At 33.5% G+C, this 144,179-nt stretch overlaps 1 protein-coding gene across 1 annotated transcript; it reads right to left on the bottom strand.

The window, feature by feature from the left end:
* Positions 1–24,943: 24,943 nt before the first annotated feature.
* LOC128546206 (uncharacterized) lies at positions 24,944–118,676 on the bottom strand. Its single transcript, XM_053527741.1, has 3 exons — positions 118,558–118,676; positions 27,300–28,108; positions 24,944–25,068 (listed from the first exon to the last, which is right to left on the bottom strand). Exons 1-3 carry the CDS (start codon positions 118,674–118,676, stop codon positions 25,022–25,024), a joined length of 975 nt encoding a protein of 324 aa, XP_053383716.1. The 3' UTR covers positions 24,944–25,021.
* Positions 118,677–144,179: the final 25,503 nt, after the last annotated feature.

Genomic DNA, 144,179 nt, shown 5'->3' with positions numbered 1-144,179 from the left:
GTCAACGTGAAAAACGACGTAGACATGGAAATTCAATGACGTTGAGGGACTATATTTTCATTTACTTTGTTCTAAACGCGTTTTATGCTAGTTAGCGCATTTTCTTTTCGTGTTATAAAGTTTAGATTTGAATTAACACTTGCCAGGCCTCAGCATAAACGAGCGCGTGCGATGACGTCACGCGACCCGCGAGACAAAATGTTTACTATTTTGAGTGCACAACTTTAGGGAAGGACAACTTTTTTTCGACTCACCTCAACTTGTTGTTTTTTGACGACTTTGTGCTTGTGATGACACAGATGCGTTCTCGAACATCTGGCTCGAAAAAAAGCTTTAATGTGGGTGGCCAAATATTTACGACCTTGACTTCTGGGAGATCACAGATGGAATTGTGTTTCGTCTATCCCGATGGTTTTACGAACCATGATAATTATCCCATATCCTATACATGTCATTACATGAAAGATAAATACTCAGATTTCTTGAGGAATCAACTTGATGTGGATTTACCCACGGACGTCAAGCGGATAAATCCATCTTAAACGTTCGTCTTGATGTTTTGTGCTGATATAAATACCACACAATATAGTATAACTGTTCCAGGCTGGTTTGATTCCAGATCAACGACGCCAACATCAAAGGGAACAGAAACGTGAACAAGACGGTCATGGTTTGACACATACTTGAAAGAAAAGACTGCGTTAAAATGACACACGTGTGTTCTTTGATTTGTATATACTGGTACTATATTTTGTTAGTAACGAGTTTGTTAATTGTCTGTATGACTCAGCTGCCACTGTATATCGATTTTCTGCTATCATGTACGTATTTTATTTATTATTGCCTAGTCATCTGACTATTTCGGCTAGTTGTATATAGAAAAAAGAAAGAAATGGACAATAATCGTTATTTCTATTTCCCATGTATTCTACAGCCTGCTCCGATATTTGCTCCACAGTGATTACTCTATCTTTCACATAATTAAATAAATAGATGAATTTTATTAAATTAACTGCCCATTCTGTTGTCCTACTGAGACACGTTGAGTCATAAATCAAATAAATCATTTGTAATCAAGGGAATTGTGTTATCGTTATTAAATTGTCCAATTTAGTTTGTCAATGATAATAATTAAATATCAAGCTATATTATTAATGTAGAATAACTACATTTTCGCCTTAAAGTTTGTAAACTTCGCAAAAACTCATTGTTGATTATTTTCGATGTTACTATTGACCTTTGAACACTTAATAGGCAAGTACAATTTTTTACAGATATATTATGTCAATTATGTTTTGTCATAGTTATATGAACTTTCTCGTTACTATGATGTGTGTGAATGTGTTGTATATAAATTGCAGCCAGATGGCTCGTAAATATTTCACTTCATTTAAGCGTTAAACCAAGCGATATGTCTTTTGTATATTAGGACGATGTTGATAATACATTCAATATTTGACAAACATTTAAATATTTAAGACACGTTGAAATAAAGAATATTTAAAAACAGGGGAGTGGATTGTGTGAAATTAATTCTTTTGACGAAGTATTTCTTAAAGCTTGTTGAGCAATAAATTTACATATTAAACAATATTGGTATAAAAACTGAATAGTATAACAGATGCAAAATATTTAGTCGACGATATTCCCCAGCAAATTAATTTACATAATCTAATAAAATCGCACGTTTATGCAAATACAAATAACACTTATAAAGCGCAAAATATGCCTAGAATAAGCTTCTAATGCGCTTTACAAAGTCAGCGCATCTGTTCATCAAACCAAGTGATAATTTAAGTGTAATAAACGTTTGAACTAATTAAAGTAATAAAGCTCTTTCTATTTCACAATTGGCAAAAAGAACATGACCTAGTTTATAGATATGTTTTAAAACAATATTTCTATTTTCTACTTGCTTTGTGTCCAATTCGTTTGAAGTTATGTATATTGTATCTTGGTGATTTTCTTTTCATTTACTTCGTTCCTCTCTTTGTATGGCTCCCCATTTTTTGCTTTATTCTTCTGTCTCCTCTCCTTTTTACACCAGTCCCAACTCTTAATATATTTCGTATAGTTAAAATGTATCTGATAATATATGTTAGAAGTATTTTATCTGTTACGGCCTTCCATTACAGTTTCTGTATTTGGTTGGCAATTTTTGTGCTGTTTTAAGCGCTTCCAATACGTCATATCAGGTTCTCCGAGGTTATCACTTTAGGCCATCATCATTTTAACACCCTAATGAACACATTAGGGCATGCTGTGTTTGGCTTTCAAAGTAATTTCTCGATACAAAATGTTTCAACGTAAGTACATTATGTATCATATATCAATGTTTCCCATAATACAGGAGGAAAAATATTATATTGAACTATATCCTGACATCTGCATACTAACAATGTCCGGTTTGTGTTACACGATGCCATCAATTTATCCATTGAGAAAAAAATTACAAAGGTTGTCCTATTCCACCAGGTCATAAGATGTGGAAGAAATGGCATGCAGACTAAGCTTCGTTGATAGAGTTACAAATAGTCTGATTCTCACTTACAGATTTTGTGGGGATCTTTCGTTATGCATAAAATAAAACTTATTATGTATGTAACTCTGAACAAACAAACGACGAAATAAAGTATTATCAATGAAACTGTTGGGAGATTTTTCTGATAGACGTAGACATGGTGTCACAAAGCTGAAGCATAAATGAGCGTATGTGAAACTTAAACGCACTGTATGCGCTACCCAAAATATATTGTCGTTTTACTACAGAGTGAAAGCCATTTTCCGATTAAAATTTCAAATATTTAATCATTGCAAGTTACACAAATACAAAATGTAACGTAAGATGTCGTACCAATACATGTACGGATGTTTTATTACTAAAATTAAGACAAGTTTGATTGTTCTGTTTTAGAATATATCTCGGTTTGAAGTTTATTAATTCTCTACTAAATGAAAACGAGTTTCAAGGACTGTAAGATTCCGCTGATCTGATCGTTCTTTATTCTATCATTCCGTCCGTCCTATCGCAGTTTCTTGTCCGATTCATAACGTTGTCATCCAGCCAGAGGCATCAATTTTACTATGAAAAATATTCCCAATTATGAAATGACGTGCCAATCGCAAAAGCCAGACCCCTAGCTCAAAGGTCAATGTCCCCTTTAAAGGTAAAAGGTCTACTGTCCGATTTGTAATTATGCTATCCATTAAAGGACTTTAATATTACTTGGGACGAATGTTATCCATGAAAACATTGTGTTATGCATAACATAAACTTTTTGCTTAAGGGTCAAGGTCGCATTTTGGTGTCAGTTGTTATTATGATATCTAAAGTGTCTGTTTGGTGTCCTGTCCAAAGCTCTGCCATCAATTGAGGGGTTACAATATTACTTGATAAAATGTTTCACATGATCAGACAACGTGTCACGAGCAGTACCTAGATCCCTAGCTTAATTGTCATGGCCAAATATCAAATGGGGTTTGTCTCATGTCCAGTCAATAATTCCCGTCATCCATAAAGGGTTTTTTATACCATTTGGCACAAATGTTCTCACTAGTCAGTTACAAACCTGTATCATGGCTGCAACTTATAGATTAAAGGTACATGGAGTTTTGTTTCATGTCTGGTCCACTCCACTGTCATCCGTTAAGGGATTTGATACTGCCTAGCAAAAATGTTTCCCATGATATGAATATGTTGTATGTGTAAAACGCAGACCCCTTGCTCAAAGAACAAATGATTCTTTCCCTGTAAGGTCCCTAACTCTGCAATTCAAAATGAGATATGAATATTGTTTTGCAAAAGTATTTCTCATAATAAGAGAAATGTACACACTCAGACCCCGAGCTTAAACCCCCAACATTTCCTACCGGGGCAGACAGAAAATAGTGGGAGGAGCTACATTTTGTTACTCAGAAGCAGTAGCTAAGAATAACCATTGTAAACACAGGTAGCTTGTAGCAGACGATCTTTCAAAATACAGAAGAGCATGCAACTTACTTGCTGTTTTCAGTTGTAGAAGTTATTAATCCAATTTTTGTAAATATTTTCTTTTAAATCACTAGTTTTTCTTTTCTTCACAGGTACTTGATAAGTTTTGTTGGATTTCTTTTATAAGACATTGTTCTATAGGAAATAGATTCCCTTCAATGTTTTCATTCCAGTCAACAAAGCAAAATTTATTCTCATTTGATATGTTGTTTCGTTTGAGAAATTTTTTAATAAAATCCAAATTAATCAAGATGAATGTAACACTAGGACTGTGAAACACAGTGTCAAGACATGAAATGAAAATTTGGCGGAATTTTTGGAGGCCTGTTTCAGTCAATGTTTTATCAAGAAAGTCAAGATAATATGCAATTAGGGAGGATTGTCAAAACAATACACATTCATGGTATCAAATTTACTGATAAGTTTGTGGCACTTTGCAACGGGACTTTCATACCTGATTATTCCCAAATTCAATTGAAAAAAAATGCATTGAGTGGGGAAAATGGAAAATAGTTACTGTGGAAACAAAACAGTCAGAAATTACAACTTATTTATCTAACACAAGCTTCAGTAAAATAAACACTTATGTACTACATGTAATAGTTATATAATAAGTATTTATTCATTTCATGCACATAATAAGTGTAAATGATTTTCTGAGATAAACACAAAGGTGATAAAAATGCAGGTAAACAGAGGTGACTGTGGATGTTGTGAATAATCTTCTGCTGCAGTATTTTTGTTGATTAAAAAGCCACGTGCTTATTCTGTTTACATTTCTCTGCTCTCTGAGGTTATGACCTCTAAGCCCCTCCCGGGAAATTCAAATTTTTGACAGTTGAGATTTTAAAAAAATCTATAATTATACTTTCTTGACATTTTTTTTTGAAAAAATTAAATGCACCAATAGAAATGATACATACCAAAGTATAAATGTGCATGTTTTAATTTTTTTCATTCAGGAATTCTTTCAGAATTTCAAAAAATGGTTCTCTGATGTTTACCATGCATATTTTATGTAGAAACCTGCCCAAGTGCCATCTTCCTGCTTTTATATCCCAGTTAGGGGTTTAAAGGTCAATGTCAAAGTTTTAAGTTACGTTATGTCAATAGTTGATTTTTTCTGTCCGGTCCATAAATATGTCTAAGAATTTTAATTTAACTTGGCACAAATGTTCCAAATAATGAGACGGTGTTAATTCACAACATCCAGCTCCCATATTCAAAGGTCAAGCTTACATTTGGAAGTCAAATGTCAACGTTGGTCTTTTCCGGTCCTGTAAGTTAAATATTTTACTGTCTACAGTTCTTCGTCTTTGTTTATATTTAAATCATTTTGTCTAAGTATTCAACATTGCAATCTCCTGTGTTGTACGTACCCAGTTTAATTGCTGGTGTATTTTATTATATATTACTCTCATTTCCCTATAAGTATATCTCCACTTTCCAGTCTTTAATGATGGCAGAAGTGCAGGTGACCCTTAGGAAATACGTTTTGGTACATTCCGTACATCAACTCGATTTTTTTTACATGAAATGATTATTCAACATCTGAAGTGTGGTTTCATTCCATGCGAGGTTCAAGTAATTCGATGTCAGTGACCTTAACCAACCAACAACATATTGTATTCTTGATTGTACTCTAAAAATGACAATTTTAAAACTTGTCGTGAACGACTGCGACGAATTTGTTTATTTTGCCAATGAACACAAACACGAGCACTAGACTGCAAGTGTAGTATAGAAATAGCCAAAACTGTCAAATGGATAAAGATATTTGTCCAGCAGAGCCTGTGGGAACTGTTCAAATGTAATTAGTGAAAAGTATTCGGACAGGTTCATTAGACAGGTAATTATTTTATTTTTAGATAGTTCTTAACGAGAGTTACGACAAGAGCAACAACAATAACAAAAGTTTTACGTTTTGTGATTTTATTTTACAAACCACTTTTGTAAAACGTATAATTTGTAAAATAGGCATTGGGAATAAATGAATAGAGAACGTTTTCATACTTAACAATTAACCGAATAAAAATATAATTTATTAAAACAAGTAGACGTTTGTCATTTCAGGACATAGAAAGAATCAAGAAGAATTATCTTGGAGATTCATAGGAGGACTGCTACTAGAGTAAAACATGATTGATATCATTGGTTGCATGTGCATTTAATAAGAATGTGATCCAAAAATGTCATCATGTCTAATGCAGATTTAAATTAATTCCGAAACAGTCTAAATATTTGTTTGATACAGATTAACACCAACTTTCCAACCTACATTTAGATATCGGAAGTCAACTAATCTGGACCAGTGTACCAGTTCTCCGTATATCCGCAAGAAAGCCACGAATCAAATCGTTTAAAATAATACACTTTCGTATAGCCTGTTGATATACTTTTACATATAACCATCACGAAATGTGTGCGACTCAATTATTGGTATCCCGCTCACTGTTCCTAATAATTTCTCATGGTATACTACCAGGACAGTTGCAAATGTAAAAAATGACCCTTGAGAAATCGATGGGAAAAAACAGGGTTTAAACCCCAGGCGTCTTAATTAAGAAGCATTGAAAATATTGTCTTACATACACATATGACAAAAACATCTGACACAGCAAAGCGATGGTGAAACGTAGCATCCAAACAAATTCAGGAATATACAAGACATAGACTTAATTAAGAACAGGAAATCATTTCTCAATACAGCGTTGAATAACTTCTGCTTACATAACTACAGTCTATTTAGTATTTAAATGTGGTTTGACGAATTTTCATGCTATTTATTTATTAAGTTATTATATATTTGCCTGTCCTGTTTTGGCAACTGACCTGTTCTAAGACTTGTGACTTTCATTTCGCGGGTGCTTTTTTCTTATCAAAAATCTACATGACGCCGTCAGTTGGTGCGTTTTGTATTGTAAACATTGCACTTTCATCGCTGACGTAAGTTTTGCCTGCTTTTCGACAGCCTATGTGATTTTTACAAATTCCTTTAACCGAGAGTATGAAAACTATAATCAAAACAAGGTCTCTTACAAAATACAAGGATAAAGCAGCATCACAAGCTAATGCAAGTTAACATTTTAAAATTTTAGATAAGTGTTTACAATATTAACGAAAATGCAAACAAACCAAACAGAGCATACCTCTTTTCTATATTGCAGGCTCTGCAAAGTCCGTTTCATTAGTTACATCGTCAAGGTCTGCAGTCACTATTATTCTAAGATAATTATGGCAATGCATTTGGTACCTTGATGCCACCTTTTAAGATATTAAAGTTAAGTGATTCAGGAGAAGACTAATTGAAGGAGCAACAATTACGTGGCACGCGTCCAAAGTAGCGTCACTAACAGCGGTTGTTTAAATACTAGAGCTTTTCAGGAAACTATTGCAGACAACTTCATCAAACATGTATATAAATATAGTTCCATAGTTTCAAATTACCGTGCTTACTACTTATAAACTGTATATTGGATACGATCAAAGTGTCACCAAGAGAGATGATACTCATTTCCTGTTACTCATTTCCTGTTTACAAACGTTATATAGGTAAAAACTTGCAGTCTTCACTGTCATGGAACGCCGATGTATGACTTTTACTGCGCATCGACGTAAAATTTAACTCAAGGGTCAATTTATTTTCATCAACCGGATGTGATTTGAAGTCAGCGGAGACCCCGGTAGCCGTTATAAGGGTAGCATTAATGTTGCAGGGACTATTACATATCCAGTATAGTAATTGTTGTACGGTCAACAATACTGTTTTTCTTAAGCTAATTCTGACAAAATATAGGTTTTCTAAAATAATTCAAATTAATAGCATAAAATTATAGGTTCTATAAGGACTTCAACTGATATTCGGCGATTTGAGAAAAATGAAACATAGAACCTTTATATGTTTTGTCATATGATCGAATATAGGTAAATCTGCAATTATTTCAACTTCAAAACAAATCATTAAAAGTCGTTGAACATGTCATTGAAAGTGCGATGTTCCCAAAGAAGAGAATTATAAAAATTGATTGAAGGACCAATATTTTCAAATAGATCTTACAAAAAATCAAGCACATAACATATAAACCAGTAATGAAATAAAATTCTACGTGATAAAGCAAAATTTGTTTCTTACGTGCAGAACTACCTTAATTGTCACTGCTTTCAAAGTCAGAACTCTTTGTATAGAGAAAATCATGCTCGAAGCAACTTCCTGAGATATATCATTTTGTAGAAATTAATTAATTAAAATATTAAGGAAATATGCTGAAAAGAGTTGTGCGAATACGAATACCTTATCAAATTAATCAGCTCAAAATTCGAAACATGTTCGATAAAAATTGATTAGAAATCTAAAACTGTCCTGTATTATTTCAGTTGGTGGACCTGAAATGTTAAATGGCAAATTACATATTCTCCGCATAAGATTTTATCATTTTCCGATCTCATGAAAAGTTGTTAGCACAAAAAAAGTTGTTGTATCCGAAGAATGCCGAAGTTCATATTTAGGGTACCCGGTATATAATCACACGGACATTGCCGATCCTCTACCTAATAATAATGTTTCAAAACTGTTCACTGGTTGTTTCAATTCAATTCAAATGTTCTAGTTGTGTTGAATTACTATGTAATTCTATTGTTCGTTTGCCGCTGATGGGCATCTTACGCTATACATATAAGTATTACATATAGTTCGATATTTCGTTTAGATTAGCTTATGCCTGTCGTTGATTTCACAATTGGTGTGCTTTTAAGGGGGTTTTGCTTATGTTCTAATATTTTAATATATTTTATTTCTGCAAATGTTGTTACCTTTTCTTTGCAAAATATAAACAAAGGGAAATGGGGATGTCTTATAAGTTTCATAGAATATTCTCGCGGTTCCGTCCCAACACGTTCATTGACTGTGTATACTTTACTTAACCAGTGTAATAGCTGTTTTACATTAATCCGTTTCCAATATTTATTTGAATTATGTAAGTATAAATGAAATTGTTACTGCTTCCATCTCATATTCAGTGGAAAATACTTTAAAAACATTAATATTTGTGGTTAACTGGTTTTCGTGGATTTCGTGGTTGAGTCATTCGAATCCCAACAGACCAGTAAAATCTGTACTCATTTAAGTCGAAATCAACAAAATATGTGTTCACAGGAAATAGCAGTTTTGGCAAACATCGAAACGATATACATGTACGCCTACGAAATTAAATAAATTCGCAGTATTTGAAATAATAGTGACTGATCTGGTATGTACGCATTCATGATATACATAAGTAAGCATTAAACTGCAGTGAATTTCAGTGATTGAAATAAGAACTCTCAGGGGCGTACATGTAGTGACATGCAGTCAATGACATAGCGTATACACCACCTGTAATGTAAGTATACAATATCTGACTTATGATAATCTACAAATTGTAAAGTGTACTTTAGAAACTTGCTTTTGTATTGATGTTTATAGTAAGTGACTATGGAAGTTTTAAGACGACATTGTGTTTCATCTGTCGTGTAGGTTTTACGTTTTACGTACTATGGTAAGTATCATATATCCTAAACGTGTCATTACATGGAAAATAAATACTCGGATTTCTTTAGGAATCTATTGGATGTAGATTTACCCATGTATGTATAGAAGGAATGTGCGCCTGAATGCTTTGTAGTGTGATAAAACCCACAAAATATAGTATAATTGTTCTCGGTTGGACTGTTTCCATATCAACAGCGCCAACATCAGAGAGAGCAAAAACCTGAACAAGATAGTTGTGATTTGTTACATATATGATAAAGGTATTGCAATAAAAAGAACAAGATTTCATACAGTACATGAACTTATATGACAAACGTGTGTTCTTTGATTTGTTTTTTCTGGTATGATATTTTGTCTTTACCGAGTTTGTAAATAGCCTATATGTATGCACCTCAGCTGCCATTTTACATCGATTTTCTATTGTCGTGTTAATATTTTTTTCACATTTCCCAGTCATCTCATAATTTTGTCTCATGTTATACAGAAAAAAAGAAAATTAATGCATGATCTTTAATCGTTGTTTTATTTCCATCTAGTATTCTAAAGCCAGTTTAGATATACGCTCGATAGTGATTACTCTTGAACTTTGAAACACTTAATTGGCATACACTATCTTTTACAGATATATTATGTCAGTTATATTTTTGTCACAGTTATATGAACTTTCTCTTCACTATGATGTGTTAAACTATGCTGCATACATATCACAGTCAGATGTCTCGTAAATATTTCACTTCATTTAAGCCTTAACCCAAGCGACAGGTCTTTTGTATATTCAGACGATGTTGATAATACATTCATTATTTAACAAACATTCAAACATTTAAGCCGCGTTACAATGAATTATCCTGAAATAGCAAGGGAGTAGACTGCGCGAGATTAGTTCTTTTTCCGAAATATCTCTTAATGCTTGTGATACAATAAATTTACATATTACCAATATTGGTATGGAACATGCATAGAATCGCAGAAGCAAATGACAAGGTTTCTAATTTAAAATGGGTAGTCGACGATATTCACCGCCGATATATTCATTTCATGGTTTATCTAATTAAAATACACGTGTGAACTAAAGCAATAATACTCTTTCTGATTCACAATTGATAAATATAGCATGGTCTAATCCATAGTTTTTTCAATTATATAGGTCACTGACAGTTCTAAGGCGATTTTCTTATTTTGAACTTGCATTGTACCAAATTCGTTTGGTAGTGTTTCTGTCCATTTACTTCCCTCATGTGTTTTGATGTCCACATTTTATGCCTCCCCATTTATGCTTTACTCTTCCGTCTCCTGTCCTTTTTGTACATCAGTCCCCACTTATATATATGTTATTGTTAAAATGTATTTGTTGATTTGGGAAGTATATAATCTGTTATAACTTTTCAGTACAGTTTCTATATTTGGTTTGGGTTAACCTATTTTGTGACTCTAGCTGTGATTTCTGTGTCAAATGCATTCAATAAGTCCTGTCAGGATATCACTTTAGTCCCTCATCATTTTAAAACACCCTAATGAACACATTTGGGCATGCTGTGTTTGGATTTTAAAATATTACATCGATACAATAAGTTTCAAGTTGAACGTAAACAAATTTTAACTCATTTATCAATGTTCTCCGTGGTGCAGGAAGGTAACTATGATACTGAACTATATCCGGGCATCTGCATCCTATGGAAGATCAAATGTCCGCTGCCGTCAAGACGATAAAATGTTTGTCCCTTAGGAGAAGATTAATAAAGGTGGTCCTATTCCACACGGACATAAGAAGCTGACAAAATGGCATGCAGACAAAACTTCGTTGACAGAATGACAAATAGTCCGGTTCTCACTCACAGCTATTGTTCTCAGGGGATATTTTGTTATGAATAACTAAAAAAAATATGCATGCAACTTTGAACAAACAAACGGCAAAAGGAAACATCAACGAAACAAACTGCGGAGAGATTTTTCTGATAGATGTGGACATGATGTCACAAAGCAGAAACATAAATGAGCGTATGTAAAATATCAACGCACTGTGCACGTTACCCTTTTAATTACAGATTGAACAATCTTTTAAATATCTAATCATTGCAAGTGAAACGAATAACGTAAAACGTTGCACTGCACGGAAGAATGTTTTTCTTAATACTATTTAGACAATTTCTACTGATGTTTTTTTACGGAATGTATGACGGTTTGATAGGGAGTAATTTAATAAATTACCTACTAGTTGAAACACCAGTTTCAAGGACTATAAGCTTTCGCTTATCTGTCTGTTCTTTATGCTGTCATTCCGTAAGCCCGCACTTACTTGTGCGGTCCATAACCGTGGCATCTAACAAGAGATCTCATTTTACTTAGCAAAACTATTTCCAAATATGAGATGACGTACCATACGCAAAACCAAGACACGTACCTTCTGGTTAATAATTATGTTGTCCATTAATGGATTTGATATTGTTCAGCAAAATATTCCCAATGATTCGTATGATTCTGTAATACACAGAACTCTAGATCAAAGGTCAGTCACATTCTGAGGTAACAGTTAAAGGTCAGTACAGTCTTTCCTGTCCGCTCCATTACTCTGCATTCCAAAATAGGAATTTGAATATTGTTTTTCAAAAATATTTCCCGTAGCAAGTAAAACTTGTAAATACTCAAATCCCTAGCTTAAAGGTAAAGGTCATAGTTGAAGGTCCAAAGTCGATAGTTTTTTCCTGTCCAGTCCAATTATGTCATCCATCGAATGATTGTTATTTAACATTTCACACATTTTCCTTAAAACGAGACGTGTTTCATGCAAAACCGGATCAGAAGCTCAAATGTCAGGTCACTCTTGGAGGTCAAATTTGAACGTTGATATTTTCCGGTCCGATAAGTTTAATATTTTAAAACTGATTTCTTGGCCTGTCTGTACTTTTTCCGTCATTGCATGTATATGTAGATCACTCGGTATTTGTGTCAGCATTACAAGTTCATGTGTCGTATTGACCCAATGAAAATATTTGTGTACATAATCATACTTTTCCTCTCGTTTCCCCATAAGTTTAAAAATCAAATACCATTACATTGTACATTTTACATTTATATATGTTATAAGCAAATAGCAACAGTTACTACAGATTTTTATGCATGCAATTTCCAATTGAAACATTGTGCGTTACAAAATATTGTATATTAAAGCACAGCAGTATGTATACATAACTGACAGGTAAGAGGTCATTAGATTATACCGAATTTGAGATAATTAGTCACCTCTCTGTAGGGGACTTTATATTGCATGGCAATACTCCATTCACGCTGTTACTATATTTCTGTCTTTTTGTTACTTCTCTGCCTTACATCATTATATACATTTATGTTTATGTAGTAATATACACGTGGTATTAAACATACCATGAATTATAAATCATTCGGAAAATCAAATTATATAAATGGACATTTTGATGAAGTTGTTGATATAAAAACATTTATTATTCAGTGTTTTTCCCATATACTAGTGTTTTCAGGGCATACGCTCATACAATATGCAAAACGCCCTATATAGATCTTCATAAAAATGACGGATACTAAGAGGACGAAATTAATTCGAGCTGTTAGCATGCTTGCTGTGATAGCAACACGTAAAATGCGAATTATTTATTTTATGTAATTACATCCATAAAATCAATTAAGATTGAATTTAAATCAGAAAACGTAAGCCAGACGCAGTGCAGATCCGGTGGTGAGATAAAGATTTTTTGTAAACTTTCCAGTACAATAACTAAGGATTTCATGAAATCAAAACTTTTAATTAGGTATTTAAACACATCTGAAAAACGCATTTGTTTCACAACATTTCATCACATAGTAGAAATGCAGAACTGCAGGTGTCTCCCCTCAGGAATATGTTTTGGCAACTGAACCATCGACCTTCCGAAAGTCAGCTGGGTGGCTTCTTTACATAATCATGCAATTATTCTACACCTGAAGCTTGTTTTTAAACCAACTGTAGCGAGATGCAAGTAATTCGATGTCAGTGACTTTAACGTAGGCGTAGGAGCAGGGGAGGGTCAGGGGACCACCCTCCTAATTTTGAGTGGGGGCAGTATATTGCTTGGCCCCATAACTTTTGACCGAAAAACTGAAAAACAGTAGATAAAGGGGAGAAAACCATTTTGAAAGAGCATTTAGATGTACCTATATGGATTTGATGTGGTGTCTATTGTCAAAAAAGGGAAGAATGTTTTGTTTTCTTGTTTCGGGAGGGGGTTGTGCGAAAATTTTCAGAAGGTTAAGTTGGTATATGCCGAAACCTTCAACGCAGACACGGCTTTCCAGAAAGGTATATTAAGTACGAATACTCCAAAATGAACATTCATTAACCATTTTACATAACCATTATATGTACAGTTATAATTGTGTATTTACCTTTTCTTTTCGTGAATTCGTTTGTGATAACATCAATTCGATATTACTTTTCTTTAATGTTTATGATTTATATTATAGACAGCGTTTGAATACAAACAAACAGATATTAGATGATTCTTTATTTATGATTTTCTTCTAATTAGTTCTTTGGAAGCATAGAACGCATCAAAAACAAATAATAGCAGACTAGGTTTGATTTCATGAGAGGTAATGGAATGTACACCGTCCAGTCCAAATAAAAAGAAATTCATAATAATTATCATTCCACAATGCAAGTAACCATCTCTCGTACATTTTTCAGAGAAGTAACATCTTGATAGAACAGCTGGCATCCCATAAGCCAGCTGAATATAAAAGCTTAATATATAGAATAATTTCACATTTAAAGCGAGGTTTCGTAACTATGCGTTAGTTGCAAGTAATTTAAATTCAGCTACATTAGCAACTCGGTCATGGAGGCTCCAGTAATTTAGTTCAGCGCTTATCACAATATACAAAAATTGTCTGGTGTCATTACATTTATGTTTGTCAATGAGCAAAATACAAGTCCTAGGGTGTATCACTGAATAGATGTGAACGTTACTCAGTATAAGAAAACAACTAGACTTTCTAATTACAAGTAATAATGCATTGCTTTTTATGATAAGCTTGGATTTGAAACAGCATCTGCAAAATGTTCGTTTATGGTTTTTTTTCTGCCACGATAACTGAATTCCGTAATTGTTGTCCAGAATAAAACCTTTTTGACTAGGGTAATTGTACTAATCGCCGCTCGTTCTCCTTTAACCTGTGTTAAGGAAAATTCTTATATAATTCCGCTACGAGAAGAAATAATTTCGTTTCACGGTATATCGTAAGAAGTCTTCTTTGAAAAGCATTAAATGTAGAATGTCGTATCTGTGGTTTGAGAACAGGTGCGGTTTTGACTAGTGTTCGCCGCTCATTCCATATTCCTTGAAATGTGTTGCTGTGTTATATTTATATATGACTGCATAAATGTTTGGTACATATAGCCAGCAGGATTAACTTCAACGTTAAGCAAATTATTACAGTGGCGGTATTTGTAATGAATTGAAGTTACTGTTAAATTAAATATATAATTGATACATTATTTAGAGAATCTAGAATCATATATTACCATTGAATTTCGTAGGAAAGCGAAATTAAAAGAACGTTTTTTCCACGTCGGAAGATGACTGAGAATCTTACAAGCTCAAAGAACATTTCATGAACATTTCAATCAATTTTTGGTGAAGTATTTCCTCTCTGTATTAATTTCTACGAATATAAAGTAGCGGATTCGTTTGATTCTTCGCTTATGTGCTAAATAGTGTCAGAGAAACATACATGACGTTGCTAAGGCAATGACAAATGATTTTGCATGATTGGATATCATTATTTGCATCTGTATATGTTTTAAATAAAATGTATGGAATAAATTAATTTTGCCTTTACAGAGCGACTATAATATCTAATCGTTTTAGTCTTAGCCTGTTCCTATCTGTAAGTTTATCGATTACCTGTTCAAATCAGACAGAAAGTAATAAAAAAGAGATTGAAAGGAGAAATTAACTTGACGTTGCATTCAAATTGAACGTTTGAAATATGACATTACGTCATCAAAAAGCATTAACTACAGGGTTTATCCAATGTTTCTGGTTTAATATAATCAGATAAATCTTTACGAATAATGTTTTTCCTTTTTTTATTAGGATGAGTGATGTCTTCAAAGAGTATATAATAATCTTCATTGTAGATCAATATTAGTTTCAGACTATCAACAACCTTACGAACGGTGAAAATATTTACTGCTTTGTCACACAGAAATGACAAAGTCAAAACTGGAGAAAAATAATCAAGGATAAATATCAAAGAGAAAGTGCCACGTTCCAAAAATGCAACCTCCCCAGATCGCAAGTCCCAGCATGACTGACCGACACACACACACTCATACGCATACGAACATTCAAAGCAAACACAAGATGACAAATCGAACAAACGCAAACACAAACAAATTAAACTAATTAATCCATTTAACAGTCTTGAATTACGTCACAGACGACAATAAATTACACTTCTGTTTTCCTCGGGTGACTGTCTTTGTTGGTGAGTCCGTATAATAGTCTGAGATCTCCCCCAGGCTGGTAACTGTAACTTACACGAATTTAGCATGTTCCAGGAAAACTACAAGCAACAGACATCTATACTTGTCTACATATTGGGCTTGTAATTGGCGCAATCAACATTCGAGCAGGTAAAATACTTTTATTCTTCTGAAAGAGTATCTCGTTCGGATCCAGGTGGCACCCGCTCTGAAATCTGTCAGGTAATGTATTTAGCGTTATTCCTGGTCAGTATTTAAACAAATACATGTCTTGTAAAACACTATTAAATAATAAACGTATTGCCACTCTTTTGAAGAATTTGAACATAATAGTAATATATTTCATCTGGTAATACAGGGACATTTTCAAATTGCTGGCATCCAACAAGCATAATTCCAAAGAAATAAAAACATTATGTATATCTCTAATCATTGCCGTAAAAGTAAATATCAGGCTGATGATTATAAATGTTTCCCGTTATAAGTATAGTCTCTCAACAACAGCGACAAATAATATTCTCTTGGGTGTGATGAGTATGATCCACTACAAATAGCAAAGATATGAAGGAGATATATTTCAAATCAATTAATTCGGTTTCACCGCTAGGCTCTTCAGTCATTCCGTCCGTGTGATGTTTTTAATCCTGTAGAATTATGAAAACTTGAACCAGATATCAAGACTTGTTGTGGTTACTTTGATACATTTGTAGGGTGGCCTTTATTTACTTGTGTACTGACATTTATACCCTTGTGTTGCGACATTTATACACTTGTGTTGTGACATTTATACACTTGTGTACTGACATTTATACACTTGTGTTGTGACATTTATACACTCGTGTACTGACATTTATACACTTGTGTACTGACATTTATACACATGTGTACTGACATTTATACACTTGTATACTGACATTCATGTACTCGTGTCTTTCTCTTTTCTACTGAATCTAATTTCAAAAGAGTATTACATTACCACAAATTTCTTAATGAAGCGTATTTATTCATACAGAAGTTCTGAAACTAAAGTACATATTTGCTTACTCTTAGATCATGCAATTAATCTGTATTAGGAAATTTAGTATTCTGGCATATGTTGATTGTCGTTTTTTTTTTGCTTTTCAAATGTAATTAGTGGAACGTATTTTGACAGGTTCATTAAACACGTTTCACTATAAGCCTTGAAAATACTGTCGAGTTTTTCTGACACTTTTTACCTTCCTTGACTTAGGCGAGTCGTATGAAAACAGTACACTGGCCAAACAGAAGTTTGTTGCATAATGTTGAGTCTTTAAATTATTTGTTCGTTGTTTTTTTTCCAAAAATACATCTAATGTTGAACGTTGTAATGGATATAAGGAAAATACATAGCCTGGTACAATTCAATTAAGGTTAAAATTAAGCGGCTGTCTGATAAAAAGAATATGAGTCGCAGGAAATTTACAAATTAAAATCAGTTAAATCTAACTACTTTTACATTGCAGGTAATAAAACGAAGTAATTAATAACAAAAATTAGTTACAGCATACTTAGTATATGCATTTAGTAAAGTAGGTTATTGCCATGATAACGATTTTACTTTGAAATAGTTCTTAACGAGAGCAACAAATGATAACAACAACAACAGTAACAAACGTTTTACATTTTTTAATTTTATTTTGCAATCCTCTCTTGTAAAATGTGTAATTTGAAAATAGACATTGAGAATAAATGAAAAGAAAACGTTTTTATACTTTAACAAAACAATAATGAATATGTCTACATACACTCTCATCTGATAGTTTGTACCAAAGTGAAATAAATGGGGTTTTATCTAACAAGTTCATTAACAAGCTTTATTTAACAAGCTTTAACGGAAGACCAAAAGTTTAATTGTATGCATACTTGTAATGAAAAACACAATCAAACATGACTTGAATTACTGTTTTCGTTTCCAGAAAATACCTATACTTGATTTAAACAGACTTTATACTAGGATTGGAATAAACCTGTGATGAAATAATGTAAATACAAGTTGAGGAGAAAGTCTTAACATGGAAAACACTTCTCGTGCAACTGCTGACTCTATCGTGCATAAGGTTGGGTCTTCTAAATTTAACAAAAATGCAATATAAATGGAGGACTGCTTTAATACCGCCGATTATTGATAGAAAATAAGAATTATATATTAATTCATTTATTTATGTATTTATATCAATATCTATCGACTTTATTTTCTTATTCATATTGTTATCCTCAAAACGTCAGATTGCGATTCTAATGCTCCCTAATACTTATAAAAAATGATATATTTTACTTACCGTTAATGTGATATTTGTTATAAAAAATGTTGATTATTACCACTTAGCATGATAATAGGTGTATTTTTATAAAGGTTGTGAAAATGTAACCTACATTTACCTAGAAAATACCTATACTTGATTTAAACAGACTTTGTACTAGGATTGGAATAAACCTGTGATGAAATAATGTAAATACAAGTTGAGGAGAAAGTTTTAACATGGAAAACACTTCTCGTGCAACTGCTGTCTCTATCGTGCATAAGGTTGGGTCTTCTAAATTTAACAAAAATGCAATATAAATGGAGGACTGCTTTAATACCGCCGATTATTGATAGAAAATAAGAATTATATATTAATTCATTTATTTATGTATTTATATCAATATCTATCGACTTTATTTTCTTATTCATATTGTTATTCTCAAAACGTCAGATTGCGATTCTAATGCTCCCTAATACTTGTAAAAAATGATATATTTTTCTTACCGTTAATGTGATATTTGTTATAAAAAATGTTGATTATTACCACTTAGCATGACAATAGGTGTATTTTTTATAAAGGTTGTGAAAATGTAACCTACATTTACCTATGATTAAACGGTAACATTTCTCAGCATCAACAACACAACATAACATAAATATTACAGATTTTATTAATAGATATGGGAACGGTGGTCTGGTGGTTATACTGACAATCGCTACATCCATTATACACGTCCATATAGATGTAGACTATGTCCCTTGTGAAATCAACGGGGAAAAGTAGGGTTTACCCCTCAGGCATCCACATGAAGAAACATCATAAAATATAGTCTTATATGCATTGAAAAAATGAGAGTAAGTCCATTTAGCTCTGGCGAATGTTTTTTGCTCAAGGGACATCATGTTTTGATTAATCTGAATAATGTGTTAGAATTAGGTGAAACAAAGGAAAGACATAGATTATTGACAGGATAAAAGGTTTAAGGGAAAATCATGAACACCACTGCAGAAGTGTAATAGTGGACTGTATTTGACGGACTGCAAAACCCAAGCATATCATTTAAAATATGTTCTGTGAGATATTGCAGTGTTTTCAATAAAGACAACATGGTTTAAACAGTTATATGTTCTAAAATGTGAAAAGTGTTCTCTTTGGTTTGTTCTTCGAGGAATTCTTTCTTGTAAAGACTGACGTTAATACTCAAAATAAAAAAAGTACAGACATCCAACAGGAAATTCACATTCAAGAATGCAGCTTCACATGGAAATAATCTTCTTTAATCCAGACCGTTACACTGTTTAACGTCACCGACACAGTTACAGGTCATATTGAGACTTGTTAGTTTTATAAGTGTAAAATGGATATGAAACCCATGCACCTGTGACCACTCCTGAAAATATAAGATCTGATGTTCACGAATGAAAGAAATCTTGAGCTCACATTTTAAGCAAAGTGGTATTAAATACACAACGAATGATGTTTTATCTATGAAATCAAATCATATAAATGGACTTTAGGATTAAAAATAGTATCATTAATTCTTGAATGTTTTATTCATGTTGCAAAAGATTAAATAATACTTTTCCCTCGGAATCTCATGTGATATGCACACTGCCCCCTCAACCGCCCATACTCTCAAAATCAAAACATTTGACGGGCAATAAGGGTATTTCAAATCAAATAAATCCACAAAAACGTACTTATCTTAGGTGCCTTTACTTTATCCACGTTAAACTTTGTATTTTCTAAACATCCATTATGATTCATTCCTTACTAATTTGGGATATTTTAGAATATATTTGTTTCAATCTATCACTATACACTACATGTATTTTATTTCCCTTAAGCTCTAGTTAGCGAGGGTAAAATATCGTACTCAAATGAAATGTACGACTTTTCAAACACCTTTTTTCATGCATTTTAATACAGAGGAAATTGCGTTGTTTATAATGTCGAACAGATACCTATACTTTTCAAGTCATCGATAAAATTCTCGCCTGGTTCACCATTTGTTACGAATGTTATACAATTTAAGATCTTCACACTGATTTAAGTCTTCCGTTGCAGACGACAATAGATCAAAATTTCGTTTCCCCCAAGTGATGTAATTCATTGGTTTATCCGTATGCTATTAAAAGTGTTTGTCGACTTCCTGTAATAAAAACTGATGATAAATGACATACAATAAACTGAAAAGATCTTATCAGTTTACAGTTCTTCTTTACTGTGGTTGAATTTGCAAGAAAGTGTTAAGGTTACATATCTAAATTACAAGAAGAACCATGTGCACCTGCACATTTTACTGGGGTTTCAACAGTAAAATAGGTATAATCTGTAACGGCAAGTTATTCTATATTATAACTAAGTTTACAACTTTTATGCAAAAAAATTACTGGTTCCATTTTTACCCGGGTGGAAAGACTTTTAGGTTACACACAGTTATTAGCTGTCTCACAGTACTGAAAATCCTTGCAATCATAACCATATGATATAAAACATTCTAAAAAAAATAAAATAAATAAAAAAAGAGAAAATAAAACATAGAAAAATCTTGCAACGATTTCTAAAATCTGCACAAGAATAATTTTGAATAATATTATGATTCACATTTTAGTCAGCATGTATAGAAACATATAAAGAAAAAAACCTTTATGATTTCATATTACACACTTCTTCGTTCATAATCTTTCTTACTAATTATTTCATGAGTAAAATCAGCAATGATAGTTTTTGCAAGCAAAATAGTTAAAGACTAATTGATTAATCTTAATCTGTTCATGAGAAGAAATGAAATGACCAGCACCCCACAAGCTCTGCTGAATAAACCAAATAAAATCATGGTGTCATTGTACATTGCAACTGTTACAGTACAATTTCGCATAACTTTATAATACATTATTGCCAAATATGTACTAAAATACCAAAGGTGTCCATCCAGACATTATTCCAAGCACAAATAGGCACCTTGGTAGAATCAATGGCATTCAATAGCATTTCATTTAAAATAAAAGTACATTTAAGCGAGGTTTCGAAACCAGAATTAATTGTAATGGAAAGTAATTTAAAGTTATCTGCCTAAACGAATTGGTCACGGAGACCCCTATTACAGTGCTCCGCATTTACCACAATGTTTACCACAATTTCTCCGTGGTGTTATGACACTTTTATTTTGACAAACTTTGGAAGAAAAAAATCCTTTAGCTTTTCTACAGACTATACAGTCATGTATCACTTAGTCCTATGGAATTTATGTGAATGTTATTCAAACAGGAATACAGACAATATAATTTCGATAAATAATGCATTTAAGTTCTGGCAATGTTTCAAATTCCAAATCTTGGATTTGCAACTGCATCAGCTACACTTTTCTGAATAAGCCTTGATTTGGTTCTCATATCTGTACATGAAAGAAGCTTCATGAACATATCTGCTTTATAAAGCTGTAAGAAATAAAACCGTTTTGACAGAGGCCATTTTATTTTTCGCCATCCGTTCGTTTTGCCTGTGTTAAGGAATGTTCTTTTATATTTCTGCTATGACAAAATTGTTTTAATCATTCCATATTTCTTTAGGGATTTTTGAAAAGCAATGGTGGAAGAATGTTGTATCTGTTGTCTTAGATTTAAGCACGGTATGGACTCGTCTTCCTAAGTACTTCAAAAATTCTTTAAATTGTTGTTGTGTTATGCTGTATAACTCCATTAAGATCTGCACGAGTTACTTATTTATTAAACAGGCGGCATTTGTTAGTGACTGAATTCAATTTAATTACCAACTTTAATGACTTCTGACGAGTTTGATATAAGGGAGAATCGGGCCAGAAATATCAGTAAAAGTGAGTTTTACTGTAGCTGAAAGAACATTTCATGGACATGTCAATGAGTTTTTGTTGAACTTTTCCCCCTTATAAAACATTTTTACGGCTGTCAAGAAGGGGATTTGTTTGACAACCTACACATTTACTTTACTGAAATGACGTGGTTAAGGCAATGAAAGATATTTGTGCGTGGTTGTATGTCATTTTTGCCTCATTTTATGATCTTAAATGAACTGTATGGAATGCATGAACTTTGCCTTTAAAGAAATACGATGTTTCTAATCTTCTTAATAGTATGTGTCTGTTTCTTATTGTTAGTTTATAAATTGCCGATAAATCAGACAGAAAGTAATCAAAAGAGTAAAGATGAATTTACTTTACGTTGCATTCAAACTGTATGTCTGAAACATGACAGAATGCCATCAGGCAGCATTACCTATGTAATGGTTTAATATAATCGGAATCTACGAAAAATGTTTTTTTTTGTCTCTTTAAAATCTGTTGACTGATATATGGGAAAGGTATGATAATCTCTATATCTTTAATTGGAGTCAGATCTCTGTTCCCGCTTTGTTTTAAGTGCATACATTTAGAAATCAAGAAACATGTTTGAGAGCTTTTAAATAGAACAATGAAAGGGCACAGACCCTGCAGAAAGGTATAAATTTAAAATAAGCAGCTCTTTTAGTAAGCACCATAAAGCAACAACAACAATAAAGCTCGGACAATTAAAGAAACTCAGAGGGACATGGCTTGCTTATATGCTGAGGTTGAAGAGGTGGTCTGAAAAGAAAATTTAAACGTGATCATTTTCACGCAAGTGCAACATAATATTACACATGATACAATTCATTGCACATGATTTTACACATAAGGAATAAGGTCAGTAGTTCGGTCGAACATGTGGTCGAACATGTGCTTCCGTGGTGTAGTCGAAAGAAGTCCATAATAAATAGATCCTAATTTTCCCATTTTTTGCGCAAATATGTGTAGAACGAGTGCTTTAATCACCATTTTTCACAACTAGAATACATTCTGCATGAAATGAGACGGTTTTCATGTTCATACACCCCACATGGCAAGTTTTGCAGATTGAAACTGGAAGTAAGTGTTTACTGCGCGGACGAGAGCAAATATGCGCCATTTTTAGGGTAGCAGACCACAACTGACTGGCATTTCACTAGGAGCTACATAACCCCCTATTTTCTTTTCATTTTTTCGTTAATTTGTGATAGAACCTTCATGGAAAATAGGTGTAGGAAAAAGTGATGTTCACAAAGAAGGATTTGAATTACTGACCTTTCCTTAAACCTACACAGATCTTTGTAGCAAAAGAACAAAAACACGATATGCTTCATATATTGTATAATATGTAATGAGCACTTGGGCACGATGAGCTTACATTGTTTCTTCTTCCAATATTATCATATCCATTACATTTACATATAAGAAAATACTGACATGAATCATATAACAACTTCAAATACCATTCAATTCATAAATATCAATTCAATGATTGAACATGCATAACATTAACTTCTCATGTATATATATATATATATAAACATTTTTAAATAAAGTAACAAATAATTTCCCGTGATTTAGATTTAAAAAATAATCTGTTTGTAAGCATAGGTGCCCAAAGCTGAATGACCATACAAATCACAACAATCGGCACGATAATTGCCTTACCAGCGTTACTAAGGCTACCAACAAAACAACCATCAAAACAAGATTTTGATTGGCCTGATACAACAATAGATCTATACCTATTCAAGGAAATATTTCCGCCTAATTCGCTTCGCTTAACCGACGGAAAATATATTTCCTTAAACCTACACAGATCTTTGTAGCAAAAGAACAAAAACACGATATGCTTCATATATTGTATAATATGTAATGAGCACTTGGGCACGATGAAATCAAAGAACGGGAAACTATAAGTTACAAAATAATACATGTGCTTGAAACTAATTCAAAGTTTATAACCCAAATTCTGAGAAACAGAAAGTCTTTCAGATAAACAGTCTTTAATATAACCATCTTTGGCGTTTTCACTACGCACCTTCCATGTCTCTTAAAAAGTCTGTCCTTAATGCCGTTATTCGCGGCTGCAGTTGCACCCCCGGAGCGCAGGCTGTTAGTCCGAATTTAGAAATATCCGGAACATGATATTTAAACGCTTCATAAACAGTTCTCTCAAAGTTGTATACGAAATGGGTTTATTCATATCCCTTAACTTATATCCATTTTTGCATTTTGACATTCCACAAAATATGTAAATGTCAGAATCACAGTCAATATTCGCCCATGTTTAATATCGCTGTAAATTTACAACAGGACACAACATAGTACCTGTGCAAGAAATTGTTACCCATTTCCATCTCTATAAACGTCAGTTTTGCTTGATTCAATAAATATATTGATATATGTGGAATGGAATACTATATCGGAACGTCTAATCTTAAGTAATCTTCACTTCTCAAAAACCCTGCGTATGCTAACAAACATGCGCAAATAATTCTCTGATTCTTGATATTGTTTTCCTGATAAAGACTATTGAACATTCTAAGCAACATACAGGAGTCACTGGTTCTTTCTTCACAATTTTCTTAGAAAGCTTTCGTTTTAGCAGCTTCTAATATGTTTTTACTAACGATGAATCAGTTGGCGATGTCAAGCCATATAAATCATGCATCCATTTAACACTATAATATGATTTTGATACAGCACTGAATGAATTTGAAGACTGAACGATAGAACACAAATATATACCAAAAAAAAACGGCTTGGCCGGAAAGATGTCCTTTTCTCCCAAAGAATTACTCAAGGCCCATTTCCTCCACGAATAAAACCTCGATTGTAACATTTGGTGGTACTGTCGGCACGAGCATCCTTCAGTAGTTCTGGGATCCAGGTCACCTTATCGACCAAAACATCTGGTAAATCTTCTATTTCGTCCGAGAAACACTGAAAAAACATATTTAAATAAAGAATCGTTCGTTAATTACAATTATAATAAAATAATTTGCAATATTCTTTTTCTTCACATATTATCATGGCTTGTCAGCCTCCATAAACGGAATATGCAGCCGACAAAAGGCTGTGAAGGTATAAATGCCAATGAATAACAGACTCTATGTTTTTGTGTCTTAATAATATTAAACTATATTAAAACTTTATCATAACATGCAAATAGAAGATCTATACTTGCGCAATAATCCAAATTAATATACATTTCTGTGAACAAATATTTTAACATCAATACACATATTATCAAGGCTTGTCAGCCTAAACAGAAAAATAGCAATTATAAAGGCAGCCACGCCATATATTGATGCATAATTAGCATCTTAACAGTACAGATATATACAAGTACTAAAATATTAGTCGTAGTGCTAACATTTTAAACTTCAAGTTTTCATTTCCGAAAATGCCTGCGCCATTAATGCATGCAGTGTAATTTTCTTTATTTGTAGGCAACTCGATCCAGTCTACAACATTGGATATAAATCTGCCACCCACGCATAATAACGGCCAAAAATTTGCCGAAGACCATGACGGTACAATCAGTACACCGCTAATTTTGTCTGACTGCATTTTTCTTAATACCCTAGCAACTGTAATGATGGGTGGCACGAACAACCCAAATTTACCACCCAAATTCCGAAAATGCATCCACTCCTGAACACCCTTCATTCCAAAACTGGGAATAAAATACAGGTAATTACTATTATGAGCTGAAGCGAACCAGTCTACCTCTAAGTTACCCCACTTGCTTTCGATCAAGCGTACAATATGAAAAGATATGCCCCAGTCATCTTTGTCAACAATCTTTGACAGATAATCGGCTCTTTCATTTTCCTCCCTCGGAATCCATTCAACATCTAAAACAATACTATTCTTTAAACAGTATGTAAATATACTGAATGCAATTGTTTGCAACTCAACATTCATCGAACCCTTTTTAACAATGCTGCTAACAGCCTGATTATCAGAAAACCACTTAACCTTGTGTCCTCGTAAAACATGTACAATGGACTGCATAACTCTGAAAACTGCTGTAAGTTCTCTCCAAGTAGAGGATCGAACCTGTTCATCATTTGTCCACTGACCTTGAGCGGCACCATTTACAGTTCTTACCTCATAACCGGCAAATCCCGTTCCGGAGGCATCACTAAATACTATTTTAGTGAAAAAATCTTCAACATTAATCTTACTAATGTTCAATACTTGTAAATTTTCTTTCCAAAATTTGAGTTGAGTCATACTACCACAACTTAATTGTATATAAGATGCCCACGATTGTACCGCGGCTATATCTATACTCAAATACCTAGTCATTATTTGAGAAATGTGACTATAACAACCGACATGGAGATAATTTGTCCAACAAAACTAGCCAATTTTCTCACGTGAACCCGTCTGTGTTTCTTTAACGAATATTCTATCTCTGAAAGTGTATTTAATGCTTTCTGTATTCTTCTATCTGGTATATAAATACTATTTTTGGTGCTATCAAGAGTATTACCAAGAAACTCTATGATTTGCACAGGAACCCATAAAGATTTTTCTGCTTTTGGAACAAAACCCGGATTCAAGAAGATCATTTTTTATCGAGACAGCAACATCTGAAACAACTCAAAAAAATCTCCCTCACAACCAAAAACCGTCATCTAAAAACATAACTATCATCTTTCCTTCACCCCTCCATTTAGCAATTAATGTTCTTGTTAATTTGGTGAATATGTACGAAGCTGTGCTAATTTCAAAAGGGAGCACAAGAATTTGTAAAAAATAGTGTTTCCCATGTCATCAGTCCATGAAAACCCCGATAATCAGTATGAGGGGGAAAAATAGATATGAAATGATACGCAGAATGAATGTCAAACTTGAACATATAGCAATTGGGTCGAACATAATTGAGTACGATTCTAATGTCCTCATATTTTACAGACTGTTTCCATAAATGCTTATTGACATGTCTTAAATCAAGTATTAAACGCTTCTTCCCAGAAGACTGTACTGAAACGGTTAACGGATTAACAACAGCAGGAATTTTCTCACAACTTTTCAATTGAACCCCTCAATAATAATCATTTATTGCTTCTTGTACCAAAACTACGTTCTTGTAAAGCCGACCTGTTATTTTTTAAAATGCAAGCATGATGGCATAGAATAAAATGGAATTTTGTACCCACTTTTGATTGTATCCAGTATAAAATCATTAGCACCAATCCTATGCCAAAAATCATAACACTGTTTTAACCTATCTTTAACAATTATTGCTTTTTGACCCTGTTTATACTCAAAATATTCATGCGTAAAACTGTCACCGTGTAAATCATAACAATTACATCTAAAAATAGAATACTCATCTGTCAAAACTGATGACTCATTTTCTGTTCTGGGTGACATCGATGGCTGATTGACTCTGCTTGTTGAAGGAACCTGACATGTAGGGACAATCTTTTCTGTAGTGCGTGAAGTCTCCGCAGGCGAAGCAACTTCCAAACGTCTTCCTTGTGTAGGGACGAAAATTAGACGTCCCGAGAGAACCGTTGACTCCCGAAAAGGTACCTGACGTTGATGGCTGCATACCCCATTGAGGAAATGGAACGCTCCCAATACTCCCAACAGTAGAAGTAGGCCTGGGAAATAATGTGCGTTTCCCAGTTGCGTCGTTCGGCGATTTTTTTTTTTCGATTGAAATCGCTTGCGTTTGCGGAGAGCACGGTTTTCCGCCTTGGAAATCTTAGATTCATCGTCACTGTCGCTGGCTACAGGATTCGCCTGGTATTGTCGAACCGTTTCCCAGCCCCCTTCTGACGTATCGGCAATTCGGATAAGTTTTTTACGTTTGTGCAATTTACTAGCAGTTTCCTCTAACACCTCCAGAGCGTAGTCAGATTTGTTGTTTGTGATAGCCCACTTGGCTTGCACGACTGAATCTTCAATGTCCGTGTTAAAGTTATATTGAATCTTGTTGCCCTCCTTTCTCACGACAACTCTTTGTCTTTAATCTTTTCCACTTCTGATGGACACAGATAATGAAGTCCTTTAACGTCGTCTCTCAAAGACGAAAGCTCTTCTTTCTGACTTTTCAATTGTTCCAAAACTAAATTTAATGTCTGATTAATGTCCGTTCTATTTGCACTAGGACGACTTGGCGAATTACGTGGTGAAATTTCATCCATGACTAGCGAAAAATAATCTGTTTGTAAGCATAGGTGCCCAAAGCTGAATGACCATACAAATCACAACAATCGGCACGATAACTTGCCTTACCAGCGTTACTAAGGCTACCAACAAAACAACCATCAAAACAAGATTTTGATTGGCCTGATACAACAATAGATCTATACCTATTCAAGGAAAATATTTCCCGCCTAATTCGCTTCGCTTAACCGACGGAAAATATATTTAACCTATAAAAGCTGAAATTAGACTTTTCTCGAAACACATCGCAATTAGTCTTAATAGTCATAAATCGGTTGTATATGATATAAAAATGTGTTTCCAATGCAAAATAATAATGAAATTTGAAAATTTTTGAATTTTGACCATATTTTGAGTAGATGCGTCTATTTCAGCAGTGATTTCTGGGATTAAAAAGCTAATATTTTGTCTCCAGAATGTCAGAAAATGCACAAAATGCATCCTTCTGGGTCTTATTCATGACGGAATGAATGATATTTCAGAATCCCAGTGAAAAAAAATGCAAACAAGTGAAACTTTTACCAAAATATACGATAAAGGGACCATAGTGCCAAAATTTAGCCAAATAAATGGGTAGGGGGTGGCTTCTATTAAATGTCTAAATTTCTCTAAGATTTCGAAATTTCACAATGAAACTTGGCAATATGTTTGGTATTACATCTTGCTTGAAAATAGAGATGAAAATGATGTGAAATTTGATAAGAAACATTTCTTATAGGAATAAGGTCAGTAATTCGATCAAAAATGTGCTTCGATGGTGTAGTCGAAAGAAGTCCATAATAAATAGATCCTAATTTTCCCATTTTTTCGCGCAAATTCGTGTAGAACGAGTGCTTTAATCACCATTTTTCACTACTAGAATACATTTTGCATGAAATGAGACGGTTTTCATGTTCATACACCCCACATGGCAAGTTTTGCAGATCGAAACCGGAAGTAGGTGTTTACTGCGCGAACGAGAGCAAATATGCGCCATTATAGGGTAGCAGACCACAACTGATGTTCTCTAAAGATATGTAAAGACGACCTGAAGTTGTCGTTTTTTATATGAAACAAAGAAGGATTTGAATTACTGACCTCCAACCATAATGTTACATATTTCTTTCTTTTTTCATAATATTACACATTTTATTACACATATTGGCAATATGATATTGCAAATTACATTACAAATGTTGCAAGTGATAATGAAAAACAACGGTACGGAGTCATAAACAGAGTTAAAAAATTAAATGAATGTTCTTTTTATTGCAAATATCATCGAACGATTATGTTTAAATAACACTGCGAATTCGAGTTTGTTTTTGTTTTTTTCATTATAGGGTAACATACGTCACAATCTGTAACGACATTTTTTGTAAGCCAAAGGCAAGATGAAAGCAGATATCATGCTAATAGTATCTGCAAATGTCTCTTATTGAGCGTCTACGGCGCTTTGACTAAAGACATAACGTTAATGCATGTTTTTGTCTCAAGCTCTGTTTCCGCAGGACAAATCCACTTTCATTTACATGGAACTTGTTTGAACAGTTTAAAAATAATTACCTTTTGGTCAATTATGTATTTAAAGGTAGTGATGCATGTTTGATTTATTGGAAGTAACGTCTTAACGTCATATATTCAAGAAACCCTGAATAATGCCTTATTAACGTTATAAAAGGAGCATAAATGTTGCTTTGAACGTATAATGTCACGTGTATTATGTGATAAATATCAACTCTACTAACTTTCTTAGCTTTAATTTTTATAAAAAGATAGATTTAGATGTAAAATAATTCAGAATCATAGCATAACTATATGTATGTGCCAGTGTATGGCCTCCAAGTGGTATTATGTTGCGAATTTGGAATAATCAAGCACGCGAACGTATACAATGTATCTGGATTTAATTAAAAGGTACATGTAAATAAATTTACAACTATCATAATGGTACGTTTGGTTACAATCTGCATTTTAGAACTATTTTCAACCTTAATTATCATCAAATATGCAATTGTTTTATCAGTGTTACAAACATTGCAAGCTCGCAAACATATCATTTTTTTACTGGGGAAAAATCAGTCTGACTTAATCAAGCTAAAAAATGATTTCCTAAATTTCTATAGGGTATATATCAATATTTGTTTCAAATTAACAGAACTACCAAATGAACGGTGAAAATGTCTTGTGTTTCACACAGAAATAACACAGTCAAAAGTTCGAGGAATGTAATTCACTGAACAGTCATTAGTTTAGTGATACCATATTGTTACTATATTGTAACATATGTAATCCATTTAACACTCATAAATTACTTCACAGACTGCAGTAAAAGCTCTTCTGTTTCCCTCTTATTTGCTGGTGTATTTATATGATAGTCTGGTACTTCCTGGTAAAAGAAGTTACGACTAAACGAACAAGATATTCATTTTTACAAGAAATGTTTTTGTTATCTTATCTGTATGTAAATGCTTATAGCAATGAAACAACCCACACTGATTCCTGTCAACCCAATGCATTTCTAATTGCTAGCATGTTTGTCGTTCGGATCAAGGTGGCACCTCCATTGCAATCGTTCAGGGAATACAGGTCAAATCATTTACATGTCTGATAAAATACTGTTGATGTATTGTCGCTCGTTTGGGAAAATAAAAGTAAAAATGGTGATATTTTGCACAGCGGGTAAGCCAAACATTTGTAGATAAATGTTATTCTAAATGCATGATTTGAAATTGATTTGTTTAAGCAAAGCCATATACGAAAAAGGTAGATCGTTCTTTAAAGTCCATTTAACCCAGACTCCCTGATTAGACCCTGGGCATAGTGCATCCGTACTTTGCACATTTTTGTTTTCTGAAACGCCGTCATCGATGATTTGTTGTTTATTGTTGTTTTATGTGTCTGCACTAGCGAACAGTTTTCACCTACTCTCCTTCGTTAATGTTATATTATTGTATTACAATGTCAGGCCAGAAGAAATTAATTCATAAAGTCCTTAGTTGACTAAAACTGCATGTAACTTCAATAGTTTTCAGATATAGAAACAATTCATAAAGGACGAACAAGACACTGGTGCACTAAAATCAGAAAAAAAGTATCGAAGTAAAAAGAATTGAAGCATTTTTTTCTCAAGAATTATGTTTGATTAAAATGTCTTACTAATTACGTCATGTATTTTTGCTGTTTTATTCAGGTTCAATAAATGCATTTCAACCGAGAGGATAAGATGTTATTTCTTCACTTATAAAGGATTCGCCCAGAAGGGGAGAATATCATTTATACCAGTCTGTCACTTTGTGGTTTTGAAACTTGGCGGGTAAGCGAGTTCTGATGCATACAAAACAATGGTGTAAACTCTCAAATGTTGTTTTTCAACAGGATGGGTGTTGAGTGGGTTACCTGTTACGTCCTTGTGTTACAGTTGTTTGTTTTGCCCTTATGTGTCTTGCATTTAGAGTTTTGTGAATACCAATTATTTACACTTCAAATATACATTGCTTTTGGCTGATAGGTTGGATTCTTCGAGGGGAAACTGCGTTACTTGAACGTGGCTGTAGGAACTGCTTTACTCTGTAAGCCGTTATAATTTTAGTATGAATAATCTGTTGTGATTTCTGAATTATAATGTTTCATATCACCATACTAAATATATATATATATATATATATATATAACGTATGAGGTGTTATACTGAGTGATTATTCATTTAATGAATAGGGTTAAAAGTTAATTTCTGCCTATAGTCTGATTATTGTAAATATGTTAGCCAAATTATTTAAAATCAGCTCAAAATGTTAAATGAATAGGAAGCGGACACAAAATACCATTTTATCTTTGATCACACTGTAGGACCTTTGTCTTTGCGTACCTTTGTGGCCACGAGATAACGGTTTTCATTAGCACGTCTCGTGGATGCTGTTTTCGTTGCTTTTATGTTTCCTGATTTTTGAGTCGGCTAAAGGCTGAAAGCCTTTTGACGAGTCCTTGCTATCCAACGATTCTCTAAATGGACCAAATAACACAGTGAAGGGATGTAGTTCCATTAGATTTCTCAAACTTCAAACAGTTCACTGCATGAATGAAGTTAAGTTGTGTCAATTCCCTTTGCTATGACCAATATACGATGTAATCTGTCATATTTATGACTTGTAATTGTGCAATACTCGAATGTAACTCATTAAGCATAAATGTGCATTTTAAGAATTGTGCAGGCTTACAAAGCTTGGGTAACATCCAGCGAAAGACAAAAAATAGTTCACAGGGCTCCAGATAAGATGCGTATTAGCGTAAATTACGTATAGAAAAAATGCAAATACGCATGTCTAATAATTTCTAAGCGTATAAAAAGGTATATAAAATTACAGAAACGCACACAATGCTTTTTTAAAAACAAAATCTGAATCGTCTGGATGCGTTAGGTAACATAGCCGATCAGCCTTTATTCTCCCACATTGAACGTAAACACGCATCGTATGATTTCTATAAACTTTGCGTGGGTTGAATTTTGCAGTCAGTAAACGGATAAATTATCGGAAGAAGAAGCTCTTACTGGTTTGTTTAGTTACTACTGATATTAAAAATGATTTTAATTCTTATTTTTCGAGAAATAAACAAATCGGCGAAACATTAAATTGTATTTTCTTGTAGTTTTTGAAATCGAAAGTAGATCGTCTATGTTTGGCTGCTTTTACGAAACGAAACAACTTTTTTGTCAGATACTGCCAAATGCTGCTAAATGTCTTCGTATCATCACAATTTGTAAAATATATTGTTCAAACTGGAGAAAATGTAATCGTATCCGGATATAATATTTTGGGTATATATCGAGCTGTGTTATAAAATTTTAAGAAAAAAACTAAAAACAAACTGAAACTGGTAGACTATACTGTCAGTACATCAATCATTAGCCGACTCAGGCCATTCAGGCCTTTGATTAGTTTTGTTAAAATATAACATACAATACATGTCCCCCAGCTCTGTGTTTCAACATTATATTATACTGATAAGAAATGGATGCATACCGAATGGCAGTACAAAGACAATTTTTAAACTGCTGACATCCTAAAGGCATGCCATTCCAAAGGCATAAAACACCAAGTATACCTCTTTAACCATAGCCGTAAGATTAGTATAATGCTGAATGATGATAAATAGTTCCCGTTTAAAGTATAGTCCGTCAACATCAGTGAAAAACGTATTCTCTTGGGTGTGATACAGTATGATACATTACAAATAACAATTTATGATGGCGACATATTTCAAGTATATTTATCAGGTTTCGCCGCTAGGCCCTTCAGTCATTCTGTTCATGTGATATAGTTGATCCTGTATAATTTTGAAAACTTGAATCACTTATCACGACTTGTTCTGGTGACTTGTATATACCCATTTGGTGACATTTATACACTTGACTGGTAACATTTATGTGATAGTGTCTTTCTGTCTCTTTTTGTTTTGCTGAATCTAATTTCAAATGAGTAATTGCACTGATTCAAAGTCCGTATATTTTGCTTTAATGAAAACTTTTCATTTAATACATAGAAGGTCTGACATAAAAATGCTAATTTGTTTAACCTTAGATCATGGAATAAAGCTATATTATGAAATTATGTATTCTGGCATATGCTCATAGTTTTTGTTTTAGTTTTCGTAGAACGTATTCGGACATGTTTATTTGACACGTTTCAGTGTAAGGCCTGGAAATTACTGAGTAATTTAGAAAATTTCGAACTTCTTTAGAAAAGGCAAGTCGTGTGAAAACAGTATGAAGCTGAAACAGAAGTTTGCTGCATCATTTCTTTGAAACATTTTGATTTAAAAAAAAAGAACCATTTAATGTTGAGTTAATTTCAACATAAAAGTTATTGAAATGCAAAATGCCGGTTTATCGTAACTATACAGTTGTGCCTTTAGGTAGTTCTGTACGTTTCATAAACCGTAAGCAATGACTTAACGTCATTTATCCGGATACTAGGCATGTAGAAATGAAAATCAATTGATGAATTAATGGTAAATATCAGGACGGCAAGTTTGCTATCTTTCTAAAGATGAATAATATAAGAACGTTTGACAATTTAAATAATACAACATGATGTCTTAAAACCAGCATGTAATGTGAGGATCTCTTTAATTATGGACAAATATCTCAAAACAAAAACAAAAAAAAACATGGAACTATACATTTTATTCCATCATATTGTAGAACATATATACGTTTACTAACTAAATGAGAATATTCCCGTTCGATCTAATTTTAAACACTGCATGTTATTAAATATTTCACTAACTTAAAAGCTCAATTAATGAAGAATAAAAGACCGCACTCTAATGAAATACTAGTATTAGACTTCTCAAACACCATTTTATGCATTTTAGTAAAGGGAAAATTGCTTTGTTTGCAATGTCACATTGTCGGATAGGAGCAAGTTACTTTACAAAACATCGATTACGTTCTTGTCTGGTTCACCATATATTAAAAATTGTTCTACAATATACGCTGTTCGCACAGATTTAAGCCTTCCGTTGCAGACACAATACATTAAAACTTTTTTTCCCTCAAGTGATGTAATTTATTGGCTCCTCCATATGCTGTTAAAAGAGTTTGTCGATTTCCTTGTCATTGTAATAAAGACTGATAATAAATGACATACTGAAAAGACAATAAACTGAAACGATATTCTGCTATAATTTCAAAAAGTGTTTATGCTGTCATTTCGTCTACACTGCGTGTAAATTTGCAAGAAAGTATGAAGGTAACATATGACATCATACAAAAGAAACAAAAGGTTTGCATGCACATTTTATTGGGCTTTAATTTTGGGCAATCAACAATTACTATGTGAAATCTGTCTTGATGTTGGCATGTGGTATCCTGTACAGTTATTGTTTGCTACATTTGCACAATAGGACATTATTTGACTTCCATTTTCACGAAGCATATCCTACATCGTGCTACCCAATATCATTGATCCGTGGGTATACGTCATCTAAACGTATTCAATGATCCGTACACTCGGGTTTTTTTCTTATTACGCTGTCTTTGGTCATCATGACGCTATACGTGTCTGCATTTTGTACAAATATACCATCTTCTATGTCGATGTTATACTAAGTTGCAAGGTGTAGCTAGGAGACATCCACAATGAATCTCCCAAGTACATTGTCGATATGCTAACATGTAGAGACTTAAGGTCGGCAAATGGCCCAGTGTCTTTGGTTGTACCGAGGAGTTGAACAGTAAAGTATGGTGACAGAAGTTTCAAGCATGCAGCTCCAAAGCTTTGGAATGCCCTCCCAGCAGGCATCAGAGATTCAAGCTCATTGTCCGCATTTAAAAAATCCTTGAAAACGCATCTCTTTCACACATGTTATATAAATTTAAAAAAACAAAACCTGAAATACTGTTGAAAATGGTGTTAAACCAAAAACAAACAAACAAAATAACAAAATCATGACAGGTTTGTTTCATGTTGAGAAAGGGATTGTTTTCCTTTAATAGTGTATGTAATGTAATTTAACGTTGAACATAATTTATGGATGATCTTGTTTTAATCACTTTTCCTTTTAATCCTTTACCAATGTGTTTACATGTGTTTGTGTTCTTTATGTCTTGTGAAGCACTTTTGAACGCACATATTTTGTATGAAAAGAGTGCTATATAAATTTGGCATAATAATAATAATAATAATAATTATTATTATTATTATTATTATTATAATTATTAATTTATAACGCACAAACATTGTATTGTATTTTAACTTCAACATGAAAAAAGAAAGAAAAATAAATAAATAACAAAAAATAAATGATCCTTTCATTGTATTCTGTTCTGGTCTCTTTGTGTATTTCGCCTTGTTAAAATTTGAATGTCAGATATTTTTCAATACATTTGTCAAATAAACTGAGATTAGTACGTATTATATAAAGTCAAAAAATATTGAAACCTCCACACAGTCATTATGTTTCATTTGACTGAAGTTCCTTGCATTTCTGATCATGTAATATAAAACGTATTTGTCTGATATAGCGTTTTTTATGTTTCCAAAAATATATATCGTATTATTTTGGAATTTTGGAATGAATGTCAAAGGGAAAAACAGAAACATAACGCAAAAATTTCTAGATGGCTGTAGAATTGGACCTATAAATAAATAAAAACGAAAATTTTCGTGATTTTTAGAGGATGTTTCTTTGTTTTTGATATTTCTTATTAATTCTTACATGAGTTGAATCTACAATTAATGTCTTTACAAATAAAATTATAACAGACACTGTTTGATGTCACTGTTCATGAGAGGTAATGAAATTATCAACACCACTCATGCTCTTTTGTCTAAAAAAACAAAATCATGGCATCATTGTAAATTGCAATAATGTGTATTATACTAAGGTTACAATAAATTATTACTAAATAAGTACTAGAAAAAAAACAGAGTTCCCTTTAGATATTATTGCAAGTATGATTACGCACCTCAAGGTCAACGCACTCAAAGAGTCGGTCACAGAGACTCATGTTAGATAACTCTGCATCTATACAAATGTTTAAATATTTTCGTGATGATATTTCATTTCATTTTAGCAGTCTGTGAAAGGAAACATTGGAGCTATTTTAGGGACTGTATCACTGATTTGTATGGAGTTTATGTGAATGTTGTGCAAAACATGAATACACCCAGACAACGTAGTTTCATTTGATAATGCATTTGAATTCTGAAAATGTTTCAAATTTTAATTTTAAATGTGCAGGAGCATTAGCTAAATGTCACTAATTGGTCTACCTTTTTCCGTATTTTCTCTATTCATAATGTTATTCTGCAATGAAAATAACTCTTTTTTTTCCGGAAATTGTTAAGAGTAAATCCATTTTGAAACGGTTTAATATATGACTCACCTTTAATGTTTTGCCTGACTTAAGAACTGTTTTACCAAAATTCCGCTATGATAAAAATGTTTATTATTCAGTATATCTTATGGAACCTTAAACGAAAAGCAAAGATAGAAGAACTAAATACGATTCTGACTCATCTTTATGACTATCTCTAAAATGCTGCGTAATGCGTAATCAATATTATAACTGTTATTATGTTTCTGTGGTATTTCATCTGCATTCATATACTACCATTTAATTTCGTACGAAAACGAAAATAACAGAACGCCGTTTTCGTCTCACGATGGAAAATAATTGAATGACTACGTTTCGTGGATATTACAATCAATTTTTTGGTGAACTGTTTCCCCTTTTGTAATACATTTTTGCGACCGTCCAGAAGCGGATTTGTTTGACTTCTTTTATTAAGTCTGCACCAAAGATTCTGAGAGAAACAACCTACACATTTACTTAAATGACGTTGTTTGGGCAATTCGTGCGTGAGTGAGTGTCATTGCTTGTCTTTCTATATTGTGTGAAATAAGGTTTAAGGAATAAATGATCTTTCCCTTTACGAAATGACTATAATTTCTAATCTTTTGAGTCTGACTCTATTCCTATTTGTAATATTATTGACTACCATTTTAAATTAGTCTGAAAGTAATTTAAGATTTTGAAAGAGGGAATTCACTTGACATTTCTATCAAAATGAACTGAAATATGACATGACATCAACGAGTAACCTTTACTACAGGAATTAAATAAATACTGTAACATTATTATATTTCATGGGCTCAAAATGTCATGCTTTTTGACAAAACGGTATTTTCGTGACGTTTTCAATTCATTGATTTCAAATTTAGAAGAAAAAATGAACGGAAGGTTTGCTTGTTCGTTAGGATTTAATTTCGTAGATTTACTCAACCATGAAATTCACATGAAATTAAACATGGTATCACGAATGATTGTAGAAACGTTATTACACAAAAGTTTTCACGTGGTATTACACATGATATAACACAAGCAATAATACGCGATTTTACACATTTTTCACAAATGATATAACATATGACATTCCAGATGATATTACACAGTATATTGCTGACAACATTTCACATGTTTATACACATGACGTTACAAATGATATTAAATATGACATTACACAAGATATCATATATGTTGTGAGCTATATCGTAAATCAATGGCACAGTAATACAATAATGTTTTAATGGCTCTGTAAAAGATGCAATATTTTTCCTTTTATTGTAAGCATCATAACATGATCACATTGAAAAATATAGCTTTTCATTGAAATTTCATGCTGTATTATTTCATATCAGAGTGATACATGTCATATCTTTTACTGACATTTTAGATAGACCCAAGGCTAGCTGAAGATGTATATCATCCTACTACAATTTGAAAATGTCATTTTCCTAGTCATTCAAATAAAGACTGGTGATAAATGACATACCGGGAAAAAATTATTATTGTTTTATAGTTACTGTAATTCTAACTTCACTGTGTGTGTATTTATAAGAAAGAGTGAATGTAGCATAAGTCACATACAAATAGAAACTTAACGGTGGTTAATCAGACTTTGGCCAACCACTTGATTTAGTCAAAACTTGGACAAAAATCCTGTACACTTATGTGTGTTCACTTAGTTGTTAGTACATGTTAGATTTTCACTGGAAGTATTTCTAAAATTTGATTTTTCTATCCTGGTTGTCCAACCAAGATAGTCTTATTTTAGCATGTCTTGAGTATAATTTTTATATGCATATTTTGCATACGGAGTAATATGAATATAAGCACTATTGTATTGAATTTGTCAAAAATCTGCATGGACAAGTATATATTTTGCAAAATTCATCAGAAAGGCATGTTTATAAAATTAGTATTACATCCCATATCCTACCTTGGTTGAAAATTGATGCATTCCAAATATGTACGCTTTTAAAATTTGCCTTTTATTTCAGGTAGTTGAAATATCCCAATACTCATCGAATGCAAGTGTAAAAATAATGAGAAATTATATTGAAATATAAAGATATAATCCATTTTCTAAATACATTTATATTAAAGGGAGGTAATTGCAAATTTTCCCAAAATGCAATAAACTGAAATATAAATTTGAAGAAGGGATCTAACTTTATGTAATTGGTCTTTTTGTTCCTTAAATAAATCTCTAACAGAATATATGAAAACTGAAATGTGTCATTTAATGTTGCTCAAATGTGAGTGACCTTTAAATTCTGATTATTTTCCTCGGTATTAATTTTCGACAGTCAACAGTATGTCATCGTATAAGCTTTCCTTTACGGCAATTCTGTGCTAAATCTTCAGTAGTTTGCAATATTTGGCTTTTACTTATATGAGACCCTTGGTGAAATTGACGATGCGGCAGAAACTGATTACAGGTTATTTTGGAAATTGCTAAGAAAACGAGGAAATAAACCTAGATACCCGTGCACTAAGTTACATGTAGAGAACAAAATATTTACTGACGTAAATGTAGTAAATGGATTTAGAAAGCATTTCCGGAATAAATTTAGACGTACAAGCACTGAAAACGATACGCATGTCAGGAATATAAACGATCTATTACAGATACATGCAAAAGATGAACCCGAAGAGTTGAGTCACATTCTGCTAAATCCTATTACAGAGGAAGAGGTTCAAAATCAAATAAATTCATTGAAATTACGGAAAAGTCCCGGAATAGACGAAATCATGAATGAACATATCATACGCGAAGGACCTGATCTTTGTAAAGCAATAACCGCGCTTTTTTAACTGCGTGTTAACTTGCGAAACAATACCAGACCAATGAAAAACAAGTATCATCATTCCATTATATAAGGGTAATGGTAAAAAAAAAGAGGATGCGAACAGTTACAGGCCTTTATCACTGCTAATATGTTTTAACAAACTATTTGAAAAGGTTGTCCTACGACGATTGAACGCATTCCTAAGAATAAAATCCCCTTTTTTCCTTGTCCACAGCAGCAAGGCTTCCAAAAGGACCTTAGTTGCATTATGACATCTTTTAACTTGCAGGAGACAATATTATTTCAGATAGAACGCCATCCTAATGTTTACACAGCCTTCCTAGATATTCCAGGTGCATTTTATGTAGTATGGCACCCGGGTTTGTTTTTCAAACTAGGAGAGCTAGGTGTTACAGGAAAAACCCTTGCGCCTGTTAATTAATTCCTATGAAGACCTTAACTGTTGAATGCGGGGTACGTCAGGGAGGGGTCTTGTCAACTCTTTTCTATTTGGTCTACGTGGACGAGTTACTTAATCTCCTCCATAATAGTCCAGCAGGTGCATGCGTTCTATCAACTAAATCCGGGAACCCATCTTTTGCAGACGACATTTCGCTTATTGCTGTCTCCCCTTCCAGTTTGTAAACGCTTGTGGACATGACTTACCAATATGCTAAGAAATGGTATTTCAGCATAAGTACCTCCAAATCATGTACAATGACATATACTTAGAAACGTACTCATGCGCCCATTTGCATATTCTGCGTTTATATAATAATAAGGTAAAATATACTACCCACCTAGGAATTAAACAGGATGCAAATATGAAGGTCAATATCTGAATAGAAGAACGCTGTCAAAAAGGAAAAAACTCATTTTTCGCAATGGCTAGCCTCGGGCTACATCCACATGGATTAAACCCCATAACAGCAACCAGTCTGTACAAAAGGTTATCGTACTAATTACCATGTATGGCGCTGAGTTATGGAATGGTTTGACAATAGCCGATATCGATAGAATAAACCGACTACAACATTTTATTGTCAAAAAGATTCAAGGTTTTCACGTCTCAACACGCTCGGATATGTGTGAAACAATGCTAGGACTAAATAGACTCTCGTCCGAAGTCGAAAAAAAGAATACTTCTGTTTCTACACAGAATATTAACCATTCGGTGCGACTCTGTTACTTACAGTTTATTCGTACGCAAATACATTATGCAAGTGCCAGACGAGATATCAATAATAAGCGGGTTCATCCCAGATATACAGATCAGCTCACGCGGAAAACCCATTCTACTCGATCCTCGGAGGATGGCCAAAACGAGTACTAAGGCTCCGACTCGAAGTTTCTTCGAGTCAGCCATTTTCCGTCAAGGCATTTCGCTACCTGACTCCGAGGATTTATGCGAAGTAACTCGAAGGAAATCCTCGAAGTGACTCGAGATGAAATCCAGTTAGCGGAATACACACCGATATTGTTTTCTTTTGTTTCCGAGTCACTTGACGGAATTTCTTCAAGTGACTCCGAGACTAATAATAAATTACCTGTACAAATTTAAATGGGCTTTAGAGAAACTTCGAGGACAGATTTCAGATTAATCGGAGCAGGGTGATTATATTTTACATAGTGATAGGCGAAATAACACAGTATTTCTAAATAAAAATAATACTGTAGTATTTTTATCCTACTTTAAAATAAACCATTTTTTCTGTTTACTTATGATATTTTATCATTTTTTGAGTGGATACGGCTGAAGTATTTTTTATCCTATTGATAATTCCTTCCAAATGAATTAATTATAGAAAGACCATTTTCATGATGAAAATTAATCATTTCTCCTACCTATAATTTTCATTAATTTATAAAGGTCACTTTTCTTTCACAGCCATTATCTTAACGTTTATCTAGTCTTATATAGTTTCTAATTTAGTCCATTTTACATCAATTTATTTCTAAATCTAATTTGCACTGTCAGAAACTATTTCAATATAATATTTAACAAATCACTATTTTTTAACGGCAGTTATTTAAAATTTTGTTTAGTTTTATATAATTCTTAATACTTAACAATTTACATTTCTAGCGGGCGTATTTTTAAAATTTATCTGGTTATAAATTATTCATAATTTAGTGCATTTTCATGACTTGATTTCTAAATTAAATTCGCATAGGCAGAAATTATTTCTATATCAAAATTTAACAAAGCAGTTTCCTTTAACGGCGCTCATTCGGAAATTTATTTAATTAGATATGATTAATAATTTAGTCCGTTCTACATAAATTTACTTCTAAATCTAATTCGCATGTATTTCAATATCGTACTAAACAATTACTTTAAGCGGGTTGTATTTTAAAGCTTATCTATTTATAAATTATTCTTAATTAAGTGCATAAATTATTACACGACTTTTTCCCTAAATTTAATTCGCAAAGTCAGAAATTATTTAAATATAAAAATTTAACAAATCACTTGACTTTAACTGTGGTGATTTGAAAGTTTGTTTAATTTCGTATAATTAATAATTTAGTTTATTATACATTAATATACGTTTTAATCTAATTCGCATGGTCAGAAATTATTTCAATATCAAAATTCACAACAGTTTCATACATTCAATTAAAAGAACAAGCTAATTATATAAAAACAATCCGTCCAAGTAAGGAAATACTGACTCGAAGTTTCATCAAATCATCTCGCGGCACTCGAAATGACTGATTTATTGTTTATTACAGACTCGGAGTCGCGCGGAGTGGCCATAAAATACCGGAAATCATTATAGTGTTACCTGTATAATTTCGACTCGGAGTTCCGTCAAGTAATTTCTCGGAGTGTCTCGACGAAATTCCGCTAAAGTAATAAAACTATAACAGTCGGTACTCCGAGTCAGAATTAGGCAGTACTCGGAGGAATTCCTCGCTATGCAAGATTTTTCCTTCGAGGAAAAACGGAAAGTGGGTTTTCCGCGTGAGCTGATCTGTATGCAAATTGTTAAAAACAAATCAACTACAACACATCAGTAATACCTACATCTCCGGACAAGACATACCGACTAAACTGACATGAAAATCAAACGTTAAGGATGCTATAAGTAGAGCAGAATATATACTGTGGCAGGAACGTTTAAATAAAGATCCTGAGTTTGATTATTTCAAAATACTACAGACTGACATCAAACCCGCCATAGTTTATAAAGTGTATGAAAACAATTCGCACAGACTTAAAAGAGATATAATAGCTAACATATGGACAAGACCCGTAGACTTAACAGGAGACTTATGTGTTAACTGTGATATGCCATTCGTTGATTATTTGTCTAACGTTATAACAAAATGTTCTATTAGTGCTGTACGACGAGAAATCTTTTTCACTGAATTAGAAATAATTTTTACAAACAATTACATTACAAGTATAAAATTGCTTAATGAAAAAATGTTTAAAGTAAAATTGTTGAGAGGCTTGTCTGAAAACGAGTTAGAGTATTCGAATTACGGAAATATCGATTTGTTGCGGCTGTCATATAATTACATTATAGACTGTTTGCTTTTCATATCAGATAATTAGAATACTGAACGAGTGTAAAAAAGACAGTAAAGAATGACAAGGAAGAGCAGTAGAACACAGAACTAGCTTCTTGATATTTATACTCAAATGATATAATATTATACATTAAGGCATTTCTGTTGATATGTCATCATGTTTGTATATATTACCTTTGTACTTTGATATGCATGTTTGTTTAAGTTAAATTATGTTTGTAATATGCAACTGGCAATCTCCCGAGTGGAGGAAATAAAGAATCAGAATCAGGATCTGACTTTATGTGTAATTGGTCTTTTTGATCCTAAAATAAATCTCTAACAGAATATATGAAAACTGAAATGTGCCATTTAATGTTGCTCTAATGTAATTGACAACCATTAAATTCTGCTCATTTTCCTCGGTATTAATTTTGGACAGTCAACAGTATGTCATCGTATAAGCTTTTCTTTACGGCAATTCTGTGCTAAATCTTCAGTAGTGTGCATTAATTGGCTTTTATCTTAAACTTTTCCGAGAAGTATGGCCTGTATTCTATATTCTGCTACCCAAAATTATTAATCCGTGGGTATTGATCGTCTGAACTTGTGAACTTGTTCAGCTGAACATAAAGTATATTTGTTTTCTTCTTATAACTCTGTCATCGATGCTATTCATCCATGTTACAATAGACATTGGTAAATAACGTCCAAACATTACCTTCTATTTCTAACTTGAACTGAATTTATTTCAACTTTATTTTAATGCATTTAACATTGATAATAAAAGCCTGTGAGATCGGGTACACTATCCTTTAAAATATCGCACGATTGTAACTCAGTCATTACACAAAGTAGAAAAATGTGCTGGTTTTAAACGTGGAATTGTCACAAACAGTTACAGTACTGAATCAGACAAAGGTGTCGTACTAAAACATCATTTGACGAAAAACTTACTTTGTCATTTTATGATAAACTATCGTAGTGTTCTTTTAATCAGGAGAAAATCAGGAGAAATGGCTTTCACTTTCCTTTAAAAAAATGAGTTTCGACCTAAATCACCATTTGTCTAGAAGTTATTGCAGCGTAAATATTAAAATGTTCCCTTTGAAGCTAATAAACTCAGAATTACTTCCAATACATATATTTTACTTCAAAGGAAAAAATATAAGTATCGTTATAGTTACGCAAAGGAATGAAAAAAACGCACTATATCTAAAACCTAAAGTACGAAGTTTCAGTTTCAAGGTGATTGGAATTATCAAAAACGAAGTACATCGATCGAACTCATTTTGCTCCAGAAAACGACGTTTATACACCGTGTGATCGGTTTCTAAACGTTATAGTGATTTGAAATAATTATAACATAATTTGCTATTATAATAATATATTTATGAGTTAATAAATATTATAATGTAATATGTTATTATCTGATCTGCTCTGCTAATATATGACGTTGTCCGATCTAATTTCATCTAGTTATTTTATCTAACCTATTCTTATCTAATGCAATATATATCACTATAATGTTCTGTTTAAAATCTATTTTAGATAGCTTTTATTACTTAACAATTTAAAACGAATTCTTTGGGAATAATAGTAACATTTCCATTAACAAAATACTTTAGACAGAAGCTTTGATCCGGGTACGCGCGGAACCTAATCGACAGATTAATGTAATTTGTAAGATAGTGACAATATCTGTATGCCCTACAGTATGATTATTTCTACAATTACTGGTTCCAAAAACTCATTAACCGATATCAATAGCCTGCTCTGTTCGTGTTAATGTCACCCTTTTCCTCTTTTAGTCCTCATTACATCTAAACCATTGGAAATTCAGTTACATCTTTCCTGGTATCATCAATCGACTTTTATGAATCATCTTGTCACCAGAGCCATGTATCATACAGAACTTATTTCAGTGTTTTGAAAACGTTTATAAGTTACTAATGTTATACTTGTAAGAGTGAAGACAATAAATTAAAGAGCAGAAAGACTGGATAAAAGTACATGCATGTAGTCATATTAATAACTGTACATGATGTAAATACTGTTTCAACTAAACTTCTTCTAAAAAACATTAATGTAGAGTTTAGCAAGAGACAACGTAAGGCGTACTTACTGCATTTGAACTGTTTATGTAGCATGAGGTGGAGACCAGTCATAAGTTAACTATATTTTCAATGGTCAGTTGTCGAGTTAAAGCTCAGAATTAGCCATTGAATTGCCAGATTGATGAAACTGGTATCTGACATATAAAAGACAGACAGCACTGTAATGAAATGTACGACCTATCAAACACATTGTTTATGCATTTTTGTACAGATAAAATTGTTTGTAATGTCACACTGTCGGGTAGGAGCAAGTTACTTTACATACAGCGATTAAGTTCTTGTCTAGTTCACCTATTTTATTCAAAGTGCTATACAATTTACGCTGTTCGCACAGATTTAAGCCTTCCGTTGCAGACAACATTACATTAAAACTTTGTTTCCCTCGAGTGAAGTAATTTATTGTCTTATCCGAATGCTGTTAAGAGAGCTTGTCGATTTCCTGGTCATTTGAATAAGGACTGATTATAATGACATACTGAAAAGGCAATAAACTGAAACGATATTCTTTTATAATTTTAAAAAGTGTTCCTGCTGTCATTTCGTCAACACTGTGTATAAATTTGTAAGAAAGGGTGAAGGTAACATGTGACATATACAAAGGAAACCCATGTGTGCCTACACATTTTACTTGGTTTTACTTTTGGGCAATCAGCAATTATATAGTTGAAATCTGTCTTGAAGTTGGCATGTGCCATTCTGTACAGTTAGTTTTGCATTTTCACCATAGAGCATTATTTGACTCATTTTATATGACTGTCTCTAAAATGCTGTGTAAAGCTATATGATTCCATAGAAAACAATAATTTCCAAGATTAAGTATTTTATTACACTCGCGGTATTTTGGCTAACTGAATTCTATTAACTTCAATATTGAACTGTTATTATGTTTCTGTGGTATTTCGTCTACAATCATATACTATCACAGACTTTCATAAGAAAACGACAATAACAGAAAGACGTTTTCGTCTCGCGGTGGAAAATAATTGAATGGCTTTTAAAATGTTTACAACTATTTCGCCCTTTGTAATACATATGTACGACTGTCAAGAAGCGGATTTTTTTGCCTTCTTTACGTCTCCACCAAAGATTCTGAGAGAAACAACATACACATTTAGTTAAATGACGTTGTTTTGACAATTTGTGCGTAATTGGGTATCATTGCTTGTGTTTATATAATATGTGGAATAAGGTGTAGGGAATAAATAAACTCTGCCTTTACAAAATGACTATAATTTTTAATCTTTCGAGTCTGACTCTATTCCTATTTATAATATTTTCGACTGCTTTTTTAAAGTTAGTCTGAAAGTAATATGATTTTGAAAGAGGGAATTCACTTGCCATCTCTTTCAAAATGAACTGTAATATGACATGACGTCAACGAGTAACATTAACTACAGGAATTACGTAGATACTGTAAAATAATTAATTTTATGGGCTCAAAATGTCATCCCTTTTTTATAAAACGCCGTTTTCGTGACGATATCAATTCATTGATTTCAAAATTTGAAGAAAAAATGTATGAAAAGTTTGCTTGGTCGTTGGGATTTAATTTCGTAGATTTACTCAACGATGAAAATCCCATGAAATTAAACATGGTATCACGAATGATTGTACAGACGTTATTACACAGGAGTTTTCACGTGATATTACGCATGATATAACAAAAGAACACAAGCAATAGCACACGTTTTAACACATTTTTCACAAATGATATTACATATGACATTCAAGATGATATTACACAGTATATTACTGACGACATTTCACATGTATATACACATGACATTACAAATGATATTGCATATGTCATTACACACGATATCTTAAATGTTGTGAGTTATATCGTAAATCAATGGTACATTAATACAATAAAGTTTTTAATGGCTCTGTAAATGATGCAATACCTTTCCTTTTATTGTAAGTATCATTTACATGATCACGTTGAAAAATATTGCTTTTCGTTTAATGAAATTGCATGCTGTATTATTTCATATCAAAGTGATGCATGTCAAATCTTTTACTGACATTTTAAATAAACCCAAGGCTAGCTGAAGGTGGATATCATCCTACTACAATTAGTAAATGTCCTTGTTTCAACTTCTACGGCTTTGACTAAACATATGGCATCACTTCACTCGTTGTCATTTTCCCACTAGCACTGTTTCTAGGTAAATTGACATTCTCGCACACAGAAAATGATCAAACTCATTTAAACATTTTTGAAGTAATTAATGCATTTTAGTTCTGTACGTTTGATTAACTTGAATTGAAAATAGAGTATTGCCTAGTATCCGTTATAAAGAAACAAAATGTTGCTGGGAATATATTGTCTCATGCTAATATAGTGCTTAACCTTCAGCATCAATTAAAGGGTCATAATGTTTTTGATTAACATTTGGCTGCCACATTTATTATGGACATAGAATATACTACTTTCTTGTTCAATCCAATGTTTGATAATTGTTTTCTCATGTATTTATCATAGGTTTGACTATATGATTAACATATGAAAGTACTGTAAAATACATTCTTTTGGTTATCTCCCTTTATGACCTTGACATCATAAGTCCATGATTGTGTAATATTGAAAGTAGCGTTTTTCTGCCTATTCAATAATATTTAGACTCTGTTTCAACAACAGCAATAGCTGTTTTTAAATACAAAATTGAAAGCCTTATTGAACTTTAAGCAATAATGTGAGAAATTTGGCGATTTGTGAAAAAGTAAACACACATACACAATGTGTTTGGTTACATGATTGAAAATAGTTTCATTAAAATCGGTATTGTTAGTGTTTTTTTTGTTTTTTTTTTTCTTTATATTAAATATCAACAAATGTGCGATTTACTAATAGATCCATGGTAAATGAATTACCAGAAGACCTATATTTTCAAATTGGTTTAAGGATGTACGAGCGTTTTTTTCAGGATATCCGCCATTTTGAAAAATCTTTCTTCGAATATTGCTTTCTAACAAAAGTTTTGCCAAAAATTAACGCTAAATAATTAAAATATGACTAATAATGTACCACTTAACCAAATAGATTCTACCTTTTGCAAAACAAAAATTTTCACCGTTATTTTTTACTGGCTTTTGCCTGAAATTGACGTAAGATTTACGATGGGATAGGGGTAGGTAATTTCAAATATCTATGAAAGTAGATCAGGTTTGGTTTTGATATTTTCCTGACTGATACATATAACGATAAGCTATAATTAAAATAAAAGTTTTTTATTTTATCTAGAAAATATAGATTGAAACAAAAAGAACAAAAACTATCAAAATCCACCTATTTTTAACAGATTTTTTTTAAATAAATCTCTTAGATGCAAGGTGACCCCAACCTTTTTCCTTTCCGTTTTGAAGCATTTTTGTGTGTCATTAAAGCTGCAAAATATCTTAAAAATCTTACCGTCAGAATTTTTTTGGTAGATCTAAATACATTTTTTCCACTGAAAATAAAGTGGGTGGGGTAATTATGTCAACATGTAAAAATGAAAGAGATTTGTAAGTGACATTTATGCTTATATAATACTGACATCACCTTGTATTCATATTAACCTCTAAGACATGAAATCTCTATAACATTAAATGGGATATTATATGTTTTATGAAGTACCACCATTTTTTCAAGTTTACAAAATTTTAGAAATGCTTAAACAGTGGGTGTAGATAATGCCCTATAAAATAAAACGAGTTAGGTGACCTGTGTTTTTTCTTCTCTTGTTTGTCTTAGAAACTAATGTTCTTCAAGCTCACAGAGTATGAAAACATTCTTAACGTTAGAAACAAATTCGCTCCTACATCCTTAACACAAAATACATGCACACGTCCATATTTTAAGGTGCAAACTTGATACAATGAAACTTTTGAAAAAAGCATACACATGACTGAACAGCGACATTTGTATTTAGGAAATACCTTAAGACGAAAAAATATTTATTATTTTGTCACACAGAAATAATAAAATCAGTGTTGGAGGAAGTTTATTCAGTATTACCAGCCATTAATTTAGTGTTATCGTCTTCTCGTTATTAATGTAATCCATTTATCACACTTACATTTCGTAGACGACAATAAATTACACTTTCAATTATTGTTTCTCTAGGGTGACTTTATTTGTTGATGTATCCCTATGATAGTCTTACAAACCTTGTAAATGTAGTAACGCTTTATTTGAAGAAAAAATATCCGTCAGGATGTCCCTTCTCTTAAGAAGTTATTGCTTTATTTAATCTGTATGTAATGCATATAACAATGAAGCAACTGACACTTACACTTATCTTGCGTTTTTAATTTGTGCAATCAATATTCGAGCATGTAAAATACATATTGTTCTAAGACTTTCTGAAATAGTATCTCGCTCGGATCCAGAAAGACTTGGTGCCCATTCTACAGTCTGTCAGGATTACGTGACGATTCAGATGGATGTTCAGATGAGTTTGTTAATTTAAAAACACATACAGAAAAAACCTACACTTAGCATAAAACTATTAATACTTTGCTTCTCGTTTCATTCTGAAACAAATACAAAATTGTGATGTTTCAGAAAGTTACTCCACTACTGAAATCCATCGATCTAACTGAAACATCGTTCTTGAAAACAATTCCTCTATAACAAATAAAATCTGGAAAGTAGATCCCTCGGAAGCACCAAAAACATGGCAAACAGTGAAAATTTTGATTGAGTCTGTTAATGAGCAGTAATGGAAAATGCAACACTGCCCACGCCCCCTAGCACCGGCTTAAGCAGTATTCAATCTTCAAATCTAAATGAGTTGAAATCAATGATCCCGAAGGACCAGAAAACATAACAACACTGAGATGAAGTCAGGGCGACTTTTTACGGCTGCCACACAGCACTTAACACCCGCTGTTGTGAAGTAAATAGAATCTGGAAAGTAGATCCCTCGGAAGCACCGAAAACAAGGCAAACAGTGAAAATTGCAGACTCGGTTTGATTGAGTCTGTTCATGAGCAGTAATGGAAAATGCAACACTGCCCACGCCCCCTAGCACTGGCTTAAGCAGTATTCAATCTTCAAATCTAAATGAGTTGAAATCAATGATCCCGAAGGACCAGAAAATATAACAAAGACTCGTTAATTTGACGCTGCACATGTCTCCTAACACTGTTCTCCATCTTATATTATACTGCTAATGAATAGGAAACATATCGGATGGCAGTACAAAGACTACTATCCTAAAGGCGTAAAATATCACTTTTATCTAGCTAATCACGACCGTAAAATCAGTATTAGGCTGCTGGTGATAAATAATTGCAGTTTTATACTCCACATATATATCTCAGCAACAAGGAAATATATTAAAGTTCATTATGGTTTTCTAATGGCTTTAAGGAGTGATATTCTCTTGGGCGTAATACAGTATGATCCATTATATATGCATTAATTAGGTTTTGCCGCAAGGCTCTTCAGTAATTAACTCCGTGTAATGAATTTGATCCTGAGGAATGAGGCACGTTTGAATCACATATCTCAAGTTCTTGAGGTGACATTTTCATTCTCGTGTGGTCACAATTTTATACTCATTTGGTACCATTTATATGCTTCTTTCTTTCTCGATTGTTGCTGATTCTAATTTCACTTAGATTAAAAATGCATTTTGAATTTTAGTATTTTTGGTGCATATTTATGCGACTGTTCATGTGTCATGGGTGGACGGATAGCTCAGTGGTTTGCACACTGGCCTTCCAATCCTGAGGTCGGGGTTCGATCCCCGGCAGCTACTCGGAATTTTCAGAAACGTTTTTCAGTTTTTCCACCAGCTAGAGGTGTACTGGTCAGGAACCCAGGCAATCCTTGCGTGTATCAGTGCTATACACTGGCACGTTAAAGAACCAGCTGTCTATTCGCAACGAGCTAGGCTAAGTTAGCCGGACAAGCCTGTATCTTGATTTCTGATCTCTCTGTGGGGGCTTTGTCTCACTCTGTCCCTCTGGTCAGATCGCTCTGTGTCTGTACTAGTAGAGGATGATTTCGCGCCCTGTGTGGCTGCAGCTGCTGTAAAGCGCCTTTGAACGTGTTTATCATGAAAAGGGCGCTATATAAATCTGGTATAATAATATAATATAATAATAAAGAATTCAGATATGTTCATTAGACACGTTTCAGTACTAGACATTGTCCTTACCGAGTACTGCCGCAAAGTTCTGACAGTCTCAAGCTTATTTGAATTAAGCGAGTCGTGTGAAAACGATATGTAGCTCAAACAGAAGTTTACTGCAGAGTTTAATGTCGTCAAACCATCGCTTGTTTTGTGAAAAAATGTATTGTATTTGTCAAACGTTTTCATGGTTATATTTTTCGGAAAATACTTAACACAACACAAAAAGTTGTAATTAAAATACTTTCAGATAAAAGGAATCTGAAGCATTTAAGGAACACAATCAGTCTTAGTTTTCAGAATAACCGAATAACAGATGATCAGGTTCTCACTCTTATTTTTCATAAGACCTGTTATTCACGAATGAAAGATATCTTGCTCTCACAGTAAATTAAAGCAAATTATATTTTTTTTCAGTTCAATTCTTTTCCATGGTTTGGAATATATCATGAAGTACTGAACGACTGCAAAATGAGACATGAATGATACATTTTACAGTCATGTTTCAATAATTCATCGACAAACATGTAATAAAAGTCAAGTCTCTTGTGCATCCTAACAGCATTGCAATATCATATCATGTACCGCATCAACCACACTGTTTCCGTATTATGACACGATAACAAAAATCTTCGTAATTTACACGAACTAAGTTTAGATTGGTTTTAAATATGCAACGAATGATTGCTTATCTTTGAAATCAAATCATGTAAAAGGTATAGTATTATTAATATTTGTCAATCAGTGTTTGTTCATATTTTTGTTCGGTTTAACGTCGCACCGACACACTTCAGATTGCGACTTTCCAGCTTTGATGATAGAGGAAGAATCCAGGTGCCCCTCCGTGCATTGTATTTCATCACGAGCGGGGCACCAGGGTGTTGTTCGTATTGCAAAAAAATTAGATTACACTTCTCCTTCACATTGCCGCCCCTTTGGCGCCCCTTCTTCTCTTGGATCGTCATATAAAACAACGCATTTTCAGGGGCAAAAAGGTTATTCAAAATAAATATAATTCCATTAATATACAAAAACTTACGTATCTAAGGTACATGATACCCAAAATCAGATTATTAAAATAGAAACAGTGTCTCTAAGGCAATACTGCACGTTTGATAAAGCGAAAGTAAAAGTGTAACGTCAATTAGAATGAAGCCAGGACTCGATACACGGAAATGAAATATGTTTCATGAATTGACAGGGAACTCGTGAGTAAATTTATCGAAACGTCAATGTAAGCATCTTCTTAAAGACAAAATATTATATTAAAACGTTTTAAACGTTAAAAATACAATATAATGTATTAAATTCATTGTGTATTGCGCGGATCTCTCTATTTATTGGCAGCTATGTAACAAACAAGCATGAACCTATACTTGACCACTTTACCATGTTTACAAGCCATACGTTTATTAACAAATATGACAAATGCCATCATATTTTACATTGTAGAGAAATTTCTATTGAAAATATATCAAAATTATGATTTTCCCTTAGACGCCCATTATGAAAACTTGTATGAAGAGTACACTAGCAAAAAAAAAATCATGCACACGACCCTTTCTTTTATATTTGCCGAATGTTCTAAGCATGCTCCGAAGTTTTGAAAAATCGGGGTTTCATCAAATTTTACATTGTATTGTCGGGGTTCGGGGACGATGAACTTAAAAACAATCATTAAAAAATGTGCGGTTCAAATCCTAGTTCACGCAAGGCTACTTAAGCAATTTTACCTAAGGAACCGTACCCTAAATCCCCGATATACCTATAACATACCACTTAAAGAATGAGAGGCATGAGGGATGAAGTACAAGCTATATATAATAAGTTTAAACAATATAATTGAACAATATTCTCTAAAAAAATGTGTACAAGTAAAATTCATAAATCGTATTTATCTGTTCTGTTCTGTTCTGTTCTGTACCCCTTGTTCTTCCAGAACTTTTAAATGACTGGTCAGGATCTAGGTCGTCTATCATGGACATTAGGAGGCACACAGATGAGCATTACTCATCTAAGCTGTGCAAACTGCAAATATGAGAGTGAGATGAGTGAGACACTCATATACCACTGCCCATGTAAATAAAATACATGCAAAGTTTCATGCGAAAATAAGTATTAAATCTGTATCTTGAAATTCAGCATCTTCTAAATGAATCGAAGTTCCTCAAATATAATGCAGCACTTGGTGAAAATGAAAAGGGTAGGACACGAGCATAACCCGCATATCGCCCAATTCATAAAGATAAAAACATCAGTTAGGCTAAACTTTCATCTTTTATGCATAGTTAGATAATCATTTCTGTACATCAAGTTAATTCATGAATCAGCCAACATCAGCAACTCAGAATATAAACAGAACTGTAAAAACCATTGAAGTAACAAGTTCTCATAACGATCGGCAGCTGACAGTACTCCCAGGACCATCACAGCATTTCCTTCTGTCTATCCGTCAAAACGAAAGAAGAATATGTCCAAAACATAAACAAAAACAAACGTCATCGGCGCTGAGCATTCTGATTGGCTGACCGCATCACAAACCGCTGTATAAATAATATAGTCTAAGAACTGTCATCAATCTTCAGGATAAATAATCATCGTCCGCCATGTTCTTGTACATGATTTAAAAAAAATAGAAAATAGAAATTCAAAACAAGAAATAACTTAACTGAACTCCAGAAACTCCAACTTGAATCCAAACATCGAACGCCATCATTACTTTCGCTTTCGAAATGCTCCTGTCCTAGCACTAGCGTAAAAAAGGCTTAGACAATCACAAAATCTAATTTACAGAGTTATAAGAATGATTCCAAAGCGTGGAAGAGGTAGATCCAAGGCGCGCTTTTCGTTATATATCATGCGATGCTGGATTTGCAGGAAAGTCGGTCAGAATTGCTGGAACTCTAGGTCTCCGCTCTTCCGCCATTGCTATCGTCAAGTCATCAGCGCACCTGCTCCACAAGTATTTCGGGGTCGATCCCACTTCCAAATAACTTGTGCTGTACCTGAAATAAATCTTTTAAACATATGCAAGACAAAAATAATTATTTGTGATACAATTCGTAATTTCTGGCGTGATTTAGTTTAACCGACCACCGGAAGGGGTTGCTCAAAGATGGAATGTCGTAAACTGCAACATTTCCAGCCACTGTACCCGCAAAATCTACGAGAAGTTATGAATATTTATCAAATGGCCTAACAGAGACACCTAGCGTTAAAAATGACAATCTGTTCATCTGTCTGTACGTTGTTCATCAGGTAAACTATGCAGAAACAGCGTGTTAACACCGTTAGCGGAAAATAAGTCGACAAAAACATTTCAAGTTGCACCAATTCGGATAAGCCCTAAGACCGGATTCGAACCATAACGGAGTATGATATTACTATTCTTGTGTCCATCAACCATGGTCACCTGGGCCCCACAGTATCGACAATATTTGATCCATACATGCAGAACTACCTTAGGCATTGGTGTAAATTTGCGTTTCAACGAATTTGAACCTTAATTCTCACACGTTTAATATTTAGTAAAGACAAAACGGAGATTTTGTTTTCGGTTTATTTTATAGACATGTAAGTTGTCCTAGTAGGCTCTGTTTGTCTGATAAGTCCTATCATGACATCCTAAATCCTTAAAACCAACGATGTAAAACTGCCAGTTCAATCAGATAATCCAGTATCTTTTCTACAATCATGTATTCAAATAAAACTTGCGATATTTGCAACTGGTTACAATTGTAGGAAATGAAGCATTGAGATGAATATTCTAGAGAGGTTGGAACATTTTACAAAACTTGGAACTAAAACTATTGTATTGAATTTGTCGAAAATAAATGCATTGACAAGTATATATTTTGCAAACTTCATTAGAAATACAAGTTTATAAAATTATTATTACCTCCCATATCCTACCTCGGTTGTACAACCAAGATAGATAGAAAATTGACGCATTCCAAACGTGTACGCTTTTAAAACGTGCCTTTTGTTTCAGGTAGTTGAAATCAAATGCAAGTGTAAAATAAGAAATTAATAAAGCTATAATGCATTTTCTAAATACTTTTTTATTAAAGGGAGTTAAGTGCAAATTTTCCCAAAAAGAAATAAACTGAAATATACATTTGAAGTAGGGATCTACTTTATATGAAAACTGAAAAGTGTCATTAAATGTTACTCAAATGTTATTGACAACCTTTAAATTCTTCTGCTTATTTTCCTCGGTATTAATTTTGGACAGTCAACAATATGTCATCGTTTAAGCTTTCCTTTACAGCAAATCTGCGCATAATCTTCAGTAGTGTGCATTATTTGGCTTTCATCTTAAACTTTTCCGAGAAGTATGGCCTGTGTCCTATATTCTGCTACGCAAACTTATTTATCCGTGGGTATTCATCGTCTAAACTTGTGAACTTGTTCAGCTGAACGTAAAGTATATTATATGTTCTCTTTTTATAACTCTGTCATCGATGCTGTTCATCCGACATCTTCTGTGTTAATGTTACAGTATGATGTTGAGCCAATGAAAAACATTGATAAATAACGTCCAAACATTGCTTTCTATTTGTAAATTGAACTTAATTTATTTCAACTTTATTCTAATGCATTTAACACTGATATTAGAAGCCTGTAAGATCTGGCAACCTATGCTATAAAGTACCGCAAAATTGTAATTCAGTCATTATACGAAGTAGAACAATTCGCTGGTTTTACTTCCAATACATATATTTAACTTCAAAGGAGTGAACTCCGTGCACTATTATTTTCTATAACATGAAAAACATAGATCGAATTTAACGAATTTTAATTATTTAAAATCTGAAGTAGATCAATCTTATTCAGCGCTCTTACAATTGTGTAAAACCTTAACAGATCGATCGGATTCAGTGCGCTTGTAATTATCTAAAACCTTCAATACATCGATCGGATTCAGTGCCCTTGTAGTTCCCTAAAATCTTGAATACATCGATCGGATTGGATTCAGTGCGCTTGCACTAAAGCCTCGAATACACCGATCGGATTCAGTGCACTTGCAATTATCTAAACCGATTCAGAGTGCTTGCAATTATCTAAATCCTTGAATAAATCGATCGGATTTAGTGCGCTGGTAATTACCTAAAATCTTAAATACATGGATCAGATCGGATTCAGTGCGCATGTAATTATCTAAAAACCCGAATATATCGATCGGATTCAGTGCGCTTGTAATTATCTAAAACATTGAATACATCGATCTGATCCAGTGCGCTTGTATTTATCTGAAACCTTGAATATATCGATCGGATTAAGTGCGCTTGTAATTGTCTGAAACCTTGCATACATCGATTGGATTCAGTGCACTTGCAATTATCTAAACCGATTCAGGTGCTTGCAATTACCGAAAACCTTGAATAAATCGATCGGAGTAAGTGCGCAAATAATTATCTAAAAACTTGAATACATCGATCGGATTCAGTTCGCATGTAATTATTTAAAACCGTGAATAAATCGATCGGATTCAGTGCGCTTGTAAGTATCTAAATCCTTGAATATATCGATCGGATTCAGTGCGCTTCTGATTATATAAAACTTTGAATACAACAATCGGATTCAGTGTGCTTGTAATTATCTAAATCCTGAAATAGATCGATCAAAATCAAACAGCATATCAGGTTGACATACCTTCGAATCTATAAAGAAATAATTGTAATGTTACGGTCAAACAGACATAAAGTTTCATGTACATATTGAAGAGACCTTTTGTGAACCACTCATAAATACTAAATAATAAACATAACATGTCCAGCAGTAAGAAGATATTTATTTTGAAATTAAGACAACAAGTGATATTGTCATGATTAACGTTTGATGAAATTTTACCAGCTGCAACTTTGAAATGTTTTTATCGTATTCATGTTTTTGTAAATGTGTTTCAAAGCCTCTTGAAATTTAAAAACATGAAAGAATTCTTATAATAGAACCAATGATTAGAAAACAATACATATAAGTGACTAACTGGGTGAAATAATATGTCTTATCCATAAAATTGTTTGAACAATGCTTGAAAGAAGTTTGAAGTTTTTATACGTTCTGCCTAATTAGTTTTGTCACACGTTCATGCTATTGCAACAAATTATTTATTTTAAAAACTCTGTGTAACAGTTCCCTCAGGCATCGACTACTCTATAAAAGGCAATAAAACGTTTGAATTTACGTGTTTACCTTTCCATATACACGTATGTACACGTACATAAACTTTCTGCATTTTAGGAAATAAAGTTTAGCTTTATATTCCACCCAAAGCATATTTCTTACTGAAATTTTCAGTTTACCATCAATATATCATTATATTGTAGAGATGGGGTTAGCGGTTAATGTTGTATTTGTTATAACTTTGAAATTGTCAAGTCTTCCTCAGAGATAAAGTGAAAATTTAAAACAGAGTTGCCCACTTTAGATTCCGTTAAGTGTGATCACAATCTAAAGTTATACCTGGTCCAGGAGAATGACGGGGATATTGTCTGCAAAACATATGTAACAGAATAATAATTTAACCGTCCAATGTAAATTGTAGGTATTACGTCATTCATGCTTTTAAATGTCAACAAATTACGGTTTTTATAGTATTACCATGTCAGTAATTCAGGAAATTCGTACGCGTTACTTGTTTAATTTTTGTCTGAAGTTGAATAACCTACTACATCATCATTAACTGCGCATCGAGCGCAGGAGAAAGAAATATTCTGTATTTTTTGTTATAGTTAGTGACCTGTCGTTCACAACATTTCTATCATAAGATGAAAAAACAAATCCGAACACTGAAAATGTGTTAATATTTAAGCGAATACATTCCTTTTCAAATAAGTTATATGAACTTTGAAGGCCAAACATCTCCGAAATTACAGCACAAATTGAACTAAGAGTGAACTTACAATTAAATGTTCATTCTGCTCCAGAAAATGACGTTTATACACTGTGTGATCGGTTTCTCAACTTTATTCATTACGTTATAGGATTTGATATAATACTGATCTTATCTGATCGAATATATGACGTGGTCCGATCTAATTTCATCTAGTAATCTTATCTAACCTAATCTTATCTAATACAATAGCATTCTGTGTAAAATCTATTTTAGCTTACTTTAAATTTAACAATTTAAAATGAATTCTTTGGGAAATAATAGGAACATTTTTATTACTAAAAATACTTTCAATAGAAGCTTTGATCCAAGTACGTGCGGAAACTAATCGACAGATTAACATAATTTGTAAGACAGTGACAATGTCTGTATGCCCTACAGTATGATTATTTCTACAATCACTGGTTCGAAAACTCATTAACTGATATCAGTAGTCTGCTGTGTTCGTGTTTTTGTCACCCTTTTCGACTTTTAGTACTCATTACATCTAAACCATTGGAAATTCAGTTCAATTTTTCCTGTTATCATCAATAGATTTTTATGGATCATCTTGTCACCAGAGCCATGTATCACACAGAAGTTATTCCAGTGTTTTAAAAACATGTTTTAAGATATTAAAGTTATAGTTGTAAGAGTAAAGACAATAAACTTAAGTCCAGAAAGGCTGAATAAAGGTACCTGCATGTAGTCATGTTGATAATTGTACATCATGTAAAAACTGTTTCTGCTAAACTTCTTCTAAATAACATTAAAGTAGACTTTAGCAAGAGACATTACAAGGCGTCTTGATGAATACGAACTTGGCTCCAAGTTTATGTAGCAAGAGATGGAGACCAGTCATAAGTTAACTATATTTTCAATGGCCAGTTGTCCAGTTTAAGCTCAGAATTAGCCATTGAAATGCCAGATTTATGAAACTGGTATCTGACATATAAAAGACCGCACTCTAATGAAATGTACGACCTATCAAACACATTGTTCATGCATTTTAGTACAGAGATATTTTTTGTAATATCACATTGTCGGATAGGAGCAAGTTACTTTATATACATCGATTAAGTTCTTGCCTGTTCACCATTTATAACATTCAAATTGTTATACAATTTACGCTGTTCGCACAGATTTAAGCCTTCCGTTGCAGACAACATTAGATTAAAACTGGAAAGTAGATCCCTCGGAAGCACCGAGAACAAGGCAAACAGTGAAAATTGCAGACTTGGTTTGATTGAGTCTGCTCATGAGCAGTAATGGAAAATGCAACACTAAAACTTGTTTCCCTCAAGTGAAGTAATTTATTGTCTTATCCGAATGCTGTTAAGAGAGCGTGTCGATTTCCTGGTCATTTGAATAAGGACTGGTTATAATGACATACTGAAAAGGCAATAAACTGAAACGACATTTTTCTATAATTTAAAAATGTGTTTCTGCTGTCATTTCGTCAACACTGTGTATAAATTTGCAAGAAAGGGTGAAGGTACCATGCGACATATACAAAGGAAACCCATGTATGCCTACACATTTTACTTGGTTTAACTTTTTGGAAATCAACAATTATATAGTTGAAATCTGTCTTGAAGTTGACATGTGCCATTCTGTATATTATTTGACTTCCATTTCATATGACTATCTCTAAAATGTTGTGTAAAGCTACATGATTCCATAGAAAACAATAAATTGCAAGATTAAGCATTTTTTTTCACTCGCGGTATTTTGATTAACTGAATTCTATTAACTTCAATCTAGAACTGTTACTATATGTTTCTTTGGTATTTCGTCTGCAATCATATACTATCTTAAACTTTCATAAGAAAACGACAATAACAGAAAGACGTTTTCGTCGCACGGTGGAAAATAATTGAATGGCTTTTAAAATGTTTACAACTATTTTGCCCTTTGTAATAAATTTGTACGACTGTCAAGAAGCCGATTTGTTTGCCTTCTTTACGTCTCTACAAAAGATTCTGAGAGAAACAACATACACATTTAGTTAAATGACGTTGTTTAGGCAATATGTGCCTAATTGGGTATCATTGCTTGTCTTTATATAATATGTGAAATAAGGTGTAGGGAATAAATAAACTCTGCCTTTACAAAATAACTATAATTTCTAATCATTCGTGTCTGACTCTATTCCTATTTGTAGTATTTTCGACGGCTTTTTAAGTTAGTCTGAAAGTAATCTAAGATTTTGAAAGAGGGAATTCACTTGCCATCTCTTTCAAAATGAACTGAAATATGACATGACGTCAACGAGTAACATTAACTACAGTTTACGTATATTCTGTAAAATGATTAAATTTTATGGGCTCAAAATGTCATCCCTCTTTTATAAAACGGCATTTTCGTAAAGATATAAATTCATTGATTTCAAATTTCGAAGAAAAAATGAACGGAAAGTTTGCTTGTTCCTTAGAATTTAATTTCCTAGATTTACTCAACCATAACATTCACATGAATTAAACATGGTATCACGAATGATTGTACAGACGTAATTGCACAGCAGTTTTCACGTGATATAACACAAGCAATAACACACAATTTTACATATATTTCACAAATGAAATGACATTCCAGATGATATTACACAATATATTTTCCTTTTATTGTAAGTATCATAACCTGATCATGTTGAAAATAATTCATTTAATGACATTTCAAGCTGTATTATTTCATATCAGAGTGATAAATGTCAAATTCTTTACTGACATTTTAGATAAACCCAAGGCTTGCTGAAGATGTATATCATCCTTCTGCAATTTCTAAACGTCTTTGTTTCAACGTCTGCGTCTTTGACTAAACACCCATATGTTTAGTCATCGCTACACTCGTTGTCATTTTCCCTCTAGCTCTGTTTCTGTCGGGTCAATTGACATTCTCGCACAAGGAAAATGATCAAACTCTTTTGAACTTTCTTGAAAGCATCTCTTCTCACAGCAACATCTTTTTTCAAAATTGAAGAACTACTTAAGACGAAAGTATTTATTATTCGTCACACACGAATATAAAGTCAGTGTTGGAAGCTATTCAAGTTTTACCAGACTATTGTGTATCGTCTTGGTACTGAATGTATTCAATATCACACTTACATGAAGACGACAATAAATTACACGTCATTATGTTCTTAGTGGCGTTATTTGTTGTGTATCTATTGTCTAACAATCTCTGTAATTACATATTGTGGGAAACTTCTGAAGAGTTAACTTCGGACCAGAAAGATTAGCGATGCGCCACTCTACAATCGTCAGATTACTTGTGCGATTAATGGATTATCAGGTCAGATAAATGAAACAAATACATAAAAAACGGTACTTAACAAAACTATAATATTTGCCTCCTTTATTCTGAACAAAATAAAAATCTGAGCCCTTTTAGACAGCGAAGAACTTGAGTTATTATCCTCAATTCTACTGGAATCCTCAAACTACAGAACACACGTTTTGAAAACTATTCCTATTTAAAAGGATCGTTTTTTGACCTGCACATTCTCCCTAGCTCTGTTTGTGGTAATATATATGCTAATGAATAGGAACATCAGATTTTGTACAATGACACTTTCCTAAGGCATATTTGTCATAGGTTAAAGTTACTGTTATTCTTAATTAACACGACGTAAAAAGTATCAGGCTGAGAATGATAATTGTTATTACTCAATACTCCTTATATCGCAACAAGGAATATAATTATGTCCGTTATGGTTGTTAAAGCTTTAGGGTGTCTTCATTGCGTAATACTATGATCCCTTACAGATGCATTAATTATGTTGCGCCACAAGGCTTTCAGTAATCAACTCGTTTAATTTATTGATCCTGAAATGTGAAGTTTGAATCACATATCCCAAATTCTTGGGACATTGATATTGTTGGGGAATTTGTACACTATATGGACCATATCCTTTTTTGCTGATTCTCATTCAAATCAATATTGCATAAACAAATTTCGTAAATTCTGCATTTATGAAAGTTTTTTAAACAAAATGTCTTAGAGTTAACTACTAATTTGTTTAGTCTTAGATCACAAATAAAAATGCCGTGGTAGTGTGAAATAACACGGTATGTCGGGATTTATTCAAGATTATTGGTTCTACATAATAATACAGCTTTACTACTAAATTTTATCGACATATTACATAAGTAATCTTTCAACATATAAATCATCTGCGCAAATGTCTGTGCCTCATGACTGACTTATTAAAAAGTGATTTTTTTTTATATATATTAAGAATTCTTTAGGAATAGAAGTAATAATTTTCTGAGCCCAAAATTGTATGTAACCACTCCCGTCGTACATATTATAATGTGTAACGTTTGTAATCACATATCCCAAGTTCTTGTGGTGACATTTTGATACTCCTGTTATGACATTTTTACACTCATATGGAACCATTTATACTTTTTTCTTTCTCGATTTTTGCTGATTCTCATTTAAATCAATATTGCATAAAACAAATTTCGTACATTCTGAATTTATGAAACGCTTTTTTAAACAAAATGTCTTAGAGTTAAATATGATTTTTAGTCTAGATCACCAAATTAAAATTGCTTTGATTTTATATTCTGGCGCATTCTATGCGATGTACAATGTGTAAAAATCAGACATGTTCATTTAAACGGTTTCATACAACACTACTTACATTCTGCCGCATGTTTGACAGTCTAAAGCTATTGAATAAAAGCGAGTCGTGTGAAAACGATAGTAGCTCAAACAGAAGTTTCAGCACCATGTTTAATGTCCAGAACCATCGCTTTTTTGTGAAAAGTTTTTGTTTAATGTCAAACGTTTTAATGATTATATATTTTTTTTGAAAATATTTAACTTAATAAAACATAAAGTGTTGAAATTAAAAGACTTTCAGATAAAAGGGATCTGAGTCTCCAGATTAAAATCAACTAAATCTAATCATATTTTACAGGGAAGGCACAAAAAGAAAACAGAATAATTAATAATGAAAATACTAATTACAACATACTAAACATGAACATTTAATGCAGTAGATCATTTAGAAATTTAGATAACTTTTTCGTGATAATTATTTTAACATTACATATTAATATTTACCAGTATGGCAGAATACATACTATAACAATTTAATTTGATGATTAGTTATTTTCTCTACACATGCTTGTGTAAATAATACATTGAATGATAGATAGAGATCGTTTTCAAATTTACCAAACGTGAAACAATTTAGTATAATGCTAACTTTTTAGCTTAAGCAGAAAATTTATTGCAGCTCTGGGAATGAAGAACCATACACAAAACTGTTGAGAAAACGATTTGTTACAATCGCCAAGTGCTTTTACAGGTTATACTAGTGGAGATTCTTGTGATGAAATTCTGAATTGCAAGCTAATTAGAAATTCTGTAACATGTCTAGGTGAATGAATAAGTTTATTTTTACCGAATTGTAAGACATTTACAACATTTAGCGTTTGCTCATTGCCAAAATAAATGCATAAAAATTTCAAATTTGCTTGATGAGCTTTGAAGCGCTCAGCATATAAGGTTAAGTGACACCTTTTATCATGCCCTCAAGGAGGTGGATTTCATCAAGAATGAGGTGTCTGGAGTGATAAATATTAGCTGTAGAACTTGCTTCGAATTCAACTTAAAATTGATTAGTAAAAACTAAATAATGCTTATTACGTACAAAGAAAAAGAATTATTCATGTATTTCAACATCTCTCAATTTGATGTTTTATTTACATTTGTATTCATTGACGATGAAAGTGCGATTTAGATTTCCCCTATATGGTAGTATTTGTAATATAGAATAGCGGACTTCACACAAAGATGTAATTATTTTTTAATTATATTATAAGTATAACTTAGTAATATAAATCTATAATTAAATGTTACAATTATGCAAGTCTTTATGTCAAATATTCAGTACCAACAACACAGTATATATAAAATGGGAGCGGAGTGAAGTGTTATCTGCCAAATCCTCACTCGGTGACAGTTTTCCAGGAAGTTGTCTCAAATGAGATTCAAATAGTTTTATACTTTCTGATATTGAGCTTGTATTTACTAGTATGAACTAAACAATGTCAAGTACAAATGCGTTGTTGACAACTTTCAAGTTCTAGAAAACTATAAAGATCATTATATTTGAAGATAGACAACAAATACCGTTACACTTTTCATCATCTATGCTGATTCAGAAAAATATTTTAAAAAGTAGATCTGTCATTCGATTAGTAATAAATTGAACGATTTTTTGCGTTTAGACCGTTTATCTATAACATTGCAAATTTGTGTAAATTCTGTCGTAAATTTACGGAAGACCGTAATTTCTATCAGGACGCTCTTCATGTTAAATAAATTCGAGGTCTCTGTGATATTCCGTACCATCAGATGCATATTCCATAATTCCTGCAAAGTGTCCGAGAGAAAGTTACAGGACAAATCAAATGTTTACAGTCTTACATTTTAGGATTTAAGGAGCTGTTCTCATGTCGAGCTGCAATTCTGAATTGACTTTTCTGGGACTCTGTAAATTTGATACAGCTTGATAGCATGCTGCAATTTGTTGAAAGTTTTTGTTGTTCATATGTCCTTGAGACAACGGCTGTCCTATTCCGTAGGCACACAATCAGTCTCAGCTTTCAGAATAACAGAATAACAGATGATCTGGTTCTCATTCTCATTTTTCATTTGCCCTATTGTTTACGAATGAAAGCTACCTTGATCTCACATTAAACGCATTTCAGATCAAGTCTGAACGATTGCAAAATGAAACATAAATGATACATTTTACTGTCATGTTACAATAATTCATCGACAGTCATGTAATAAAATTAAGTCTCTTGTGTACCCTAACAGAATATTGCCATATCATATCATATCATCTGCCGCATCAACCATACTGTTTCCATATTACGACAAGATAATAAAATATTGATGATTTACACGAACTAAGTTTAGATTGGTTTTCAATATGCAACGAATGATAGCTTATCTTTGAAATCAAATCATCTAAAAGGTAAAGTATTACTAATATTTGTCAACCAGTGTTTGTTCATATTTTCTGTTGGGTTTAACGTCGCACCGACACAATTATAGGTAATCTGGCGACTTTCCAGCTTTGATGTTGGATGAAGAACACAAATGACCCTCCGTGCATTATTTCAACACGAGCGGGCAACTGGGTATTGTTCATATTGCAACAAGTTAGATAATACTTTTCCTTCACATTGCCGCCCCACCGGCGCCCCTTCCCCTCTTTGATCATTATATAAAATAATGCATTTTCAGGGGCAATAAGATTATTCAAAATATACAAAAAACGTATCTTAGGTACATGATGCAAGAAATGAGAGAAATTTAATTAGAAATAGTATCTCTAAGATAATTCTGCACGTTTGATTGAGCGATAGTAAAAGTGTAACGTCAATGGGAATAAAACCAGGCCTCTGTACACGGAAATAAAAAATGTTTCATAAATGAATAGGAAACTCGTGAATATATTGATCAAAACGGCAAGGTAAACATCTTTCTAAAGATTAAATATTATATGAAAACGTTTAAAACGTTAAATATTACAATATAATGTCTAAAAATCAGTGTGTAATGTACGGATCCCTTTATTTATGGGCAAACAAGCTCATGAGCCTATACATTTTATTTCACCATTTTACAGACCATACGTTTATTAATGACTGTGACAAATGTCATTAAATTCTACATTGTAGAGAAATTTTTATCAAAAATGTAACAGAATCATGATTTCCCCTTGATTTATGAAAACTTGTATGAGGTGAAAATTTTTCAAACAAGTCTAGCAAAAAGTTCATGTACACGACCCTTTCCTTTTATTTTCCGAATTTTCTAAGCAAACTCTGAAATTTTGAAAAATCGGGGTCTCATCAAATTCTACATTATACAGACTATTTGATCCGTAAAGTGCAGCACTACCTTAGGCAATGATGTAAATGTGTGGTTTAGCGTCTTGGAACCTAAATTCTCATACGTATATTAACATTTAATTATTCTAGTGAAGACAAAAACGAAGTGAATATTTTGTTTCGGTTTATTTTATAGCAATGAAAGTTATTCTACGGCCTGTTTGTCTGATACGTCCTATCATGACACCCTAAATCTTTAAAACCAACGTTGTAAAACTGCCAGTTCAATCAGATAATCCAGTATCTATTCTAGATGCATTCAAATAAAACTTGCGATATTTGCAACTGGTTACTATAGTTGTAGGAAATGAAGCATTGAGATGAATATTCTAGATAGGTTGGAACATTTTACAAAACTTGGATATAGTTCACGCCTGATAACGTTCAAACTTTTAACAGATGTGATAAATTTTATTTGCAAACAGTCCAAAGCATATGTGGGCTCATGTTAACGTTTTTAGATTGATTTTAGATAAATCGATTTTTGAAAATATATTACAAACAGTAATGATACACATAGGATACAAGTATAAAACGGTCTGTCAAATCTTTCATGATTTGGCGAATACAATGTGTTCAAGTGCTTTCCATAGAACACTTATCTATAACTTGTTAGGTTTGAATCGCCGTCCTTCTTGTAAAGCATCGTTACATTTCCATCCCCCCGTTGTTGAGTTATTAATTTTCTCTTTAGCTTAAAGGTCCATAATGCCTTAATTTTTTTATCTTCAGATGAGATGAATCAGCTTTCCGAATAGATGTTATGCGTTCTTACATGGTTAGAAAAGCATTACTCTTAATATTGCACATGAACTGTTATAGTTAGAGCTATAAAGGAAGATGATAAAAACAATAGATTCAATAAAATATTCTAATAAACCTCTGACAGATGTAAAAGAAAGTAATTATCAGAAGTAGGATTTGAAAAGATCAGCCACATTTTAAATAAAGGCATTATGAGCCTTTAAAGAAGTAAGGGTAAACGACTCCTCTCCTGTAAATTGCACGGCTTTTACACACACTTGTTTATACATTTTAGTACAACACTGTTTTGTGTATTTTGTAAACAGTTGAAGTTTGGGTAAATTACTGTTCTATACATTCAATCGAAGTTATCGTCTGGTTCCCTATTTGTTACAAATGTACTACAATCAAAACTCTTCATGCAGATTTAAAACTTCCGTTGCAGACGACAATAGATTACATTTCAGTGTCTCTTGAGTGATGTAATCTATCAGTGCATCCGAATGCTGTTAAGAGAATTTGTTTACTTCCTAGTCATTCAAAAAAGGACTGGTGATAAATGACATACTGGAACGGCAATAAACTGTAACAAAATAATTATTGTTTTATAGTTACTGTAATTCTAACTTCACTGTGTTTATATTTATAAGAAAGAAAGAATGTAACATAAATCACATACAAATAGAAACTTAAAGTGGTTTATCAGATTTTGGTCAACCACCTGATTTGTTCAAAACTTGGACAAAAATCCTATACACCTATGTGTGTTCACTTAGCTGTTATTACATGTTAAAATAATTCTAAAATTTGATTTTTCTATCCTGCTTGCCCAACCAAGATAGCCTTATTTTAGCATTTCTTGAGTATACATTGTTTGCATACAAAGTAATATGAATACAAGCACTATTATATTGAATTTGTCAAAAAGTTGCATTCAGTGAGGTTCTTTTTATGTCTGTAGGAAAATTCCCGGAACATATCCATTATGTTCAACATGAAAAACAGGTTGTAAATCTAAAACTGCTTTTCTACAACATGATTTTACATGTAAACAAGTAAACTGTGTTCTTTTTATTTTGTATATTGTCGTACATGTATACACGTTCTTTGTTTGCCATGTGATAATTGTGATCATCTAATATTCTGGAGAGGAAATTCAATGATGTGTTTCAAGATGATTACAACATTCGCTTTGTGATGTGGAAAACTGATCGTGTTTCTGCTCAGTGGGGAAACGCCCGCGGTAGACAAAAGTACATACCAAAGACAACAAAGCTTTTATATGAGCCCCAATGAAACCATACATATATAAGTATCTATATAATCCATATGAGCACATATATAATCAGACACTTAAGCTTTATTCATATTTCGTCGTTTGTGCACAGTTCCAGCGATTTGAAACTTTGTATCTTGTACAGCAGTGGACAATATTTTTATCTTAAAGTTTGTTTAACGTTCTGTATATTAAAATTTCCTTTTCTTGCACATTGTGCTACGTTTAAGAGGAAACACGATATATAAAACAAGCTATACTTTTGCTCTGTGTATGTCTTGTTCTGTACGAGTATAACATTTATATATATCAACAGAAAAGTCACTAATATCCGGGAATGTATATGTGACACCAATACATTAAGATGTTATTTGAAACACCCGAAACTGTATTTAAATTATGACCCAGGCATTAAGATTGCACACGTCAAAGCACCCACCATCAGCCTCGTGGGTTCGATACATCGCTTTTGGTATCGACTTACTGATATCAGGAAGCAATCCATCTGACTTACGGTAAATCTTATGTTCTACCCAGATACCTGCCCATGCGTTAAATTGTTCCCGTAGCGTCCTCTTACACCATAGAAAGGCTTAATCGCAATAAGACCTGAATTCAGTCGTTGTGTCAATCCCAATACAAGCAACACAAATCAGTTTTATTCTATCCAATGGACTAAAGAACATTTGTGACAGTGTAAATTAGTAGAAATATATCTTTTGGGTAGCTGTTATAATAATCCGTAAAAAGTATTTTCAGGGTAAATGTGGAAGATAAAATACTTAATTTGAATTGTATAAAAGCGCGCACAGACTGAAAAATCTTATCCATGTAATATAGCCTTGACGCTCTTAGGAATTTACCAGGAAATTATGTCATCTATTCCTGTTAAATTTGGAAATCCTTCGTGGAAGTGTGCAGCAATTATATTACAGATGTTTTCATAAATCATGATGAATGCGGAACGTGGGTAGTTACCGGCTTTCCGAAAAAACGTCTTAAGGGAATTTTTATCTTCATAATTTCCATTTGCAAAAAAGAATAAACAATAATATATGATTAACCGTATGGATCCATGCATGTGTTTTAAGTCGCCTTTAACAAAATGTAAAATAATAAAGACAAGTTGTTATTATCTGAAACATGAAATATATCGAAATATTTCAACGCACTTTACCTAAAATCTTAAAGGGGAAGGCAATGTTGTTCACCATCTGCTAAGATTTCTTAAATCATTTAAAGGAGTGAAAGAATTTTCAAAATCGGCTAACAAATGAGAAAGTTATGAACATTTTAATATTTGATCAAAATGGTGGCCATTTTGTTTCTATGGCAACAAAAAACAAAATGGCGGATTTATGAAAATTCTAGATACATATTTGAACTGTATTTACTTATTTCTGTAGATTAATTTCTATATTTTATCCAGCTATTATGAAAGAAATTAACGTGTTTTAAGAAACATAGGAAATGAATCTATTTAAAAGGTAATTTGCTAAATTAAGAATTCAGCAGTGTGCAAATGACATCACAAACACACTAAAATGGCTGCCTCCATGATCAGCTATTTTCTTAATTTTCAAACTGCCATATCCTTTTCAATAGTGGTCCGATTTTAAAAATTCTTTCAACGATATGAGAGGCTTGAAGAAGGTTTTCATATCAAATTAACATATATTCAGACATTCCTTGCCTTTTAAATACAAAGTTTAAATTTCAACGCGCTTGCAATTATCTAAAGCCTTGAATACATCGGTCGGACTCAGTGCGCTTGTAATTATCTAAACCGCTTCAGTTTGCTTGCAAATATCTAAAACCTTGAATAAATCGATCGGATTCAGTGCGCTTGTAATTATCTAAAACGTTGAATACATCGATCGGATTCAATGTTCTTGTAATTATATAATCTGATTCAGTATGCTTGCAATTATCTAAAACATTGAATAAATCGATCGGATTCAGTGCGCTTGTAATTATCTAAAACGTTGAATACATCGATCGGATTCAATGTTCTTGTAATTATATAATCTCTATCAGTATGCTTGCAATTATCTAAAACATTGAATAAATCGATCGGATTCCGCGCGCTTGTAATAATCTAAAACCTTGAATACATTGATTTGGTTCAGTGCGCGTGTAATTTTCTAAAATCTTGAATACATCGTTCGGATTCAGTGCGCTTGCAATTATCTAAAACCAAGAATACATCGATCGAATTCATCGTATGGATTATTATCTAACTTCTGAAATAAATGGATCAAAGTCAGACAACATAACAAGTTGATACTTGAATATCTTCGATTCTGTAAAGAAATAACTGTAATGTTACGGTTAAACATCGTAGCGTTTTATGTACATATTAAATAACCCTTTTGTGAACCACTTGTAAATACTAAAAATAAGCATAACATGTCAAGCAGTAATGAGTTAATTCTACTGAAATTAGGACAATAAGTGCTTATGTCATAATTAATGTGTAAATGTGTTTTAAAGCCTTTTGAAATTTAAAAACTTGAAAACAATCTTATCATAGAACTTATGGTTAGAAAAAGATGCTAGTAAGTAACTGTGTGGAATAATATGTCTTATCCATAAAAATTGTTTGAACAAGGCTTGTTATTCGACCTTAAGGAGTTAGGTTACCTTGTTACCAGGGTAAATTCAAATTAGTTGAACCGCAGCATTATTTTTGTATTTCGTATAATTTAATGTTTATAGCTGCTACAATCTCAATTTTGTTAATCTCTGTTCCTTCAAGTTCAATTTTTATCCAGGTTTGAAGAACATGACCCTCCAAAGGTATTTTATATTGAAAGAAGAATGAAAATACGGATACTTTACACTTTTCGGTGTATTTTAGTTTTATTGTTGTCCGTAGAAATCTGCATAATTGATAATTTTACTATTATGCGTGTTAGCTTTCTAATATAAGCTTAAAATGTATATGTCGCGGGGCTCGTGTTTCCATGGTAACGCATTTTCTCTCATTTGTAAACACCTATGTATAAAAACGGAGTTTTTGACGGCTTCAGTACCATTCTGTTAATGACCAAGTTGAACATGGAATATTTGGGTAATATTATTAGCACAATACCAAGTACTTTAAATGGTACCCTATTTTTCTTAAAGTTTAAAGTAACCATGTCAACAGAGATGTTTAAAATAGCTAAATATCTTGCTTTTTGTCGTAATTTCTTATAAAAAATATTAAATAAAAATATCTTTCTTGTTAATGTAACATTAAAAACTATTATTTCTAACGTAAGTTATATTTTCGTGTTATTTGCATTTATTCAAACAAATTTTACAGCTTAAAAAACTTTCAGCAGTACCATTCGTCTGGTATATTTCATGGAAAAATTGTTCGACATGATGCTATTCTCATGGATATTGTTGAAATGAAAAAAAAGGCGAAACTGTGTTTCTTAAATAGACCAGTGTCAACGCTTTTGAATTTTACATTTAGATATATAGGTCACGGGCTTCGTTTCCATGGTAACATCAATTCAATTCAAGAAATCACAATTTTCTACTGAAATTTGAACAATTTTAGAGCTTAGTTTTAGTATATAAGTAACAAATTATCAACGGAAACAGCAAAATATTTACTACAAATCAAACTGCCAGTTTTTTATTTGAAAATGGCCGTAACAAGTAACGTCTCACCCAACTATATTCCAAATAACTCTGCTTACCATCATCCATTTGCTTACATTAGGCATAACATTTCAATATAATAACATGTATATAAAAGAAGCAAATTATTGATTGTTCAGTAGAGCAATTGAGCAAAAGACTCATAAAAAATATTTCAGCAAATTACGGCTGTTTGAAAATAGTTCAAATAAAGAAACGCGCAGAATTACGTATTTTCAATATAAAAGCTATTAATTTTGCTCGGTAGCTGACACGTAACGTCATGATGTCAGTGACGTCATTTTAACGCAACACTGTTTTGAAGCGTTTCTGCGGCAATTAATTCATTATTTCTGCATTATTAAACCATGAAGTAGCCGGAGACAGGTTGATGATTTGTTTTCAAAGAATGGATACACAAACACAGTTTGTCGTAAACATCGTCGTAAATCGTCACGTTAGCTTCCGGTTGGACATGCGCACATACAAATACTAAGGTAACTTACCTCCTTAAACATTCAAAACGTTCATGCGATTGCAACTAATCATTTATTTTAAAAAATCCGAGTAAAAGTTCCGTCATGCATAGACTGCTCTATACAATGCAGTAAAACGTTTGGGTTTAAGGGTTTACCTTTCCAAACAGACGTATGTACACATGTACATAAACTTTATTATATAATTTATATTCCACCCAAAGCATATTTCTTACCGACTTTTCAGTTTTCTATCATTATATTGTAGAGATGGAGTTAGCAAATTTATGTTGTTTTTACTATTGAAATTGTCAAAAGTAAAAATTTTAAAACAGAGTTGCCGGTTTAGGTTCCGTCTAGTGTGATCACATTCTAATGTTATTACACGAGACTGACGGGGATATTATGTGCAAAAAATATGAAATAGTATATTACAATCACCCTACGTATATTGTAGGTATTACGTCATTCGTGCTTCTAAATGTTAACAAATTACGGCTTTTATACCCTGTCAGTAATTCTGGAAATTCGTACGCGTTACTTGTTTAATTTTTGTCAGAAGTTGAATAACCTATTATATCATCGTTAACTGCACATCAGGCGCGGGAGAAAGAAATATTCTGTATTGTTTGTTATAGTTAGTGACCTGTCGTTTTCAACATTTCAATGATAAGATGGAAAAACAAATTCAAACACTGACAATGTGTTAATATTTAAGCGAATAAATTACTTCGCATATAAGTATATGAACTTTGAAGGCCACACATCTCTGAAATTACAGCACAAATTGAACCAAGAGTAAACTTACAATGATATCTTCATTCTGCTCCAGAAAACGACGTTTATACACCATGTGATCGTTTTCTCAACTTTATTGTAATTTGATATAATTATAACCTAATTTGATATAATAATACAATTATAATTTAATAACATATTATAAAATAATATGTTCTTACCTAAACTTATCTGATCGAATATATGACACACACACACACACACACACCCACACACACGCACACACACACACATTATATATATATATATATATATATATATATATATATATATATATATATATATATATATATATATATATATATATAAAGATATAAAAAATAAAAAAAAAGAAAAAAAAAAGAAAAAAGAAAAAAAAATATATATAATCTTATCTAATATAATCGTGTCTAACATCTATTTTAGCTAGCTTTTATTACTTAACGATTTGAAATGAATTCTTTGGGAATAATAGTAACATTTCCATCAACAAAATACTTTCGATAGAAGTTTTGATCCAGATACGTGTGGAAACTAATCGACAGATTAATGTAATTTGTAAGATAGTTACAGTATGCCCTACAGTATGATTATTTCTACAATCACTGGTTCGGAAACTCATTAACCGATATCAATAGTCTGCTGTATTCGTGTTAATGTCACTCTTTTCCTCTTTTGGTTATTTATTACATCTAGACCGTTGGAAATTGAGTTGCATCTTTCCTGTTATCATCAATAGATATTTATGGATCATCTTATCACCAGAGCCATTTATTTCAGTGTTTTGAAAGCTTTTTAAGATACTAAAGTTATAGTTGAATGCGTGAAGGCAATAAATTAAAGAGCGGAAAGACTGAATAAAAGTACATGCATGTAGTCATATTAAAAACTGTACATCATGTAAATACTGTTTCTGCTAAACTTCTTTTAAATAACATTAAACTAGCGTTTAGCAGGAGACAACGTAGGCGATCAGTCATGGGGTATCTATATTTCCAATGGTCAGTTTTCCAGTTTTAGCTCAGAATCAGCCATTGAGATGCCAGATTGATGAAAATGATATCTGAAATCAGCTAACAACACTCTTACTTAATGGTCTAGCTAATATTTGTATCAAACACATTTTCTTTCATTACTGACTGAAGTTTACATTTCTATAGCAAAATGATTTTATATTCTAAAGACGTAGTATTTTAAATTTTGACAGAATCTTTATAACCTTCAAAATATCTGATACAGTTTCAAAAGTGCAATTCTTTTACAAATTTTAGCCACTCCATTATATGTATTATTTAGTTGTATAAGGTCACGGGCACTTAAGTGATCAGCGTTACATTCCAGAAAAAAAGAGTTATTACTCATTACAGGACCGGAAAATCCATGTAAATGAAAACAATGTAAAAACGTAGACAGGAATGGAATACAGGAACAATGAAATAAACTTGGTATGAAAATAAATGGTTCATCAATTAAATCTAAAGCGGTATGTGTCTAGTGAAAGAAACGAAAAAGTTGGATATTGTCCAAAAAGAAATCTCAAAACGATAAAAAATATATACAAACTTAACGCTGAAAATAAAACAAAATATCAAAAAACAAGACAAATCTATGTAACTGTTACAAAAGCTATTGCAAATGAACATATCATCTTAATTCAAATTTTCAAGTAAAGTAGGCGTTTAAAAGCTTGGTTCATTAACGGGAGATGCATTGGTGAGAGTACTCGTTTAATTTTTGAAACTACCATACATTTTAAAAAACAGAATTCGTTTTAGATGAATGTGAAATAGAAAAAGTTAAAACCCAAAGGCCCAACACGCGTAAACGAAAATGTTACAGGCTCGGTTTAATTGAGCGTGTGTATTGACGGCGGCGGAAATGCAAGCTACCATCCACGCTCTCAAGCACCGGGTTGAGCAGAACTCATCATTTACACATGAGTACCAGAATATAATTAAGAGACATCCGCATATGTATTCATACTGCGATGTATGATGCACAGAGTGCATTTACACGAAAAGCAGCTTATGGTCCCCAGTTAAAATAATTGCTTTGCCCTAAACTAGAAAGCAATAAGCAGAACTAAACAAACTGGAATTTAGAGATTTAGAGATGTGATCTGAGGTTATGGCGCCTGTATATCACAGCAACTGCCAAAAAACAAAATTAAAATGCAGGCACCATACCCAAGGGGAATTACACAATACCCAAAGTTATTAAAACTGGAGTATTGGAACCACCCAAACCGAAATGGTCAAGCTGAAAAATTACACTACATATCGTGCTGAACGATCTGAAGAGATCGAAATATAACATCTCTGATTGAAGGTACTCGGAAACGTTTTACGGCTGCCGCACGGCACAAACAACGCTGCAGTGATAATAAATAGAAAAAAAGTGGAAAACCACAGGTCGCCCAACACGAAATGAATGAAAATATTGCAGGCTCGGTTTGACTGAGCCTGTAAAGATCAGAATGTATGTTGTTCAAATTTTCTATTCACTTATAACTTTGCAAATCATTTATACACTGAGTAAAACTATTTCTTAACGATAGCTCAAGATTATTATCAATAACGGATATTTATCCTTACGGATTGGTATACGGAGAAATAAAATAATATGCCAGTCTCTTCGGTTCTCTACGTACAGTATTTTAGTATTTGAGCCGTGCCATGGGAAAACCAACATAGTGGCTTTGCGACCAGCATGGATCGAGACCAGCCTGCGCATCCGCGCAGTCTGGTCAGGCTCCATGCTGTTCGCTTCTAAAGCCTATTGGAATTGGAGAAACTGTTAGCGAACAGCATGGATCCTGACCAGATTGCGCGGATGCGCAGGCTGGTCTGGATCAGTGCTGGTCGCAAACCCACTATGTTGGTTTTCTCATGGCACGGCTCATTTCTTTTTTTAATCTAGGTACGAACTAATCAACTGTATACACGGTTATACCTCGCTTGGCGTTAATTTTTCTCTACATTATTGCTGTCTTCTTTGCAACATCAGTGATGAACATCTTTGATTACCGCCAGTCGTAAAGGTTTCCGTCCGATCAGACAAACAAGATTTAGTTGTCCACGTCACGAAACATTTGTTATAGCTTTCTTGATATAAGGTTATGCCATTTCACTTCTATCAGAGCGTGATTATTTTCAACAGAAATAATTCTTTGGGTGTCCAAAGCGTAAGACATTGTATACCTGACGACAACTAAGACTGTAAGTTTCCATTACCAATTTGAAGCATGATGCGTTGTTTTTAAGTTGCTGTGCGTTTAATCAATTCCAGCTTATACTCTATTCGGAAATTTCGGGGCTGGAGTTGGGGGAGGAAGAGGGGGAGGGGGAGGGGAGAGAGATACTTAATAGAAATAGACAGACGGGTCCATTACTTGCAAGCCAGCTGAATGGACTCTCATTGTGGGACATCAATAAGTGTTTGAAAGTTTTTTTATACAAACGCCTTTTACAAGTGATTTCAATGGACATAGCTCTAACCTTCTAATTTATCATAAAGAGGATTGAAAGAGTTTGGTTCTACATCTAAAATATTTCATTACAGATAATAATATTGTATCAGATATTGAACTAAACTGCTCTGTGCACAACTTCCAATATAACTTGCCTTTAATGTAGCAGAAACTTTTGAAATTATGAAACACTCTTAGCAATATCAGGATAAATCAATAAACAATTCATTGCCTTTAAGGAGAACATAAATTAATGTGATATATTGCCATCTGCAATGAAAAACTTTAATCTAATTTAAGAGCTATAAATAGATTACATTGGAAACAAAATACTGAACCGGGAGGTATGTTTTATTTAAATTTCGTGATTTAAAAGTTATTTACATCATCTTTGTGTTTGTATCTTCAAAAAACAAAAACAAAAAAAAAACAACAAGTGAATACTTTCTCCACATTAAAGTGCACAAAAGTCGTTTGACTGCTCATATAGACCAAATGAGTTAGCTCAGTTCTTCCAGAAATATAAATAAAATACAAGGACCTTAAACTCGTTTTCAGTTCTTTCTGTAATATATACTGTTTTCGGCTTTTTTGATTAGACAACTTATAAGCATACAAATAGAAACATTCTCAGTATAAAATGAATATATTATAGACATTATGTAAAAGAAAAATGTTAATCTGTTCCATACACATTATTTACGGCCACAGACAGAGCAAAATAATGACATACAATCACGTCCAAGTGTGTGTCATTGCCACAATAACGTCATTTATGTAAATTTGAAGCTTGTTTCTAGTAGACTTATATATAGACACGTAAAGCAATCAACAAACGAATTCGCTTTTTGAGTTCGGTTGCATTTATTGCAAAGGGGCAATGGTTCAGATAAATTGATTGAAAAGTCCGGTTAGTTTCTGCGTTCTCTTATTCGCTTTATCCATTCTACGAAAGTTGACGTGATTCAAGTATTGTTTAAAGGGATGTTTTTATGTTAACAGTTGATACGAAAATTTACTTCAATGTATGACATAACATCACCATATTGTACTGATACGCTTCATATTCTGTATGTGTGCGTGCATGCGCGTGTGCGTGCGTGTCTATGCGTATGTTTACGTCTGGCGTCTTTTTCAATAATTTTCGCTCAGGTAAACGACAGTAAACTGTTGTACTTGTAGCAGTGAGCATAATGTGCCAAACTCTATAGCGCTAATTAACTGGAATATCACATGACTTGGTGAAGTATTATGTCATTTGTTGTAAATAACATTCAGATCAGTAGCCTTCAAGTCAGCGTTACCCTTCAAAGGGTTGTTCCACACTTTTACTATTTAGATTTACGTTCGTAATTTGCTGAAATAGAAATGGAAATGAAACTACGAAACTATTTGATATTTATCAAAAAATGAACATAGACTAACCTCCTGTAGCTTTCTCGAGATGACTTATACAGAGTGATATGTTTATACCCTTTAACAGATGTATACACATGTTATGTTGTATTTATACAATGCGTTAAAAACTTCCAATTAGCATGATTTTGTTGACTTGCCTTCGTTCGTCAGGTTAGAACAACTGACAGTTGCTACAAAATACCATGTTCCACGACAGGCAAAGTAAATTAATCAAAGTTTGATGGTAAGACACCGCTTGATTGTCCCGTTGGCGTACATTGTAAGAAATGGATCTTGCTCTGTTGGTCCCCCTTCGAAGCATTCAATGACACATGAGATGTCAGTTTCCCTATCAAATATATTTTCAGACATAATTAATACCTTCTTTTATGGGCAGAGTCCATCAATTTCATTTGTTTTTCCATTCAAAGACAACAACCCTCGATTTTGCATAGTATTTAGTGATACAATTCTTACTAGTTCTAATTATTATACTACAGGTAAATTGCAAATTTCAAAATCAAGCATATACCCATGCGGCTGTAACATAATTTCAAAATGCACAGAAACGTTACATTTTAAGATTTTTCGGTATTTCTGTAATCCAAGGCAATACATTTAAACCAATGAGGAGATGTCTCATTGAATCTTCTGTTCCAATAGCATCATTTGACTTAATTGAATGATTTGTCACGTCCTCTTGCGACTTCATCTATAGCAATGATTAATGAAAGGTTTGATTCAAGAAACAACATTTTCTGTTTCATTTAGGGTCATTACCGGGTGATGTTACTGTGCATTCTTCAGTGCTATCCACTGATTCTACTTTTGGATTAAATATAAGTTTGAATAGTTGCGGACGGTATAGGACACTTAGCGTTAATAGATTAGTCACGTCTTCTCGCGACTTCATCTATAGCGATGATTAAAGAAAAATTTGATTGAACAAACAACCTTTTCTGTTTCCTTTAAGGAGGTAGGTTACCTTGTTACCAGGTTAAATTCAAATTAGTTGAACCGCAGCAATTTTTTGTATTTTGTGCAATATGATGTTTTAACAGCTACAATCTCAATTTCGTTTTTCTCTGGCCCTTCAAGTTCAATTTTTATCCAGGTTTAAAGAACATGACCCTCCAAAGGTATTTTATATTGAAAGAAGAAGGAAAATACGGATATTTAACACTTTTCAGTGTATTTTAGTTTCACTGATATCCGTAGAAGTCTGCATAATTGATAATTTTACTAGTATGCGCGTTAGCTTTCTAATATAAGCTTAAAAAGTATATGTCGCGGGGCTCGTGTTTCCTTGGTAACGCATTTTCGCTCATTTTTAAACAACTATGTATAAAAACAGGGTTTTCGACGGCTTCAGTGCCATTCTGTTAATAACCAACATGGAATATTTCGGTAATATTATTAGCAAAATACCAAGCACTTTACATGGTACCCTATTTTACTTAAAGTTTAAAGTAACCATGGCAACAGAGATGTTTAAAATAGCTTATATCTTGCTTTTTGTCGCAATTTCTTATAAAAAATATTGAATAAAATTATCTTTCTTGTTAATGTAGCTTCAAAACATATTATTTCAAACGTAAGTTATATTTTCATGTTATTTGTATTTATTCAAACAAATTTCACAGCTTAAAATACTTACAGCAGTACCATTCGTCTTGCATTTTTCATGGAAAAATCGTTCAGCATGTGCTATTATTCTCATGGATGTTGTTGAAATGAAAACAAAAAGCCGAAGCTGTGTTCCTTAAATAGACCAGTGTCAACGCTTTTGAATTTTACATTTAGATATATAGGTCACGGGCTTCGTTTCCAAGGTAACATCAATTCAATTCAAGAAATCACAATTTTCTACTGAAATTTGAACAATTTTAGAGCTTCGTTTAAGTATATAACTAACAAATTATCGACGAAAACTGAAAAATAGGTATTGCAAATCAAACTGCAAGTTTTTTATTTGAAAATGGCCGTAACAAGTAAACTTTCACCCTATTATATTCCAAATAACATCGGTTACCATCATCCATTTCCTCACATTCCGCATAAAATTTCAATATAACTACATAAAAGAAGCAAAATATTGATTGTTATTCAGAGGAAAAGACTCATAAATAATATTTCAGCAAATAATAGCTGTTTGAAAATAGTGCAAATAAAGAAAATGCACAGAATTACGTACTTTCAAAATAAAAGCTACTAATTTTGCGCGGTAACTGACACGTAACGTCATGACGTCAATGACGTCATTTTAATACAACATTGTTTTGAAGCGTTTCTGCGGCAATTTATTCATTATTTCTGCATTATTAAACCATAAAGCATCAGATCGGAGACAGGTTCATGATTTGTTTTCAGAAGAATGGATATATAAACACATTTAGTTTGTCGTAAACGTCGTCGTAAATCGTCACGTTAGCTTCCGGTTGGACATGCGCACTTACAAATATGAAGGTAACCTACCTCCTTAAGGTCATTACCGGGTGAGGTTACTGTGCATTCTTCAGTGCTATTTACCGATTCTACTTTTGGATTAAAAACCATTTTGAATAGTTGCGGAAGGTATTCGACACTTGGCGTTAATAGAAACAAACTAGGTATGGAAATGGTTTCAGTTGAGAAAATGCGAAAAGATCAGTTTTTGTTTGAAGGAAAAGCGAAAATGCAGTGCTCTTACATGTAACTGTTAAAACAACAAAGACAGAAAAAAAAAGGAATTGAATTACATGTATAATGTTGTTACCGTTTAATGTAATGCAAGATCTGTACAGTCTATAATGATAATATATTTATTCTGTTGTAAGATGTGTAAGGAATCATATTTTACTATCTGTTTAATTTTTTTTTATCTAGTTATGAGTTTTATTTTGTTATTTGACCCTAAAGGTTCAATGGCACTAAATAGGTAATCAAGTAGCACTTCCGGGCTAGTCAGATAATGATTGAAAGAAAAAATCCTCATTTTTTCCAGTTAAAATGGCATTTCCATGTTTTATGTAAGCCAGTTCCTGTTATTTATTTCATTGTGGACCTATACTTGATATTTTTGCGGAGATTGTTTGCATTTTTAGAAATGTCATCATATCTTATTACATATGTGTTCATACCCACATTTTAGCTGTCAGTTTGGAAGATATTCCACAGTGTTGGCCTGTCAGTCAAAACAATCTCTCTTAGAAGATACATGAGCCGTAGTTTTCTTGAGGACCACTTGAGGCAATTACAGAAGCAAATCTACATAACCACTGGAAGCAATCACATATTGACATTGTAAGAATTACCAGCTGGTCACTGGAAGGAATCCAAGAGTGACCTTGCAAACAGTAGACTATTGCCAGAATGACATTGTATGCAGTATCAGATCACCCCTAGAAGCATAACCAGAACTTTTGTGCGGTAGCACTTGTATATAAATTGTATGGTTGTATTCGTATATTGAATAACATTCACATCAGTAGCCGTCAAATCAGTGGAACCATATCAAGAATTGTTCAAGTTTTCCTTTCAGGTTTACGTTCGTAATTTTGCTGACATGAAACTGAAACGAAACTATGGAACTATGCTATTTTATCAACCACCTCCATCTTTCGACTAATACGGAGTATAGTGTTTATAATCTTAAATACACGAATACACGTTTAATATTCTATTTGTACAATGCGTGCACAATTTGCTAATTTAATTTATTTTTGTAAATTTACATTAACCTGACCTGGGTTTGTCAGATAAAAATAACACTTGAAAATCATCATCAAATGCCAAACATTTGTATCTCGTTTCTCCTTTTTGCCACAAGCGAAGTAAAATATTGATTGTACAATGGTTAGGTAATGCTACTGAATTTTGCATTGGTGTGTATTGTGAGAGATGACTCTGACTCTGATAGTCCCTTTCAAAACAAAGCGGCATGATCGGTTTCTGTTCAAAGTAATAGCAAAACATACAAAGCCTGTAACGTTTACAACTAATAGGACGGAAAGTAAAGAAATTGAAGTATGTCATTGTTCATTGTGCCGTTTAATGTTATGCAAGATGTGTGCGTATTACAATGATATTTTTATTCAAATATTTAATCTAGTTATGAATTATATTTTGTTATGTTTGGGGCGATTATAATTCTTCAAGTTATTCTGTATTAATTTTGTATTCTGTAGCATTCACTGCCAACTTAATTTCTTTGATTTTGCATAACCTTGATCTATTTATTTGTAATAATATTAACAATCGGATGCTTCAGAAATCAAGTTGGTGTAATATACGGTATCGCATACTCGTAAAGGCTCATAATAAATTGATATGACCATAGCGTGTTTTCGAAGCTTACAATATGCCGAGATTTTCAGTCTTTCCGTTAATGTATTTGCCGTAATTTAATCCTATAAAATATGTTGTCATGTTTTGCTTGAAAGATACCAATTACCTTTTTAATTGGATTAGTGATCATATATTATAAATTACGAAGATCAGCGTTAGCGTAAGTTCATTTACTACTTCGAAACATGTTAATACATTTAAGAAGCTGATAAATCAGAAAGTGATCGGCTATTTTTTTTGTCATTTTGATCAAACAGACACAAACAAAACACTGGGTTCAACGCTTTCTAAAAAGTTTCCTGCGAGCTTGTCCTTTTGCGAGAAACGCATCTAGTTTTAATTCATTTAGATTAACTCATCTAAACGCGTCAATATATTAATAATGCTGTCTTCAATGCAGCAATAGGATTTGACTTCCGCTGCGGTTTGCTTAATATCGTATTTATAAGACCTGCAAAAAATATGATCTATAGAGGATAACGAGGTAGAAAACCATCTTGAAAATGTTTGTGAATCATCAAACTGTAATTCCTCTTTTTCTTCTCAGTCCTCCGCTAGTGAAAATGCATCTAACTATAAACTGTTAAATTTATTACATTATTCCCATTTGTCTGGAAATTCCAGGGAAAGTCAATGATTTTGTATTGTCTGTGCATTTTAGAAAAGACCAGGGAATTTTTGACATTCAGGATATGTCTGGTATACCACAGTTTGGCTTAGCGATACAAAATAAAATGAATAATTATCATTTAAAGACCACAGTGGTTATTAATTTATTCTAATCGGTCAATTTGGCTTTATGTTTTGCATTGTCTTTGCATTTTGTCTATACTGTAAATGGCGAAATATTTGCGATAATTTTACTTTCGCTAATATTCGTAAATTATTATCATACCACTCGCGAATTCAAGATATTCACGCATGCTATTTTGTATCCAAAACACAAACACTCATGTTTCGCGAATTCGGGGTTGCTACCCATTAAATTGCTCAAAACGTCTTAGCAAACAGTACCCAATCTACAATATGTTAATCATACATATATATACAGCGACAGCAAAACGCAGTAATATAGGAGTTTCTGAGTTTTCTTCTGTGTTCGTTTTCATCAATTTATAAGGGAAATATACCTTCATTCACTTTATTCATTTATCAAAGCAGTGAAAAGTTTGTTTGTTTGTTTTGGGGTTAACGCCGTTTTTCAACAGTATTTCCGTCATGTAACGGCGGGCAGTTAACGTAACCAGTGTTCCTGGATTCTGAACCAGAACAAGCCTGTTTTCTGCAAGTAACTGCCAAGTTCCCCATATGAATCAGAGGTGGAGGACTAATGATTTCAGACACAATGTCGTTTATCAAATAGTCACAGAGAACATACGCCCCGCCCGAGGATCGAACTCGCGACCCCGCGATCCGTAGACCGACGCTCTACCTGCTGAGCTAAACGGGCGAAACCAGTGAGAAGTAGTGGCAACAAAAAGAACAACATGGTCAAAAAGATGTTTAATGCTCCACTCTGGTAAGTGTCAAGTCACCATATGGTGATACTAAATTGAAGTATATGAAAATAAAATAGATGAAGTTAGAACAAACAGGACGGCTCCAACTTACCTTAGAACATGAAATCAGTACTGATTCTTAAGGTATACAATTATACTGGTTGTAATAAAAAAGCGTTCCACAAAGCGGACATACCGTTGGGTTCCCTGTTCCATGAAGGTTTACATCAGCCAGAACAGTAGAATTATTTATTACATCTAATACATTGGCGAATTTGTCTTTGTGTCTTTTCATATGTCTCTTCAGGTTTGAGATTGTTGATTTTGTTTCATTTGAAGCCATAATAATGAAAGAATAATGCAACGACTCATCCTTTTTCTTTGCTTGCATTTAGAACTCCGTGATTTTGAGAGATTAACTTGCAAAGCAGTGGTATGATTATTTGTATTTTTTTAGACAAACTGAATTGTTTCTGCTAAAGAATTGCTAATCCCGTAATTCTTCAGTTTAGATATTGTCGATTTTTACTATTGAATAAAGTTTGTAGTGAAAAGTATGTGATTGTCGTCAAGGACACAAAAGCTTTTGCCTTACTTTTAGTCTGAAAAAGGAAAATTTACATACTAGTCTAAATGTGTTAAATCACAAGGGTGTGAACCATTAAAGAATAGTCACGTTACTGGGGACAAGTACTTACCTGAGGAATCCTTAAAGGTATAAGTGCGTGTTCCTTGCGAATGTTTTTAGCATTTTGGTAGAAAACACCTTAATAGATGTGCTAAGATGGGAAATAAAATTACACTGTAGTATGAAAAGTAGTAGTTCCAGGTCACAGCATTTTTATTTTGATCTCCGAAAAAATCTCTCGAAAATGGCTTTCTCACCATCGTGCTTATAATTTGAAGTGAGGCAAGCTATCTGTACATATTTATTTTTTTTACTTTATATAGAAAGTATAGACAACAGGATTTAGTACATACATGCTTTTTTCTGTCGAGTATTCCATAATGTTCAGAGCACATCTTACGCTATATGCCGTCTCCGACAATAATTTCTAAATAACTGGAACAGACAATTTTCTTACCAAAACCGTTCCATTTGATCCGAGATCATGCGTTACTGATCCGGTTTTTCCAAGTAATGATTGGACACGTTGTTATTACTATAGTACACGTGACTGACAGGGATATAACAGTATGTTACAACCGGCCTACGTACATTACGTCATTCGTGTTTTTAAATGTCAACAAATTACGGCTTTTGTGCCAGATTAGTAATAATATTCAGAAAATTCATACGCGTTACTTGCTTAACTGTTCTCTCGTGTTAAATAACCGACTACATCATGACTCTACATAGCACAGTGGAAAACAAAAGCTCTATGAAATACACGGTATTTTTTGTACCCGTTAGTGACCTGTCCTTTTGAACATTTCAATAATGAGATGAACAAATACATTCGAGCAAAATTTACTAACAAACTCATTTTCTTTGTTAACCTAAACTATAACATTCCTTCTCATGTAAGCTTCATAACCCTTGAAGGCCAAACATCTCCAAAGTGACAATAATTGTCAGAACAAATTACATCGAGAGTGAGCTCACTTTAAATGTTCATTCTGCTCAGCAAACGCCGTTAATGCAACATTTGTTCGGTTGCTTAAATTCATAATATGATATAATGTAATACAATTTGATATAATGATATTACATAATCATAATATAACATGTTATTATCTGATCTGATCTGACTGGATACGACACGATTCAGTCTTAGTCTAGGCTTATCTAATTTTACCTTTCTTAATCTTATCTAATATTATTATTATAATTCCTATAAAAAGCTTTTATGTAAAATCCATTTTGGGTAGCTTTTATTACTAAAAGTTTTAAAAATGCATTCTTTGGGAATATTAATAACATTTCCGTCAACAAAAATATTTGATAAAAATATGTGCGGAAACTACTCGACAATTGCAAGATAGTAACAATATCAGCATGCCCTATAGTATAATTATTTCTACAACCACTGGTTCGGAAACTCTTTAACCGATATCAATATTCTACTGTTTGCATGTTAATGTTATCCATTTCTCTTTTGGTCTTTATTACATCTAAACCGCTTAAAATTGAGTTACATCTTTTCTGATATCATCAATAGGTATTTATGATTCATCTTATCACCAGGGCCATGTATTAGAAAGAACTTATTTCAGTGTTTTAAAAGCGTTTTCAAAGACACTAAAATTATAGTTGTAAGAATGAATAACTCTACATCATGTAAATTGTTTCTGTTAAACGTTCTTTAATTAACAGAAACGTACGTTGCGTTTAGCGGGAGTCAGCGTAGGGAATCTTAATGTACATGAACTTGGCTCCAAGTTTACGTAACGTAAAGTGGAGATCAGTCTTGGATCAATATATATTATAAATGGTCAGTTTTCCAGTTTTAGCTCAAAATTAGCCAATCAAACGCCAGAATGATAAAACTGGTATCTGAAATCAGCTTGCAACACTCTTAACGAAATAGTCTGACTGATTTCTGTATCAAACATATATTCTTTCATTAATGATTATAGCCTACATTTTTATAAAGAATAATTCTACCTTCTAAAGGCGTAGTATTTTAAATTTTGACAGAATCATTATTACCTTCAAAATATCTTATGCAGTTTCAAACGTGCATATGTTTTACAAATTTTAACCACTCAATTGCAATTTAAAATGTATTATTTAGGTTTATAAGATAATGGATCAGCGCTTAATTCCAGTAGTAAAGCGTTATGGCTTATTACGAAGGACCGGAGAACTATTGTTAATGACCTTAACTAGGACGTATAGACAGGAAAACAATAAAATATACTTGGTATGAAAATTAATAGCTCAACAATTAAATCTAAAGCAGGATGTCTCGAATGAAAGAAAACGTTTAAAACTTTCAGTTAAAAACAGAAATATAAAAAAGATAGCAATATATACAAACTAAACGCTAAAAATAAACAAAATATCAATAATCAAAAAAAAAAACATACTGAAGAACATATAGATACATATAGCTAATGCAAAAGCTATAGCAAACTATTCTTAATTCAAACTCAAATACGCTTTAAAAAGCTGAATTCAGTAACAGAATATGCATTGATGAGAGTGCTTGTGAAACTATCGTTTATTTTAAGAAAGAAAAGGAATTTGATTTAGATGAATCAAAAGATCAAGAATGTAATACTATGTTGTTCAAATGTTCTAAACATTTGTATTGCTTGCAAATCATTCTATTGTATAGAATTAGTAAAACTATTTGATAACGCTTTCTCAAAGATTATTATTAACAACGGATATTTATCCTTACGGATTGGTATATGGAGAAAAAACAATGCCAGTCTCTTGGGTTCTCTACGTACCGTATTTTTGTCTTGTTTTTGTCTGGGTACAAACTAATCAATAGGAATAAGAACAAGTAGCAAATGATTTCTGTTTTACAAAGAATGTCCGATCTATTAACTTCGGAAAATGTAACAAAATAGCAAAAGTTGAAAGCCAGAAGTCGCCAAATCATCAATTAATGAGTTACTCATAAAAACTGTAAAATAAATCATTCAAGATGGAGGCCATAATGCTACCTCCTTAAAACAATGACAACGTGTCAGTAATACGCATTTCTATGGGTGTTTCAGCGGCTTCTGAAGCCAAGCGTTATCCGCCTAAATTGCAAATAATGGCCGGAGAAAATAGCTGACGCTGATTATTTCTTTTAATCGCTAAGTCATGCCAATGAAACTTCTGATAAGTTATTAAAGGCATTGGTATGATGAAAGGCTAGATAGAAGTAAAAACAACGATTCAAAAAGAATAAATACGTTCGGAGAAAATATTCCAAAACCGTACAGCAGTGTATTTGTAGGTGTAAGAATGATTGACATCTACACAAAAAGTAAAACACACACAGTAAGGGCATAATTGGGCACTGCCTTGCAAAGTGGTCAGTGACAAAACACTATAATTGTTTATATAAGGATAAATGTCCATTAGGCAGCCTCCTCGATATACAACCCAAGAGAGGCTTGTCATTTGAACTTTTGAGGTTGAACTAATTCCAACATAAACTTTTTTGGTGTGGAATAAGTAGTATGTAAGGAAATGAAACATAGAAAACAATGTCCTCAAAATATCAAGGCACATTTTTGAGATAGTGCATTTGGAATTCTGAAGTATGGTCCATACCTAATACTTATTGTGACCGTTACTGTGGACCATATGCTGTATTGTTCTTCTACTGGTAAACTAAATCATAAATGTGTTCTTTGAATATCAGTATAAGGATATTTAACACTTATTGGTAGCCTACCTTTAGTTTTAAACCATCTTTTATATTTATAAAGCGTCGGGGTGTCAAAATTCAGAATATATGTGTCAAAATTTAGAACTGATTTAAACATACATATTTCTAAAACATACTCGCTGGCATTTGAGTTAACGGGTTTAAACAGAAACAAGAAGAAAAAAAAAACATTCATAGGGGATTCGTGAAATAAAACATGTATTCACAATGTTACTGAAGATCAGTGGGGCACTTGATAACATCAATATTTGCTCGAAATTCATAAACAGTTACGACAACAATTTATGCTGCATGAACTGCTTTATTAAAGAAATGATACTAATATTTTGTTGAATATATATTGTAGATAAATTTGCAATACGTTGTGTAATTAAATCTAATGGAAACTGCCTGCCGTTAAATATCACCTAGTTTGGCTTTGATTTCTTTTGATGACTTTTTCCTGTATTGTATACTTCACTACAGATCATAAATCAGCTTTAAAACTTCATGTTGGAATTAGTTTGAGGTTTGGACATTTTGTCTAGTAATATAACCCGCCTACAAATGAATGTGAAAACTAGAATTGTGTCCATAGGACACAGATGCCCCCACATACTGTGTCATCCTCTAAATAGCAAAGTTTTTATTAAGAAAGGGCCAAAATTCCCGAAACAATACAGATAGAAAAGCATCTATTATTTATGTTCATCTTCATATGAAGGTCCTTTAACTGTGAAACTTTCAAGCATATCCTTTCAATAGCGTTTTCGGAGTTGGACATACAATACATTTTTCTATATTTTATATAGCAAAACTATCAAAGGGCTATAACTGCAGCAAAAACAGCCACAGAAAAAATCCTTCCTTTATGGTCATTTGCACATCAAGGTTGTTCATCTGTGAACATCTATTATTTATGTTCATCTTCATATGAAGGTCCTTTAACTGTGAAACTTTCAAGCATATCCTTTCAATAGCGTTTTCGGAGTTGGACATACAATACATTTTTCTATATTTTATATAGCAAAACTATCAAAGGGCTATAACTGCAGCAAAAACAGCCACAGAAAAATCCTTCCTTTATGGTCATTTGCACATCAAGGTTGTTCATCTGTGAAAGTTTGAAGCAAATCCGGAAAATAGTGTGGAATGAGATGGACACACAAGATTTCGAGACGGACGGGCGGACGTCCGTTCTTACGAACGGACATTTATTGGTATTTCTTTTATTAAAAAGTACCCAACAAGTGACAGAATGTACCCAATATTAGTTCGAAATGAATAGAATTTACCGTTACCTATTGTCCTCAGTACCCAACAAATGTTCTCTCGTTTGCTCGGACGGACGTACGGACGTACAGACAGCATCAACGCTGTATGTCCCCCACATAAATGTGTGGGGGCATAATGATTTATAAAGAAAAAGTAAAACAATTAGACTACATAGCAAGGACAAAACAAACTAGAGTTGTCACAGGAGTGACGAATCATATCCCCACAATATGGCCTTGTCACAGAACTAAGCCAATGTCAAAGCTGAACTTGCTTGACCTTTGACCTACTGACCTCAAAATCAATAGTCATCTGCTGGTCATGATCCACCTCCCTATGAAGTTTCATGATCCTCGGCCCAAGCTTCTCAAGTTATTGTCCGGAAAAGGTTTAAATGATCTTTGACCTTTGGAATCCAAAATAATTACGGGTCATCTGCTGGTCATGACCAACCACCCTATAAAATGTCGTGATTTCAGTCCCAAGCGTTGTGAAGTTATTGTCCGAAAACTGTTTAAGTGATCCGGGTCACTGTGACCTTGACCTGTGACCTGCTGATCTCAAAATCATTAGGGATCATCTGCTGGTCATAACCAACCTCGCTATAATTTTCGTGATCCTAGGCCCAAACGTTCTCAAGTTGTCATATGGAAACCGTTTAACTGTTCCGAGTCACTGTGAACTTGACCTTTGACGTACAGACCTCAAAGTCAAACTTGACCTGTATTTCATGATGTTACACCTGTGTTCTAAAAAGTATGATCCTAGGCCAAAGTGTTCTCAAGTTATCATCCGGAAACCATTTAACTGTTCTGAGTCACTATGACCTTGACCTTTGACCTACAGACTTCAAGGTCGAACCTGACCTGTATTTCATGATGTTACACCTGTGTACCAAAATATATGATCATAGGCCTAAGCGTTTTCAAGTTATCATCCGGAAACTGTTTAATTGTTCAGGGTCACTGTGACCTTGACCTTTGACCTATTGACCCCAAATTCGAACTTGACCTGTACTCTCTGATGTTACACCTGTGAACTGAAAATTATTGAAATCGGTCAAGCCTTCATGAGTTATCATCCGGAAACCACAAAAACCAACGGAGCGACCGACCGACCGACCAACCGACCGTCCGCCAAGCTCACTCCTATATACCCGCCCCCCACCCTCTCGCCAAACTCCGTTTTGTGGGGGTCTAACAAATAAAGGATCACAATGGGTCCCCACCTTAGAATGGTCTGTGGCAAAACATCACTGTAAGTCGGCATAACGAATAATCCGATTTATCTTTCATTCATTTTTTTTCTTAGAAATATTTCAATATAATGAATAACAATACGTAAAACAAGGAATATAAGTTTTCCAACGTGTCATTTCTCATCAATCGTCTCTTACATTGACCAGGAAGTCATCAAACTCTCTAAATAACACACGGATGCCATAATAAGTAGCATCACTCCAGGAAAACAAAAAGTTAATTGATAATCGTCTGCAACGGAAATCTTAAATCCGACTGAACGTCTTTAAATGGATCATATTTGTGAGGAATGGGTAAATAACACAACTTTGATCTATTGTCAGGTAAAGTACGTTAGGATTTACCTATAAGAAAAATGCTCCCCACTTTCATGCAATTTCGAAAATTAATGTCGACATGTAAAATAAGTTTGCTTTCTATATATAGATATCTTATTCTGTACAGATACCACATAATAGATAAACATGTTAGTTACAACGACATAAATCGTTTTGAATTATGACAGGTAGGCCCTATATATATATATTTACCAGGCGTGTGTGTGCGCGTCCAATTATTGTGGGTTGCAGCTTCGGGAGGCTGTAATTTTGCCAAAGTAAGATATATCTAAACACTAAAACAGGCTTTGGTTTTTCTGGCTTCGACAATAATTGAAATAGAAACTGTATAATAATGAAAGCTGACGCATTTTTGAAATCGATTACTTTCATGGAAAAGGTAAAACTCAAGGGCCATAAATTCTCTTGCAATACGTTTTGTAATACACACTTCGTTTTATTAGCATAAACAATTAATAAGCATAGAAATGGGAATACACTCAGTTTAAAATGAGCAAACTGTAGACATTCTGTCAAGTTGAAAGTGTTAATCTGTTCCATATACATTATTTACGACCATAGAGAGACCAAAATAATGACACATAACCACGTTCAAATGTGTGTTATTGCATAAATAACGTCATTTATGTAAATTTATGGATTGTTTCTCACACACTTGCATACAGACACGTAAAGCAATCAACAAACACGTTCACTTTTTGACAGTCGCTTCAAATTACAGCAAGAAGCAATAGTTTCCCGAAAATTGATAAGTTTTTGCGTTCTCCTATTCGCTTTATCCAATCTACACTTATCATAAAATTAAATGTATATCTATATTTGTGTGCGTGTGTGCGTTTTTGCGTGCGTGCCTGTCTGCCTGCCTCCTTTCTTTGAGTACACACGTATGGGTATGCGTTTGTTAGGGATTTGCGTTTTTTTCAACAATTTTCAGTCAGATAAACGACGATGTTTACTTCTAGCAGTGAGCGTAATGCCAAACATTATACATGATACACCATCCTGTCACATACTGACCCCCAGCTGACCAGTCTACAAATGTATTCATGTTATTACATACTCGTTTCAATTCCCCCTTAAGATACAATGATACATGAAACGTCAATATTTTTCCATACATTGACACCTGAATTTCATATCGGGTACGTGGCGTAATTTAATGTGTGTCGTTGCATTAGTTCTTTTATTTAGTTCAATTTGATCAAACTTTTTCGGGATGTTTAACAAACTCATTATGTTTACATTACATTTATACGGGTAGATACGTATGTAATAAAAAGGTTATTATCTTTTCTTCGGGAAATATGCACTCGTTCTTTAGCGGAAGAATATTGCGCTCCTAAAGTCGCGCAATATTTCCGCTGCAGAACTCGTGCATATTTCCCGATACAAAACTAATAACCTATAAATATATATCTAGCGTATTTGATTGTCTAACAGTATGAACTATACGGTATTGAGAGTTGTTTAAGTTTTGCATTTAAAATTTCCTGCGCCGTAGTGATGTAATTGACAATTGCCAAATCACGTATTCTCCGTGTGCGATGTCGGATTACTCTTGCTATTACAGAAAGCCATGTTCGCGTTTAGCTGTATGTTTATGTTTAAAAAATTCATTATGTTTACATTACATTTATTCGGGTAGATACGGATGTAATAAATAAAAAGGTTATTATCTTTGCCTCGGGAAATATGCCATCGTTCTTTAGCGGAAGAATATTGCGCTCCAAAAGTGGCGCAATATTTCCGCTGCAGAACTCGTGCATATTTTCCGATACAAAGCTAATAACCTACAAATATATATCTAGCGTGTTTTATTGTCTAACAGTATGAACTATACGGTATTATATAAATATCATATGGCAGCGTGTGTGACACTGATATTGTCAACCCGAGGGCAGAATGTCACCCGAGGCGAAAGCCGAGTGGTGACATTCTGTTTCAAGGGTTGACAATATCAATGTCACACACGCTGCCATATGATAGTTATTTTATTATACCGAAGAAAATTAAGTACATAAAAAAAGTTAAAAAATGTTTTTAATTTATTTAATTCAACAGTTTCATCTGTTCAAATTCTTCAGCAAGGTAAACAAAATATCACATTGAATAGTGACGTCACTACTATATGTGTACAAGGGAGGCAATCATTTCATGAAATGGCTAAAAATTTAAAGCAGTTATTTGCCCTTATATAACATTCAAAATATCAGCGCGGTCACATGACCTCACAGTCACTTTCACTTGGTCATGTGTCTTAAAAGTTGAAAATGTTTTTGATAGTCAAAATATCTCTTTCTTGGGTAATGGGATTTTATCATTGTAGACAAAAGCGAGGTATAATAATGAGATTTGTTTAAGTTTTGCATTTAAAATTACCTGTGCCGTAGAGATGTAATTGACAATTGCCAAATCACGTATTCTCCGTGTGCTATTTCGGATTACCCTTGCTATTACAGAAAGCCATGTGCGCGTTTAGCTGTACATTTTAGTATGAAGAATGCCGAACAGCATATTGAGAGAACTAGTAAGCAGTCTCATAGAAATTGACGAGTGTCATATTGGGTCTTCAAAGTTCGAAATAATATAACGCCTTTCATGGATTACAGGCATAATCGTGACTAGTTGTAACATAATACGTAAAACAATTTATCTCAGAGTCTACTCTTTTCACTATTTTCGTTTATGCGTTCTTTAAAATTTCGTTTCCGTGAACATTCATACAAAATACGTAGTCGGGACAAGTTTACTACATTTTTATACCAACACTTTCGTAAATCTGGCCATACATTTGATCAGGTAACAATGCAACCGGTAGAGCAAATCGTATATGATACTAATTCCACATCTAGTTTTAAAATTAAAGCCAGACATGTAGCAGAATACAAATGGATTAAAAATTTACAGTCACCGTTTCCGTTGGGCTTAAATGATAATATTTATCAGGAAGGTAATATCTCTAAAAACCCTGATATCGATATCTTTTCTATTTTAAATATTAGGAAACGTAAATCCAGGTCTTATGGAATTAGAAGAAATGGTAATGTTAAACGCAAATCTAAAGTCAATATATCTGTTGCTGACCTCGATTTAATTCTTTCAAACTCTGGTAGACATTCAATGCTGTCTCGTCTTTCATCTTTATCTGTACAGTCTCTTAAAAAGCTGGACGAGGAAGCGGACCAGTATGTTATTCAAACAGATCCGTTTTACACTGTATCATATCTTATTTAAAGTTACACACAACATGTTCTCCGTCCACATATTGACATCCAATCTGACCATGAGAGACATTTTCTAAAAATATATTTCATGAACAAAGGTATTGACTTCATCGATGTACCTAGTATATTACGGGATAAACGTGTCATTGATTCTGTGCCTAAATATTTCAGAAACTCCGAAGTTCCTATTATCTGTTATAAATATAAAACACCTGTTAGAAATGTTATTTTCAATTACAATAAAATTGTTTCCGACTTAGATGTTCAAACAAATACTCCTTCTTACTGCGAATGTAAAAACTCAAAATTTTGCTATTCAGATGCAGGTGATGTCATCACTGGTAATTTTGATATTATTAAAGACAAACGTATTCGTAATTTATTTTTTAAAGGACCTAAATATAAAATTTCTTCAACTATTGATTTTAATGCTTGTCGTGGTCACATTGCAGAATCCATTGAAACCTTCTGTGTTAAATGGTGTCGTCATGAGAACGCTGATCCCAATGCATTAACGTCTTGGAAACGAAATATTTTTAACATTGTTGATTCTCGAATAAAATTTTATCAAACTAATGTACACCTACTTCAACCAAAACCCAAGTTTACTTTAAGACATTTGAAAATGGAAATCCAAGAATTTCATTCTAAGTATGTCTTAGTTCCAGCAGACAAGGCGGCCAACAATATTATCATCATTTGACGCCTGCATTATATTAATGTTTTACAAAACGAACTAAATAGCACTAAAACTTATACATTGAGTCCTTCTGTTGAAAACAAATTGGTTACTGATCACATCACTGAAGTTTCTAATTTAAAAGTTCTTATAGACGATCAACAAATTAAACTACCGACCATGTACTGGATTCCTAAATTGCATAAACAACCATATAAAGCTCGCTTTATCGCTAATTCAAGCTCTTGTACAACTACAAATATTTCAAAACTATTAACATCATGTCTAACTGCTGTGAAAGCCAACGTGGAAAGATACTGCGATAAAGTATACGAAAACTCTGGTAAACACTTATTTTGGTCGATTAAAAATTCTGGCGAAATCCTGGATAAGTTGAAAATTAATAATTACAAGGTATCTACAGTCAGTACATACGATTTTTCTACTTTGTATACCACTTTACCACATAACTTAATAAATGACAAATTAACTGCCCTAATTCAAAAGACTTTTGCCAGAGAATGCTACATTTATCGCTTGCAATTTTGATAAAGCTTTTTTTACTAGCAATATTATTAAACATTATACTATGTGGACCTGTGACTAAGTTTGTAAAGCCCTTTCCTTTTTATTGAACAACATTTACATCAAGTTTGGGAATGCAGTTTTTAGACAAGTTGTTGGTATTCCCATGGGAACAAATTGTGCACCCCTTGTCGCAGATTTGTTTTTATATTATTATGAAAGAGACTTTATGTTGAGCCTTTCTCCAGATACGCAAGCAGATATTATAACTGCATTTAATAATACATCACGATATCTGGATGATATTCTTAATATGGATAATCCGTTTTTTGGTCATTTGGTGGGAACTATTTATCCTAGGGAGCTTCAGTTAATTAAAACTAACAATTCGGATACTGATGCTTCTTTTTTAGATTTACATCTCTCTATTTATGACAATATTATACATACCAAAATTTATGACAAGAGGGATGATTTTAATTTTAGTATTGTAAATTTTCCCCATTTGGATCGGGATGTACCTCAGGCTACATCTTATGGGGTATATATTTCTCAATTAATTCGGCTTGCCAGAGCGTGTAGTCATGTCAAGCATTTCAATGAACGTAATCAATATATTACAAGTAAACTTCTTCAGCAAGGCTACCGTTATTACAAATTGCGTAAATATTTTACTAAATTTTATTATCGTAATTCTGATTTAGTTTTAAAATTCAATAGTAATTTAAAGACACCTCTGCGAGAAGGTATTTCTAAACCCGTTTTTTATGGGGATGTGGTTTACAAACTTCGTAAGATCTTGGGTCATGGTAATTTTCCAAATGTATTTGAAAAGATTATCAAACGTTTTATTAAAAGAGGTTAAGACCCAACTGTTTTGAGACATACCGCATGTTTAGTGTTCAACCCGTTTACAGTTGGACACTACGCTTCCCTCTTTGATTGCGTCTGACGGAAGAGGGGGAGGACTCTATGATGAGCAGTTTTTAAATCCTACCAGGACTGAACTGTTTTGATATTTGTCTTCTGGCCTGTTTCGTTGGGCCCTTAAGGGTGTTTCTCTTGTTGCTCTGTCTTCTGAAAAGGCATTGAGTACATACGTTTTTGGTTCTTAAGGTTTGCTTTTTATATATTTATACACGAGCATTTTTGTGTTTTACATGCCATGCCATTTTGTTTCCATTACGTGTGTTAGAGATTCACCTGGACGGGATTGCTTTTATTTACACTGTCCCATGTCTTTGGAACATGGTGGGGGTAAGAGTGAGGTTGGGTGCGCACCATAAACCGGTTTAAGCTCCCCAGTTGTGTTTTTGCCACTGACCGTTCCAAGGCGGTGCCCCACTGTGTTCCTTTGTTTGTTCGTTTTGTCCTTGTGTGTTGACTTTGTGTGCGCGCGTGTGTGTATGCTTATTGTTCGTCTTGTCCTTATGTGTTGGCTTTGGGTGTGTCAGTGTGTATGTGTGTGTGTTGTTCGTTTTGTCCTGATGTGTAAGCTTTGAGTGTGTGTGTGGTGCACGCGTTTGCGTGCTGGGGGGTTCGTTTTGAGGAGGCTGCGCTTTTGGTGCGTGGCACTCCCTGTTTGATATTTTTCTTTGTTTTTTTTAAAAGGTTTTTGTTCAACAATAAAATTTTCTATAAGACTGTAGCAAGCCCCGTCAGAGTGGAGTTATAGAAACATGATGCCAACGTAGATTATTCTCAAACTCTTGACATGTTGTATTGTTCTAACTTTCTAATTCAGGAACTGAAGATATAAATGGACACTGTAAGGAGACACGTAATAAGAAACTTAAACATGTAGCTTATGCTGAAACAATTCCTGATTAGTATTGGAAGCATTACCAGATTGAAATTGGCTGCAATCCCAGACTGACATTGACAATACGGACATTGCAAGCATTATAAGTTTGACCTTGGAAGCTGTTTCAGATTGATCTTAGAAGCAATGAACCTAAATTGAAACTGGAAGGAATCCCGGAAACAAATCTACACTGACACTTGAAGCAATCACAAACTGACATTGTACAAATTACCAGCTTGACACTGGAAGACATCCCAGAGTCACCTTGCAAAAATCCCTGATTAACAATAGAACTATTGCCAAAATGACATACGAAGCATTACCAAACAGACATTGAAAGCAGTACAAGATCATCCCTAGAAGCAAATCCAGAGTGTGTGTGCAGTAGTACTTGAATGTGTTTAAATTGTCTGGTTGTATTAGAATATTCAAGCGGTCTATAATCTACGTGGCATTTTTATGCTTCATTTTGTCTGAAAGGGCGGATGAACCATTATTAAACTTAAATACTGAAAAGAATATTCAATAACATTAAGATCAGTAGCCGGATTGTTCAAGTTCTTTCAGGTTAACGTTCGTAATTTTGCTGAAATGAAGATGAAACTTAAATGAAAACAAATTGAAACTAAGGAACTATTATATTTTTGTTAGTGCCGACCAACCACCTGCATCTTTCCCGAGGTGACTACGTAGTATGTGTTTAAAATCTTAAAAACACGAATATACGTTTTATGTGCTATTGGTACAATACATGCATAATTCGCCAATTTAATTTATTTTGTTATTTTACATGTACATTAACCTGGCCTTCGTTTATCAGATAGCCCGCCCGCTTAGCTCAGTAGGTAGAGCGCTGGTCTACGGATCGCGGGGTCGTGATTTCGATCCTCGGGCGGGGCGTATGTTCTCCGTGACTGTTTGATAAACGACATTGTGTTTGAAATCATTAGTCCTCCACATCTGATTCATGTGGAGAAGTTGGCAGTTACTTGCGGAGAACAGGCTTGTATTAGTACAGAATTCAGGAACACTGGTTAGGTTAACTGCCCGCCGTTACATGACTGAAATACTTTTGAAAAACGGCGTTAAACCAAAAACGAACAAATCGTTTATCAGATGATAACAACACCTGAAATTTGTAGATTGATGTTACCAAATAAATTAGTATGTTTTTCTTCATTTAGTTTTCAATGAAATAAATCGATATTAAAATTTGTAGCATGTAATTTGGTAAACATTTGAAGAAAATTGCGTAACTGCATAAAAGGGAAATAACTTTAACGCAACTAAATATAAGTGTTATGATATATTATAGACGATGTGTGCGTAGTATGTATCTATTTTGATTAAAATACATTTGAGAACAATCTGGGACTGGAATTTATAAGCATTTATACACTTTTACGTCCGTAAAAAGTAGCGCACCAAAACATTTTGACTTGATTGTTTTCAATAGGGCGAGTGCAAGCCAAAAAATATTTTTTTTGTGTGTGTGCTTCTGAAAATTTACGAGCGGCAAATCCGATGAACAACTTTTTAATTTGGTGAGGTCTAATCGGAACAAACTAGGTATGAAAATGTTTTCAACTGGAACAAAGTGAAAAGATCGATTTCTATTTAAAGGGAAGCAAAACAATGCAGTGCCTGTAAAGTTTACAACTATTAAGACGGAAGGTAAAGAAATTGGAAGAATATTTAAATTGTTACCGTTTAATGTTATGCAAGATGTAATGTAATGCTTATATCTTTATACTGCTGTTAAATGTGTAAGAAATCATATTTAACGTGTTTTTTTTTCTTCAAATATTCAATCTAGTTATGAGTTATATATTTCTTTAAATGACCCTAAATTTGAGAAATAATCTGAATATATCAGCAAAACACATACACACATTAAATGTGTATGGTTTTATTCTGTAAAAGTACATGCCAATTAAACTAAAGTTTACCTATTAGTAAGCTTTATCTATTTTTTTTAAAATATCAACAAAGGGATGCTTTAGAAGCCATGTTGGTGTATTATATATAACTTAATGTATCGCATACGCGTAAATGCTCTGAGTATACTTTTATATATTACGATGCTTAGAATGTGACGAGATTTTCAGACTTTCAGCTTTTGCCGTAATTTAATCCTATAAAAGGATCCTGAAATATTTTGCTTGATAGATTTGAATTAGCTTTTTCATTGGATTAGCGATCATACAGAGTATATATTGTTAGCATTAGCATTAGTCAAACAAAACTTTGAAACATGCTAACGCATTTTGGGTACTAACTAAATCAGAAACTGCTAAATTAAGTTTTTGACACTTTGATCAAACAAACACAAAACAAAAAACTGGGCTCAACGCTTTCTAGAAAGTATTCTGTGCCATTTCTTTTCTGCGAGAAACCCATCTTGTTTTATCTCATCTAGATTAACTCGTCTAAACTCATTAATATCTTTATAAAGCGGCGTTCTATGCAACAATAGGATTTGACTTCTGCGTCGTTTTGCTCGATCTTATTCATTCGACCTAAAAAAGATGTAATCTGTAGAAGATAAAGAGTAAAAAGACATCCTGAAAATGTTCGTCAATCAGTAAACTGTAATTATTCTTCTCCTAAGCCCTTCACCACTGAAAATGCATCTAACGGTAAGCTATAATTATATTTATAACAATATTCCAGCTTGTCTAGGAAATGTCAGGGAAAGTCAATTATTTTGTTTTGTAAGACTGAGTGCATTTCATAAAAAAGCATGAAAATTCTTGACATTCAGGATATGTCTGGTACACCACAGTATCGCTTTACAATACATAATAAATTATTATTATTTAAATGTATTTTCAGCAGAATTATGTATTCTGTACGTTCGGATCAAAACTTGTTTTACAGTGTAGAACATGATTAAACCTTGATTTTTTTTTAACTTAGAGCATAGTAAGAGAATTCTGTAGATATTTACAAACAGATAGGGTAGCTCAATAGACTTTCTTTGATATTTGAAACCCATGCACGTTTTCAAGATTTGAGTGTATGGGAAAATCACAACTTTGAAAACATTTTCGAAAAAAGAAATATTCCATCTATTCTGATGAGACTTTTCATGTTACTTTTCAGCATATGTCTACTGTATTGTCAAATGCATTATAAAAGGCCGTATACCCATTTTTTTAGATTTTTGCCAATAGTTAACAGCTTCGTTTAAATGTTTATTGTATTAAAGTCAAGTGTTTAACAATGGACGGAAATAACATATTAAATGAGCCGCACCATGAGAAAACCAACATAGTGCATTTGCGACCAGCATGGATCCAGACCAGCCTGCGCATCCGCGCAGTCTGGTCAGGATCCATGCTGTTCGCTAACGGTTTGTCTAATTGCAATAGGCTTTGAACGCGAACAGCATGGATCCTGACGAGACTGCGCGGATGCGCAGGCTGGTCTGGATCCATGCAGGTCGTAAAAGCACTATGTTGGTTTTCTCGTTGTGCGGCTCAAATAGTTAATCCGAGAAGAATCAGTATCTTTTTTGATAATTTTATTAACACGTTTTCACAAACACACAATGAAATAATTAATTTAAGGTTTATAATCTGGATTGTCATGCAGTTAATGTAAAATCAAGAGTATTATTTTGAAAAAGCGCTAAACTTTACTGTATTCCTACTCTAATCTTAAAACCAACTTATTCACCTTTTTGCACTCTTTCGGCCGGCGTTACTGATATGGCATCATTCAAGCAGAAAACAGTACGCGGACCACCCATTTTCCAGTAGAGCAAAGGGCAACCCCTGGTAAATCTACATCCGATTTGTAAAGACATCCGGATATAAGTATATGATCACAAATATAGAAAATATGGCAACTACCATGGCGCATGAGTAATCCAACCGGGTAAACAACACATCTCTGGGTACACTATAAAGTCTGTAGACTGCCACGCATATACATCAGTTATCTTCTCAGTTGTCCAAGATAACAGTTTTAATGATTTTTCGTTTCAACAATTTAAGCGAGTATATTAACTTCTTGTAGAAGTATTGTTCTTTCAACCAACTTGCATCTTCTTTGTCACAAGAAATATATTCCTAACAGATTGTAGAGTAGGCGCTACCTGGCTCAACCTAACTGCAGCCGATTGAGATACTTATTTAAAAGAACTTGTAGGATCTATAAATATCACTGAATTGATTGTTGTTTGCATAAATAAAAAAGGTGTAAAATGTCATCTAAGGCTAAAGACTTCATGTAAAATCAGCGAAACATTTTCTGAAAGTTTAGCTGTAGAACATTAGCTAATTAATATGTAAAATGATATTGAAGTTGTTACTGTCAATTTAAAGACAAATATATTTCCCTAACCTAAATATCTAATAATGCAAGGGCGTATGCGAAAACTTTATTATATGTGTAAATATCCGTGGTATTGCACTTACTTTGTCTATATTAAATGCATAATGCGACAAACCCTTAACTTGAACGCTCTTCCAGGGCTGCATTTGCTGAAGTGTATTATACCCTAATACCGCGGATAATTATTTTGTTTTTGTCCATGAATTTATTGTATATGTGGGATTGGTCAACCGAATAGTCTTCCCAATTTACCGATCGTTAAGATACTATGTTCTTATTATGTCAGAACTTTGCCTATATTTTGTTTGATGTTTCATTTTAATGGTGTTACGCCTAACTGTTGTACTTAATAACAAGTGTTGGTGAGTATATTCGTAGATGACCGGTTATGGAAAATTATTTTCCATTTTATTCATTGATTCATAAGTAAGGTTACACAAACATAGAAAGGGTAATAGCTTAGTTCTCTAATCTTTCTGTCGACAGGTCTGAATATTTATTAATCCTACACTTACGATTATTGAACGAAATACAGGTCGGTGTCCAGCAACCCATCTTTTTGCGAATGGATTTAAATGTGTATGCATCTTCAACGTGCAAAATACATATAGATGGCTTGTCATGTTGAAAGAAATACTTTGTATGGATCAAACAAAGCTATGAATTTTCAACCTATTCATTTCTGGTGGTAAGCAAATGAGATACATTCTAGAAATGTCCCAGAAGATCAATTAGTCCGAAAGTAAAATTGGTAAGGGCAAAGATTTTCAAAGAAAGCAATTTCCGTTTATTCCCTTTGAAGTCTTATACATTGGTTTAAAAACTCATTTCTCCTAAATAGGACATTAAAGAAAAGAGTTAGGCAATAACTTTGGAAGCTCCATTATGAGATCAATTGTGGTTACATTCCATACATTACTGAGATGTTAAAAACAATTGTACTTTGAGACTTTGAAAACCGTTTGAAAAGTGATTGTTAGGTTTTTTTATCATATTATATTTTATGGAAATTCTTTTGATTTTTCACAACATCTAAGAGATTAGAAAATATAGTTTTAGGCATACGACGGCGAAAGGGGAAAAATGTCAGTGATTCTTGGGTCAATCTTGTAACGTAATATTACCACATAACGGTCAAACAAATAAACACTGAAGAGATTGTAAACACTGTTTACAAACGAAGACACATAAACTTACAAAACCACCTTAAAGGTAGGCGGATCCGTTGATGTCTACATGTTAAAAAAAGTGTTTTGTCTTGAATTAGTACAACTGTTAGGAGGCACTAGAGCCGATACGACTACAGAGTATGAACATTTAACAATGGTCTGCAGATATGCTTTAAAACATGCCAAGCATGCTAAATAATGTATCTTGCATTGTCCTATACATTCGCCGTTTGACATTTTAGGTTTCGAGGTCTTCAATAAAGATCTTAGTATTGGCATTTGGGTCATCTTCGTCGAGTTACGGCGACTTTTTAAACTTACTTTAGCTCTTATGTTCGGCAAGATTTATAATACTATGACTGTATCGTTATTGTAATTAATAAGATTTTAATTTTAACTATTTTCTAAACTTGAAATCGTATTCATTTTCTTTAAAGTAGCCAGACTATAGTAAAGGCGAGACTAATTTAAGGGTCAGCAAGTTTAGATAAAGCATGACAAGTGTCACCGTGGTATCTATTCGGCGTGCAGATATCTATCCTTATTATAAGATGTTACTGGATAGTTTTCCTTAAAAATACCTTGTTAGAATATATTATATACTGATTCCACTAAGGTGGCATGAGAAATGGTCAGCAGATGACACATCATCCTTTACGGTTTTGCTATATAACTTTTGTTTCATTGACAGAATAAAATGTGGGTTTAGGAGGTAGGATGTGGAGAGCACCTTAGCTAGGCAGCGCTTTTGCTGCAGAGCGCCTTAGCTTTGGACAGAGCTGTAAGATGATGGGTGTCTCTCAGTTTTGGCATTTAAGATTCTAAATTATAATTCTTATTATTAAACTTATTTTATTTTAAAGGACTATTTTGGCACTATGGATAAATTAAATTAAGAAAGATAGAATCATTTATTTTAAATGTGCATCTAGAGAGAGAGATTTTATGTATTAATTAATTCAGGATAATTTCGGGCTTTGGAATGAATAAATCATATTTAAAGAACTTTGTACCTCATGTTTTTATGTACTAAATAAAATCCACTATACGATCGACTAGCGAACTATATAAAACGGCTGATAGGGGTACAGATTATATCAGTAACAACTTAAATTTCAGGAATATAAAACTCGGTAGGAATGGCAACAAGTAATTTATGTTTTTAATTTCAATCTATTTACTTTGAAAAATGTAACAAAAGAGAAAAAGTGGAAAAACATAGGTCGCCAAAAAATCAATCAATGAGATATTCCTGAAAACTGTAAAAAGAACAAAATCCATTCAAGGTGGCGGCCATGCTGTCACTGTAAAGCGCATTGTTAATACTTACGTATTTCCACTGGTGTTTCAGTGGCTTTTGAAGCCAAGTGTTTTCATCCCTTATTGCAATAAATGGCCGGGCAAAATACATGATGCTCTTGATTTCTTATGTTCGCTATTTCGTGCCGATAAAACTTCTGATAACTAGTTAAAAGCATTGGTATTGATAGTAAAAGAAAGGACAAAGATTCAATAAGAATAACTACGTTCGGTGAAAATATTTCAAAACTCTACAACAGTGTATTAATTTATGAGTATTTGAATGATTGACATTTATACAAAAGTAAAACGATTAGACAAGGGGCACAATTTGGCACTGCCTTGCGACGGTCAGTGACAAAACACCAGTGTTAATACCATGAGAAATAACCACCAGGAAAGGTCACGCTCCAAAGACGCAGCCTCCTCAATCTACAACCACTGAGCAGCATAAGAAAGAATGTGCAATTGATTTGCATAGGCAAAGTAACACAACAAGGACGAAAACACAATGAATCATCACCTTGGAATGGTCAGTGGAAAAACATCACTGTAAGCCGGTATTAAGGATTACTGTAAAAGCGTATGTTTTCGCTGGGTCAAAATTTCGCGATTTTGAAATTTTGACTATGTTCGCGAAGTTTACTGTCCGTGAAATTGTAAAATTGGTATCCTACTTGAATTAGCATTTTACTAATGGTAAATATTTACGCGAGGATTAATTTTCGCGAGATTTAACTATAGGGAATATAGCGAATATGAATCCTCGCAAACAAAATCTGCTTTACAGGATAAGGACCTTCTCCAGTTCCTTTTTCCAGGTTCGATAATATGCTGAAATAAAAATAAAATAAAAATATAAAAGTATTTTATTTTTAACTACCCTTTTGTTGTGCAAAGAATTAAGTGATACAATTCTCACTAGTTCCTGATCCACTAAACACATTTTCTGAATCAGATATAAAGCCAGGCAGCTATAAAGAAATTCAAACTGCACAGAAACAATTACATTTCAAGACGGTAAAGCATTTTCTTGGTGCAAGCAACTTTTCTAACCAATCAGCTAATGTTTCATTGAGTCTTCTGTTCCAATAGCATCATCGGACCTAATTGTACGATTTGTCAAATGCTTTCACGACCACATACGGCGGTGATTAAAGTAAGACTTTATTCATAACACAAACCTTCCTGGTTTTTTTTCAAGGTCATTTCCGCGAGGTGTTACTGCGCATGCTTCAGTGCTACTAACCGATTTGTGTATAAAAGTGAGTCGATAGGTTTCTGTTCAAAGGAAAGGCAAACATGCAATGCCTGTAAAGGTTTAAACTACTAACTTAAAGATGGAAAGTAAAGAAATTGAAGAAAATCGTTGTTACCGTTTAATGTTTTGCAATATCTGTGAATATTATAATAATAATCCATTTATATTTTTGTTAGATGTGTAAAAAATCAGATTTAACTCTTTTTTTTCAGATATCTAACGTTATTATGAGTCATTGATTGTTAAAATGACCCTAAATCTGAGAAATAATCTTAAAATATCAGGAAAAAAAGATAGATATCTATAATTTTTATGACTTTTTTCTGTTGTATATTGAACATAAAAAAGCAAAAACGTTGTCCATTGATCCAGAAGAAGATATTATACAAAGTGTGCAATATTGTTTTTAGAATCTCTTAGATGACCGCAGAAACCAATAAGTAAATATTGAAGTACATATAGTTATGTTGACCAGAAAGTATAAATTGTACGTAGAAATATAATCTAAGAAGTATCTGATATTTAAGGAGAAAAGATAAATTAAAGAACTATTTTTGGAAAAAATCGTGAATATTCATTTAAGCTGCAATTTATATTAAGTTTAAGATAACAAACGTTGCTTTGCGATATGTGTGGTGCGATTTTATCTTTCAGGTATACTGTATTTACTTTTCATCCTGTAAAAAATGCCATTCATAACCAGGATCTAATGGTTTTGGATTAATATTAACACTGGGATGCGTTAGAAGTCATGTTGGTGTAATATATAAGGCATCGCATTCAGGTAAAGGTCCATACTCGAATTCCAAATGATCAAGCGCTTTAATCGAGATAAGTTGTTTGAGACGTAACTTAAAAATGTCTTCAAGATAGCTGGAATTTTGAGGTAAGCGAGTTTGATATATCGAGATTCAACTGTTTTTTGTCGTAATTCAATCCTATAAATGAAAATTTCGCTTGACAGATATCATTTAACTGTTTTATTAGATTAGAGCTTAATCATACAGATTATAATTTGCGAAGATCAGCGTAAGTTCATTTACAACTTCGAAACATGTTAACACATAAAAGTAATCGAAAGTGCTAACTTAAGTTTTGTCACTTCGATCAAATTACACAAACAAAACACTGGGTTCAACGTTTTATAGAACGTATTTTGCGCCCTTGCATTTCTGCGAGAAACACATTTTGTTTTAATTCATCTAGATTTACTTAATATCTAAACGCATCAATATCGTTATAAAGCAACAATAGGATTTAACTTCCGCGGCGTTTTGCTTGATCGTATTAAACAGACCTTTAAAGGATATCATCTGTAGAGGATAACGAGGTAAACGACCTTCGACGTACGAACATCCTGAAAATCATTCTTCTTCTTAGCATTTTACTACTGAATATCCGTCTAACTTTCGACTATTATTATATTTATTTCATTATTCCCACTTATCTGGAAATTCCAGGAAAAGTAAATTATATTTTGTCAGTGCATTTTAGAAAAGGCCAGGGAATTTTTGACATTCAGGATGATATCTGGTACACCATAGTATTGCTAAGCAAAACAAAATGAATATTTTTAATAAAAGACCACTGTGATTATCTATCTGTTCGAATTGTTCTAGTTTGCTGTTTATTTTGCATTACCTATGCATTTTGTACAAACTGTATTTTGCGAAATATTTGCGATAGTTTTACTTTCACTTATATTCTTGAAGATAAATAAATATTCGTGATTAAATTCGCGAATTCATAACACCGCGAATGGGGTTGCCAACCGTGAAATCGCTAAGAACATGATTTTAATATTATTGACGTTTGTCAGCTAACGTTTTAATTTCTGTTTTATTTCAATAGATATATATTGCATATCCAATAATGAACAATTCCTCAGTGCGAGCTGCTGACGTGTTTTCTTTTTTTTTTTTTTTTTTTTTTTTTTTTTTTTTTTCACTTTCTGGTCATTTGGAATCATGGAAAAGAATTCCGCTCACTTTAAATAGAAAAATGTAACTCCTGGACAACAGGTCATCTAACACGACAAGAATGAAAATTAAAGCCGCTGCCAGTGGATATGTGGGATATTGCATTTTTTTCATTACTCCTAACGAATCTGCTGTTATCTGTTTTGGTTTCAAAGCAATCTGTGGTGCGCTGGCATCGTTAACGTCATATCCTTCCTCGCCCGACTGCTTGGTCTCGTGGTAAACAGAACCGATTCCTTTTGTCTTCGTTTGTACGGACAGTTTGCGTAGTACCTTTCTGTGCAGAAGTTTAGTTACTGTAGCAGTTCCATTATCTGCTTGTCGATATCAACAGCAAGGATACACTGTCTGTCAGTTGAAGGGTGAATGTAGCGCCTTTGAAAAGAAATAAACACATACTGAACAGAAATGCAATGACATCACTTGTACATGTACAACCGGAACGCATCATAAAGTTTTCAGAGTTTGGTACTTCCATGCCTGAAGGCAACCGTACATAAGAAGATGCTTTGGAAGCATAAAATGCAACCAAGCAAAATCACTCGATGATACTGAGTTTGTTCGTGACAGGTAATGAATATGCAGCAACAATTGCCCCTCAGTACTGGCCTAAGTGGAATTGTTTCATAATGAAATAATTCTATTATCCCAAAGGACGAGAAATATACACCGAATCAAAGTGTAGGGAGCCTATTACAGCTGCAACAGTTGACGACTGCATTGCTTCATTTGATAAAATAATTGTGTCTGAATCTAGCTTTTTCAGATGCAGTTGAAGAGGTGTTAATAAGTTTACAGTGATAAAATAATTGATATTGGTCAAAACACAAAACAGCGCACTGGACAGACTTGATATCAAAATACGAAACCAACAGCCTTTGACACTAAATACTTCTTAGTCCAGACACATTGAATTAATTAAAATTTGTGAAAGGTATCCATTTGTAAAAGTTGCCAGTCGGGCATTTCCGTTTTTGGCGTCCTACAGTTTTATCGTAACTTTCAATCTTCGACGATCGTCGACGATCCCGAAGTTCACCAGTATCGAAATCGAGATAATATCGAAACATTGTCAGTTGCTTCTCCGAACATGATGCGCTCAGACATTCTTGCCGCCAGCACTGAAGTGACGTGAAAACGCTCATGTTAAGTTAGTTTGTTTGTTTGTTTAAGGTCATATAGAGACTTTCCAGCTTTGATGGTGGAAGAAGATCCTAGAGGCCCCACCGTGCATTACTTCATCACCGACAGGCCCTTAGTATAACCACTGTACTTCCGTATGCCAGCTGATGGCTTTCAACGCCTCGAGCGAGGCTTAAACCCACATCCGCGATTTGAAGTCAATAACCTTTAATTTAACCACTCGGTTACGGAGGCCTCCGCTCAGGTTTAGAGAGAAGTGCTAAAAGTAGAGACAAAGATGTCTTACATTTGCTGTGTCTTCATTACTCACTGATGAGATTTTTGATCTAAATGATGCTTATCACTTTGTTGATTTGATTTGTATTGACAAAAACAGAATAAACAAACATAAAGCAATATAAAATACGCGATGTACAATATACGTAATAATGATATGGAATTGTTGCATATTTGAAGAGATTCTGTACACTTGCATAGTGACAATGAATTTGAAATTACAATACTCACGGACGACATCAAAGGATAGCATCATTTGTGATTATTACACCCCATAACATATCTGCCTTTTGGGACTTTCACTACCTTAACAAAACGTTTAGTGTATTACTAGGCTAAGCATAGTATAAAACTTTACTTCTCTAAATATGTTTTTATATATACTGCCCCTTTAAAAGAAAAAAAAGCAGGATAAAAGACAATGGAGCTGAGAAGAGATTAGAGATCAAGAATCAAGAGTTCTGGTATATTATTGGTTACTTCTAAGCTCATATTTGACATTGACCAAGTAAATCGTTTTGATTATTTTGTCTGGTTTAATGCATCCTATGAATGTCTAGAAAATACCCATAATCCCATCATGTATTACTACATGAAGCACATCTAAATTAGTTCTGTATCATCAAATAGCATGCCCACGCGATACAACGGTCTATATGAGGTGTGCATCAATTCTATTGATGATAATATGACAGAAGCAATTGTATTATTTCCGACGATGTAGACATAATAGGTACCTTATGGGAAAAGGGGACATTAACTCGACAGCAGCAGACGACATATATCAAGTAATGAGTTTCCAATCGAGTAACTATAAAACGTAGTACACTAATGGCCACATTAATTTTATCTCTCGTCATCTTTCACCATCCAAACTCATCCGATATTGTTTTCATGGGAACAATATAAAACACTTCGTTTTACCTAGATTTATTGAGTATATTATTGTCACATTTTGGACAGAAAATACACAGAAACAACGTATCACAATGACTAATACGAACAACATCAATATCTCAGTACCATGACTTGTATAAATTTACAAGTTTCCTTGCAACAATAAAAGAAAGATTAGAAAGAATATTAATGACATCATGATTATTGTCCGGATTAGAAATGTAAAATCAACTGATATTATACTAATCAATTAGTATTAATTCTAACCAATTAGTATTAATTTGAAAAACAATACATTTACTGCAATCCAAGTTTTATATTCAAGATGTCGCATTTTGCAGCTGTTGTGCGTCGTGATCTAGTACCATTCAAAACAATACTGTGCCGATTAGTCGCACACCAGCCATGTGATACTGCATTAGACAACCGTAATCTCTGCGGTTGGTATTTGTCTTGCGTGTAAAATGCTTCTAAAATTATGTAAGATATAGTTGTCACAAGAAATGCTTATCTAAAATTGCAGTGTGTTCCATCTGGTTCAGTCTACCGTGATTCCGAATTTCTTGAAAGGAAGTTTATACCAAGACGTGTTGTACTTGGTCGTTGATTGCACAAAATAAAATTCAAATGTGTAAACAAAAATGGGTTTCTGTTGCCTGAATGAAATATAGTCATCTTCTAATAAATATTTACTTACAGAGAAGATGAAGGAATCACATCTTGGAAAATAGGTTATCTTGTTGATTTTTGTCTTTCTAATGTGTCCGTTTTCTTGAGTCTTTACTACATTTACCAGGAAGAAATCAAACTCTCATAGAGAGACACAAATAAATAACTACACTTAAAGGAAACAAGTTTAATTTATTGCCGTCTGCAGTAGCTAAAGTGATTCCATTCGTTACAAATGGAACAATTAAACAAATGCCTGTAAAAAGCTAATGAAGTAAGTTTCTCCAACTTTAAATTTGTAATTTCTACGTGACAAAAGGAGTGAATATATATAATGACATTTAGCCCACACGAGTACGATCTTGTTTTGTGTACTTGAATGTCAACAGTAACGGAGACAGAGGAAAAATGACATTGAATGCAGTGAAGACATGTGGAATAGAACCGGAAACAATTTCAGTTCGGCGACATGTCGTTAAATTATTTTGCAGTTTTACACCAATAAAACGAAGGCTATATCTCGACAGTTCGTAAGATGAAAAGCAATCTATTTCAAAATGTTCATTTGATGATTTTTGCAACATACAACCAAAAGCCTCCAATTTTCTTTGGAGCGGAGTGTACATAAAACACATGGGTTGAAACTGCTGAACATATCTAACATGATCTTTGTTCTCCTGGTTTCCTCTTATTAAACTTAAAATCCCATAGATATGTACGTATATATGCATTCATATTTCTAAAGGAATGCAAATAAAGCCAATAAGCATAAAACGGACCTGACTCGAAGAAGTTTCCTCGTGGGTTTGGGCTTAAGCCTCACTCGGACGTTCTTCAGCTAACATAAACATAGGAACAGATTCGTAAATGGAACAAAAAATCTATTCCATACAAAGTTATTTACGATTATTGACAAAGCCTGATAATGACAAACAGACAAACAATCTCACTCAAATGCGTGTTGTTGCGTAAATAATGTCGTTTAATATAAATTTGTAGTTTCTTTTCACAGATTTTCTTATTGAGGCGTAAAGCAATTCTTGAAAGCCGATAGAATTGATTGAAATGTTAATAAAACAATACATTCCTTCCTTCACAAGTAACTTAAAAATACCCATTCTATGTTACTCGTCTATTCATTTCTAAGGAAGTGGGTGTACTTTTTGGTTCAATATAAAATATTTAGATTGTATTTATTAAAACGTTGATTAGAAAAAATGGAAATCAAGATATTATATGTAAGACCATTTAACGAATGTAAAAGACCAGTTTATATTCATGTTAATCTTGAAGGTTACATTGTCTAACATCATGAGCTACCAATGTAATTGGCATTAGCAAAACACTTAATGATTACGGTCGTACGTCAGAAACGCGTGTCCAAATCGTGCCTAGGTCTGAAACCTTAAGTAGTGCATTTTACCACCATTGATATTCAACAGAGGCGTATCGAAGCGTATTTAACACACATTTGTGCCAAAATGACTGAATCAGTGTCCTATTTTGAGAATTCAATGTAACACAGAGAACGGATTTAGCTATATTTTCAGAAAATCAACAGAAGAAAGATTTTTGAGGACTCCAATACATCTTTAATGTGTTTAAATGGAAGATAAGTGAACAACTATACATGCATATTTTCTTATTATGGAACTGTTTTGGTTGAAATCGAACACTTGCCATCGGCATTGGAATTTGGCACAGAATACAACATTCTACTTTTCTTTTTACGACATACAAATCCAAAAAATTAAAGTTTGATTGTAAGAGGCTAGTCTGGAAAAATTTTCGCACGTTTTCGCGATGATACTGAAGGATAACGCAGTATGTAATACTGTAATATAGTGTACGCAAAGGTTAAATAAAGTGTTCATTTGTGGGATGACGGTGCAGTCAAATCCTCTGTGAATTCTACGTTTACTTTCCATATTGTAAGCATGATATAAATGTTCACTAAGCAGTGTTTGCAAAATCCGAATAATGATTGATGTTAAGGTTTTGGTAAATATTATAAACAAAACTGATAATAAAAAAACATTCCATTGGATTACAGATGATATACATATTCTAAATTGTGAAAATCAGCGTAAGGTCAATTATATCGTTAAAGTTAAAACGCTTTGATATTTTAATATTTAATTAGTAAACCAATAAATGCTAAATAATACTGTAGAAGCATCAATATCTTTATTCGAGCGGCTTTCGATGCAACGAAAGCATTTTACTAAATCGTATTCATAATACGTGTAAAACATGTGGTTTATAAGATGAAGAGGTAAAACATATTTTTGTAAACGCGAGTGAAAACGTTCTCCTATAAACAATAATAAAATCATTCCATTTATTTGTCCTTCACTACTGAAATCAGCACCGGACGATTAATCGTTATTATAATATTACATTAGCTAATAGGTAAGGGTAGATTTCTCGGAAGCACAGAGCACCACAAACACAGCCTCAGAGCCACGCATTTACAAATTAGGCCCACAAAAAGAAAGAAGCTGTAACGGAAAAATATTACAGACGGGTTGCTTCGAAAATCCAACAAGTACATTTTAATTTTATGCAAAATATAGATAGAGGGAGAGGAAGGGATAAGGGGTAGAAAGGGGGCGGGGGTTGAAGGGGAAAGTAGAACAAGGATGAATATACAAAGGGAATGCTACGTTCCTTAATCACAGTTACACTACAACGTAAACCACAGTAGCTCAGACATTCATGTACCAGACACACACGCACACACACACACACATACAAACACACACACACACACACACAACTAACTAAGATAGATAAACAGACAAGTAAGATAAAACAACACTGTAGGGCACCGCCCAAGACACACGTGTAAGGGAAATTTCAGCAGCTTGGAATTTGTTTCAAAGAACAATAAATCCAAAACGACCTGATCGCCAAGTATGTACATCATTTGCAAATCAGCACATTGATAAACTGATTACACTAGAAGTGCAAGTCGATAATTTATAAGTAGTGGCTTTTAATTCAAATGCAAAAACAGTTAAATACCGCTTGAACCCTTTGATATTGGAACACCTTATAAATTTAGGATGACACCCTGACACCTTATTTAAGATTCGACCTTATATGTCACAAACAACACCGTATTAAGACCAGACACGAATAATCTTAAGTCAATGACCTTAAACTGTTTCGAAATCGAAGGAAAAATAAGCAAGACCATTTCATTTGCACGTATCTCACCTAAAGCGCGTCGTTCGTCAAATGGGAACTGTTGATAACTTATCTTCCATCGTGCTCCAGTCATATTTTCACAATGTTTCTCATCGTGGCACACTCCGCGGATTATGTGTTACTTATAACAAAAAAGAAGATATGTCGGAGCACAGCAACGTCCGACTATTCAACAACCTTGTCAAAAAGTCGAAAGATGGACATATGTTCTTAAGATGCAAATCAAACCTTATGGAACCTGTTCAATGTAAGTCAGCTCATCACAGTAGACAAGCGTGTGAAGTATCGTTCCATTACCATCAGTGGATACTGAGAAATCAGCTTATATACATCTTCACCAAATCTCGGGACGCCAACGCCGACGAATGGGCGAGTGCAACAGCTCTACTTATACCTCAATAAGTCGAGCTAAAAAAAACTCTTTAATCTATGTACCGCGATGAATTATGCAATTAATAGCAGATGTTGTTCCAAGTTTATAAAACTAAAATTGAAGACCAGTGTCAGAACACAACCTTGCATTGGTCAATTTAAATACTTCTCTCAGAAAGAACCGGTCAGATACTTGAGACTGGAGACTTGTCTCCGGACCCAATTTTACAAGTTTGGAATCTGGTTATCACAACTGTAATAAGCCACAATTCACTTCAAAAATTTTAAGATCCGTCCAACATCCATTATTTTCGTGTAATTGCGCCTTTATAAAGGCTTGTGACACCTTTGTTTTTAATGTAGCAGCCACATTTGTGTTCTGACCATAAGATATTGTAATATCTTGTTAAAACCTATTTCTGATCATAATCGTCTTTATATTTATCAAAGGTTCGAATACTGGTTTACATAGTGAACAGTTTTAAATAAATCCAATGTTTAATTACCTCTCTTTATGGCCCTAACTGTTTAAGTTCATCTGCAGTATTAAATGACGTCTTCCACTTAACAACGTTAGTTATGCCTATCATATATTTAGATATTTGTTTTATCTGTTTATAGCGTTGAAAATACACTGTCTTTATTTCACAGGGAGATGCAAATATGTATTGTAATATTCCATCGATGCGTTTGAGAGTTTCGTGTAAAATTAATTTTGAATTTTAATTGTGCGTAGTATATAAGTACCACTCGAATAAGTTAAAAATGTTTAACCTGATCAGCAGAATGAGAAATTGACGAACAGACGTCGTGTAACTGTTTAATGCTAATTGATTCATATGTTGGATGTATGTTAAATATAAGAAAGGATGTTGCAATGGCATTTATATCTCTTTTCTTGCTTCTTTATTTACCACAGAGACTTTCACCAACCGATCGTAGAGGCCCTGTCGACTACAGACGATAAAATCTGCATTTTAATGACACTTCATATGTAAGTACCGTCGGCTTAACAATTCATTATGGTCTAAAATTGTTTTACCCAATCAACGCAGAGCAGACGACGACCAATAGTATGCAATATATATATATAACGTTTTGAACACACAATTATAGAAGTTACAAATTTGATGTAGATATGCATGTTTGGATCAAGTATTTTTCTACAATGTAGAACTTTATTAAACCGTGACTTTTCAAAACTTCAGAATATTTTTTGAAGATATGGCAAATAAGAAACGTAGGGCCGTGTCCTCGAGTTTTTTTAACTGAGTTGAAAAAATGAGCCTCGAACTAGTTTTCATATTGGAAAAAACACTGGAAAATCACAATTTTGATAACATTTTCATGAACAGAAATCTTTCTACCATGCAGATTGCCCATGATTAATAAGATCGGCCTATTTCACATCAAACGTTTTAATACGATATTTCAACGTTTAAAAAGATATTATCATTGTCCTTTTAATGAATTATCATGGATTGCAATTACTGAAGATAGCTTGGCACAGAAAATAATAATACTATAAAAGAACAACTCAAGACAGTTGTATGAATACATTGCTTTTACTATTAACAGTTTTACTATAGCAATAAATAACTAATTTCGTTTGATTGATGCTTGGCAGAAATTGGTCACAGCTTCACATAAATGTCAATATACAAATACATATGATAATTTATAAAGTATATGGTTAAAATGCAGATGTCGAGGCCCTGGGAACAGAGTTCTTATACAGTATACTTGAAACACACAAACTTCTTATTACACAACGTTAAGATATACTGGTGGAGGCTGACCTAACCGCCGAACCTGGGATCAGAATTCAACGGAGATCAGGTATACAAAAACAGACATACAGAATAAGTGACTACTTTAAACGTTTATATATGCCTTATACACATTTCACAGTTCTGGAAACAAACATTGTACTGTCGATAAATCAACATGTGACATGACACTGCCAATATTCCATGTGAAGCTGTAACGACTGAGGGCAAGGAAGGGGTAGGCTGGACTTGAACACATAAGATGTACCTGAAAATATAAAGAGAAAGGAGAACACGGCAAACATGTAACAAACAAAATAAGGGGCGTGATGGGCGGGATATTAAACATCAGCAAGTATAAACAGTCGAGGATTCCTTCGATTACAAGTAAAAACAACCCTGGCATTTATTTGCAAATGACCTTCTTCTTCCATGTGCAGAACTGAAATGACCCAAAAGGAGATTAAATCGCAACAACTATATTAATATACCAACAAGACATTAGCTAAAACAGGCCCTTACAACAGGATCGGAGTTCCTTCAGTAACCGGTTTTGAATGGTAATCATTAAAAACACATTACTGAAGATAGCTTGGCACAGAAAATAATAATACTATAAAAGAACAACTCAAGACAGTTGTATGAATACATTACTTTTACTATTAACAGTTTTACTATAGCAATTAATAACTAATTTCGTTTGATTAATGTTTGGCAGAAATTGGTCACAGCTTCACATAAATGTCAATATACAAATACATATGATATAAAGTATATGGTTAAAATGCAGATGTCGAGGCCCTGGGAACAGAGTCCTTATACAGTATACTTGAAACAAACAAACTTCTTATTACACAACGTTAAGATATACTGGTGGAGGCTGACCTAACCGCCACATGTCAAGAATTTGGAACAACGTGGAAAACTCTTGACTACCGCAACCAGTTTGCAATTAATTTCATAAAATGAGTGATGGTATCCGGATAAATGACGTAACACCATTACTTTCTGTTTATCAAAGGTGCATAACTAACTAAAAAGGCTGCTGTATAAATCGCTTGTTTTGCTTGTTTTATTGCCCGCAGATAGATAAAGGTCAAGTAATTCGAGGGCAGCGACCTTTGTCATTAACTTAAGGAAATAAACCATTTTGATGCAAATCTGACCACATGCCAAAGGATCGGACATGGGATGATAAAAATATGACCCGGCAGATAAAAACAAAAATAAAGTTGTACCACATCATCATCCAACTCATATGACATAAGTCCGTAACTCGAATATTCCCCTTTTTATTTACAATTTCAGGTTAATTATGATGCACTTTCACTAAATGTTTTGTAATAACTTATTGAATTTGATTAAAATTTAAAAAAAACGTACTTTCACATCACCGTCCTCATCATATGACACTTGGTCCATACTGTAAATTCGGTATTATTCGCGGCGTTTTAATTTTCACTATTTTTCGCGAATCGGGTGCATCGCGAAATCATGAATCCGCGTAAACATTCTATAACATACAGACATATCCGAAAAAATGTCCAAAATACGGTCAAGTGCAGCAATCAATACTAGCCGCCTATACATCGATGTTTATTGAATGAATTTCAAATCATTTCACATTTCAATATATTAGGAATAATTCATGTAGGATATACTGCATAAGGTTAGATTTCCATGCAGCTGGCAGTTTTTAGCGGAGAGCATCTCCTTGATGCACTTCGTATGTGTCAAACAAGCAGAGCACATGTTGCCCGAGGGGAATCCATATCATCCCTTATCTTCTCAACAAACCTGATTTTTTTACACATTTTGTTTAGACAACAATAGGGATTAGCGGACAATTTATCACACCATTGTATTATTATACTTGTACGTTAATTATTTATGAAACGGCTGTAACAAACTTTGAACATTTTATCAGCTATGAAGTGTAATAAGAATAATCGTCAGTAAATTGAATAAAGGATTTAAAGGCTGAATTAGTTCAGTCTGTGTGAATAAAGTAACCGATTGCTAATACGAAATTCGGACCTTATGTTTAACGAGTCTTTGGCATGCTAAAATTCGGCACGGTACTGAAAAATGGGCATTAATATAATCATGACTTCTGGAATTGAAATTTCACTAATATAAGATAAGAACCTTCGCGAATTTAAATTCCTGACCCTTCCGTCGCGAATTCATAAATCCGCGAAATAATTCAGGGTGGCGGAATTCGCGAAATAAAGATCACACTAATATAAAGTGATTTACAGTAACTCTGATGCACATATTTTCTGAATTACTTCCCCTTTCTACTCAGAATTTCAGTTTAATTTTGATTTGTTTAACCATAATTCTGTTGTTACGACACATAAGATTCAAACATGAAAATGTTGTTCCACATCATTACCCAAATCATACCGCACAATGTTTATAATAGTGGTTCCAATATGGTATGAGTTATGCCCTTATTTGACTTAGAATTTCAGGTTCAAGTTGTGACGCTTTTTTGCTCTACTAAATACATTTGATTCAATCTTAAAATGTTTGTTCCACATTATTAGTCACATTGTATGACACATGGTGTGTTACTCGTGCAGACATGTTCTATTAATCATTTCCCTTGTATACTTATTTAATGTTTTTATGCACGTTACCTACATCTCTGTTAACATTATACATTTGACAATAGCTAATCTATTGTCAAATATCCTTATCACATTGGAGGCATTGAACACTCCACTGACAGCTCCAGCTTGCTCGGATATGCCATATTTCATTATCCTGCATCAAAATAGCCTTACTGCTGTCCCCTGTGATAGTTCTTGTAATTATTAGCTATACCAACCACTGTAGGCAGTCTTGCTTGCGAAACTATTTGAATAAACTAAAATATTGGATATTGATACAGATTCACTAAATAGCTCCAAAAGGAAAGTGTTTTCTTTTTATTTCATTTGTTTTTGTTGGGTTTTAACATTTCAACAACACAATTATTTTGTTCTTAACGTTGAGCAAGATTTCAGGGTCCCCCTAAACGCATTTTTTTCTAGGCAGGAGCGGAAATCTGGGCAGAACCATTGGACTTCCATACATGTAAGCCAGCTTGATGGCTTCCTCGCGTGATAGAATTCTACTTTTTAATTCACCACTAATTATTGTACAAACACTGTCGTAAATTAGAGCTAGATCTGTTGTGTATGTTTTCGTGTTGTTTAAAGAAAATGAGGTTCTCGTGAATTACCTAGAACTCAGTAATATCATAAAAAGGAAAACAATTTTTAATTAGCTGCCAAAAACTTTTCATTTCTTCCTTAGACACGGTATATTCAGCGGATCAGATTACTGTATTAAAGGAGTAATCGCCCTGTAAATATGTTCAGTCTTACTGTCACGGAACTGCACTTCTTGATTGTATAATTACGTATTCGCAGACAAATGTATTACTTCAGTAAATCACATTGCGCATTGTCTTGAACCTACGCCATACTAATAACATAGACGTATACGGTCACTGTCCTTTATCTTGTATGAATATCCACTGAAGATGACATTTTAAGCCGTCTGGTATCTAGCTGTGGTAAACAAACCCAAAACATTAGAGTGAAATTAAGAAACATATTACTATTTACATGTCTGTCTTTCTTCTGTTGAATCTTTTTCCGTGGTTTATGTTTGCTACGCATATTAATGCATTGTTGTTAACATTAAGTTTACAAAAAGTCTAGAATTTGAGAACATACATGATACGAAACGTAATCAAAATGCTTCACATTCTTGAAATAAAAGTAAAGGTATCATCACTGTTTTGTTCTGCCATGATTCATTCGCATGAACATAAAAGACTGTTTAAGATATGAACATTCAAATCTTCCACTAGGCGCCGCTTTTGATGAAAGAAACATATACATTTTAGTATTTGTCATTTTGTCTTGTGTAACTGTGTCCTCTTACTATCATGTTATTTAGATGCAATCGTTTGTCCTGCAAACGATGTGATTTATAGTAGAGTCAGAGGAAAATTGCACTTGATATATTTAAAACATATCCATTTGTCAGTGAATAGTATATCGTTTTCTCTTGGGAAACACGTTTGAATCAATAATATCCGTTGTATGTACATGTATTACAAACGACTGTGCAAGTGTTGTACTTTTTAATCTTTATTTCTGTATATTTGGTATCACATGGATAAAACATTCTACTCTACCTCTGTGATTTAGTAGAACAATTACAACAGTGTATGTCTGACAGCACAAACATATTTGTAATATTAAGATATCTAAGAAACACCGGGACTCAGTCATGGTAAGAGTGTCGGGTGTGGTTGATAGGTTTATATACAGCTTCACATAGGAATGTCACTTTGGATCAAAGGACCTGGCATAACTTATTACAGAAAAAAATATAATTTCAAACGTCCAAGCGCAAATAAGCAAAAGGTTTTGGATATAATTGATATTATAGAAATATAAGCAACATAATGTTTCTAAATTATTACAACAGTCACATTATTTCTTTATTTTACATTTTACCCATTTTTAATAATCTACTTTTTCATCCAAGTATTGATTGCGTGTACGAAAATGCTTTGGAAGAGTATGCTTTTTTCCGGGTATGCTCAGGAGACAAAAACAACTTGCTCGTGTGACCTCTTTGTACTGTATTGAGGAATTACAGCGTAGCGTGGTGAAACAGCGTTACGCGGCTCAAAAAAGTCATTTAATGTTTTTATTTTAATATTATTTTGAGCTTGTCTCAGTGTGATTAACATTTACGTTTATGTAAACGCCGTAGTTCATGCCTATTATTGGCGATGTTTCAATACAGCGTCGTTTACGTAAATATGTATGCTGTTTCTTGTTAATATTTTAATAAATAAAGACAAAAATGCAAGGAAACGAGTTCGCTATTTTGACTATATGAAATATGAAACGCCATGAAACATTTTTTCCAACATATTAAGCAATATCGAGAAGTAAATATTTCCTAGTATGTAATTTATTATGTTTTTAATTTTAGAAACTGTCAGAATGTTACGCGTATAAGATCACTTTTGCATTATTTATTAACCCGCGATTTACTCGATAAAATTGAATTAATTTATTACAAAAATCGCCATTTCCGACAAGTCAAAGTGACATTATTCGAAATTTTGGAACGATTATGATCAACTCAAATCATTGGAAGTATCATGTATACACAAAACGCAACAGAATGAAACAGCGCAAAGCAGACCACCCACGAATTAACACCATAGACATAGAAAGGAGAGTGTTTTTTATACCATATATTTTTATCACATTGTGCGTGCTTTGTATGATCGTTTCGCAATGTATACATTTAACCCTTTATAGCTCTTCTGACTTTTGTAAAGTTTGCACTTTTGTGTATCATTGCTAGGTGCCTATGTAGACCAAGAACCATAACTCTTAGAGCAGTTTGTTAGAATTATGACCCTTGTCGTACTTATAAAATGTGCAGTTCTTCTATAGGTTTGAAACTTCATACATTTTGTGTCATCAAGATGGGAAAGAAAGGCCAAGAACCATAGCTCTATGTTGTCCAGCAGTTACAGACAAGCGGTGGCACCAACCAACGGTGCTCTTGTTAATTTTATTGTATTCTTTATATGTACACGCAGCAAGAAGAACTGACAAAAGCGACATTAAGAAGCATTTCATGACAGCTCAGTTCGGCTTATTGTCGGTATATGAGTAAAATGGCAGTGATTGCTAGCCTTTTTATATTGCTAATATTTTTACAGTTTACATTTTTGAACAGATAAGATTCTGCTCATATTACTCGCTTGATATCTTATATTACAAATCAAAGTGAAATAATGAAGTTCATATGAAAGTATTAAATTATTTTAAAGGACTATAAATGATAAAACTCATATATCAAAGTGTTATTCGGTTTTCCATATTATTCATGACAAATAACACATGGTGGTTAAAGTAAATAGCCATCAAACGTATATATATAGACAAATTGTCATTCTTGACATCTTTTTGACTTCTCCTAGCATTGTTATTGATCATTGCCTAAAGTAATGTCATCCGAGAATTATTTCTATGGAATAAACTATTGACGCTAAGCTGAAATAATGAGTATCAAATGACTTTTGACATTGTTTCCTGTACTTAACCCTTACCCTGCTAAATGTTTATAATGAACGTGTCCAAAGTGCCATTAATTGTTAAAAGGCGTGGTAACCTAAAAGATACTGACTGAACGGCGAATAGTACAGATCTTGACCAGCCTGCACATCCTCAGACTGCACTGATGTGCAGGCTGGTCATGATCTATACTGGTCGCAAATGCAGAATCAATCGTGTCCAGCATGATAACTGATTATCTTCTGGGCAAACCTTAAGCAAATAATATTGAATTAGACTATTATAATAGCAGATGTAAAATGGTGAAATGGCAATTGTACCTTAAAGACGTAATAGTTAGTATTTCATGGGAATATCTTACTTGTGTAGGAGGGGACATCTCAAAATATTCAAGTGATGTAACATGGTGTAAGAATAATATTAGTACCACAAATTTATTCATTTATCTTACTTCAATCTGACGGTTAATATCTTATTTTGGATTGTCATCGCTTTGTTTTAAAACGTTTTAGGGTGAGGTTGTACAAGTATATGGATTTCCCCGAGCATCTGAGAACTGTGAGATATCCACAGGAAGTAATTTCAAATTTAGAATAGTGTAACCTGGTTTCCAACAAAGCTAAAATAAAAATATTTCAAACATTACTTTAAAACATATAAACGTAGTTTGACCAGATAATTTTAGGCGTATTGAAATTTATTTATTATTTTTGTTTGGCTCAACGTCGCTCCGATGCCATTAAAGGTCATATGGCGACTTTCCAGCTTTGATGGTGGAAGTAGACCCCGTGTGCCTTAGACTGGCATCAGTCGTTAGAGTCATTAAATGTAAAGCACTTGGCCATAAAATCAATCCTCTCTGATAGCATTTTCTGAAAAAAAAAAAATACAATATCTCTTGCTTCTGTCTCTGAGATGAGGCTAGAGAGAAAATGGTTTTCTGAGAAAATATCAGTGTCAGTATGAAGAAAGAAATTAATATTATTACAGATTATTTGATCTCAACAGACTTTGTAAGTCTACATGTGCCTTTCCGTGCATTATTTCATCACGAGCGGGCACCAGGGTAGAACCACCGACTTTCCGTAAGCCACCTGGATGGCTTCCTCACATGAAGAATTCAGCTCTTTTTATGTCTGTCGGGAAATTCCCGGAAACATATTCATTTTTCTAACATAAAAACAGGTTTTAAATCTTAAGCTTGGCTGTAGCTACAACACGATGAGGAGCAAGTGATTTGAAGTCAACGACCTTAACCACTCGGCCACGGAGGCCCGAGGCGAATTGAATAGACTACCTTTTACTAATATTTGATTAATAAAAATCAATTTATTAAGTATTTATTCGGAAGCCATATGCTTTATAAATTAACATTGTGTATTTTCATTTTATTGGAAATCACATGACAAGCCGACAGATCGACCGACATTTGCAAGGCTATATTCGTATCACGTGTCCACCGTTTATCATTTCCGTATTCGTCACCACATTTTGATAAATTCGAAAGTAGTTTTTCACATATGAGGAATTTGGAATGCTGTTCCACATATGACTGTATTCATTTATTCTCGGCTACCGGCTCGGTTAATTCTGTATGGTGGCTAATTTCTGTCGTTCGTTATTTCGTTCTGTTGCAGCAACATAACGACAAACGTCGTTATGGCGCCCCAACAAACGTCTCCCCACCGAACGTGGTTATTGCGCCCCGCCAAATGTCGCCTCGCCATACGTGGCCCCGCTGGAGGTCGACCTGCAAAGCGCCGCCCTGACGAATGCCAGTGTATAAAAACTTGATGCCATGCAGTCCAATGTGAAGACGTTTAACACAACATGAGTTCGTGCAGTGTAAAATGAAACGATTCATTAAAGCTTGGCGCCGTCTTATGTAGACTGAAACCGTGTTGTGTGATTTGGAGCGGCGTATCAAAATTTGATGCCATGCAGCCAAATGTGAAGCCTTTAACGAAACACGAGTACATTGTAAAAGGTTAAAAACACTATCAGTTCATAATTTTGACCTGTTATAAATATACATTCCGGATAAGTTTTACATAAAACTTGTGGTAAAATCCTAACATTTAAATTTAAACGGTTCCTGCAATTTATCTGAATATTGAAAGGGACCTTATTTTCCTGAAACATCTTTCTTCATAGATTAAGCTTTGTCAGAAGTATGCTTCGTGAATCAGACTCTGTAATAGAAATAATAATGACAAAATTAACAAACACTAAAAATCTATGGATGGAATGAAGTTTTGTATTAAATGGTTTCAAAATACAATGCGTTGAATGCAAATATATTGGACAGATTGGAGTTGTAGACTGGACGACGTTGAAATGCACTGCACTGACTGACTCGTTTATGAATGGATTGTATATTTACTAATTTTGGCGTTTACCGCCGCCCATACTTGGTCTAATGAGAAGTGAGAAGTGATTTCACAGCCAGTTTATAGATTACCTGAGGCATGCAAGTTGCCAAGACGAACACATATGATGTGAGAAAAATAGCCGATAAGTTTACTTGTGTAATTATATTTTAGCTGGAAATTCATTAAAACATTACGAGCAATTTGTTTGGTGCTATAGCAAAATTTGAGTTTGTAGTAAATAACTGGGTATCATTTACTTTTTAACAGATATTTTCAATAAATGGATTTAAAGCCCTGCTCTGCGCTATTCAAATTCTATTGTGTGTATGCAACCCATGATTACAATAGGTAACAGTAATGGCCACGCGCCACACTTTAGCACACAAAACCACAGGTATCTTATATAGAATTTTATATCTAATAGACTCTATTTTGACAGGGGTCACAGTTCATAGTCAGGATTTTCATGCTTTTTCAGTGACAAGTTAAGGTTAAAAGGTAGGACTGGAGCACGCCTTTAAGGAGAATGTAGTGGTGTATAAAATATTTTTGTTCCTTTGTTGAAATAGCTAAATAAATGGTGCTAAGAATATTTTTCCTGGCTTGGACATTTGACTGTCTCGATCAAAATCGAAATTATTTTAATTGGTTGCATTATTTGCTGTCAAAGTATCTTATAACAGATTTGATTTATTACATCAGATTAAGATTGTGATGCATAAACATTTATCTGCACGAAGATTTTCAATATACCAGGGTTCTCGGAAACGCTTAATTCTGAATGTTTGTATGCATACTTTTCGGATAAGGACGCCAAAATATTCCAACCGCGAGTCCACGGGTCGCGTAAAAAAATGGCCGAACACGTAGCTTACCGATTACACTTGTTAGAAGCTATTTCGCCGGTCAATCAAAGGCGGAGTTTGCGGTGGCTGCTTTGCGCTCTTAAGCTACAGTCACACATACGGATATGTCCGTGCGTTGAGGTACGGTGCGGATAAGATTAGTCTGTGGGTGTATAACTAAGGAGCAGTACGTCTTAATACGGGAAAAATGGTGAGAAACAGGAAACAAACAAAACAATACAGGACGCGAATAAGTACGGATAGGTACGAGGTACTACGTCGAATTACGTTTTACTGCGCCTTGCAACTTGCCCAGCGCACGGACGGGTCTGCGGTAAACTACGTTGAACTATGCTTAAGTACGAGCAGCCTCGGATAACTACGTTCGGCTACGGCGAGGTACGTAACAGCACGGATAACTACGTTTAAGTACGTTTAAGTACGGATGAATAAGTTTCAGCCGAGTTGGACTAAAGTCACGCTCAAATAGCTACGGTTTGCTCAAACTTTTGTGCATGTTCAAAAGTAGGAGAAACTTGCAAGTTTGGAATAAGTTTTGAATACGTTTTGACCACGTTTTAGTACGGATTAATACGAATGACTACTCTGAGGTACGCCTCAGGTACGGATCGATACGGATTACTACGTTTCTGTCCGTAGCTAGACGTAGCTATCCGCGCCGTATGTGTGACTGGGGTATTAACCAATCAAAGATCATTGTTTTCCAATAACCGCATGGTCGATAAAGGTAATATTGTTTACGTAATATATTTAATCAACACATGGCAAATACCCCTTTAATTTATGTGCTATGTGTGTTGACCTAATTATTTTCATAACACGCAGCTCAGGTATGCTTTTTACATTCGCCGCAAATTCAGACAATTGGATTAATGATGACTGAAACTAACAGTGTTTGCAGGACACTGGACTTAATTGTGGCGTTATTCGCAGTCGTTCCCGATCCCGAGTTAATAAATTAACGACGACAATAATTGACTCGCTGGATGCGATACAAAATATATTTCAAACGCCGACGTCGTTCGGTCATCTAAAGTATGAAATTTGGGGAATAAAATTTATTCAAATTAATGCAAAATTTGGTTATTCAGACGTGATTATGTTCCAGTTAACTGAGTAAAACTTGGCGTAAACCACGGACGTGTTGAATCTAGTGCAAACTGAAAGTGAATCTAGCGGAAACGAGTAGTTGATGATTATGATAATGAGTTTTTTTTACCCACTTAAATGAAACAGACTTTGTTTTGAAATGTTATTCCTTCTTTTTTTTTGTTGGATTTAACGTCGCACCGACACATGATAGGTCATATGGCGACTTTCCAGCTTTAATGGTGGAGGAAGACCACAGGTGTCTCTCCGTGCATTATTTCATCACGGGCGGGCACCTGGGTTATTCCTTCATCTTTTACCATGAATAAATTTACAAAATTGAATTTGATAAGGCAAGAGATTTTAATTAGTTGGCTTTTTGGGAGCAATATAACGTCTGACCTATACTGAAATTCAAAAGTGAAAATAAAAGTATGGCATTTTTGTAACTTCATTGTATTAGACGCAATAAAGAAGTATAAAATACATTTATATTTATAGCTCTTTGGACAGAAGAAACAACCAATTAAAGGAGCTGGCATTAAGAGTTTTTTCTGGTCTACCTCGAATTATTTCTTTGACTGAGACTTTCTTCAGACTATAAAAAAGTGTAGGACTCCAATTTTTCATACTGGGACACTTTTCCCAGGAAGGGAGTCCAGGAATCCTACTTAGAAAATCCTAGTGAGAACCCTGAGTATTCCAAGGTCACAAGTTTAAGCTTCAGTCTGGTTGCATATTTTTCTCGCATAATTAACATCTTGCCATAGCTCCACCACAGAAATGATGACAGCTCCATTTCCGTAATGATTTTAAGTAACTATGAATAATTTGTTTAATTTTGAAATTTAATTTTAGGTTTTATTGCTGTCGTTGAATTCCATGTTCAAGGGTTGGAAATTAACTACAAGTAATTGTAGGATGTGTAATCAGGTTGTGTTTTCAAACAAGTGGGAAGATTCTGTTACTTTCTCTGGAATACAGTAATAGCACTTGGGTCTTTGTCTTTATGTTAAATGTGCATTACCAATTTCCCCTATTTTAGTTGTACTGAGGTACCTATTTTCCCTATTCCAGTTGTACTGAGGTGCCTATTTTCCCTATTCCAGCAATGCATTTTTACCCAATTTCAGTTGTACCGAGGTGCCTATTTTCCCTATTTAAGTTGTATTGAGGTACCTATTATCCATATTTCAGTTGTACTGAGGTGCATTTTTACCCTATTACAGTTTTACTGAGGTGCATTTTTACCCTATTTCAGTTGTACCTAGGTGCCTATCTCCCTGTTTTAGTTGTACCGATGTTTCCAGTTTTACTGAGGTGCCTATTTTCCCTATTTCAAATGTACTGTGTCTGAGTTGCCCGTTTTCCCTATTCAAGTTGTACTGAGATGATAAGGTAACCTGCTCCGTTTTGCTGGATTGTTACAATTACTTACTTTATGCCTTATCTGAAGGTTTATCACAACTTTGCCACTTGAAACATAGCCGCTAAAAGAATGGCCAGTTAAAAACCAATAAGATTTTGTCTAAAATGTTTTGGATGGGCAAGACAAAATAATGTTTTAACTTTATCTTCATCTCCTCTCTTACAAATATATCTATTTTGGGTGTTATTGCTAAAAATGTTTTCTTTTCAATATAATAGAAGTCTAACTGCAGTTTAATCAGCTCTGAAACAGCAAAAATACATTGTGAAAATGGTCTAACTCAAGTTGGTTTTGTATTGCACTGGAAAAACTGAATGCAGTATCTATTCAACTCTCAAATACACTATTTTAACTGCTTTTTGCCAAAAAATAATTTAAACCATAATTTCTTAAGGCATTTTATGCCAACATGTTAGTTTATATTTTTCCAATCCAATTTACTTTTTATAGGATCTGTTTTTTTGCCTCTCCTGAATAATTTTAGAAAATTGAGTTGGACCAGTATTACGCTAAGCCATCGATATCTCTGTTCTCACTTGATGGATTTGCTTCAAACTTACATCAGATATTCCATATAGTTACCAACATCATACCTCACAAGGGCCATAACTCTTGCATCAATATTTCATGAATAATCTCCATTTTTAATTAGATTTTCAGGTAAGATTTTGGTACATTTCCACTCTTTCTCTGTTATAACTCCATGGATTTAATCCAAACTTAAAAAAGTTGTTCCACATCATCAACCACATCAAATGACACACTGTCTGTAATCTTTGTGTCCTACTTTCATGAAGTATGTCCCGTTTATTCATAGAATTTTAGGTCAATTTTGATGCATTTTCCTCTATCTCTTTTGTTATAATTGCAGAAGGTATTAAGTTGTATTTGATTAAATCTCAATATTGGTTGCTCCACATCGTCACCTTTATCAATTGGTACAAGGGACATAACACTCATATAAATATTTCATAAATCATGCCCCCTTTTTACTTAGAATTTCAGGTTCAGTTTGATGCACACTCTCCATATCTCTATTATTACACATTGGATTTGATTCAAACATGAACAATTTCTTTCAAATCATTGCCCTCATCAAACGACACAAGATCCATAAGGCACGTACATCATATCACAAAGTCCATAACTTTGGCTTAAATATTTTATATGAATTATGCTCACTTTTTTACTTAGACTTTCAGCTTTAAGTTGTGTTGCACTTTTAATCTATTTCAGTTATTACTAGATTGATTCGATTGAAACCTGAAGTAGTTGTATAATATTATGAGCAATATGATATGACAGATAATGCGTTACTCTTGCGTAAATATTGATTATGCTTCCACAGATGTACCCTATTTCACTATCAAACATCGAAATAGTCGAGCGCTCTGTCTCTTCTCGCAGCTCGTGTTGCTATCACTCATACCGTTTTTAACTCCAACTTAATCATCCAACAACCCTGTAGGATTTCTCTTCAATCCTGAGACATATTTGTTTGTTTGAAGTAAATACTTAAGCAACCCGGCTGCTATATCTTTCCACTACAGTTTCTTTTTGTTGTGGGCCTACTTTGCGACGTATGCCTCTCTGGCTGTGTTTTTGGTGTTCTGTACTTCCGGAAAATGTATCTTAATCCTTAATTTCGTTTGATTAAGTCTGTTAAATAGCAATTATGGGAAGAGCAGCACTCCTCAATTCCTCTAGCACCGTTTTAAGCGAAATTCTATAATGCATGTAAATTACAAGAAAATTAAGACTCAGTCAAGTTAATTTTGTACACTTGCTTATTTCTGTCACTATGTTCCTGTTCCGTATAGCTTATATACGGAAATGCACTTCTTCAAAGTTTAAAAGGAAGCACCAAGATAATAGGTATGTAATGCCTTAGGACACAGACGTTTTTCATTAAGAGTTATTATCTGAGGAGTCCATGTAATATTCAAAGCAAATCGCGGCGAAATGCACTGAAATATAGCCTAAACAGTGTTTCACTGATCAAATTTACGTTCAACTTGATGCCTCTGTGAGAGAGTGGTTGAGGCTGCTGATTTGAAATCAATTGCCCCTCACCGATCGCTTTGAAACATGTTTTGGGTTGGTAGTTTTATTCATGTGAGGTAGCCATCCAGCTGGGTTAGGGAAGGTCGGTGCTTTTTTCAAGGTGCCCGCCTTCGCTTGAAATAATGTTTGGAGGTGTACCTTGGGTTTTTTCCCCTCCATTCAAAGATGCAAAAGATAACAAAATGACATAAATGGTATCTGTGTGACTCTTAATCGAACAAAAATATATTTTATCTTCCAGTAGTATAGTTTTTATGCTGCACTGAATAGCAGTTCACTAATTTAAAAATGAGACGATACAGACTGCAACATTTATTTTATCTTCTGTTTGCAATTGTATTTCTGAACTCCAGGTACTAGATCTAATTAAGACAATATGCGTTTGAAGTGAAAGACTGTGATGAAAACCGTTATAGTTTCTGTCTTTTACTTTAGCACGTTTAATGCGAACACACTGAAGGTTGTGTTCAACATATAGTACCTGGACGTAAGGGATTCACTCGATGGTTAGCATTAATTTTCCCACATTGAATTGAATGTACACTATTAAACCTATGTTAAACATAACCCTATCCTTCAGTCAGTATATTGTACACTCAACATGTGCGTACATCCAATAAGGACGATTTAATGATGGCGTTCACTCGACGTGCATATATTTAACTTACACTGTCCTGTAACGTCTGAACTTGATTTATTGTGATGTGTAATGCACCATTAATCACTTTGTGCTCCCCGGTAAATTTTATGCAACTGATCTTTTTAAGGTGGTGCCCACTCTTATTTCTTTCATCCACGTTGCCTATATGTGTTACTGATTTTACTTTTTCCTACTTTGTCTTTGTTTTCGTGAGTATGAATATAGGCATACTTATTCATATGATTGTATAGTGTTTAAGATGCTTTGAACTTCTGTGTTTCGTTTTGGATTTTTCTGCTTATTCTTATGAACGAATCAAAAATGAAATGGTTAATGTTTCCACATTATAAACTTACAATCTTTATCTGTGCTAAGTATCCCAAGTGACGATTGTATGATATTAAATAAAGTGTTTATTCTAATGTAAATTCTATGATGTTTTGGTCTGGAGACTTCTTTGCAGTTTACATTTGAACGAAACAACGTCATTTATATATACATTTGTTTGAGTTGAATGCAAGTCGAACGAAACACGTGACTGATTAGTTCAAGAAGCGGAAATACTTATAAACACATTAAAATTTTTGTTTTGTTCTCCTGTTCTCAGCTTCAATTTTAAAAAGGAAGTACACGTTATAATGCATGATTCAGATAGAAATGTTTGAATTAGTATACAAGCCCTTCTTAGAAAACAATTGTCATTTTTACGCTGAACAATACCGGAATGTTATCGCATGCAGCTGGTAGGGTGTATTTTTTTGGTCTCGTCAAAAGCCTAGCTCTCTGCTTCGAGTCCGTCCGTAACACATTCAGCCTCCAATGATTCACTAGTTACAATCGTAAGTCTGTGTCTTTTGCCCACGGTAGAAAGGATGATTAATCAAAATATCCGGATAAAACTTTATTTCTAAAATGATGGAAAATGCTAAAATGTAGAGATTTAATATAAGCAACACGCAGACACAGGAATGGTTGTTCTTTATACTGTATCAATCTAAATTTGACACGAGAAGATTTATCAGAATACAAAATGTATAATGCATTCTTATTTGTAATTACATAGTCTGGTTCCGCACGTGTGTTGCATAATACTCAAATCAGTAACACAATAATCAAGTGTGTGTGTATAATTTTTGGTCATTTGGGATTTTAGAGGCTATTCAAAGTATTCATATTTAATAGAATTCCGGTACTACCGTGCTGGATGGTGTAAATGATGTTGCATATCCGCATGAATAGACTCATTCAATCATTCTCATAGTGTTCTATTAAGTTCTGTCCATCTATTCTCTTCTTTGGAAAATAGGAAGTTGACAGGAGCTTAATGACAGGAAATTTTCTATTTCCTTAAGAGGAATTATTAATGAACTGAAATATGTTTAGTTGGTGGGTTTTATTTGTCCACAGTCCAAATGCAACAACAACGACGATGATTAATTCAGACAATTTAATTCCAATGCATATATATTATGACAGCGAATTTTCTGTCAAAGTTTCAATCGCTCGGGCACATATATCAGAATTATAACCGATGACTCACTGTTGTTAATTGTGGCTAGATTTATTTTGTTTGTTTATATTTGAGATGTCTTGAGTAAAACATGAAGCACTCATGAACTACCTAATAGTAAGAAAGATCATTCACAGACTTCTGGTCTTTATTTTCAAGTCTCCCTAAGGCACGGTATATTCTGCATATTCATTGGTCAGATTATTGTATTAAAGGTGTCGTAGCTCTGTGAATGTTCAATCTAATTGTCACAAAATTGCACTTCTGGATTTTGTAATTAAATATACGCAGACAGATGCATTACTTCAGTAAATCACATGCCCACATTGTCTTTAGCCCCGACTTCATCAATTACATTGACGTGCAAAATTACTGTCCATTATTTGTTATAAACATCCAGTGAAGCTGACATTTGAATCTGTCTGGTATCTAGCCTTGCTAAAATAATATTTATACAATCATGGCGAATTTTCAACCTCCTCGTTTTCCTATGTTGATTTTGTAATCGGTCCTATGTATGTAATATTTATTTAAACAATGTTGTTGACATTTCAATATTTCTAGTATTGACAACATAATGATAAGATAAATGTTTTCAACGATTTCATTATCAAATTAATCGAGTCGTTGAAAACAACAAATTGAGTAGGGACTTTTACAGTTGCGTTTACTGTGTACAGCATTGTAAGATTTCTGCAGACAAAGAGTGATGAATCAAAACAAATCATTAAACGATTCTATTATTTTTTGAAGTTGGAGAAAGCATTCAGTGAAGTCATTTGAAGTTTTAACTGTAATATTGTTTTGAGCTTATCTTATTATATTAAACTAGTACATACACGTCTGTGTTATTTCTGTAGTGAATGCTTATCTTTTGCGAAGTAACATAAAAATGTTATCAAATTTTGAACTGTTCTTAAACTGTTCTCAGACTGATAAAAATAATATTCAAAAAGGAACAGCAGGCACTCTCGTTATAGTCAGCCTATAAAGAGACAAAGTTGACTTATTCCATACCAAAGACACAGCCAGATAATAATACTGAATCAAGTATATGCGTATATCTTTTTCAAACCAACGTCCTTTATGTAAATATTGTAGAAAAACAAAGAGAAATATCAAACAGAGAATGCCACGCACCAAAAGCGCAGCCTCCTCAAAACGAACCCCCCAGCACGCAAACGCGTGCACCACACACACACACACACACACTCAAAGCTTACACATCAGGACAAAACGAACAACACGCACACACACACACACACACACTCAAAGCCAACACATAAGGACAAGACGAACAATAAGCATACACACACGCGCGCACACAAAGTCAACACACAAGGACAAAACGAACAAACAAAGGAACACAGTCGGGCACCGCCTTGGAACGGTCAGTGGCAAAAACACCACTGGGGAGCTTAAACCGGTTTATGGTGCGCACCCAACCTCACTCTTATCCCCACCATGTTCCAAAGACATGGGACAGTGTAAATAAAAGTAATCCCCTCCAGGTGAATCTCTAACACACGTAATGGAAACAAAAAGGCATGGCATGTAAAACACAAAAATGCTCGTGTATAAATATATAAAAAGCAAATCTTAAGAACCAAAAACGTATGTACTCAATGCCTTTTCAGAAGACAGGTCGGTTCTTGACGATTCTTTAATAAAGACAATACTTAGAAATCGAGTCCGCTCTTTCTCCGTGGAAAGTATTAGAAAGAGGCAAGGATTCGCCCTAAGTGAATGAAATGTCCACTGATAAAACATTCTTTCATTCTTTCAACATTTAGCTTTGAACGTTCTGTGTGCAATCAATTCTTTTAAGGATTTCATTTATAACTTTTTATTCGCTAAATAAATTTGAATATATACAAGAGTTTTCAAACCGTTGATGTTACTTTATTCTGGTATGTGCAACACCACTATGAATTAATCGCTTAGAAAATATTTTGGTACAATTCATATGTATGTACAAATCTCACACACTTGATAATGTTCATAGTGTGACTAGATCACGTTCAAGTATCTTCCTTAACATAAGTTCTCTCCAAACATAAATATTGCTTAGTTCTTGTTCAATCAAATGAAGAAAAGTGCCTGCACCATATAGTTTTGTTATGTAATCTGTTGTGGTTTTTGTTAGATACATGTATTTTCAAGACGGTGTTTTCAGCAAAGAATGAATAAATTCTCATTGTTCTTATTTATTTGAGGTCAGTTTTGAAGCAAGTGTAACAACTTATATTGACTACTTTTGATACCTTATTTCTTATCGAATCTACGAAATCAGAGAAGCCAGTTTTCCTTTTAACGTTTAGCGCAAAGCAAGGGAGCTACTGGTATTAGTTTTTACGGCTCTGTTTGATATGTCTTTGTGGTTTGTTTTTTTTTTTTTTTTTTGTATAACGCGACCGGGGATTGAACCAGTGACATCCTGCACTCGAAGCGGACGCTCTACCACTAAGCTTTCAAGATGGTTTTGTATCCGCACTTTTAGCAGATCCCATAATTTAGTCAATTTAACTATAAAAAAAGATCTGCCCTCCATGCTTTTATTTTCGCAAAACGTTATCATGGCATTCGTGTTTTCACCCGCATAATTTAATAAAGGTAGATATAAGGTCCAGTGTTTAAGTCAATATATTGGACCGTTATCATAAACTGAAATACCATTGACCTGTCAAATAGACTAGCTCCTAGACAATAATACTTTTTTTAATATTAATTTTTAAAATTGTGAATGTAGCCAGTCTATCTCCTATGTCCAATATCGGAGGATACTAGACTGATAATATTACAATCAGTTCTCTGAAAGAATCTTTAAAATAGACTGGCATTTGTTTCTTTTACACAGAGTAAAAAAAAAGTTTGAATTTTTGGACAAAATCTTTGTTATCAGTCTGGTGTCTAGTCTACCTATCAAATATTTACGATTTATAATTGCTATTTTGTCTTTTCTGCTATTGAAGAGGTATGACACAAAAGCCTTTAAAACGGATATAATTCAAAACATATTTCTGGCATTCACTGCCTATTTCGCTATAACCGTTACCCCAGAAAAGTTCTCTTGTATTTTTGTAGCTTTTAACATTTTATTTACCATACATTTTTATAACATTTACAGTTCTTTGTCTGATCGCAATGTCATGTATAACCATTTTAATCGTATTGTGCGTTGTTGAAGTTCACACAGCAATAACCTTTAACATCTTATTGCGTACATTCGCTTTGCAAACCTCAAGCAAATAACTTTGAATTACGCATAAATAAACTGATATTAAAATGATAATTGTACATTAAAGACAAAAATATCAATATTTCATGGGGAGCTTTGCTTTTTACAGCTAGAAAGCTTGAATTACCGCTTGAGAGATATATAATGTTAAGTCAATGAACTGACGAGATATATTGAGAAATACAGGACAGAGACATATATAATCTAAAGTCAATGAACTTTAAACATTTTGAGTTGATACAAAAACGTGTTGACAAATGAAAGTACATGTATTTCAAAATGCTGATATCGGCTTCAGACAGCCGTCAGGCGTAATGTTACATGAAAGATCAGAATATTTGTAGATCTATAATTATAGAGGTGCATGCTACTTTCTAATAGTTGACTATGCTGTGAAACAGTTAAAATATAACATCTGTTTTGGAGTCTATTGGTGAACGTACTGGCAGGAATATTGAGATCTTGTTCAGACTTCAAAAGGCGCAAAAAAGAGATAAGTGTAAACAAGTACACATATCTAAAGATAGGCCCACATTTTATACTAACTTTCTGACAACTTTTGTTATGTCATTCTCAAATATTTCGGTTATTGTGTTTTGTCTTTTAAAAGTTTTATGCTCCTAATTTTTACAGCCAATAAAAGAGATCCAGTCTATATATGTGACAAATCAAAATTTTCATATATCTAGCTAAATTTTAATACTTGTTATCTAGATAAATGACACCAAACCATTTCCGCGTAATAGGTGCGCCGAAATAACTTAAGGCAAACATAACAGGAATGCAAATGTTCGATAACCTCGAGACAGGCATCAATACAGTTAGTAGATATTGCACACTTTGTTGTTATATCGCCCTCTTGGCATATTTCAGCATACATAGATAGAGAGACAATTTGCATGCTGCAATATATTAAAGATATATAAATACACCTTAATGTAAAATAAGCGAATATCATACGGTACGTTCGAGATCCCTTGAGTAATCAATACCAGGTTTAACATTTTGTCTATACATTTGGTAATTACCATGGTAACAGAGAACTATTATTAGTGACCTATAGATGATGATGTTCGACTCGCACTTGCTCCTCAAACATTTAGCCACCAGATTCAAGTTACCATCCAAATGTACGTATAACTAAGAGTTTTGCGTATCATATCTCCAGAATATTAGGAAAAAATATTTACTGCACAGGACAGTTTTCAATTTTTCAATATTTAGTATTTAAATGGAAAATCGGACAGTCAGTTAACCAGTTGAAAGTTAGATTATATACCAATGATATATGTAAAATAATCTTCCTTCGAAATATAACTGGAGGACAAATTATGTATATGCTACCTGGTTTATGTTGTAGAATCTAAGGACAAAGTATGAACATTGCAATCGGAGGAAAACATGCTTGTTCAACCGTGGTAACTAGCCTAGAACTGTTTACTTCATCTAAGAAAGTCAGAGAGCTGGTAAAAAGTAAAAACTGTTTAAATGATGAGAAAATTATCATACATCGACAGTCTGTTCCTTGATTCCTTCACTCAATAAAGACACTTTGACAGAATATTGATTATTCTTCTAATATTTCGTTCCATACCTTCAGCTGTGTATTCAATAATACAAATAACAATGCATGTTAGCACAGCACGAATCTTTATCACATAATGAGAATCATAAGCTTATAAATATTTGGTCAGATACACTCAGTGACCTTGTAGAAACACGTAATCTAAGTAGAATTTCGTAATGCACGTATTTTTGACAGATGCATAGTAAACAACTGATCTGATATTAAATTCAAAGGCTCATTTATGTTATTTTGCATTTTTACGAAATTATACCCGTTCTCAACTCGGCATTTATTTGCTTAAGTTTATGTATGTTAGCCAAAAGTTCGATATCCACTTTCGGGAATGGATTTTTTTTAAACTTCACATACTTGTCCACTGTGATGAGATGATATGCACTGTACAGCTGTCATAACACTTCTGTGCATTTTTACAAAATAGAGACTGTTTTTTCAACTTTTGTATTCATTGAATTGACAAGATCGTTAAATAGTCGATCACTGATGTCGTCCGACAGCTCTTATTCAGAAATAGAATGAATTACTATTTTCTCCAAAATGTCACTACATACTGTTAAAATCACTGATGTTTAAGACAGTAAGCTGTTTTTGCCCTGTTTCGGTCATATGGGAATTTCATGATTTTAGTAATGAGAACAGGCAATTGTCACAAACATATTTTGACCGTAGGTTTAGCTTCCTTTGCAGAATGTATGGACATTTTTGAAGTCGTCGATATCAAAACAATTCACTTAAAATTGAAAGTTTCCAATACGCATTATTTCGAAATGTGTTCGAGCCTCACTTGGGACGTTGAATTTTTCATATGAAAAAGCCATCCAGCTGGCTTACAGAAGGTCGGTGGTTCTACCCAGGTGCTCGCCCGTGATAACATAATGCACGGAGGGGCAAATCTAGAAGTCGCCATATGACCTATAATTTTGCCGGTGTGACATTAATCCCAACAAAAACAAAATTTGTGGTAGAACAGAAGGCAACTATTAAAAATAATAGCAATCTTTTGTTGACTGAGTGTCAACAGCGGTAATGGTATATGCAAAACGCGTTACTCCCGCTTGCATCGTGTGTACACTGGTTAAATTATATCATAATTTTCTTGCGTCGATTAATACAACAATTAATGTACTTCTTCTGTTTTTGAAAGGAAGCTTTTTGGCATGAAGTTTTAAACGATACAGCTGACTGATTATAACAATGAACGGAAATGCTTACAAAGAAATAAAGATTTTTGTCGTGTTCTAGGCTACAATTCTAAACCGGTGCATGCAGTGATGTATGATTCATAAAGAAATGAAACAGTTTAAGAATGTATGCATTTTTACGCTTAACAATAGAGAAAATTCATCGCATTCTGTTATTTGGATGGTTTTAGTTCTACTTAAAATTGAGCCCCGTTTCAAGTCGTTCATTATTTTAAGATATTTCCTCTTCTTCTTTTCGCTAGTAGCAGTCATTAGGCCTTGCCCATGTTAGAAAGGATGATTAATCGGTATATCCAGATAAAACTATCTTACTAATGATAGTATAGGTAACACGCAGACTCAAAGACAAGAAACTTTTCCCATTATTATGTTTGGTGCATCAATCTTAAATTGACACGAGAAATATTACCAGAATTTAATGCACTTATTGTTTGTAATCTGACAGTCTGGTTCCGCACGTGTGTTACATAAAATTTAAATTAGTAACGCAAAAATCAGAATTTTTTCCTTTTTTGTCATTTGGGATCTTGAGTGCTATTCAAGTTATTCATAAAATAGAATGATTCTTCTAAAACCGTACTACATGTAGGTGGCATGAAGGCTGCTGCCTACCACTCATAATTAGACTCCATCGATCAGTCTGTCATTGTTCTTGTAGGTTGTGTTCTATGCTCCAAAGAATCATCTTAGTATAATAATTATTGTATTCAGTGTTATTTCATTTGTCCATAGTTTCATAGGTCGAACCGCGTAGGCTTGTACGTTTACGTCACTCAAAAGATACCATGAATTTGTGTTAACATTGCATGAGTCTTGTTTTTGGAAATCATATTTGTTTTGTTCAATAACCTAGGATTCCGGAATATCACAGACTTATTATTTACATGTTCATAACATGTTTTTTCAATTAATACGAAGTGTTCAGTACCATCTGAAAATCAATTTACTTTCTATTAAACGAAATACAGAACGACCGATGTGCATTAGTTTGGGCATTCAAAAATGCCTGAAGTTAACTTAAATGGATTTTCCCAAGCAAGTGATGAAATAAGTGGTAATAGTAGTAAACAAACAAAAAAATAATGTGTTTCAATATAGTCCATTTATCAGTGAGTAGTTTATTATTTGCTAATTTGAAGCACGTATGAATCAGAAAACAATGGCAAACTAGGGAGGACGTAACTTTCTCAATTATGTTGAATATCCGTTTTTTTTTTTGCGTTTACCCCTTTGCTAAGACATCCCATACCAAATCTTTTCTATCGTATTTCCATATTATATTTTGCATATAATTTAAATGCACTTGTTTCTGGACTCTTAGCTCCTCTGAGTTTTGAAAAAAAGTAAATTTGTCGTCACTTGATTGTCGGCGCCGGCGTCGACATTGGTTAAAATTTTTGTGTAGGTCTATCTTTCTTCAAAAACTATTAGAGCTACAGCTTTGAAACTTTGCACACCTGTTTATCATTATTAGAGGACAAGGAAGGTCAAGAACCATAACTTTGATATGCATTTTGTCAGAATTATGGCCCCTTTTGTACTTAAAAATATTGAATTTCTTGGTTAAAACTTTTGTTTAGGTCCGCTTTTTCTCAGAAACTATAAGGACCATAGCTTTGAAACTTTACACACTTGTGTATCATCATTCGGTAACGGTGTAGGCCATGAACCATAAGTCTTGTATGCATTTTTCAGAATTATGGCCCTTTCTGTACTTTGTACTTTTAAAAATCAGTATTTCTTGGTTGTTTTTGTTTTGTTAATTGATAAGTTTTTTTTCTTGAATACTTACTATTGCTTTAAGAAAGAAGGGCATGAACTATTAACCTTTTCTAACATATTATCAAGCACTTGCAGGCGGCGAGCGATGGCACACGTAGGTGGTACTCTTGTTGAACGAAGCCATCTTCTATGTCTAGTCACTACATTATCTATATGTGGTTGGGCCTACATGGTGATGAAAGGTTTTGGCTGTGCTCTGTGCTATTGGGAAACTACCCCTGTTACTTTTAATTTTAACAAAGATCGTGTAATGTTTTTTTTTCCTTCAATTGTGTTCACATGCTTTACCCGTAAATTTGGGTTCTTAAGATCAACAATTCTCCCTTACCAAACCAGAGTATGGCTAGCAACATCAATCAAGGTTTTATAACATACAATTATCAAAGAAAAACTGGGTCAAGTTTGAGTGTCAGATGTTGTTGAAAGTTTTTTACCGCACACAGGAATGCAACTAAATCACGAAAAACCTGACGTAAATTATTATTATAACAATTAAATTCAAACGTTTAAGCTAAAAATTGAATTTTTATATTGCAGTCACATCCGAACAAAGAAAAATATCTTTATTTTTCATTGAAACACATTCATATAATGTCCATTTTCATTTTCTATTTTATCAATTTCCACGAATTCATTTAATGACCACAGCAAACTTCGTACTTGCCAATCAACTTATAATTTTCATAAATTGCTGACGCAGTTACCTAAAGTCATCGTGCCACCATGTAAATTTGGTCATATTGATTATACCCATTAGTAAGGAATATTTATGTCACTTTTCATGGCTTTTTCTTAATTATGTTGTATAATATGTGGTTTGAAATGTCAGGACAGAAGAAAACTAACACGAAATGCTGTGATAAAAACCAACAAGCCTTTCTCAGTAAATACTTGTGGGACTCTATCAAAATAGCTTAGAAAAAAGTCCGATCGTTTTGTTGCTAGTTTAAGTGTGAACAATGTGTCAAATGGCATGTATTATTAATACAGAATAATATAGTTTTACAGACAGACTTTTAAAATGTCAAAGAAAATGTGATTTTCAAGCAGAAAATTGGTATATCGTTAAATAAACCATACGTAGTATAACACTAAATACACAAGACCTAGAAGCCCTATTTTTCCCAGGCACATACTTTGAAAATGAGATCCTAGTAGCTATGACGTTAAATGCTGGGTATGTGAGTGAGCATGACGTGAGACGGACAGACAAATAGACGGACGGACGGAAAGAATGACGGAATGAAGGACTTATCCCATGTCTATTTGCCTTCAATGTCGTTTAAAAAAGCTGGTCGAAAAAAACAAACACATTTACCCAATGCGTTTCTCATCTGTGCAAGTTGTCATGTGAAAAAAAAGATATGATTGTTACTGTCAAAATTAAAGTCGCATTAACATATTTAAAAAAAATGTGTTTTCTACATTGAAAACTTTAGATGTCAACATGTACGGTTTATGCTGCACATTTATGAAAGCACATGATTACAGATATAGTTATTCGACATTGGAAGTAAGTAACTTCTGAGAATAAACAATAAGCTAACATTCATGTACTCTTTACACTGATTTGTAATACAATCAGACTTTACCGTTATACTTTTCAATTTGTCCTTAAATTTTTACATTTTGATTTTTCTGAATATACTTATGACCATACATTATTTCAAATGTGAGTTGGAAACTTTGTAATTAGTTTTTGGAACTGAATATAGCTTAGACCATTGCCTTGCTGCTTTGATATATATTTTTGTAAATACTGCAAGTATAAGAAAACTTTAAGCTTCTAAAATAGCACATTTTTATCTGACGACTACTGGTCTTATCGTTAATATTTTAAACCTTATATTGCAGATGTAATTTGAAATCTTTTATTCTTACAGAAACATTAGAATTCCTCTGATAAATATGTATACAGGCTGTGAGCAGGCCATATTACTGTAAATTAGCTGTTGATCAGCACATGATGCCCTTAGATAACAAGTCACAGTAATATCAGCTGATTTACACTGAAATATATTATTGGGATTTTACAAGCCCTTTTGTTTGGAGTCATCGGCAATAAAACGTTAATGTAAAAACAAACTGCTGGAGTTGTTTATTCTGATGTTAATGAAGAATACTTTTACAATATGACAAGTTTGACAGAGCAAACGTACGGAAGGGAAACATTCCAAATATAGCTACATGACATTTTGTATGTTTACTTAAATAATCAACGAATTCGTAGAAATGCTTCATTTCTTGTCTCCGCTATTTCATAATGGACAGTCTTCTGAACTAATATTTATCAGGAACGCCTTTCAAACATTAACAAATGATTTAAATACGAAATTTCTCTTAACACATAGGAATCATATAGAACAGACCGGAAGGAAATTGTCTCTCGTATCATAATGATTAATCGTAGAGTATTCATTAGTTGTTCTTTTGAATAAGTGTTCCCACATGACTTTCAAAATATGTGATCAGTAGGAGGTGACGAGGAGAACGACCTTTGAAGTAAATAAATGTGCTTAGCCGGTGTGCACTTGCATACGTTAACACTCACCGCTAATTTTTTAATACTTTGCTGTGAATTGTATGGCCGGCTACATACTTTCATGGCGTTAGTCCTTTTATTCATGACTCACTATTGGTCAGCTTGGACAAGCCACTAGCTGATAAGCTCCGCCTCACTTCACCTTGTATAATGTTAAAGTTGTACATGTAGTATCAAATTAGAATAGATTTATAAACGGAACCAAGCAGTCTTATTTCGTAACCCCTTTTCCGTCCTACCACGAATATATTACACTGGTGACAAGGATGGCGGAATCTAATTGAAACGATTATGTTTTTCAAGAGGACTTATTAATGGTAAGTTCAGTGACAAAATGTTTGTGGCTATTTTTTAAAAAAATCAAGAATTTATTCTCAGTGTTTCAAGATGGCATCTTCTTTTGAACTGCCAACGCCACGGCCTCCTGAGGTAGTAGGACAAAACACCAACATGTCAAGTGCATGGGACAAATACGTAAAACGCTTTGAATATTACATACAAGCATCTGGAATAACAAAGGATGAAGAAATAAAGGCTCTTTTGTTACATCTTGGTGGACAAGAATTACAGGACATTTATGAAACAATGACAAATCCTGATAATGACTATCAACAATCTGTTCAAGCACTAACGCTATACTTCAATCCAAAGAAAAACATCGCATACAAAAGACATCGTTTTAGACAAGAGAAACAAAATTCAGATGAAACCGTGGATAATTACATCGTTAGACTCAAAAAACTTTCTTTGTCATGTGACTTTCCTGAAGCTACTGTAGAAGACATGATTCGCGACCAAGTTGTCGAGAACGGCATGTCCAAAGAGCTGAGCTTTCTGCGTGAGCAAGTACTTATGCTAGAAAAGGTACAACGAATATCCCGCACAAAAGAACTTGCAGACTTGCATGCCGACAAAATGCAGTGTTCATCAGAAAAAAAAAAAACACATATCAGCGCAAATTAGACAGTTCTGCAAACTTCGAAAATCTTGATGTTAGCCAACTTTATCACACGACAACGAAACAACGAAAACAATATCAGCCCAGAGAAAGACCAGCACCGAAGCCAGCAAAGTTCAAAACCTGCTATCGATGTGGAGGAAAGGGTCATTCTGGTCATGAATGCATGAAATCGCGCAGTATGTGCAATTGATGCAAAAAGCAAGGTCACTACGCACTGTGTAAGTGAAAGCAAAATCAAGTGCGCTATGTCAATAATAATGAGGATTCAAAAAGTTCAGATTGGAAGTTAAAATTGAAGGAATCAATTGTAAATTACTCATAGATTCTGGATCTAGTGTAAATTGCCTCGATCGCTCTACGTTCGAAAAGGTGAAATCAAAATATACCGCAGTCACAAAATCTCGTTCTAGGATCTATCCTTATGCTGATTCAACACCATTGAAAATTCTTGGAATTGCAAAATTTAATGTGAAAATCAAAGAAAATGTTACCAAAATCAAATTTCCTATAATTTATAATGAGCGCTCACCGAGTGCCGTTAATCTTGGATTAGTAAAGTTCTGTGTAAATAATGTAATCACAAATCAGAACAGTGTAGAAAATCTTCTATCGGAATATAGTGACAGATTTCAAGGGCTAGGAAAACTCAGAAACTTTCAACTACAGCTAAACATCAGTAAAGATGTGAAGTCAATTTCGCAGACAAACCGGCGAATACCCTTCAAAATGCGACAACAGGTTATTATGGAGAAAATAAAACAACTTCTAGATGCCGAAGGATATCACCCCTGGTTGTTATTCCCAAGAGCAAAGGGGACATACGAATTTGCGTCGACATGAGGCAAGCGAATTCAGCGATCAAAAGGGAACACTTTCCTATG

Source organism: Mercenaria mercenaria, chromosome 17 (assembly GCF_021730395.1).
Source record: "Mercenaria mercenaria strain notata chromosome 17, MADL_Memer_1, whole genome shotgun sequence".
NCBI classification, from domain to species: Eukaryota; Metazoa; Mollusca; class Bivalvia; order Venerida; family Veneridae; genus Mercenaria; species Mercenaria mercenaria.
This window is presented reverse-complemented; position numbering and strand designations above follow the sequence as displayed.

Excerpts from the sequence above, each read along its gene's own strand:
- LOC128546206 (XM_053527741.1), bottom strand. The coding sequence starts at position 118,676 with ATGAAATATGGCATATCCGAGCAAGCTGGAGCTGTCAGTGGAGTGTTC. Across the intron at positions 28,109-118,557 it reads TGTATAATGTTAACAGAGAT|AGTTGTCGTGAGAAAGGAGG; the intron begins GTAGGTAACGTG and ends TTAAAGACAAAG. Across the intron at positions 25,069-27,299 it reads TATACTGGATACAATCAAAA|TGTTTCTCGGACGAAATAGA; the intron begins GTGGGTACAAAA and ends ATGTTTTTTCAG.